Source organism: Bradysia coprophila (genome assembly GCF_014529535.1).
Source record: "Bradysia coprophila strain Holo2 chromosome IV unlocalized genomic scaffold, BU_Bcop_v1 contig_81, whole genome shotgun sequence".
Lineage (NCBI taxonomy): Eukaryota > Metazoa > Arthropoda > Insecta > Diptera > Sciaridae > Bradysia > Bradysia coprophila.
In genome coordinates this window covers 973,814-1,117,992 of record NW_023503375.1, presented here as the reverse complement: position 1 = coordinate 1,117,992, position 144,179 = coordinate 973,814, and the positions used below count along the sequence as shown (strand labels likewise).

At 36.8% G+C, this 144,179-nt stretch overlaps 11 protein-coding genes across 13 annotated transcripts in view; 3 read left to right on the top strand and 8 right to left on the bottom strand.

Moving 5' to 3' along the window:
- Positions 1–3,447, top strand: part of LOC119072124 (BTB/POZ domain-containing protein 3-like) — a 3,775-nt gene extending 328 nt beyond the window's left edge. The window contains exons 1-2 of the mRNA XM_037177264.1: positions 1–444; positions 3,362–3,447. The exon at positions 1–444 is cut by the window's left edge and continues 328 nt beyond it. Of these exons, the coding sequence (XP_037033159.1) occupies positions 1–444; positions 3,362–3,447 (530 nt within the window). The remainder of the gene's footprint in view (positions 445–3,361) is intronic.
- A 47,830-nt stretch (positions 3,448–51,277) lies between these two features.
- LOC119072208 lies at positions 51,278–56,737 on the bottom strand. The gene is made up of 7 exons (XM_037177381.1): positions 56,466–56,737; positions 56,301–56,379; positions 56,042–56,221; positions 54,742–54,845; positions 53,604–53,856; positions 53,307–53,543; positions 51,278–53,246 (listed from the first exon to the last, which is right to left on the bottom strand). The coding sequence occupies exons 1-7, from the start codon at positions 56,533–56,535 to the stop codon at positions 51,404–51,406; spliced, it is 2,766 nt and encodes a 921-aa protein (XP_037033276.1). The 5' UTR covers positions 56,536–56,737; the 3' UTR covers positions 51,278–51,403.
- Positions 56,738–58,568: 1,831 nt separating this feature from the next.
- On the bottom strand, positions 58,569–108,266 carry LOC119072206 (von Willebrand factor A domain-containing protein 8). The gene is made up of 16 exons (XM_037177379.1): positions 107,707–108,266; positions 107,479–107,646; positions 107,249–107,413; positions 62,716–63,055; positions 62,432–62,596; positions 62,099–62,345; positions 61,859–62,028; positions 61,549–61,655; positions 61,328–61,483; positions 60,966–61,265; positions 60,699–60,899; positions 59,901–60,633; positions 59,372–59,840; positions 59,121–59,310; positions 58,818–59,065; positions 58,569–58,758 (listed from the first exon to the last, which is right to left on the bottom strand). The coding sequence occupies exons 1-16, from the start codon at positions 108,148–108,150 to the stop codon at positions 58,644–58,646; spliced, it is 4,218 nt and encodes a 1,405-aa protein (XP_037033274.1). The 5' UTR covers positions 108,151–108,266; the 3' UTR covers positions 58,569–58,643.
- Positions 67,508–69,319, bottom strand: LOC119072214. Of its 3 annotated transcripts, XM_037177388.1 has the most exons (3): positions 67,997–69,305; positions 67,931–67,945; positions 67,508–67,826 (listed from the first exon to the last, which is right to left on the bottom strand). In XM_037177388.1, exons 1-3 carry the CDS (start codon positions 69,150–69,152, stop codon positions 67,768–67,770), a joined length of 1,230 nt encoding a protein of 409 aa, XP_037033283.1. In that variant the 5' UTR covers positions 69,153–69,305; the 3' UTR covers positions 67,508–67,767. The 3 variants fall into 3 exon arrangements, with proteins under 3 accessions (XP_037033283.1, XP_037033281.1, XP_037033282.1); XM_037177386.1 differs by having other exon boundaries at positions 67,508–67,945; positions 67,997–69,319; XM_037177387.1 differs by having other exon boundaries at positions 67,508–67,825; positions 67,930–69,313.
- A 1,491-nt stretch (positions 108,267–109,757) lies between the features above and the next one.
- LOC119072123 lies at positions 109,758–110,901 on the bottom strand. Its single transcript, XM_037177263.1, has 2 exons — positions 109,873–110,901; positions 109,758–109,829 (listed from the first exon to the last, which is right to left on the bottom strand). The coding sequence occupies exons 1-2, from the start codon at positions 110,899–110,901 to the stop codon at positions 109,758–109,760; spliced, it is 1,101 nt and encodes a 366-aa protein (XP_037033158.1).
- Positions 110,902–111,949: 1,048 nt separating this feature from the next.
- On the bottom strand, positions 111,950–114,552 carry LOC119072213 (serine/threonine-protein kinase ULK3-like). The gene is made up of 3 exons (XM_037177385.1): positions 113,823–114,552; positions 113,488–113,605; positions 111,950–113,414 (listed from the first exon to the last, which is right to left on the bottom strand). Exons 1-3 carry the CDS (start codon positions 114,422–114,424, stop codon positions 112,230–112,232), a joined length of 1,905 nt encoding a protein of 634 aa, XP_037033280.1. The 5' UTR covers positions 114,425–114,552; the 3' UTR covers positions 111,950–112,229.
- Positions 114,553–118,715: 4,163 nt separating this feature from the next.
- On the bottom strand, positions 118,716–121,830 carry LOC119072209 (tetratricopeptide repeat protein 27). Its single transcript, XM_037177382.1, has 7 exons — positions 121,489–121,830; positions 120,803–121,429; positions 120,500–120,737; positions 120,207–120,437; positions 119,208–120,144; positions 118,982–119,143; positions 118,716–118,917 (listed from the first exon to the last, which is right to left on the bottom strand). The coding sequence occupies exons 1-7, from the start codon at positions 121,547–121,549 to the stop codon at positions 118,807–118,809; spliced, it is 2,367 nt and encodes a 788-aa protein (XP_037033277.1). The 5' UTR covers positions 121,550–121,830; the 3' UTR covers positions 118,716–118,806.
- Positions 121,831–123,402: 1,572 nt separating this feature from the next.
- On the bottom strand, positions 123,403–123,955 carry LOC119072203. Its single transcript, XM_037177371.1, has one exon. The coding sequence runs from the start codon at positions 123,845–123,847 to the stop codon at positions 123,431–123,433; it is 417 nt and encodes a 138-aa protein (XP_037033266.1). The 5' UTR covers positions 123,848–123,955; the 3' UTR covers positions 123,403–123,430.
- A 445-nt stretch (positions 123,956–124,400) lies between these two features.
- Positions 124,401–125,245, top strand: LOC119072204 (EKC/KEOPS complex subunit LAGE3). The gene is made up of 3 exons (XM_037177372.1): positions 124,401–124,521; positions 124,586–124,714; positions 124,776–125,245. The coding sequence occupies exons 1-3, from the start codon at positions 124,496–124,498 to the stop codon at positions 124,900–124,902; spliced, it is 282 nt and encodes a 93-aa protein (XP_037033267.1). The 5' UTR covers positions 124,401–124,495; the 3' UTR covers positions 124,903–125,245.
- On the top strand, positions 124,418–125,518 carry LOC119072202 (phosphatidylinositol N-acetylglucosaminyltransferase subunit P). The gene is made up of 3 exons (XM_037177370.1): positions 124,418–124,521; positions 124,586–124,714; positions 124,776–125,518. Exon 3 carries the CDS (start codon positions 124,911–124,913, stop codon positions 125,496–125,498), a length of 588 nt encoding a protein of 195 aa, XP_037033265.1. The 5' UTR covers positions 124,418–124,521; positions 124,586–124,714; positions 124,776–124,910; the 3' UTR covers positions 125,499–125,518.
- A 369-nt stretch (positions 125,519–125,887) lies between these two features.
- On the bottom strand, positions 125,888–127,619 carry LOC119072201 (zinc finger protein 845-like). The gene is made up of 4 exons (XM_037177369.1): positions 127,423–127,619; positions 126,934–127,364; positions 126,536–126,873; positions 125,888–126,106 (listed from the first exon to the last, which is right to left on the bottom strand). Exons 1-4 carry the CDS (start codon positions 127,543–127,545, stop codon positions 125,961–125,963), a joined length of 1,038 nt encoding a protein of 345 aa, XP_037033264.1. The 5' UTR covers positions 127,546–127,619; the 3' UTR covers positions 125,888–125,960.
- Between the last annotated feature and the right edge of the window lie 16,560 nt (positions 127,620–144,179).

The following is a 144,179-nucleotide window of genomic DNA, read 5'->3' as shown; positions in this document are numbered from 1 at the left end:
TGTATCTGGCCAAAAAGTATTTGGTCAACGATCTACTCAAAGTGTGCGACGATTTTATTATCAGACATTTGCCACTGGAAAAACTCATTTTGGGATGTGATTTGGCGGATCTCTACAATCGATTTGAATTAAAAGCGAAGTTAGAGATTAAAATCAGTGAAAATGCGAAAAAGTTTTTCGCTACCGACGGATTTCGTGAATGTTCTCACGAAACACTGGAAAGTATTTTGGATATTGACCAATTGATGTGTGATCCGAAAGATGTTTTCGATGCTTGCATCGATTGGGCCAAAAACGCACGCGAAAACTTCGAAGCCTACTTGTCGGATATGGAAAACATCAAAAAGCAGCTGGGGGAATGTTTGTACCGCATTCCATTCTATTTGATGAGTTCAGAACAAATCACTCAGATCGTTAATGATTATGAAGAACTATTCGATCGTGGTGAGATTGTTGAACTGATGAATATGATGTCATTAAGTGGCCACATTAAAGTGAAGAAATTTAAATACAAAGATGATTTTGAATCTTATTACAAATTCAATTGGAGATGGTGGTGGAGACTTGACGGAGATGATGAACTCAAAAGATGGATCAAGAAACAAGAAGTGATCAGCTTAAGTTACCGCAACCATAATGTTTTGAAGGCAATTCAATCGTTTTTCATTTGGCACAAAGAAAAGCATGGCATCAAAATATTATCTGGAGTGATGAAAATTGTGAGATTGGCAACAGGCGAATCGAAAGAAACTATTCTTCTGAAACAACCGTTTAGCTTTAATTGCCGCGACAATCAACTATGCAGGAGTCTACCAACAATCAGATTTGTTAAGCCAATAGTGTTGGAACCACAGAGTACTTATAAGATTTATCTCGATTTCGATGGCAGCTGGCGTCAAAATATGTTTTATACCTTGACTGATAAGAGTTCGGAGTTCATGCCACTCATTTGTTATGATGCAGTCACCAAGTGACCTGATTTGCAAGGCAGGAATTTTGTGCGTACAAGGAATATATTGATTAGATTAGATTACGTTTTTGTTTGTGTTTTATTGTGCCAAGTGTAAGGTTTTACTAAGAGTGACTCATTTTCCTGAGCTGTAGGTTTAGCTGCCATTTAGCTGCTGTAAAGTCCTTGATAGGCTGAATATCAGGAAATTGTTATTTTGTTGTAAACGAAAAAGATTTTTGTTGATGAATAAAGAATTGAATTGAATTGAAATTGTGCAGACTTTTGTTCTCGAAAAGTAACGAAATGGATTTATTTCATCATAGAGGTTCGGATCGGAATCGTTCCTAACAATCGTTTCTCTACATTTATCAAAAAGAAAAAATTGTCCCACCTAATAACATAACCAAATAACAAATCCACGCGTTTAGAGGTATGGCTTGTAGCGCTGCATAAAAAAGCGGTCGAATCCGATATTTTGAATTTTTATGGGAATTCACATTCAAACGTTGATATCTCCCCTGTTTTTAATGAATAAGAGCCAGATTTTGCTAGGTTTGCATCTTTTATGGAGTTTTATGGCGGCATTTTTTGGGTGTAAACAAAATTTATTTATACAAGCTCGTTACTTCCTCAAGATGCTTGTTGCAGCTTAAAAAAACTATCTGCAGCAGGTAACATAAAAAGTATCCAGCTGAGTTATTCAGTACTTCATAGTGACAGTAATTATTGACATCGCCAGTGTAAATAGCACATAGCCTCAATATTATGCGACGACAACCAATTTGCATTTCATTTTATACAACCCCAGAATAGCCATGAAGTAAATAACAGAGTTTGAAACTGACCCGATTTTTCTTTTCTATTTTTTCAAAATATTTCTGCAAAATCGCATTGGAATTACCAACCATTCACATCACTATAATAAATTAGTTGTCGCTGGAGATTTCCGAACAGCTGCAGGTACACAGCACCGAAACATTACCTGTTCCAATTTGTATACCTGCTCTGCTCCGGCATCAAAATCGTCAACTTGATGATTAAGACTTATTTACATATTATGGCTGTTAGAACCAATCTACTAAATATTTTTCTAAAGAAGTGACAGATATCAACCAACATGAATTGAAGTTGTTTTAGTTAGCAACTTGTGCCATGGCGGCTGATCATGGAACTATCCTCTATTCATGTAAAGGTGGTTTAGGCGTTTGAACCGTGAAGTTCGGAAAGCATAATATAAATGAAAACTGATGAAGTTAACATTGATAGAAACGGTAATGTCGGATTAAGTGGTTTCAAGACAGCTATTTTCCTGTCTTTGGACACGTACGGTTGTTACTTGTGACATCTACGTTGTACCCGTCAGACGTATAATCAACGTTGCCAATTGGCAACGGACAATTAGAATATCTACGAGTAAGTGTTAAATAGAAAGCGAATGAAGGAAATTCGTCATATGCAACTTACACCGAAAAGCCAGGGGTACAAGGAAAGAGATTGTAAACAAAAACAGCAGGGCTTAATACACCACCACGGACACAATAAAGGAAATCCACAATTGACACAAAAAATCATTGACAAAACATCAAAAGAGTACTCATCGCTGAGCCTATCTCACTTTTCTCGTGAAGAGACAATGTTTGAACATACGTTCGAATAAAGACACCGTTTCGTCGTAAGATTTGTCCTATTAGCTGCAACTCACCAGTCTAAGGCAAACAGCTTTCTAGGAACACCTTTTACGTGCCAAAGATACAGTTAAGAGCACACAGATCCAATAAATGGTTAACATACTCATAATTTTTGGATTTCACCCGAAATATCTCTAAGAAAGCAGCGTGCCGATCTGAATACCGATGGTCGGACAAACCTTTGGCTGTATTCCCAACAGTTAGTTCTGATCAACAGCACAGATAAAAATTAAAACAAAAAAGTTACCGTCGCGCTAGCGTCCGCGTTCGCCTTTCCAACATCTCCAGTATCACCAATTCTTCCACTCTTCACAAAATCACTTCCTTTTTCACAAAATTATTTTTTTTCGAGAACAAAACTCTTTTTCGTCGACACAAACGAATCAAACAATGAATGAACGAAAAACAGCGACTTTACCTATTATAAGACGGGGTTCGGAAACAAAAAATTAAAAAGAAAAAAGAAAAGAAAAGAAAAATCGATTCAACAAAGACCACAGTACTCAAACGACTCAACCAGGATGGCTCAACTCGGGAAACAAAAACTCTGGGCATCAAAGATTCCAGTACTCTAACGGCTCAACTAGAAATTGAGGTACAAAAGACTTGGGGTATCAAAGATTCCAGTACTCTAACGGCTCAACGAGAACCTGGGGCATTAGAGACTCGAGGCATCAGAGACATTGGGATAGTGAAAAAACGTTCGAACATCAAATAACAGGGTCATTCAAAAAACCAGAGATTCACGACCGAACATCAAATGGCCTAATTAGAGACTTACGATCGAACATCAAATGGCCTAACTAGGACTATCAAATGACTTGACTAAGATACTGGGCACTACCGACTTAGGAGACTGAAAAAATGATCGAACATCAATGAACCGGGTCATTCAAAATTAGAGACTTCGTCTAAGGACTAAGGACACTAAGGACTCAACCAAAAACAAGGCATCAGAACAGTCGGAGCGTTTGCTGCGACTTAGCCCCGTACGATCCGTAATCCTATTTCGTCCGTAACCATAATACGTCCGTAGCCGTAATACGCCCGGAACCCTAATACGTCTACAACCCTCTAATGCGTCTGTTACCAAAATGCAAGTCAAGTTGGGCATGGTCAAATTTACTGAAAGTGTTCATTTTTAAAATTGCGCATAGCGCAATTACGAAAGCCCGTACGAAGTACCTCTCAAATAAAACCAACAATTTACGACATTATTTTATAAACCCAAATTTTTTTGCCAACTTTCCATTGGGTATTCAATTACCTCTCAAATAAAACAAAAACTAGCAAAATCGGTTGAGATTTACTCGATTTATGTGCAAAAAGCACTTAGGGCCGAGTAGCGGCCTTAGTCCAAGGGCGCAAATTTGAAACTTTTTTTGCCATCATTCTATTCGGCATTCAATTATCTCTCAAATGAAACAAAAACTAGCAAAATCGGATGAGATTTACTCGATTTATGTGCAAAAAACACTTAGGGCCGAGTAGCGGCCTTAGTCCAAGGGCCCAAATTTGAAAAATTTTTCGCCACGTTCTTTTCGGTATTCAATTACCTTCCATAAAAAACTAAATCTAGCAAAATCGGATGAGATTTACTCGATTTATGTGCAAAAAACACTTAGGGCCGAGTAGCGGCCTTAGTCCAAGGGCCCAAATTTTAAACTTTTTTCGCCACGTTCTTTTCGGTATTCAATTACCTTCCATAAAAAACTAAATCTAGCAAAATCGGATGAGATTTACTCGATTTATGTGCAAAAAACACTTAGGGCCGAGTAGCGGCCTTAGTCCAAGGGCCCAAATTTGAAACTTTTTTTGCCATCATTCTATTCGGCATTCAACTATCTCTCAAATGAAACAAAATCTAGCAAAATCGGATGAGATTTACTCGATTTATGTGCAAAAAACACTTAGGGCCGAGTAGCGGCCTTAGTCCAAGGGCCCAAATTTGAAACATTTTTTGCCATCATTCTATTCGGTATTCAATTATCTCTCAAATAAAACAAAATCTAGCAAAATCGGATGAGATTTACTCGATTTATGTGCAAAAAACACTTAGGGCCGAGTAGCGGCCTTAGTCCAAGGGCCCAAATTTGAAACTTTTTTCGCCACGTTCTTTTCGGTATTCAATTACCTTCCATAAAAAACTAAATCTGGCAAAATCGGATGAGATTTACTCGATTTATGTGGAAAAAACACTTAGGGCCGAGTAACGACCTTCGAGCCCTCCCAACAAGCTCGCGTTGCATCCTACACAAAAACAATGTTCAGCAACTTTGTTCTACTCGTCAATACCTTTCATTTGATATATCACAAGCAGCTATTACGTGCGTATTTCGGTAGATATCGTCGAAAGACTGAAAAACACCTATAGGGCCCTAGCTCTGGAAGGGCCGACCCTACCATGCCCATTTTCGAACTTGACCTTACTTTTGTCGATACCAATCGGGGAAAAAAAGAATTTTGAAAAAAGGTTGTGATTTGCTCAAGCTAGAGGGGTCACGGACGGACGGACGGACGGACATTTTTTTTATTGCGGATTCGTCATCTATGAACATAACCAAAAGCTTTGCCCTTACTGTCTGCTTCCAATTCGACGTGTTACAAACGGCATATTAATCTTATAAGCCCCCAGTACTTCGTACGGGGCTAAAAAAATGGGATAACAACGGGACAGATCAAGGACTATGGTTCAGATGCTATGGTATATGACTGAGTTGAATCAATGCAATTTTTTAAAATAACTTACATCAAAAGAGGTAATAGAAGGATAGAATATGACATGCTTTTCGTCTGTGAAGAGTTAAAAATGAGGATCTCACAAACGCAGTCCTACGAATAGAAAATTTAATTCGTGTGGTGTGTATCCAGGCAATGCCTTCGTATTCGGTTAATTACAGTAAAGATTTCAATCACAGAAATTCATTTCTGAAAATTCAGTTTCGCTATTCTGCTAGATTACCTCTAACAACCGAACATTTTCATCGAAACAATTTCTTCGTTATATACGTAGCCATCCCAAAATCTAAATGAAATCAATCAAAACACATTCTATTCAAATCCACCCTCATTCATCTCTTATATAGATGACAGATTAAACATTTCTTCTCCATTGGTTTTGCTCCACTTCTTATTCAAACTGTTTGCATTAAATGTATGCCAAAACAGTTATTAGAATGATAAATCACTTAAAAACGAGACGTTTAACCTTCAGTCAAGCAAAAATATTGAACCCAATTAAAAGCTATGCGGCTCTCGCTCATTCCACATAATATTCACTTCCGTCTGAAATTACGAAATTCCATTCCGACGTCTTCTTTATTCGTTGTCCTTCTGGTGCTTTCGCATACTCACACAGCACCATGGAAAACTCGTAACTTATTTATCAATCTTCGGTGCTATTCACTTGCCTTGTGTCTTAATCTACGGAGTTTTTTTTCCTTCCACATTTTACGTTGGTGGCCGTATTCTATAACTTAACTAATTGTTTTGAATTAAATAACCGGGGAAAACAAGTAACGATGGCTATTTATATCAGTCAAAATCATTCAAAATTTACCGAGATTATTTAACGACAAATTATAAATGTGTCTTTGGATTTTCCATTCGTTATCGGGTACTTTGTCACATTTGTTATATGCCATTAAGACGCATTGAAGCTAAAAAGGAAAATGAAGCGAGAACGAAAGAAAAAAAGAAAAATATTTATTATGGAAAACATTGGAAAAAGAGACTTTGATTAAATGGAAAACACATTTTGAATATTGGATGTGTATGTTTCGGTGTGGAGTGTGGCATGCTTTGGAAATGCTGTAGAGACTCGAGTGGTGTATAATAACAATATGGCAACGAAACGGCAACACGGAAAGTCTTTTCTCATAAAATATTTATATAAATTCGGTGTCTTAAATCAGCTTGTATTTCAAACATAAAATAATCGATAAAATGCAAATTTTATTCATGTAAGCTATTGGGGCGCGATATATAATACTCTATATAGTGGCGGATCATTGATTTGGTGTGGTATGAACGTTTTCTTTTCGGAAAATAAAAGAATAAAATCTTTAGACTTTACATTGCTAATTCAATTTGATTGATTTCAGTTCGTCTTATTGGAAAATGCTTTTCACTAGTCTTTTTGGGACAGCGTAAGCAGTAGCTAGACGAATAAAAGAAACTGGTCGATGTGGAAAGATACAGTGTGTTCACCTTTAGAAAACACAGATTTAGATTTATCCAATACCCTCTCTAGCAACCAAACTACATTCGTTAAGGTGGTGAAAATGCAACGCAGCTTTTGAATTTTACATGTAAAATCAGAAATTAGTCAACAGGGTATGACAAACAAAGTAATAAGTTGTCATTTTGACAGCGTCAAAACGATGTTTGTCTGCTAGAGAGGGTATTGCTTTATCAGATTTAACATTTCTCTTAAGGAGGTTAAAATTTTGCGCCAAAATATTTTAACCTGGAACCACTAAATTGACTGGGAATATCGATGACTTTTAAAACTCTCAAATATGTTCACAACTAAAAGAAACACTGTAGGGTAGCGACTCCGGTTAAGGGCCGTCCGCCAGTTACGAGCCCCCTCTTACCATAAGAAACAATGTTTCAGCTACGAGCCCGCCTCAGTTCTTACCATAAGAAACAATGTATCAGTTACGAGCCCCAGAACAATAGATTTGGTAGGCTCGTAACAGGTCTTAAGGGGGCTCGTAACCGGAGTCGTTACCCTAGCAATTCTACTAAACGAAAAAAGGTCAAACGTATTGTTTCAGTTAAAATTATAATCATCCGATGAGGAGGAGTAGTTAACTTAGCCGTTTCAAGCAATGAAACATTTTTAAAGTTTTTGTAAATCAATTAAATTTTGGAATTTTAGTTAGTTCCACACTTCAGCTTGGAATAACAATTAACTATTAACACATAGTTACACCACCTGCTTCAACTACCATGACAAAAATGAGAGATGATGTCTAACTAATTGATATTCACTTCACAAAGCTGTATGTTAGAACTAATGAAGTAAATGATTTTACATGCTACATGCGTCGAAAACCGTACTTTTCATGTTTCAAGCACTACTTTCGACGCCCTCAGCATGTAAAATCCATTACATAACTCGCGATAAAAATTAAAAGTCTCGATTTCGTGTGTTGGTTGATCCGAGGCGTAGCCGAGACCACACGAAAACTCAACTATTCATCTTTTTATCGCTAGTCATGCAATATCATTTTACATGACTAGGGATAAAAAGATGAAAAGCAGAGTTTTCGTGTGAATTTTATTGATCCGAGGCAAAGCCGAGGTCAATAAACACACGAAAACGAGACTTTTCATTTTTATCGCGAGTTATGTAGTGGATTTTACATGCTGAGAGCGTCGAAAATAGTGCTTGAAACATGAAAAGTACGGTTTTCGACGCATGTAGCATGTAAAATACTATTGCATCACTATAGTCAATGAAGCTATACATGTGGTATGGTCTAATGTCAGAATTTGTATGGAGCGGAGGAAACAGCAATTTCGCTTATTTCACACTCATTTTTCATTTAATTTTCACTAAATGTATCAAGTTCAAAAAATTCATTTAACGTAACCTCAAATCATTTGATCTCAAATGTTTTAACTTATGCTTACAGAATAATGTTGATAAATACGATGTGATTGTCATATGTTATTGGGGTGCGCACTACTTCTCAATAAATTTTAGGTTGAACCAGAGGCGCCGACTTTGAATTCGTTCATGGGGGGCTCATGGGGGGCAAAGAGCACAAAATGATAAAAAAATTGTGAAAAACCCTAGGAATTTAAAGAAGTTTTGCATTGTCATGGGGGGCAATCGTCCCCCTCGCCTCCCTATACTCGGCGCCACTTGAACCTAACCCGAATTAAAAAAAAATTAAAACCATATAACCCGAAAGCCAGATAAACGTGAATCGGGTCGGGCCGATTGTCCTGAAATTTCGACGACATGAGTATCGGTGACTTCCTGAAGAAACGGTGACTTACTGAAAAAACAACGAGAAGAAATGGTGACTTCCTGAAGAAACGACGAGAAGAACCGGCCACTATAGTCGCCGTTTCTTCTCCTCGTTTCTTCAGGAAGTTATCGTTTCTTCAGGAAGTCACCATTTCTATAGGATGTCACCGTTTCTTTAGGAAGTCACCGTTTCTTCTCACCGTTTCATCGGAAAATCTGATGAGTCGTTCGTCATTACATGTCACCATTTTTTCAGAAAGTCACCGTTTCTTCGAAACCATCGACTTCCTGAAGAAACGACGAGAAGAAACAACGACTTTCAGAAGCAACGCATCTCACCGTCCAATCTCTGATTGCAAGCAACTAAAACAAATAAAATAAAAAGCTCTGTATTTTATTTTAAATGAATAAAATCTACGTACAGTGGCTTATTCTTGATTTGAGATGAAATTTCGATTTCAAGATATTCTACAGTTGACAATCTCAACTCAAGATTACTAATTCAGCTGACATTGAGATCCCAAATCAACTCTAATTTTCGTCTCGCCGTAAAGGCGTTTTGTTGGTTCCTATGGAATTCATCCTTTTACGAAATGTAACGTAAAGGAGTTTAGTTCATCACTACAGAATTCATCTTTTTACAACATGAAAACCAATTTTCATTGCACCCGTACAAACCCGTATATCTATTGCGTACGTGACCCTAGTGCGTCTGTCACCCTACTTTGACCGTAAGCCTATGCGCCGGTTAAAGTAGTTAAAGTAAAATAATTATGTAATGTGTACATCTTAGAAATTGCGCATAGCGCAATTACAAAGCCCCGTACGACGTTCCTTTCAAATAAAACAAAAATTTCAAATAGCCCTAAAATTTTAATTTATTGAGTATAAATACCTCATCGGCCTCAGTCCGAGTATCCAAATTTAATTTTTTTTCAACCACATTCTATTCGGCCTTTGATTACCTTCCAAATGAAACAAAAAATACGAAAAACGGATGAAATTTGCTCGAGTTATATGTAAAATACACATAGGGCCCTAGTAGCGACCTTAGTCCAAGGACCCAAACTTAATTTTTTTTTCAACAACATTCTATTCGGTGTTCGATTATCTTTCAAATGAAACAAAAATTACGAAAAGCGGATGAAATTTACTCGAGTTGTATGTAAAATACGCATAGGGCCCTAGTAGCGGCCTTAGTCCGAGCACCCAAATTTAATTTTTTTTTCAACAACATTCTATTCGGCCTTTGATTACCTTCCAAATGACACAAAAATTACGAAAAACGAATGAAATTTACTCGAGTTCAATGTAAAATACACATAGGGCCCTAGCAGCTTTTCACTTCTAAGGCCCTAACTCACGGTCCACTCACCCGATTTAAAAAAACTTTTTTTTCCTGGATTGGTATTGACAATACCTATCATTTGCCGTGTCATTTACATTTCCTTCGTTTATTTTGCCATAAATATCACCAAAAGACCTTAAATCACTTAGGTGGCCCTAACTCACGAAGGGCCGACCCGAATATGCCCATCTTCGAACTTAGCCTCACTATTTTGACTATCTTTCAGGAAAAAAAAATTGATTTGATTTACTCAAGATATCGACGTGACAGACAGACGGACAGACGGACAGACGGCCCAAATTTTTATTGCGGATTCGTCATCTATGAACATAGGCAAACACTTTGCCCTTACCGTCTGCTTCGAATTCCATCAATTACACACGGCATCGTAATCCTATAAGCCCCTTCGTACTTCGTACGGGGCTAAAAATTAACTCCTAAGTTACCGACACCGTTCCGGCGCCCGGCTCGCATTTCGGCCCTCCGCTTCGCTCCGGGGCAATGGGCCGGATCGCTCGGCGTGTTAAAACGCTGTTTATGTACAATGAAAATTCGTAAAGGGATTACTTCCTTATGGTTGGTATTCAATACAGAAAGATTATTACAGCAAGACTATTCAACAACCAAAAAGTTACTGCCAAAAAGTCTGACAAAAAGATACCGCCAAATCGCTTATTATCGACTTTCTGTATAGAGACGATAGAATTTGCACTTCCTGTATAGAGACGATAGAATTTGGTTTTTGGTTTTTGGCCTTATTAGAAACGATGAGAAGAAATGGTGAGTTCCTGATAAAAAGATTAGAAACTTCCGTCGCCGTTTCTTCAGGAACTTGTTATTTCTTATGAATTCACCGTTTCTTCTCGTCGTTTCTTCAGGAAGTCATCGTTTTTAAAGAAAGTCACCGCCTTTTGCATAAAACGGCGACATTCTGAAGAAACTGTGACTTTCTGAAGAAACGACGAGAAGAAACGGCGAGTTCCTGAAGAAACGGTGACTTCCTGAAGAAACAGCGACTTCCTGAAGAAACGGCAACTACTCGCCGTTTCTTCAGGAAGTCGCCGATACTCATGTCGTCGAAATTTCAGGACAATGTCGGGCCGGATATCCTAAAAAAAATTCGGGTAACCCGCTCATCTCTAAATCACACAGAATTCTGTCGCTACTTTATTACAATAAATTCAATTCAGTTCTGTGAAGAGAATTGACTAATTCATCGTTAATCCAATTTTCACTTGCCAATAATTTTGTCTAATTTCCAACAAAACACGTTCCATAAATATAATGACTCATCGTTTCGTTTCGATATCGATTCCCATAAATTAAAACGGTAGCAGATTTTCGGTAAAATTAGAATAAACCCAAAAATATCCCGATATGGTTTAAAAGGTTGAATTACTGCACAATCAAATTATATGTGTATCACACCCATAAAATTATGATTCATTTACTCGACTCGGAAAAATTATTATAAACTTTGCATGGCTCTATTGTATTCATTAGGTAAATAATACATAAATTCACCAACGAAATATCCAAGCACAAACTATAACCGAAATATCAAATCGGATAACAGCGTTCAAACACACTATATTATAATACCTACAAGCTCATGACATGATATGGCAAAAGGGCACAATAAAAGTGGAAAATTAATGGTTTTCCATACACATACTCGAAATTTTAAATGGAAAATTGCATATCATCATTGTAATTAAAGTAAAACTCAATTAAGTTTAATGGAAATTCGGTTTTCGAAATGATATCTTCATTTCAAAGAATATCGGTTCTCATCCATTGTGTGTTGGTGTGTGTGTGCCAGTTTGTTCAACCTGATGTACACGATTATATGTTGTGTTATATTGAACAGATAAAATTAAACGGCCCGTGATTAACTATGGATGCCAGGGTACAAGTTTTGCGAGGACTTTATTATTATCCGTCCGGCTATATCGTTAGTGATTCAATTGAGCGTGAATTTGTCTCGATGTTTTAGTGTCTTATTCAATTTTATGGTGTTTTTGACCGTAGATGTACTTCAATTTGTTAAGAATATATCGATTTTTGCATTCTGTAATGGGATATGTACATTCACTGCGGTGAATGGGTTCTTGAAAAAATTGAGGAAAAAAATCTTTCTCGCAATCTTTCATTTCTATACAATTAATAGGAGAATTTCTGTTATTAATTAGGCATATCAGTAAAGAGAAAAAAATATTATTTTTCTTTTGGTTCGGTTGGGGACCATTCGAAAAGTACACACACCTAGACTTGAGTGGCTAGACTTCTTGTATGTTTTCCTGAAATATGTCACCTCTTTGATCATTTTAGAAACACCAGATGTAAATATTTTCATATAATCCATTCACTGAATCTGATACTTCTTCTGTTCAATTTTTCGCCTAGTGTTTGATACAAAATCTATTACTTCATTTGTTTTAACCTTTATTTTTCACTATATAAAACCAATAATAACCATAATAACCATAATTTGGTTATTATTGTCGTTTAGTGTCAATAACAAATGATTATCCGATTCTGTAACTACTATTTGAACGGACCCTTGCTCTAGAACAACATTGTATACAGATCCGCCTAACTTTTGTAACATTAGCTAAAGTAAATGGTAAATAATCTAATTAATATGGCTCTTTGTGAATGTTGTGTTTCTGGGGTTATATTTTTGTTATTATATTAGTCTAAGCAGAAATAGTTTGTTGTGATGAAAAATTGCGTAATAAAAGCGAATAATTTATCGGCGACATCCATTCCGACATAAACAGTGAAACTGATAGAAGGTACATGGTATACTCACCCACCCACATAACTATTCAAAAGGCTATGAACTTTGACCACAAACGCTTTTTCCCAATGGAGAGAAAAATAATAAATTTCCGATGAATTTTTTTTTTTTGATTTATTTTTCGCTTCATCGACCAATATATTTCTTTGTTTCAAAAATAATCTCATCATTTTTAACGAGGATAATAAATTACATCGGAAACTCAATGGAACAAACAAAAGAAAACTTAACTTTTCATTCCAATTAAATGGAACTACTTCAACCGAAGCGCCTGAGCTACAAAATATGAGTGCAATGGATCATAATGAAAGTCGTAATTATTTTGTGTAGATGTTAATTAAGATTTGAATATGCAAACATAAATAACTTTTGCGAGAGGCAAGTTATTCCATCATTTCAAGGATAAGAAGAAGCCTGAACAATACAATAATACGTGGGGTATAGATGGTTTATAGATGGGCGTTACACTACAAAGTGCGGGCAGGCGAAAAACTTTTATAGATCAACTTCGAGATACGGTACAGTTTGTTCATCTTTAGAAATTTTTAGATTTATCAGAGTTATTAAAGTCGATGTTCCCAGTTGATACAGTTATTCCTAGCTTATGATATTTTGGCGCAAAACTTGAATTCGTCAAGATATTTTCAAATTTTGTCCCAAAATAACATAGCCTGGAAACTCTTTACGCCTTTTCGAACTCTAAAAATCTCGAATAATGTTCAGAACTAAGAAAAACCTACTGCACTTTCAGACGTAACCTCATTTTAGTTTCGTTCATTCATTTGTATGAGATTTTTTAACGTGAATGGCATTTCCTAACGTGAATGGCATTTCAAACGTTCTTGAAGATCATCTATGAGAAAAAAATCGGGCTGGCACAAAAATTACGTATACCCTATTGGTGGTGTTGCATCATTTATTCAACATAATAATAAGGTATTGATTGGGGGCAACCATCGTCCGTTTAACCACTGAAGTAATTGTGGTTTTACAACCCGAAGAAATGTAATTTCATAAAAAATAACAATCAACTAGGGTTGTTTCTACATGTAGAGAAATTTAAAATTACGAAAGCTATCATCATCTAGCCTTTCACAGTATGAATAGCAAAAAGGATTTTTTCTATAAATTATGCAACTGGGTGAGGATAACGGTCATTTTCATTGAGATTATTTTTGATTTATCGTTCAATTTTATACAAGGAAGCAAGCTATAGATGCTATGATTGTTATTGAATCAGAAGAAAGGGCGTCAGATATTCTGTGAAACTCACACACCAGTACCAGTCCTTCGTAAGATAACAGTTTGAAACAAACCTAGTCACAAACCCAAAATGTAAAATTATTGTTTACGAAATCTTGTGGCTTGACTCGTAAACCAGCCTTGATTACAGTCTTGATCTTAATATGAGACAACATCAGTGACCAAGGTAGATGTTATAGGGGGAAGGTAATGACATTATAACCGCACTTTGTCTATCTCCCTTGAATGTGAAAATTTGCAAAAGAGAAACGAGTTTTTCCTTAGCTTAGGTTTCGTACACCGACACAACACAAAAAGTATGTCAAATTGTCAAATAGATGTCTGAAATTCATCTTTTTTCATGCAAAAAAAATCTAACGAACTTTCATACAAAATTACCTCTATTGGACATAATTATTATATTGTGTCGGTGCTAGAGAGTTGCTATGAATGTTCATATTTTTAAAGGTGAATTTTATTTAAAATTATTATTTTCAACAAGTCACAAGGCGACAACGAAAAATTACAATTTCTTATGATCCTAGTGAACTAATCATCAGTCGAACAATTCAGATCAATTTCACCCGAAAGCTCCACCAAAGCTCGAGTTCCGTTTTCGGTCTTAACAAATTGCATGTCGATGCAGAAATTTCCGCTCAGATTAAGTTGGCTCTTCTCAGGAAACGGACAGTTTTCGTCTCGATAAATTCCAATTCATTGTTCTCGACACGGAATACTTCGATTACATTTCGTGGCAAGAAATCGGCTGAAAATCTGACGATTCGGTTGACAGACAATATGAGTGTGTGCAGACGAGTTAATTTGGCGAAGATATTTGTAGGTAAAGCTGTATGATAGCATTCGATGATAGATCCAAAAGTTCGAGCTGAGGTATGGTATCGAAAGTGCCGTCGTCGATCGACGATAAATTGTTGCGGTTGATGACGATGTCAGTCAATTTGGAGAATCCATCAAAATCCATGCGATGCAGAGAAGTTAGATTCGACTGCGACTGTTGAATGTGTAAACAAAGTGTTAACCTTTCATCTGTTATCGATGACGAAGACAAAAATAATGACAAAAGATCTGTGTAATATGGTCATTTATATGGTAAAATTCATGTTAAAATAATTGAAGTACAAGATTTGAAATCAACCGATTAAAAATACTTTGATCGATTTAAGTAATAGACCCGATAATAATACTGGTCATATGCTTGCCGTCTGTAACAGGTTAATGATGTCAGAAAGTTCAGAAAAATGTGATCAGTAGTGTTTGTAACAAAACTAAGTCTGAACTGTCATTTTTGTCTGAGTTTTAAGTTGCATCAGAAAATCATTTATAGGTCAAATAATGAAGGTTGTAGCGTCACTTTGAAGGGAAGATAGTTATATTTATACAACCGAGTGGTCGATTCAGTGTAGCGCAAAAGGGACCTGTCCACAAAAAAATGTCGTGGTCCATAGACTCCGAAAAAACACTTTTCAGACAATGGTAACTTGAGGTGAAATGAAAAATTGAAAATTTTAGCGAATCGCTCTCGGTACCGTTTTTTACCATCCTCTCCTTCTCCAAAATAAGGTTAAAGGTATTTTCGTTCCGCTTTTCCAATTTACTCTGAAAATCAACCATCGGGAAATTTAGTCGAGTTCAAACTCATTGGTCCAAACTTTTTTTCATTTTCGTCGTGGACTGTGTAGAAATAACAAAAAGCAGGACCAAAATATTTAAAATATTTTTATTATGAAGATGAGAATGGTACTCAATTTTTTCAGATTTTGATTTTTTGCCACCTGAAGTTGTTTCAAACCATAGTCTGAAAAGTGGGTATGGACCACTACAATATTTTGTGGACCTCAGAATCGACTAACCCTATTATATATAAGGTTTTTCTCAAAAAAGCCATTACCAGTGAAGTAATGAGATTATCTCGTATCCACATGAGTGAAAGTATTCGCGGTACTTTTAAATCTAGTGATATAAGTATCAAGTTACTTTACTGATATAGCATGCTATTTTGTCATGACTTCAGTAGTTAAGTCATTAAGGCGTAGCTGAAGTCGATAAACACAGTAAGAAAACGAGACTTTTCATTTTTATACCGAGTTATATAATGGATTTTTCATGCTGAGAGCGTCGAAAGTAAAGCTTGAAACATGAAAAGTGAGGTTTTTGCAATTGAGCTTGGCGTGTCGTCGTTATAACAAACGACAAAAAAACGCCATATTGTCCCCAGAAGTGGGTTTTTACGTTTAGTTTCTCAAGAACGTATAGTACATTACGTTGATGTTTGGATTTTGTTCGCTAGTGGAGTAGGAACGTAAAGTAACTACTAGCAGCCATTTTTAAATTTAAAAAACGCTCAGTTCTCCCGCTATATTTTGAATTTGACGTTTAATATGTCATAAATTTCAAAATGGCTTCGAGGAGTGAGTGTATACTACTGTAGTCCTAGTGATAGCGTAATGTACTGCAAAAGCTGAGTCTGAATTCTATCATATATCATGGATAAATGCGGCACGTGCACATGAGCAATTAATTTGAGTTAACATTTTTGAATCATCATTCTTCGACTAAAAGATGCAGAAAAAAGACAAAAAATATGGGTTCCGTAAATCACAGTAAATATTACAGCACAACACACTATGCTAAATACCTTCATTCCGTTGAATTAATTACCGCAAATAAATAACACTGACCAAAAACCAAAAGCAGAAATTTGTCTCTTGTACTGTTTTCAGTGCAATTATACATTTCATTATTACGTTACGAGCTATTGTCACGAACCATATGTACACATTCAAATGATGAGAAATGAGTTTCTCTCTTCTGGGTTTTTTTTACTTCTAATTTTTGATTGCACCCAGGTCATGACTGATGGTCGAAAACGCTTTTGTATGTTCAATGATTGAATGCGCGTGATTAGAAACTTTTTTTTCTTCTTCTTTCAACTATATAAAATTCCATATCACAATCCAAAATGGTTCAATTCACATCAACGAATTAATTCGACAATGAATTTGAGTTATTTTTAACCATCAAGTACATAAACGGTTCAAGTCTACTTTATTATTAGGTCTATTCATTTAATATTGAACCAAAAAAAAAACGGTTTTTTATCACGATTGGACGTCAGATGAAATACAACAATGTCGTGAGTGCATATAATAGAATATTCTTACCTATATTGGGTTAATTTATAAGGAATCCTTTGTACGACCACTTCCACAATACAAGACGAAGAAGAAGAAAAAAAAATAATCAGAAAAAGGTTTGTAGAACACAAACAAAAGAAACCCATTTGTAATACAGATACCATTATTTATATGGAAAAAGAATGAGATAAATAAAAATTTAACCGAAAATATTTGGTGTTAGCCCGTTCCCATTCGTATTTATACTCTGCAAAAGATAAAGTTTTGATTCAAATGTCCGTTGAAATACATTTATAAAATTCGTGGAAATCATTTGAATAAAAATGTTTCCTCAATCTATTTGAGAAGAAATTCATTTACCATTGCAGAAAGATTGCTTACATCTGAAGTGCTTCAAACAGGCAACGTGAACATATGCAACTCATTTCAGCAAAATATTTCATTTTGATACCCACAGAGATAACGTAACCATTGCACCATTAATGGTTTTTATCATATTGTTGCTAGTATAGCATCAAATCCCCATCCGCGCTTACACACCTACTTATCCAGCATCAATAGATAAAGGGACAGTTATTTGTAGTAATTTCGTATTAGAATTTTGTAAGTGACTCGTTATCGATAACGATAAAACGAAAAAGCGATGAGTGAAACTAAATAAGTAAAAGAATTGATATTAATCACTCAGCGATGCTTGAAACAAATGGAGTAGCAGATGTGACTGTTATAATACAATGGCGATACGCTTGTAGTTTATGGTTCGGGGCGACGATTCTCGAAACATTCTTAACTTCACATAAGTCACCATAAATTACAACAAAATCGACATTTTCCTATTCTCAAAATTGTTTCGTAATTTTGTGATCAAAATTCTGATCTTAAACTAAGATTCGTGTTTGGCATTCGTAACTCGACTTACGAAGATCTTATTAGAACTTTGATTTGAATATTTGATACAACCAAAGCTTGTATCGCAAATTGTATTAAACATTTTAGTGAATATTAACGTGGAAAGTATCGGACAACGTCATCTGTAAAATGTATTTTTTGTATTTTATCAATTTCGACAAGAAAAATTGCGTTTTTCAAAGTAAATGACTGTTACACTAGTAAATAAAAAGTGAAAGTAAAAGTCCATTCTGAAGCCTTCTCGTTGTTTCAATGAGAACAGCCAAATTTAGATCACATTGTGCTATATTTAATCATATTTTAGACTTAAAATTCATATTAGTGGCGGATCAACCTATGTGCGGTCGAGGCGGTCGCCGGGGGTCAGAAGATGATTTTTACACAGATTTTTTTTTTAAACGACAACCACCCTGGTCAGAAACTTTTTTGTCTTCTATCCGCCTGGGTCAGAGCAAAAGCTGGATCCGCCCCTGATCCCACTGCTTAACTTAACTTAATGAACTGCTTAAAAAGCTACAGAAATGATCAAGAAATGTATTTTTAAAATTTTGGTTACGTCGTAAGAATTTGTAACTTGACAATTATCACCTAAATGCGAGCCTAAATGCTAAAAGTGGTTCATACGATTCGTAACTTTTAAGGTGGCAACTGTCAAGTTACGATTCATGGGGACTTTCCATGATATGCAGCCAGAAAGGAGCTGAGCCTAAGTTAACGAACTTTTTTATTCGAGTTCGACCTTTCGTTTGATTTAATCTATTCTCAGTCTATAACTTTTTACCTCCGCCCAAACGGTGTGCTTCACTAGTATTATTGAATCTACTACTTATTTAAATCGATTCAGTTCTTTTACATCATTTGTTTCATGATTCGCTTTGATATATAATGCAAGAACAGCCAGCGTTTATCGGAAGATTTAGTCATCGTGGTCGATAACAGATGAAAAAAGCTACGTGAACTTTCAATATGCACGCTTCGACAAAAGCGTGAGCTCTGTACATTTTTGCGTGAGAGGTCTGAAATTCCTAATTTTTGGCGTGAACCTTTAATGAGCTTTAGATAAACTTTAACGTAAGCTGATCCTTAAAAACTTTTCTATATAAAAACTAACCGCAACTAAGATATGCTTTCTTGCCTTAGAAGTTTGTTTTTGCAACTTACTTTGTCAAAAGGTGCCTTCTTTGTTCCATCAAAACTCATCTGTCTCAATTTTTTTTTTCGTTACAATCTCTTTGATTTTAGTGGGGTTTCAGAAAAGTAAGCACGGGAGGATGGGACCTCACATACAGACTATTTGATAGTGCGTAATTTTGGAATGATTCGGAATTGAATTAATCGACTAAATTAAATGTTAAAAAACGATGAATTCTCTTTTGTCGAAGCTTCAATTATAATGATGCTAGTTTTCATGTCAGGGATCGAGTTGTTCATTTCGAAAAGGTTTTTTTTTTTCATTTTATTTCAATTCAGTGAATTCCGTGAATACATTTGGGCTAAGATTTTATATTATCCAATCGCTATGTGTATACTACCACACTATACTGCCACCCTCCAATTATAGAAATAAATATTGACTTCAAACGATGTATAACACCAAAAATGAATTGAATCGTGAACATTTACTTTTTCACACCATCCTGAATTGCGTAATGTTATATGTTATGTTAATCAAATAACGACAACGACGACGTCGTTTCAGCAACCAAAAATTATTTATTTTGTGTGTGCGTTTAAGTGACGCGTGCAGTTAATCACCCATGTTGGTTTTGATAGTTTCGATGACAATCATTTCTTTCTTCGACTTTACTTTATTTTCGCATCTCAAAACCAGAATCGAAGAATAAACGAGCATAAAAATGGTATCTCTTTTAGCATCATTCCCCCCATATATCATGACTGTAAATGGATGGTCTCTATACGTCTGCATGCGTTCCATGTCATTTGCAGCGATTTTATATTTTACCAGCAAAAATTGTGCACTTAATTTTATTCCATTTGTAAATGGCACGTGTCTGCTAATATGACGAGTTCAAACAAACAATCCGGCGTTTCTGCATTGAAATTATAGGAAATTTTATGAAAATTCATCGTTCACATCGTTTGCTACCGCTCGGTGGTGGATCAATTTAACGATGCAAATTATTTTCAATGTAAGAAACGTTGTTGTGTTCCAGCAGACGCAACACACAACGTTCACCGTTTGCGTTCACAACAAATACAAATATCCCGATGAAAATATAAACTAAATGAAAAACGGAAATGAAAAACACAAAAACTGTCAAGATTTATACATTTTTAAAATGGTTAAAGGAAAATGTAGCGGAAAAAAAGTGGAGAAGAACTGTGGAAACCGGTTAAATGCTACCGGCTACATATTCCCCGGAGGCTAAAGGTACCATTTAAATATTGAATTAGGTATCTACTTATTTTCTCATTCGGATGTTGCGAGAATGAAGCAATTATTTATGAAGGTGTATATTCACCGAGATGATTGTGTGGCAATTTTTCTACAATGTTAAACAGAAGGGCCTCGGCCATAAAAAAAGGTTTCCCTTTTTATTATGACATGACGACAGCCCTCAATATATTTTTATGATTATGTCGCCATTGTCCGATACGATACATTTGACAGAGAATAAAAAAAAACGGACTGCAATTTTGTTGGACGAACCGATTGGGTGGGTGTATTTGCGGAAAATAATATTACTGTACCGACTATACTATTTCGATTCGAACTTTTATTGCTTCCTATTGAAAATGGAAAATTGAAGTGGACGAAGAGTTGAAGGTAATAATTAAATAAAAAGAGTCTGTTGTGATACACTGTTCCATGGTCTTGATAAATTGAACTTTGTAAAATGCAGTTAACGGATGACAATGTCATCTGCTGCCGACAGAGATAGCAAAAATAATCGATGAGCTCTAGCTAATACGATTCTTTGAAGCAAAATTTAGGTTTATAAAAATGAAGTAACAGATTCTGCTTCAAAAGGTTAAAAATCCTGTTTATAAAAACCTTCGATTGTCGGCTGTGAAAGGTTAATTCAAAGTGTTTCAAATCGAATATACTAATTTTTTGGTGTGTACTCAGCGAAGACAATAACAATAAACCATCATAGAGTCGCTGTCGAAAGATATTATATCAGCCAGTTTTTGGCGGTGAAATAAAGTTGATTAATTGAAAATAATGACATGCTCTGGATACTATGGTACTTTACACAGTAAATTGCATGTTAACAAAATTGAAGTACAAGATTTGAAATCAACCAAATAAAAATACTTTGATCGATCGAAGTAATAGATCCGATAATAATACTGGTCATATGCTTGCCCTCTGTAACAGGTTAAACCTCTCAAAAAGTTAAAATTTAGATTTTTTTACTCTGGACAACGTTTAAGACTTAATCGAGGTTTTGTCGCTTCGCAGTATATTCGATGGTTTTCAATTGAAAATAACTCGTAACCGTCATAACCTTCGAGAAAATTTGACATTTTTGAAGAGGTATATTTTAGTAGACGAGTACCCACTTTTGATACACTTTTTCTATTTTTTTCCCACGCTAGAAATACACACGTGTTATATGTAATAAAATGGTCACGTGTCAGACACGTGATAAATTGTTTTATGAATAGTGTTCACGTGACCAACAAAAACCACCGCAAATGGCGAATTATGTGTGTGTGTGTGACACGTGTTAATGCAACGGTTTTATTGAATTAACGGCTTTATTGAATGATCTCTAGCATATTGATTGAGTCAGTAAAAGTGACCTCGTTATCGTCATTTATTGAACCTCAATCAGATTTTTCTCATCGAAAATCAAAACATTTATTTGACCCCATTCATTCTCGCATGTAAAAAAAATTAATGTCCTAGCGTCCATACATAAATACTCCTTCTTCCATTCACCGAATTGCAGACTCATTATTGAAATGTCAAAAAATATGGTTGTTTATGACCTTGGAACAATTCCTAATCAAAATAGCTATTTCCGTTTCCCTATTATGAATGTTTTGTGAGAAAACCTCATCAGCACAATCATTTTTATTGATACGTTTCAATCAAAATCACAATATGAGTCAAACCAACAATTACTGAAAACGATGTCTAGTGTCAATTCAAAACGTTCACGTGTATCATACACGTGCGTGACACGTGTCAATGCAAAATTTTCGCACTTAGACGTTAGGATTGGATGAGGAGCAGGAGGATTGAATGAGGAGCAGGAGGAGTGAATGAGGAGCAGGAGGAGTGGATGAGGAGCAGGAGGAGTGGTTGAGGAGGAGGAGGAGTGGATGAGGAGCAGGAGGAGTGGATGAGGAGCAGGAGGAGTTAATGAGGAGTGGATGAGGAGCAGTAGGAGTGTATGAGGAGCAGGAGGAGTGGATGAGGAGCAGGAGGAGTTAATGAGGAGCAGGAGGAGTGGATGAGGAGCAAGAGAAGTAAATGAGGAGCAAAAGGAGTGGATGAGGAGCAGGAGGAGTTAATGAGGAGTGGATGAGGAGCAGTAGGAGTGAATGAGGAGCAGGAGAAGGAGCAGTAGGAGTTAATGAGGAGCAGGAGGAGTTAATGAGGAGTGAATGAGAAGCAGTAGGAGTGGATGAGGAACAGGAGGAGTAGATGAGGAGCAGGAGAAGTGGATGAGGAGTAGGAGGAGTTGGAGTGAATGACGAGCACAAGCGGGTAGAGTATGACGAGAAACAGAAGAAATTTTATTAAATAAAATTATAGATTCCCAGGAAACTAAAAAAAAACACAAGATTTATTTTTGATACATTTATTTCCAGGCAGATTTGTACGGATTACAGTGAATAATTGAAAATAGTTTATTTCTTATGATATAAAACTAGGCCTGACTTGTACAGCTTCAAGTATAAGTTTTCTGCAATATCCATTTTTCCAGTCCACGGTTTGCCGCCGTCCAAGTCCCTTTTGACTTTTAAAATAACATTTACTGCTCTTGCTATCTCGCTCGTATCCATACGCACTGTACTTGTGGTTGATAGATCGTTGAATAAACTCATGAGAAATGGTACAGTGCATCCAATTTTTGGCAAGCGAATAACACGCGACTTTTTAGTCACTTTGAGAGTAGACTCTAATCTTGTTTTCTTATCTACTTCAGCTGCAACTCGATCGGTGACGCTCGTTGTAGAAACACCTGTACTTTGTTTCTTATTTTTCATTATTGTTAAAATGAAGCGGATGCATGGACATTGAAGCTTTGTCTTTTTCATTTTATTTTTCACAAATGTTGATTTTACTTTCAAAATTGGTTTTGGTTCTGAGTTCATACTGAATGATTTTTACTTCTTTCCTAGTTAGCTGTTCGACTCAGTCTGGTGGAAAACGAATAAAACTGAACTTTTTAACTCCCACTTGATTTTAATGCATAGCGCAAAATTGCTCGCACCTCGTCATACGTATAGTTTTCGCTATCTTCACTTTCATCGGAACTTTCGTTTGATTCCTCGTTTTCGCTTGTCTCGCTCTGTTCTTCAGTGTCACTTACTCCATCACTTTCACTGATGTTTTCCATTTCGTTTTTTTCACTATCTTCCTGATTTTTGTGCATGGTCTCCATATGTCGTCTCAAATTGTAACCAGTGGTGAAATTGCGCTGACAAATCGTGCAATGTGAATACATGCTTATTATATCTTAGCACTAGGACCTCTCTCTTCAGTAGCAGAATTCTAACTGAATTCATACTATTTGTAACTATATTTTTATTTTTTTCATTGTCGCTCCTAACATATCTCATGATCGTTGTTCCTTTATTTGACACAAAGTCCACACACCATGTGGAATACGTGTGCATGGAGTAACAGCGATGGCTAAGACATTTTTACGTTCAGGAGAAACTGTTCTTCTCCTGCTTTGATAATCGGTCGAAGTAAGGTTGGCAGAAATGCACCACCAGTTTGAATAATAATTTTCCTCGTTTGATTTAATCCATCGCATCGGTTAAATCTTCTTAATATTTTTTTGAACTTCTTCAATTTTATTATTTCGCTCCTCTTTAACGGGATGTTTCCCTTCAGAGTATTGTAAATACATTCGTCTATAGTTTTAATGAAATCTAGATCGCATTGTGAAATTATTTGCTGACGGAGTTTTGGCTTTGACGTTTGCACAAGTTTCAAGATAGGGAGATGCTTCTTTACGGATGCCATTTTAAATTGTAACTGTGGGAATGTTATCAAAGGCGGTGTTTTTATAGGTATTTTTGATGACCTTGGAGAAAGGAGAAGGGGAGTATGGTTGATGACTTATATACGGATTTTCCGTTAGAAATCATTTTTAACGTGTTACATCGTGTTTCTAGCGGTTTATAACGTTTTTGGGTATGAACTATTTTTATCGGTTGTCACAACTCCTTTTTTATGGATTTTTTGTAGGTCTCGATTCGTTTGAAATACGTATTTAAATTATCAATACAGAGTTGCTGTATATTGTGCGGATACTTGTCGATTAATAAAAAAAGCTTTTTTTATTTCATTTAATCATTTTATTTATCCAATTCTCCTTATTCCATACACTTGCATTATACCAATGTTTTGATTAAAGTTGGACTTCTTTTTTCATAAATTTCAGCCAAAATGTTGTTGATATAAGTTACTGGACCGCGGCGATACGCTGTCAATGTACAATTACAATCGTACACCCCAAACTCATCAAAAACAAACATACAATCATATGGACAATGTTCTATGTTTTCTATATCCTTATATTTGGACATATCATAGAAATTTTCGAGTTTTTCGCACAGTTTAGGATTAGCTGAATGTAAAATGTCCAAAAGCTGTTCCATCACTACTTTCAAGTCCATTCGTCTCCAGTTATGTTTGAAATTGGTTGTTACTTCCTCGTACGAACAAAATGATTGTACTTGCTCTACAATACACGGAACTGGATAATATGCGTTGACGATTTCACAAGCAATCTCTCTTGGGTATACGAAAATAATACGTGTACAGTAACATCTGGAATTACCACGGCAGTCGTCAAAATGACCGGCAATCGGCACACCATATTGCTTCGAATCAGAAAGAAAATCTCTCCATCTATCATTGATATCATCGTATTTCCTTCTGTACATTGACTTTTCACTCCGCTCCTCTAACGAATCTTCGAATTTTTTTAGTAGATTTTCAATAGTTGTTTCATAGTTTATTGTTCTCCAGTTTTTTTCAACATACTTTATTATTTCCACACGTTCAACATCACCGAGCACTTCACTTATACACGTGATATTATCCATTTTGGGAACTATTTTTCCATACCTACTTCTAATACTCAATAATCAGTAGCCTTAGAGTGCATCGTTTATATACCGTGAAAATCCAGAAAGGAGAGTTGTTTCAACCAATCAAAATCGACCATCCACCCCTATTGTTACAAACAAAAGATCTAGTATGATTTAGACGAAATAAAATTTTATGATAAAGTTCTCAATCACTCGAAAAAGCAATGGTCATATCACTTTATTCATTTTTACGACAGAAAAACTTCACCTCTCTGCAATATTAAAATTAAGATGTGTGAAGAAAGAGACCGGCACCCTCGATATTGATTTGAGATATATCGATCCGATATTGATTTTTTAATCAAGGGTGTATGTGTGTCAGCTATATGGAATACAATAATCGATGTATGACAGTGTTACTAGATGATTAAAGTAATTTCGTTACTAATGTTGCTCAGTATAATTTATTATTCGTTGAGTCCAATAGTATGAGATGAGTATTTGGAGGAGTATTTGGAGGAGCATGAAGAGTATTTGCAGGAGCAGGAGGAGTACGAGTAGGTACATACAATATACAAAAAAGATACTCCTCCTGCTCCTGCAAATACTCTTCATGCTCCTCCAAATACTCCTCCAAATACTCATCTCATACTATTGGACTCAACGAATAATAAATTATACTGAGCAACATTAGTAACGAAATTACTTTAATCATCTAGTAACACTGTCATACATCGATTATTGTATTCCATATAGCTGACACACATACACCCTTGATTAAAAAATCAATATCGGATCGATATATCTCAAATCAATATCGAGGGTGCCGGTCTCTTTCTTCACACATCTTAATTTTAATATTGCAGAGAGGTGAAGTTTTTCTGTCGTAAAAATGAATAAAGTGATATGACCATTGCTTTTTCGAGTGATTGAGAACTTTATCATAAAATTTTATTTCGTCTAAATCATACTAGATCTTTTGTTTGTAACAATAGGGGTGGATGGTCGATTTTGATTGGTTGAAACAACTCTCCTTTCTGGATTTTCACGGTATATAAACGATGCACTCTAAGGCTACTGATTATTGAGTATTAGAAGTAGGTATGGAAAAATAGTTCCCAAAATGGATAATATCACGTGTATAAGTGAAGTGCTCGGTGATGTTGAACGTGTGGAAATAATAAAGTATGTTGAAAAAAACTGGAGAACAATAAACTATGAAACAACTATTGAAAATCTACTAAAAATATTCGAAGATTCGTTAGAGGAGCGGAGTGAAAAGTCAATGTACAGAAGGAAATACGATGATATCAATGATAGATGGAGAGATTTTCTTTCTGATTCGAAGCAATATGGTGTGCCGATTGCCGGTCATTTTGACGACTGCCGTGGTAATTCCAGATGTTACTGTACACGTATTATTTTCGTATACCCAAGAGAGATTGCTTGTGAAATCGTCAACGCATATTATCCAGTTCCGTGTATTGTAGAGCAAGTACAATCATTTTGTTCGTACGAGGAAGTAACAACCAATTTCAAACATAACTGGAGACGAATGGACTTGAAAGTAGTGATGGAACAGCTTTTGGACATTTTACATTCAGCTAATCCTAAACTGTGCGAAAAACTCGAAAATTTCTATGATATGTCCAAATATAAGGATATAGAAAACATAGAACATTGTCCATATGATTGTATGTTTGTTTTTGATGAGTTTGGGGTGTACGATTGTAATTGTACATTGACAGCGTATCGCCGCGGTCCAGTAACTTATATCAACAACATTTTGGCTGAAATTTATGAAAAAAGAAGTCCAACTTTAATCAAAACATTGGTATAATGCAAGTGTATGGAATAAGGAGAATTGGATAAATAAAATGATTAAATGAAATAAAAAAAGCTTTTTTTATTAATCGACAAGTATCCGCACAATATACAGCAACTCTGTATTGATAATTTAAATACGTATTTCAAACGAATCGAGACCTACAAAAAATCCATAAAAAAGGAGTTGTGACAACCGATAAAAATAGTTCATACCCAAAAACGTTATAAACCGCTAGAAACACGATGTAACACGTTAAAAATGATTTCTAACGGAAAATCCGTATATAAGTCATCAACCATACTCCCCTTCTCCTTTCTCCAAGGTCATCAAAAATACCTATAAAAACACCGCCTTTGATAACATTCCCACAGTTACAATTTAAAATGGCATCCGTAAAGAAGCATCTCCCTATCTTGAAACTTGTGCAAACGTCAAAGCCAAAACTCCGTCAGCAAATAATTTCACAATGCGATCTAGATTTCATTAAAACTATAGACGAATGTATTTACAATACTCTGAAGGGAAACATCCCGTTAAAGAGGAGCGAAATAATAAAATTGAAGAAGTTCAAAAAAATATTAAGAAGATTTAACCGATGCGATGGATTAAATCAAACGAGGAAAATTATTATTCAAACTGGTGGTGCATTTCTGCCAACCTTACTTCGACCGATTATCAAAGCAGGAGAAGAACAGTTTCTCCTGAACGTAAAAATGTCTTAGCCATCGCTGTTACTCCATGCACACGTATTCCACATGGTGTGTGGACTTTGTGTCAAATAAAGGAACAACGATCATGAGATATGTTAGGAGCGACAATGAAAAAAATAAAAATATAGTTACAAATAGTATGAATTCAGTTAGAATTCTGCTACTGAAGAGAGAGGTCCTAGTGCTAAGATATAATAAGCATGTATTCACATTGCACGATTTGTCAGCGCAATTTCACCACTGGTTACAATTTGAGACGACATATGGAGACCATGCACAAAAATCAGGAAGATAGTGAAAAAAACGAAATGGAAAACATCAGTGAAAGTGATGGAGTAAGTGACACTGAAGAACAGAGCGAGACAAGCGAAAACGAGGAATCAAACGAAAGTTCCGATGAAAGTGAAGATAGCGAAAACTATACGTATGACGAGGTGCGAGCAATTTTGCGCTATGCATTAAAATCAAGTGGGAGTTAAAAAGTTCAGTTTTATTCGTTTTCCACCAGACTGAGTCGAACAGCTAACTAGGAAAGAAGTAAAAATCATTCAGTATGAACTCAGAACCAAAACCAATTTTGAAAGTAAAATCAACATTTGTGAAAAATAAAATGAAAAAGACAAAGCTTCAATGTCCATGCATCCGCTTCATTTTAACAATAATGAAAAATAAGAAACAAAGTACAGGTGTTTCTACAACGAGCGTCACCGATCGAGTTGCAGCTGAAGTAGATAAGAAAACAAGATTAGAGTCTACTCTCAAAGTGACTAAAAAGTCGCGTGTTATTCGCTTGCCAAAAATTGGATGCACTGTACCATTTCTCATGAGTTTATTCAACGATCTATCAACCACAAGTACAGTGCGTATGGATACGAGCGAGATAGCAAGAGCAGTAAATGTTATTTTAAAAGTCAAAAGGGACTTGGACGGCGGCAAACCGTGGACTGGAAAAATGGATATTGCAGAAAACTTATACTTGAAGCTGTACAAGTCAGGCCTAGTTTTATATCATAAGAAATAAACTATTTTCAATTATTCACTGTAATCCGTACAAATCTGCCTGGAAATAAATGTATCAAAAATAAATCTTGTGTTTTTTTTTAGTTTCCTGGGAATCTATAATTTTATTTAATAAAATTTCTTCTGTTTCTCGTCATACTCTACCCGCTTGTGCTCGTCATTCACTCCAACTCCTCCTACTCCTCATCCACTTCTCCTGCTCCTCATCTACTCCTCCTGTTCCTCATCCACTCCTACTGCTTCTCATTCACTCCTCATTAACTCCTCCTGCTCCTCATTAACTCCTACTGCTCCTTCTCCTGCTCCTCATTCACTCCTACTGCTCCTCATCCACTCCTCATTAACTCCTCCTGCTCCTCATCCACTCCTTTTGCTCCTCATTTACTTCTCTTGCTCCTCATCCACTCCTCCTGCTCATCATTAACTCCTCCTGCTCCTCATCCACTCCTCCTGCTCCTCATACACTCCTACTGCTCCTCATCCACTCCTCATTAACTCCTCCTGCTCCTCATCCACTCCTCCTGCTCCTCATCCACTCCTCCTCCTCCTCAACCACTCCTCCTGCTCCTCATCCACTCCTCCTGCTCCTCATTCACTCCTCCTGCTCCTCATTCAATCCTCCTGCTCCTCATCCAATCCTAACGTCTAAGTGCGAAAATTTTGCATTGACACGTGTCACGCACGTGTATGATACACGTGAACGTTTTGAATTGACACTAGACATCGTTTTCAGTAATTGTTGGTTTGACTCATATTGTGATTTTGATTGAAACGTATCAATAAAAATGATTGTGCTGATGAGGTTTTCTCACAAAACATTCATAATAGGGAAACGGAAATAGCTATTTTGATTAGGAATTGTTCCAAGGTCATAAACAACCATATTTTTTGACATTTCAATAATGAGTCTGCAATTCGGTGAATGGAAGAAGGAGTATTTATGTATGGACGCTAGGACATTAATTTTTTTTACATGCGAGAATGAATGGGGTCAAATAAATGTTTTGATTTTCGATGAGAAAAATCTGATTGAGGTTCAATAAATGACGATAACGAGGTCACTTTTACTGACTCAATCAATATGCTAGAGATCATTCAATAAAGCCGTTAATTCAATAAAACCGTTGCATTAACACGTGTCACACACACACACATAATTCGCCATTTGCGGTGGTTTTTGTTGGTCACGTGAACACTATTCATAAAACAATTTATCACGTGTCTGACACGTGACCATTTTATTACATATAACACGTGTGTATTTCTAGCGTGGGAAAAAAATAGAAAAAGTGTATCAAAAGTGGGTACTCGTCTACTTATTTTCGAGAATTTAAACCTTTCCAAGATTTGTATCTTTATTGGATTCTTCACTCTCGTGCAACCAACCTACTACTGTGCGAAATTCTTGAATCGAATACTCAACCTACCGAGCTACAAATGTTCATTAAATGTTTATGGCACGGGTCAGGTATAACCGAATGTTGGCCACACCAATGATTATAACACAACAGCTAACCTTTTTGCGAGCAGAAATTCGGATAACTATTAGTAATTGGTATTTTAGATATTGATCGGCTGAAAACGATACCAAGAGATGATAACCTATAAATTACAGCTACACTCGATCTCGATGCTACTCGGCACACAAGATGAAGATATATATACAAAATACAGGAGTTGTAACAAATAAATAAACGAAAACTCGAAATCTCTTTATGGCTCTTTTGTTATCGACTGAAAAATTTCATTTCACCTTTTTTCTTCCTTCAAAATATATCGATACTACCTTTTTCGTTCGTTTCCGTTACAACTTGAACATCCAGAATCAAAAGAAAAACTTTTTTTTCTCGATATTGTTGAACATCGATGTATCGTCTCGTATATATTTTGCTTTACATATATTTATCCGCACATGGAATTCTTTTTTTTATGTCTAAAGGAACGTGATGGATTACTATTGCTGTGGACATATATTGTGTATTATTGATATGAATGGTTGGTGTCATTCTTTATTGAAAAAAAAATAAAATAATTTTTAAGGTTATCTTTTCGGGCACATAAATAAAAGTTCAAATATTTTAATAAATCAACGAAATGCTAAGAAAGCGGAGAAACATTTGATTGATGATATGCACACCTCCTATCGTAAAAGTTCTTCTTACATGGCCTCGTCGATACCTTTACGTAAAAAGCAAGGTTTACTGCTGAAAACAGGCTTTCGATACTTTAACAAACTAAAAGTTGTTGGTCCCTGATCCTTGCTTCCTTAAAATAACCTGGGTTCTGAAAAGCCAGAGGATGAGTTGAACAATTATCACGCAGTCAGTGGCATCCAATTCTAGTGGCTCTTTCACGAACTTAGAAACTTTAAAGGAAAATATCCACTGAACCGTTGGGTGCGAGTGACTTAACTAGCCTGTTCTTTTAGAGCCTAGAAAATTCTAAATCATTGAATTCCGGCTCTAAGGTACCTTAGGTACGTCTATGATGTCCACTGAACGTTTGTTAAACACAAAATATTTCAGTTTAGATTTCCAATGAAAGTATACTCTATATGTATGGTCTATTGGTCTAATCCTAATGTCAAAATTTGTATGTAGCGGAGGAAATAGCGATTACATATAAAAAACTCACCTTTCATTGAAATGTGAGTTTGTTTATATGAAAACGTTATTTCATCCGGTTTGTATGGACAGACTCGACAGACGATACCTGGTTGGTTTTGTACTTCCATTGCAGATTTCGGCAAAAAAAAACAGCCAGAACTGTAGTTACATCAAAAAAATATCCAACAAATTAGATGGACATTGCAACTAAATAAACTTAAAAACCAAAATCTATCATTGAAACCATAATTACCACCAATGTTACATCTGTTGCTGACAAGGACGACAGAAATTAGCAATGATATCGTGGCTGATGAGGTACTATATAGCCAAAAGTGTGTTAAATGAACGAATTAAAAGAATTTCAATCACATCAAAAGAAGTAACAGATTCCAACGGATAGTTATAACGTTTATAACGATTAAAGCTGTGAGTCTGACTTTATGTCTTGGATATTCTTGTATACAATCCGAGCCCAATACGGTAACCAATCAACGTGATAAGCATTGGAGAATACCGATGAATTCATCTACCTTGGAACGCTGATTCGTACGGATGACGATAATACACTTGAAATCCAAAGACGAATCATTTACGCTCAAAGTTGATATCGAAGAAAACGAAGTGCCAAGTTTACAAAACGCTCATTCGTCCAGTTCTGATCTATGTATGCGAATCTTGGACGGTGAAGAGAAGTGATGAACATTTGCTCCCGACGTTCGAGCGTAAGGTCCTTCGTACTATTTTCAGAGCGGTGCGTGAAGACGAAAGGTGGCGGCGACGATGAAACTTTGAATTGAAACGTGATTTTGGCCAAGTCCAACGGTTGAGGTGGGCATGGATAGAAACAGAGCCCCCTCAATGCGATTGTTAGCGTCGAATCAGATCTTCGGGCGCTGGGAATAAGAGGTTGGCAAATGACCGGAAGTAAGTAAGTACAATCAACAAGAAGTTGGATATTCTATCTAGGAATAAATTAAGATTGGCTCACCTAGTCTGTGTATATTATGTAGGTGGAAGCACGGGGTTTCAGGGGGTTTCGAACATTTAGTTTTTTCATGTTGCAGATATTGCAGTGTCAAATTCTGTCCAAGATGTGACATATTTGCAAGGTATTGGCCTTTTTCACAAAGTATAATCAGCGTAACCTTCGTAAAAAGAATCTTGAATCTGACAAGAGCACGTGTGCCAACGTGTAAAAAACAAATGTTCAAAACCCCCTGCTGAACCGTGGCGATCCTCTTGTCAAACGGACAGTACATAAACAAATTCCATCATTTATTGAACTGAATTCAAATCAATGCAGTGACAGGTAAACTTCAAGGACGAATAGTTTTTTGTTCAATACCTAGAATCACACACCGATTATAGGTAGTTATATTATAGTTAGTTCGAGTGGGTGAAGCAAAGCTTCAGCACCTAAGCCTCTAATGTGCCTGTTGTGCGTACCCACAGGGTTACCTAAATACTATTTATACGATTTAGATAATCCAGAACTTTACTGGGCGGAAGGCTCCAGATTATGTTGTATGGGAGAATGTAGGCTCCAAAGCTTTTTGCTCTGGCTGAGATGTAGACAGGACATTTGCGTAAAAAATGTTCGGCAGATTCTACGTCTATGTTCTTGGCTCTATTATCGTGGCGTATTATTATTACGTATTCCTCTATAAATTCTGTTGGGAAAACACAACGTGAGTCGTTGGTATTCGATTTCAATCGAATAGACCGTGTGCGATTTTGAGAAAAAAGTTTCATATTTCAATAAAAAGAAGATTTACTATGAAAACCATTGAAAAAAATATTTAATTATTTTTATAGAAATTATTGAAAAATATTGTTGCCATCCCGATGCCATCCCACTTATTAGAATCTTATTAAGAATCCAATTAGAATGAATTAGAATGGTTCGGATATCCTTTTAGTTTCATTCAAATTATAGCTTTTAAAGTAAGATATAAAATCAAGCAGACATTTTTCAAATATTCTGTTTACACTTTTGTTCTACAGAATAATAATCTACATTAATTAAAAATAAATTTTTTACACTGCACACGGTCTATTGTCGAAGAACGCATGATTGTATTCTGTACCTAACGTCGATATCATATCAGGAATTAACAGAATGTGTTGGATTGAAATCAAGTGAACTAAATTTTCTTGGTGTCCCTACGACCTACATGCTCAACAATCTTAAGTTTTTCAAATTTACTACTGATCCTGTAACAAACATTACTGTTTATTAAGTTCATCTTACTTCCTCAAGTCATTTCAGACTTGTGATTTATCACATTATACCAATCTGCTAGGTCTATCAATTATGGCTCACAATGCGTTCGAACGATCATGTCAACTCGACTTGTGTTACGGTGATTACAAAACTGCCTTCGACAAAGTGATAATACGTTTGTTAATTGTGAAATTTGCGAGATTTGGTATTGGGAAGAAAACAGCAAGGTGGATGTGTCAATATCTGGTTGGGAGGACAAATTACGTTCAAATCAGCATTTTTAAGTCAAGATTGTACAAGTCTACATCTGAAGTACCGGCCGGAAGTTCACTTGGCCCACAAATGTTCACAGTGTTTATCGATGATGTAGTCGACGTTCTTGAATTTGTGTGCCCTCTACTATTTGCGGATGACATCAAGTTGGCGTCCATTTTATCTTCGATCACAGTGAGATACATCGAATGCAGCGAGATATCGATAATGTTAATAGATGGAACACAGAGAATCGTCTTCAATTCAACAAGGACAAATGTTACATATTCAGCATTTACCGAAGTGAATCATCGTTCATCAAATCCGATTACACAATGGGTGATCACGTCATAGAGAGAGTCGAAGAAATGAACGATTTGGGATTTTTGGTCAACAGGTGGTTTCACTCGGGCAGTCACATTGAGCATATGGGAATGAAGTGTCGCCAGATGATTGGATGCATTAAACATTTTTCCAACGGCAATTTTACCAAAGAGACACAACGTATACTCTATTTGGCTTATGTACGTCCAAGGCTGGAATTTGCATCAACAATTTGGAATCCTGCAGCGCAAATCTACAAAGACGATATTGAATCTATACAGAAACAGTTCGTTATCTATTTGCTAGAAAGCCGTAGCAACACAACGACATACAGGTTGGCTCCGTACGAGGATCGATGCAAGCAACTGAAGTTACAAAGTTTGGATACTCGTCGAACAATAGCTGATACAATGCTTGCTTTTGATTTGTATAAATGAAACGTGACTGATGATATTATCTCGCCTAGATTTGTTCGAAGTGAAAGTGTTTACGGTTTTCGAGAGACTACTATGAAATTGCTGGTTAAGCCGCGGTTTTCGAATGTGTATTTATCAGAACAACCGATCGTTCGGCTGATTGGACTTATTAATAAGCATAAAGCGGTTGTGACTAGGTGTGAGAATAGAACGACGTTTAAAAGTTTAATTTTAGAGGAGCTTGGTTTTTAGTGTTTGACGGAAGTAGTCTTAGGTATTTATGTTATCTACGTTTGTATATTTTGTACATTTTTATATTCAGCCAGTTTTTTTGGCGGGGTCAATAAATTCAATTCAATACTTCGGAATTTTACCTCCAACGAAATTACACAGCGATGAGTATAATAACAAAAATTGGTGTCCCTACGACCTACATGCTCAACAATCTTAAGTTTTCAAATTTACTACTGATGCTATAACAAACATTACTGTTTATTAAGTTCATCTTACTTCCTCAAGTCATTTCAGACTTGTGATTTATCACATTATACCAAAGTAAATAAAGTAAATTTGTCATTCTTTTATTATGTACACAGCGTATCTCTTAAGCATCGTCTAATGTGCAATGCGCATACAAATCGAGTAAAAAAGAAATGAAAACGAACGAACGATAGAAAAAAATCATCATCCATTTCTCTGTGTGTACACAGTAAATTATAGTTCATGAAATCAAAAGACCCATAGAGAGAAAAAGAATAGAGTCGGAAGAAAAGAAGAAAAAAAACCTACCAGCAATTGTTAGCACTGACAAATCGGCAAATACAGGAAAAAGGAAGTGAAAATTTATTATTATAATGTACGAAAGATAAATGTGTGTGTCGGAGAGATTCACAATCAGATAGTAACCCTGAAAAATATGCTATTGTTAACATAATTGTATGCAAATTATAAAATAAACTGCAGCTGCATCTACATCAGAGAATGAGAATGAGAGCTAGTGTGAAAGAACAACAGATTTAGATCGTTAGTTGCCGTGTGTAATAATGTGCAACGTAAATGTAATGTTAATTCTATGTAAATGTTCGTATACACAACTCGTATTATAATGTTACACAGTTCAGAAACTGAATAAATATTCCAGCAATCGTTTTACATTTTATGTAAACAAACCAAAAAAAAATTGAAAGAGAACAATGTTGCAGCTATAGTCCTACATGTATGCACCGCGGTTGATGCAGCAGTATGTTGACATAAGGTAAATAGATTTTGTATAGGCGAAATGCACACAGTGCACATTTTATTACTTGTAAAATCAGTACCACCAACTTCTATAATACAGTCCACCTTTGTGTGTACGTACATTATGTTCAACATACGAACAATGTCCTCTTTAAAATCCAATATCATAAATTAGACCGGCTGCGCTATGTCATTTGATATTTATCGATTACGCTTTAATTTGAAAATTATAAAGCATCTGAACTGAACTTTCGTTTAAAATGATTACTATTTACTCAATGGAGGCATAAAAGCATGCGATATGATTGTGTGTATATTATTTACCGTCTGTGTGCCGTGCCATTTTAATGAACAGAAAATATAACCCTCCCAATTGTAATATATAGTCCATAATATTACAACAACAACCAAAAAGAGAATATGAAAATAACCATCTTCTCATACCAATTAAATTACAATTTGACATGTGACATACAGAGAGACACACATTTTGTAAGTGATATGTAAATTGGCTCCCCGATATAACATAAAAGTTGTAAAGGGAACAAAATCGTTTGATATTTGATATTTTAATGCTAGTTGAATAATGAGAGTGCTTCGTTGAAATTTTTTTTTTGCTGTCACGTTGTGTGTATCCGGTAAACAAGTAAGAGCTTGGTTGGGATTATGGCAATTTCCGTACACTTAAAAAATCTTGACTTTTTATAATATTTAATGTTCTTAAGTCAGCGTCTCAGTTTTCTGCTAGAGAAATCAATTTACGGTCAAAGACGTTTTTCTTTTTGCTTCTCCTTTATTCATCTTCAAATTTTCATCGATTTCACTATTGAGTAGCTGTAGTTAGTTTATGGAAACGGTGTAGATATCTGTGTGTGTCTGTGCCCGGTTTCCATAATAACCCTTCTTTCGACAAGCTGGGAGTCATTGGTATTCTAGAAGTACTTATCCTCGGGCAACGGTGTCTCAAGAGTTTTCAATCTTCGACAGTTACGAACTGACGAAATACTCCATACCACTCAGAGATTGCCTGACATAGGCTACGAATTACATTGTTGCGAGCGAGACGAATTGCCTCGCTCACACCAATGTAATTCCCACTTAACTTAAAATGGGAATAGCTAATGATCCTGATGACCTAGAATTTTGTTTGTTCGTGATTTAAATTTAGGACGTAAATCTATTTGTAGGCTCTCGGATTTGTCGCAGATACATTTAATTAATCGACATTTTTGAAGTAGTAGAATGTAAAAACGGGCTCTCGATGAAATGTTTCTTCCTGGATTAGTGCAATAGAGGTGAGCGGGCCCGAATTGATTTTCAAAACCTGAGAACCCGAAACTCGACAGATACTTAAACCCGGCCCGAACCCGATGACCCGAAACCCGACAGATACTGAAACCCGTTAACCCGAAAGATATTGAAACGCGCTAACTTCGAAAATATTTAGAAAACGCAAAAAAAATAATTTAATTTTGAAACAGTTTCTTGAATTTCTTCCAAGTAAAACCAAATTACCTAAACTAGTTCCACTTATAAGTGTTCGACGCGATGACTTTACATAGAAAATTTAAGTTCGGGTCGGCTTTGGATTTTAAATTTAAAACCCGAACCCGACCCGATCTAAATTTTTGAAACCCGACAACCCGAAGCCCGTTAAAATTGAATCGGGTTCGGGTTCGGGCCGGGTCAGGCTCGGGTCGGGCCGGGCTTTTGGCCAACGTCGGGTAGCCCGCTGACCTCTACAGTGGTTTGATACCATTACAAACGGCAACCGTATCGGTGTACAAACATTATAATCTACTACTTCTTCTGTTAAAGATATGGGCTACAAAAATCTTTTACTTCATTAATTTGACATCCGGTTTTATCTAATATTTTGGAAGACTAGTCGCATATTTTCGTCATCGTTGTCGATAACAAATACAAAGTGATAGTGAACACTCTACATTAATGGACGATTCTACTACCACAAGAAAATTTTGTTTAACAAAAAAGGATGAGCTGAGTAAAAATGTCATAACGTAAAAACGTCTTTCTGAAAGATAAAGTCAAAATTTTGGTGAGACAAACCTGCAAGATGAAAAATTTGATGACCATTACACATTAACATTTTCATGGGCGAGCATGGTTGTCTTCACAGAAGCATCCAATTTTAATTTTATATGCATTTCGTGACCTCTTCGAAGTCAATGCAAAATCGCACCATCTGCATTACTTAACATCACGCATCATATTAGACTCACATGTGGAACTTCCATAGTGGATGTGCATGATAAGATTGTCCAGGCACTTTTGCCATAATTTATTCATGTCTAGAATGTGACAAACAAAAATGACTGTGCAATTCGCAGCGATGTGGAAGTGTTTCAGACTCGGACAAAATTCAATTTGTGTTTGCTGGGTCGGATATGTAATTTGTTGTGCATGGTCATAGTTCATATGTTATATATTCATATGCAAAATGCATAATGGGTAGAACATCAATGAGCATTTAAAATAAATATTTCAAAATCTGCTTGTTGTTTGTATATACAAGTACATATATACGACATGCATATGAATCTGAGCTGTTTGTATCGTCATCCTTCCTCTCATTTTTATTTTTTATTTTAAAAGCATCTTCTTGTGCTGTTCACTGTTGTCTGTATAACATTAAAACTGTTGATGAATGAATTTATAATATCCAACAGCTGAGATAAGTTATTTCAAGATATGACTTACCGCCGGCAATATCTCGTCTCTGTGTGTTGCACAAACAGGAATGGAATTTTGTCTTTATACGTGCCATAAGTACTTGTATGTATTTATACACATTGTGATGGTTATTCAACTTCACACCTTATGTTGTCAACATAGTTCTCAATCATCAAAGAGTTTACTTATCTGCAGCTCTACACGCTGTACGGTTAGAATGTTTGGAAAAGAGTAAGAAGTTGAGACATCAAATGGAAAACGATAGAAGATTTATGTGGTGCATATTAAAGCTGCCACACTATTAGAGGTTTATATTGTGTGTACAACACACATGAATGACATACACGGAACTCTGTTCTGTCGACTTATGTCTTGATCTTGATTGATTGAACATATACAACTGAGTGACTCACCGTTTCTGTAACATTTTTTTTCTCTGCTTTCTTCATCTTCAATTTTTCCTCCATTTCTTTTTCTTTTGTAATGATGTGCCATGTATATGTGTATGCCCTGTGTATTTACAATAAATTAAATTCGCATCAAAGCATGACGAAAACACATTGTTTAGTCGAGGATAGAGAGCTGGAGCAATCAAACAACTATTAGTTGGGTAATTAAAATTTTCCACGTAGTTTCACATCCATTTATTATCTGTGTAAGTAACATGTAAATGTGCAGTCGTGTTTATTGGGTACATGTAAATATCCAACGCACACACAGAAACACTCACTTTCGACTGTGTATCTATAATATCTCGAATGTCGAAAATATCCTTTTAAGTGTACATTTTATAGTCAAGCAAAGTTGAAAATCGTTTTCCTTTTCCATTATCGAGAGCAAAATTCAAGGGTGTGGAAATTTATTGCTCACGTGTGTACAAAGGTTTAATGGGCTATTAAGAAACATATAAATAACCATAAAACACAGTGAAAGCTGTTGTGTGCAGGTCATGATCAAAAAACCTTCCATATATTATGTGTTAGAGAAAAATAAATGTTTTGTGTTAGATGTTCGCCGATATGAATTGAAGGATCAAAAATTGAATAAGAAACAAGTGGAAGATGTATGGTCGGATTTCGGTTTAAAACGAAAAACAACACAGCCATACCATCGAATGATTCTTTTATTCGGTTTCACATTTTGTTACACCGATAAAATCGCATTCGAACGGCGATTGGAATGTTCGCTGGAAAACATTATTATGTGTTTTTTGCTGAGATTTTTTTTCTTCCTGGTAAATTTTTATGTCGACAAGTATGGTGGCTGTGTGAAGTTTTTAATCCGAATAACGGAACCGCATTTGTTCTACACATTTTACCGTTTGTTTTAAAGATTTTCCTTTTTTTTGTCAGTGTAATCCCATCTTATTTGTGAATGCACAGCCAGAGAAGAGGTTTTTTTTTACACTTTCGAATTGTGACTTGGTATTTTCAAAATCGATAGTTTCAGATAGATTGGCTTACAGTTCCCCCATACGGCCATTGTATGAGACCTATGACATATTGTTACACTATAGAAGTCGAATAGATTGTGGGATCTGTTCAAAACTTGAGCTCATTTTAAAAGCATTCCGTGTGTCGGTGCATACAGCTATACAATCCACGGTCTATAATGTTTGCTTTCGTAATTTGGTTATGAGTGCCGAACCTTGATCTTTCAGCTTGTCATCAACGATAGACCTTTCAATATAAAATTTATTTTTAAGCTTAAATCGGCTTAAAAAAAAATCTTTGAAGTGATAGCAGCAAACACGGATTACCCGTCGGATAACCATCTGTTATCGACAGCAACGAAAGAAATATGCAGTTACCTACGGTGTAAAAGCGGTCTTATATTAGTCAAATCAATGTTAAAGCAAATGAAGTACAAGATTTTGTGCCAAATACTTGTTCTTTGAACAAAAGAAGTTAAAGATTCAGCGCGATTCGCATACGTATGATGTTTCTTAACGGTTAAACCATGGTGTTGTAAGTAGCAGCGCAGTATGCACGCAGCTCTTCGTTCTATTGTTCATTGCTCTTGTTTATGAATATATTTAGACACGTAGTTGTAGGTCAATATACTTACCAACAGAACTTTGTCATCTAAAATGAAAAATGCTACGCAAGCACACCAAGATCTCATTGTCGATGACGCTTTAGACTTTCAGGACTAACACGAAACAGGGTTTATTATTGGGAATTGGAAATTTTATCATTGTGAAATCCCTTGAACTACATTTCGTGTAAATGAAAAATATTAGAGGGATGGGGTAACTAGGCTTCAGGATTGAACTGTAAAGGTTGAAACTTTAAACTGTTTCGAGAAGCTTTAAATGAAAATGTTTTCAGCATTTTTCCAACCAGAGTACCCCTCGTAAGGCAGATCGTCCAAAGGTTAGAGATTTGAGGATTTTTTTATGTAAATTGGTTAAAACAGAATACATTTGACGTTATACGTTTGCTGTACGACTGTAAAAAGAAAAGAGAATTTCTTCCGACACAATTTCGCAAATCCATGGCATGCATAAATGAATCGATCATTTTGTGTCAGAGCTTAGGATGTTATATGTTAAAAAGGCACTTTGTATTGGCATTGCGTAGATTGGTTGAACATTTCCGAATTGGTAATATTTATTACCTTTCAAAAATGGCATTTTCACATTTTACATTTGCATTAGAAAAACGTTTTCGTTGTTTTTACTTCGACTAGACGACTATTGCTACGTTTCCCATATATATTGTGTGCTTGCTGTTGGTGTGCTTTGAATTTCAAACGAATATTTACTTTGAAATATTTGTACTGTTTTATTTGCAGTCGCAGTATATAATCTCTGTGGCAAGTGTACCTTTTCCATAAATCCAAATTCTATTCACTGGAAAAGAAGGAAAAAATGAATTTGTATGCAGGCAAGTACAGTTGCTTGTGTGTACCGTAGCTTCATCTCCTGATATGCACCGTACAAAATGGTTAGGAAAGGCGAATGATATATTTTCGTTATGACGATGGAGTCTGGAGAGTTGGAGAGCATGATTTACGAATGTAATTTTACCAGCAACGAACATCGCAGCAAACTATTTGTCCAAACCAATGCTTAAGGGAAATAATGAATTTTTAAGGAACTTTAAAGCTTTCGAACGATTGTCTGGCCAAATACTGGAGCAGAAGCATGTTTGATTAATGGATATGATATTCTCGAAATGCTCCAGTGCAAACAAAATGAATCAAATCAAATCGGGAATGGAATAAGCGAATTATCATCACAAACGTTTTACGTTTGAGTATGAAATGAATGAAATTCTCAACTTTGTGAATGATGGAATGACGTAAATCGATTATGCAAACTATACAGCCGGAGGGTTTTCAACATAATTATGTTTGAAGAGTACATTTTCCCCCCGAAGCAAATCCAATTCTACACAACTAACGCATGAAAATGGAAATTGCATGCTCGCGTGGTTTATGACCTTTGCCCGTGTCAGTATGTCATTTTCCATTATTTCGTTCTGCGAAAACCCATCAATTATTTACATCGAAACAACAACTTTAAATCAAACTCGTCTCAACCTCATCATTTTGAGTGCTTTTATCAGTTGTATCGTTGCCCAGAAGAGGACGATCAACCCAGCTCAGTTCAATTATAAATGCTTTGACATAAAACTTACATGTCGTTCGTTTTTTTTCGGGTCGTATAAAGACGCGACATGTCAACATACCCATAAAAATGTTAATTTGATTCAAGTAATTTTTAAGGATGTCAAATTATCCGAAAACTTTTATTATCTCTGTAGTGGGGATAAATTAGACATGTGATAAGAGTTCTAGCGGTGTATACAAATATGTAGTAGGGTGGCTCGTAGCCTTTTGAAAAAGTTGTGAAAGTTGTTGCAAACCAATCCTTGGTAAAATGTTCCCTTTATGACTTTAGCAACTACTTTAGGCGGGTGTGGCTCGTATATGTAAGTAAAACATTTCACTCTCAACGTTCCTTCGTAAAACAATACAGCATGCAGAAACTAAAGATTTTTTTTTATAATCTCTTAACAATACGTAGATCAACAGAAGTAATAGATTTACACCAAGGGCCCTCTCAATAGAACAAACTGACAAATTAAAATGAAAAATAATATATTTCAATGTGTGTGTGACGCTTCGTGTACAGACAGTAATGTCAAAAGAAGCAAAGTTGACGTTTTCGTGTTAGTGGTGTGTGTGATATAAGTTTCGATGAATTTCGGGTCATAATTCATCTAGGTAGTGTACCTCTATGATTTACACCAACAATAAGTGACAACCCCTGACTTTCACCGAAGGTATAATAGACTGCTTTGAATTGTATGTTTGCCATCTGTTACCAATAATGATGACCGAATAAGGGATGAGTTCTGGCAACAATCCTCTTACATATCAAAATACATGCTAAAACGAATAAAGTAAAAGATTTCGTGTCCAATACTTGAACATATACTTAAAACAATAGAAGTAACAGATTTAATGGTAACGGGACAACAAGCTTGCGATTTCTGTAAGAGTCATTTAGCATCTATGTATTCGTTTCATTTTACAGGCCTTGTCTCTGTAATTGAGTGAAATTTGCGGTTCGATATAGGTGCCGATTCAATGATGTGTTAACAAATTTTAAGACGCATAACTGATCATAAGTTTATTAGAAAGTTTGTGACGAATGAAACTCGGAGCAGGTCGTCTTCGATAGAAAAATGGATTGTCTGTAAGTTCAGGTACGTTAACTTTAGAAAAAAAACCATGATCGCATCAGGTAAACGGTCAGATTTCATGTCAATCCCTAATAGCTAAATCAAAGTCCAGATTCAGATAACCCTGACCCGTTTCATGCTTTCATCATGAAGGTCGACAAATCAGTCGGGTTTTTTTTTTAAATGAAATGATTCCTAGGTCTTGACACACTTTCGACGCGGACAGGATACGGGAACAAAAAGCATTTGCCATTGGCGAAAATAGAAAGACTAGATTTGAATGATAGTCGTTTCTCACAATCTTAGCTTAGGTCTACAGACATGTCGTTTTTATTGGATTTTTATTTTTATTTCAAGCGATTTCAATTGGTTCTTTCATACCTCATTTTGGAATTGTTTTTCGAACCATCCTATACACTTAAGACTTACATGTCTGTGCGGCACACAGTATAATCAGCATGTGAATATTATAATAACTTGAATTTTAGCATTAAAACAGAATGTATATACGTACGTACATTTGGAAAGTCTAAAACTTCGTTGCCGTTTTCCACAACAATATTTAATGTGACAATAATTTGCCTACCAAAACGGGAGAAGCTAACGCATTATGAATGTTGTAGTAATTCTTAAATGATTTCCATGTACATAGCCAGCCATGCTAAGAATGTCTTCGTTTTAAGAACGAATTAAAAGAAGGGGTTGGTTTGGTATACATATAAAGTTTGGTATAAAATATTGCACAAAGTTTTCGGAATATTTTATAGTAATTGCATGGAAAAGTTTTCCAACATTGCGACTGTGAGAGGTGTTTTTAACATTCTTACATTCTTTAGAAATTATAACGTTTCCTCGTCTTTTGACATAATCTACAATAAATTGTACAAAAGTCAAGTTATAACTGTGATTAGGCCGAAAGGACATGTTTTGCCGTTTAAAGCCACACGAGTCTAGATTTCATGCTAAGATTTTCGGTAAAACTTTTGTTGGCAAGATAATAGAAAAAGGGTTGCTGTTTCGGGCGCTTGAAGGCAATATTGATCCAATTATCGTACATCGACTATTATTTTGTCATGAATAGAGGGAGCCCCAAAGTGGAGAATCAACAAGAACGCAATTTACTTTCAATGGACGTTACCATATGCCTATGATGATATACGATAATCTTCATCGGTTTCCATTTGCGCTCGTAAACAATGAAAATCGGAAGTCATTTCCAAAATGAAATCTACTGTAAGCACCTTTTATTGTTATGTATGGGTATATCATCTCATGGGGTAGTGAATAATATCCCTTAAAATGGTACATATCCTAACTTATGTGCTCATAAAATGTACCTCCACGAAAAGGATGACTAAAATTGCGTACACAACAGAACCTGTTTATGTTAAGATGATGATATAAGCACACAGGGATGGAGAGGATACGACACCAGAACGATGAAATCGAAAAGGCAATTTTCATCACACACATACCCTCAATCTCAATTCCATTTATCGTCTCGAAAAGCCATTTCAACGCCATATAAATGACATTCCGAACGAACCATATCATCACTCACATGCTTTTTCCATACACCGAAACTTCTGCCGTTAGATAAGAGACAAATTTTTGAATTATACGCCGACTGTAGTTTGGAATGTATATATGCGGATGGGTTGGGTATGGGTATATACTATACTATATATGCGTGTACACAACACTTTTGCCTGGAAATCAGTTTTTAATAGGTATTTTGATAAAAGAGTAATGAGAATGGCAATTCAACCTCCTGGTTAACCTATTGGAAAAAGGACCGTTTTTCGGTGTAGATGCTTTTCCCAAGCACCAGCACATCCAATTCGAAATAGGTTGACAATTTAAACGCGGATAAACGTTTCGCTTTAACAATAATAAATTGTGTCCTTAAGCAAGATCGATTTGGGGAGATAAGGAAGACGGAAAAAAACATGCTGAACATAAGAGGATTTTTTCTCTCTGTTGCTGCTGAAAAGTCATCGATCCCTTTTTGTGAAGGGTGATACACATATAGCTAGCTGGAATACAACACAGTGAGTCGTCTGAAAAGCATGTATTTAGATTTCTTTCAACGATAATGAAATAAGAATAAGAAAAATGTCTTTTCTTACATTTTAGTGATGAGTTTGTTCGTTTTTTTTTGTCTGTCGTGACATGTTTTTGGGTGAAGGGAATCCGTTTTACGTATACATCAGCCATTTCATCCCCATATAAATAGAAAACTGCATAAAATTGCTTGCTTTTATTTATCTAAGTCTTTCGGTTTTTTTTGCTGTTCAAGAAGTTTGTTGATGCGGTCAGCGACCTTTTTTTTGTGTATCGCTTCTTCCACATAGAGATATAAATCTGAAGGGGAAAATTGCTTGCACGCACACAATTTGTAAACTAGAAAATTAGAATTTGGGGAGTAGTAAAGTACGTGCTTTGAACGTTAAATTTTCAAAGTTCTTAAACTCTTATGTATATTAAATATTTTCCGTTATTTCGGTCTGTTTGTTCATCTGTGATGTCCTGTCTGGGTTTTTTTTTTGTTGGTTCGAAAGACATTTATTTATAACCAGCAGAAAGAATGCCGAAAAATGTGAACGGATGACGATGCATTTTCAGAGTGGAAATGTATTCAGACTACAAATTACAGATAAACGTAAATAAGCGGACAGGCAAAGGCGTCGTTGGGGTCATAGGTCGGTCATTCGATCTGTTCAGTATCTCTTCAGGACACAGTAAATAGGGCTTATCTTGGGAATTTCATTTCCGAAAAAATTCTGAAAAATGAATTCCGAATAGTTTTGAAAAAATTGAGAAATTTCTTTCAGAATTTTCCGGATCTTAAATTACCAAAAATAAGTCATGAAGAGAATTTTGAGAATTTTTTTGAGAAAGAATTTTAAAACTTACTGACATATTTCTGGCCAAGACATTCTTTTAATCGATTTTTCACCATGATCTGGTTGTGGTCTACATTTTCCTCCATTTGACCGAAAATGAGCCATCATGGCTTCATGGTGAAAAATCGATTAAAACGAGCCGTCAGAACAGTCGGAGCGTTTGCTGCCACTGAACCCCGTACGAACCCGTACATCTATTGCGCACGTGACCCTAGTTCGTCCATCGCCCTACTCTTACCGTAAGTCTACTGCGCCCGTAAACGTCGGTTAAGTAAAATTCTTATGGAATTTGTACGTCTTAAAAATTACGAAGCCCTGTACGATGTTCCTTCCAAACGTAACACAAATTTAAAATTGACGTATTTCCTCAGTCCTATATTAACCTATATTTACCTATAAACTAGGTCCCACCTGTTGGGCGGGTCGGGTCCCTTGACTGATAATTTTTCCAAAATAATTAACCAATTATATTACACTATTATAAATATCTTAATTTATTTTAACTGATTTTTTCATCTCATATCAGATTAATCGTCTACAACGTGACAAAGAAGCGCATCCGATAAAGACACAATGAAATTCTATTGTGTTTGAAAGCCTTTTTCAGTGATCACATTTTCATTGAAAGAACGTTCGTGCCTATTTTTCAAATATACGTTGGCTCTCATCGCAATTTTACGAGTGTAAAAATCTTACCAAATCAAAATGACATTTGACACCGCCAAAATTAACTGCTTTATTTTTTTCTATTACTCTGCTTGATACTTTGGCGCAAACTGCTCGCTCGTCCGAGCTGTCTAATATTGCAATACGATACCGCAACTCGTGTGAATTACGACCCTCGCTTCGCTCGGGCCGCAAACTTCACACTCGTCAGAGTTGTCTAATATTAGGTTTGGTCTAATCGCAAACTTCTCGCTTGTCCGAGCTGTCTAATATTGCAATACGATACCGAAACTCGTGTGAATTACGACCCTCGCTTCGCTCGGGCCGCAAACTTCACACTCGTCAGTTGTCTAATATTAGGTTTGGTCTAATCGCAAACTTCTCGCAAGGCCGAGCTGTCTAATATTGCAATATGATACCGCAACTCGTGTGAATTACGACCCTCGCTTCGCTCGGGCCGTAAGCTTCACACTCGTCGAAGTTGCCTAATGTTAGAATTGCTTGACTTTTGTAATACTATATACTCACTGTATAGATATATGCTGCTTGTTAATTATCAAATATTAAAATCAACTATCAATTATCAAATACCAATAATCGAATATCAATGATATTGTTCATTTATTACATTGCATTTTTATTTTTTGGGGTAACTTCCGAAGCGTTGATCACACATAGCTTATCGTCGAACTTAACCTTCCAAATGTCAGATGTATAATTTTAGGAACCAAAATTTCTCACTATTTTCTGCCAGTCAAGGGAATAAGACATTAAATTATCAATTGTCAACAGAGTAAAATCCTGTTTTTCTGGAATAGTTTCCAGATACTTAGGCCCACATGACCTATCTTCCAACTATCTTTGTGTGGTTACAAACATTTCAGTGAAGGGAATTATCAATTACCAATAATTATCAATTATCAATTATAAGCAGCGTAAAATGAATTTTTCTGGAATAGCTTTCAGATCCTTAGGCCCGACATGGCCCATCTTTGAATTCCATTCCTCGTCGATTAAAACAAATTTTATTAAAATCGGTTAAGAATGACTCAAGTCATCTCAAGTCGTGACAAATAGATTACAAACAATTACGTTTCTCATAACATTTCATAAAATGTCACAACACATTAAATTATCAATATTAATTTTCAATTAACATGTATTATCAATTATCAACAGAGTAAAATCATGTTTTTCTGGAATAGTTTCCAGAACCTTATCCCGACATGGCCCATCTTTGAAATTAACCTCAGGAATCCCATTCCTCGTCGATTAAAAAAAAATCATAAAAATCGGTTATGAATTAATCAAGTTACAAAAAAAATAGGTTACAAACAATTACGTTTTCCTTCACATTTCATACATTGTTAGGTTACAAACATTTTATGGTATTTTCTGGCGTAAGACCCTTGAATTTCAGCCAAGGGAACAATATTATTATTACCAATCAGTTATTACAGTTACATTTTATATAATAATATCACCACAACACATTAAATTATCAAAATATCAATTATCAGCACTGTATTATCAATTACAATTATCAACAATTAAAATTATCAATAAAATCATGTTTTTCTGGAATAGTTTCCAGAACCTTATCCCGACATGGCTCATCTTCGAACTTAACCTCAGGAATTTCATTCCTCGTCGATTAAAAAAAAAATCATCAAAATCGGTTAAGAATTACTCAAGTTATCGTCGTGACAAAAAAAAAATATTTCAAACATTTAAAGTTTTGATAATTTTTCATACACTGTATGGTTACTAACATTTTAGGGTATTTTCTGGCATAAGACCCTTGACTTTCAGTCAAGGGAATAAACAATTTACTGATAGATATGCTAGTATATAGCTCAAAATAACTATCTATACCGTTATATAGCTCAATATAGCTATATATATTTATATATAGATATCCATATTTGGGATCCTTGAAACACCACACACACATCCAATCACTTCCCACTGATCAATAACTTTATAAGAATTATTTTCATCGATTTATATTGTTTTTACAAAAATCCAAAATGGCGGCCGACGGCCATTTTGTTAGGAGGTGGAAAGTAGTACGGCTGCTTTACATTCGTTAGTACCTTTCAAACAAAAAAAAAATCATGAAATTCGGTCAAAGTTTACTCGAGATATTAATAAAAAAAACACCACCTTCACTGTACGAGTAGCCGGATATGAGCTCACTCCAAGGGACCTAGCTCACGCTCCGGTCAACCTATATTCATAAACTTTTTTTTCCTGATTGGTACGGTCAATGCCTATCTAATAAAGCAAAATCCATCAAAATCCGTTCAAATTTGGCCAACCTACAATCAAAAACGGCTTGCCGCCCTGTACCTAGTTCACACCAAGGGGTCTAACTCACGAGTCGGTCATCCAATTTCCATAAACTTTTCGTCGATAGGTATTGTAAATACCTTTCATTTGATGTATCACTTACCAGTGTAGCCTTTAAATGGCCAGAGAAATCTTTGGAAAACGTTAAAGCACTTATGGGGCCCAACTCGAGAGAGGTCGACCCAAAATCGCCCATCTTCGAACTTAGCCTCACAATTTCAACTACCTTTCAGGGAAAAAAAAATTGAAAAAGGATTTGATTTACTCAAGATATGGACGTGACAGACGGACAGAAGGACAGACGGACAGACAAAATGTTTATTGCGGATTCGTCATCTATGAACATAGGCAAACACTTTGCCCTTACCGCCTGCTTCGAATTCCATCAATTACACACGGCACCGTAATCCTATAAGCCCCTTCGTACTTCGTACGGGGCTAAAAATGTCTTGGCCAGAAATATGTCAGTAAGTTTTATGATTCTTTTTGAGATTTCTTGGAAATGTTCGAAATTTCTTGATTTCGAGAAATTCAAGAACTTTCGAGAAATTTTACGCATTTTCTAGAATTTCAATTCTAGATACTACTGTATGAGAAAAGCAAAATTCGACATGTTTTCTACTTTGGGAGTTATTGTGGTTTGTAATTGATTTCACGAGAATTTCGTTGAACAAATAAAAATCAAGATTTTCGTTTTCTGAATTTCGGCTAGGTAACTAAAATAAAAAATCTGGCTTTTCATTTGTTAAACATATTACGTGTGGAATCAATTACAAACCACAACAAAGCCCAAAACAAAACAAAAAAAAACTTTTCACTTTTCTCTCCCTGTAGTTTCTGGTATTAGTTGTTCCGAAATTGCTTCTGTCTATAGAACGGGAAATTACCAACATGTGTCCGTTAAATACGAAATGGTTGATTAACGTGAATAATTTGAATTTGTTTATCACACAAAACTTTTGAATTTATAAAAATGAAAATATGGGAACGCTTACCTTGACGATGAAGGAGGAAACTTTCAAGGACCGGAAGTATCACTACAATAGATTAATAAATACGCAACCGATAACTTATCGTGAAAATAATATTTTGGAAGACACACACTTTTGATATATGTAATTACACTCGCGGAATTTTGAAAACCGACACATTTTCTGTATCTTGGTTTACTGATTTTTATATGAAGAAATCAGAAACTCAAGTAAAACGCAGAAACAGAAAATGTGTCGATTTTCAAAATTCCGCGAGTGTAACAAACAAAAAAACACTTGAAAATTCAGACGTCTGCTCTTCTAACCGTGTTTTAACAAAAAATTATGATAATTTGTCCCGAATATTAAAAGCAAATCTTTACATTCGCAGTAATTGAAAATCCATTGCTAAAAGCTAAGTTATCAACTAGTTAATATGTCAACGCCTCCTACATGTATTTTGTTTGATTTGATTTAAATATGCATTTTATCAGCGCACTTCAAGCTTGAGTGGTACTCTAAATGGAGTACTGAAACTCGACAGTGTATCGAACAATTTTTTACACTGTAAAAAAATTTGGAACAAATTTTCATACACAATAATAATAATGGCAGCCGTCATTTGAAGTACGTTTGCCTGAAGTGCGTTGATTTTATACAATTCGTCTAAGGCAAATTGATCGAATAGTCGACATCGACGACAAAAATAAGCAATGTGGACTTCTACTGTTTCTTTACATAGTGAAATTTATGTTAAAACGAATGAAGTAAAAGATTTCGTAAATCAACAATAAAATTTACAGAACAGAAGTAGCAGATTCATATTTTATCTGGTAGTGTTGTGGTTATAGCTAATACGCTTAGTGATATTTTCGGCGAATTCACTAAAGGATTGACAAACTTTTTCAGTTGTCTGATATAGAGTTCAGCTTAGATCAGAATCTGATCATTTGATTTCAGGTCTTGAATTATAGATTCAATCTGCTGATTATCATATTTTATGAACGACAAATAAACAGACGAAAATCAGTTAACTTTTATGTTAAATTTGCATCTTTATTTAAACGATTCAGTTGCATAATGTCGTTGTGCTCATTAAAAATTTCTTATTCGAAATGTGCAGTTTAAAAAAATGGTTCGATCGAAAATCCTACGAGTAATTCTTCCTTAATAACTCTCTATGTCCATATCGGCACTGCCTCGTTTAGAAAGAACTTTAAACGATTCACTCTTCTTCAGAACTGGCATTTCAACTCTCCCGTTGGGAACACTTTTACGATTGAATGTATCGTGTTCTTTCTGCGCCAATTTACCGTTCAAGTCGTCCATTATTTCGTTGGAAGTTTTCCGTCTGTTCATGATACGTTCCATCCGACAATATCTCTGTCTCAAATTTTGTTTTATTTCATCTTCAGTCATCACGACACTGGCTTCTCGAAAGTTCAAAAATATTTTCCCGTTAACATCCGTCTTGATCGGAAGAATTTCAGTGCAGACATTGCGTGACAGTTTCTGGTTTAAGGTTGATTTGTTTTTCGACGATGCTGGAGGTGAGGCTATGCTGGGACTAGTCGATCGACTGGAATTGTCGGTGATGTTCATCAGTTCTGACTCGGTTTGAGAGCGTTTCTTGAATCTGTTTCGCTTGTTCCTGAGATAGAATGGATCGCGTTCGCTGGCTTTGACATATTGATTTGCCGGTCTATTCACACCCCATTTTGGACGTGTTGCCAATTTTTGGTCTTTGCTCTTCGATCGAATCATTGTGGTTGTTGTGGTGGTGGTGGTCGTGGTCGTTGTTGTTTCCTCTTTCTCAATTTCACTGCAATCGTCGTCCTTCTCAGCGACGATTTGAAATTTGGACTCTTCTGAGGTCAATACAGGAGTGCGAACAGAGCAAAGATCACATACTGCATGTTCCGTTTGCGTTGATACGTCAATTGTGTCTTTCGTTGTGTGTGACAAATTATCAATCTCGCTGGATTCTTTAGTGAAGGTACCATCATGAGGCAGAACAAATATATCTTTCGGTTCTTTTGTTGGTTCCTCGTCGTGATGGTCATCATCGTCTGCTTCCGGTCTTTGGTTTTTTCCACAAATGTCACATTTCACATACTCATTCTGGACTTCTGGAGAATCTCTCTGCTGTTCGAAATTGTTGGTGATCTTTGCTGGGGCTGTGGAAGGAGCTGCCTGATAATTCTCCATGTTTAACAGATTCAAATTTATTGGAGCGAACTGAGGAAACTGATGTGCAAGCATCACTGCAAATTGTAGATTCGGATATTCAATGGTATCTTTGATAGCAATAGGCACAAATGGTTGATATGGCTGTATGAGTAGAGCCACTCCATCCAAATTATCTTTCTCATTTTCCGTACTGGTTGGTTCTTCCTTCACAGGATTGGTGGGTCGCTTAGGTTTTAGTGGAACATTTTTTTTCCTCAGTCGAATTGGTGAACCAATCAGAATCTTCTCTTCGTCATTCTTTGCTGAATATTCTGCCGAGCAACCACCGACAATTTTGACAGTCTCCTGTTTGGAGCATTGATCCGTCGTATCCGCCTTCTGCTGGGCTTTATTCTCGTCGACGATATTTTCTGAATGCAATTTCTGTTCATCACTTTGGTCGCTATCTGGACACGGAGTAATTATTCCTCGCTCTCTTCGTCGTCTTTCCTTTTCTCTTTTCGCTTCTTCTGCAGCACGTTCCAGTGCTTGCACTAAAATCTCACGTTTTCTATTTTCTTTTTCCATTTTTTCGCGTTGCTTTCGTTGTTCCTGTTCGGCTTGTCTACTTTCCAGTTCTAATTGATGTTTCAACAATTCCTCTTGTCGTCGTTCATCGTTGCGACGATTCTCCAATTCACGTCTTCGTTGAATTTCTCGTTCAGCTAACTGTTCCTTGATAGCATTTTGAAATTCAAGAGCTTTAAGTCGCTTCGTGGCTCGTTCTGCTAAGGTATTTGGATCTATCGGAGCATTTTGTCCTCTAATGAAAGAGTACGATCTAGACAAGCAAAATTTACAATCACAAGCGGATCACTCATTGAACGAAAAAAGTAATTACGTCACAGATTCATCACCGCTGTCCCGAGTGTCATGCAATCCCCTTTCAAGCCACACTGGTTCCGGCTTTTCACTGTCTTTGCTAACCGGATCGTAAAAATGTCCAATCGTTACACCTCTGTCACCCCATTTGGCTCTTTCGTCTCGACTTTTGTTATACATTGAGTTACCGTATGCCGGGGAAACTGAAAAATCCCGACTGATATCTGACGAATTCGATGATGAGATGCCATAACAACTGAAACATTAGTGACAAAATGAAGATACACGACAAATTCAGACGAGTTAAACGACATACTTTGGAACGCTAACGTCCGTTTCCGGTTCAATATCGGTTTCGTCGTCCAGACTTCTTCGACCCCTGTACGTTTTTACAATTTCGTGGTTTTTATTGTTGAATTGTATGGATTGAGGTTCACTTTTGTATTGTTTCTGTATGGACCGGTGACGTGGATTTTTGTCCAAACTTTTTCCATTCTCGTTGGATTTGCGATGTTCGGTGGGTAAACGCATTCTTGGTCTTCCTTGGCGTTCAGTGTTTCGCCAAATATCTAGAATTTATCAAGAATTTTGAAATTGAACAATCCAGATTTGTTTCACAAGAAACTTTTGAAACATCAGCGCCATTAGACAATCTACACGATGTAATTCACCAATATGCGAACATGTTTTCCATCATTAACCTATCACATACAGCTATTCATCTGTTATCGAATCGATAACGAAGACAAAAATAATGACAAGCTCTGGGTAATATGGGCTTTTATACAGTAAAAAATATGTTAAAAAAATTGAAGTAAAAGATTTGAAATCAATCGATTAAAAATACTTTAATCGATTGAAGTAATAGATATTAGTACCGGTCATATGCTTGCCATCTGTAACAGGTTAACGACAATAGTGATGACCCAATAGAAGAAGAAGGTATGAAGAGAATCCTGTAGGACAAGACGTGGACGATAATGTGAACGTACTTGGTTTTGATCATGTTGACCTTAATCGGAACGAAATCGATTGGAAACCTGAACCGGGACCATTAGTACAGGCTGCGAGAAAAGTCGATTCGGAAGATTCAATTTTCATGTGTTCAACAAGACACAGAATATGCTCAATGTGAACATTATATACCATGATATCAAGTCAGGCCTACACGAAAAGGAAATGAACGTATAAATGTAACATTTGCGGATGCAAAGTACGTGAGTTCCATGAGAAGTACGTCGAAACGAGGACATTCATTTACCATCCCACGTTGCCTCTGAAGTCTCTGAAATTAGGCAGACCGATTGCTTGAATGAAAAACATCGGAAGTAAAGTTAAAAATGTCCGAGAAAATAAGCTATACTGCCCAAGTTTGGGACTTAATGGATCCATGTTCGAAGTAACATGGCACTGAGCCTAATAAGCCTAAAATGCTAAATGCTTTGATTACTTACTTGTGTGGGACAACGTCACATCTGGACTCTCACATTGATTCGCTGAATCACTCAAATAACCGGATGTATCCTCGTCAGCGCTAGGAATGGGTTGTTTTGAACGCCTAGGAAAAAAAACAAACAACAACCGCATAAACAGTCACGTCGTCACACAATTACTTTTCCCAAGTTTATTTCTTTCAACGATAAACGAAATGACAATCCAATCAAAAATCCATTTCCATTCAAAAAGCAGATTGCCCTGAAAGTTCCTTTTCCCAATAAAACTAACTAACAGTACCAAAGCTGAACGACAGCAAAAAGTTTACGAAAAGTCATTTCTTATTTATTAATTTATTATCCCCTCTTTCTCTATCTCGGAAAGAGAACCCACCCCATTGTCTTTCCTTCCACTCAATTCGATTAAGAAAAATTATCAGGAAACATTAGTCAAAGAATGGAAGAAATCCCATCAAGAAACAGAAAACCGTCTTGGCTTGTAAATGTGTTTGAATTAACTGCAAGGGTGTGCAAAAGAAAATGTGGCTAACGAATTCTCAGCGGAGATACTCACTCGATATGTATGTATATACGTAATTCGATGTGTACCAAACCATAAGATTTTGTTTCTTTATTTTTTTTCTTTTGCTTCTTCTGTGTTCTTTCTTTTTCTTCATCATCGCCCACCCTTACATAACCGATATATTCCATACCGCTAACACCATCATTTATATAATATACGTATAACCATCAAAACAGTGTTTTTACGAACCCTTGAATTTCTTCAATCTTTGCTTGAATGCATCAGTGTGTATTACACAGAAAAAATAGAAACGATCCAAACAGAATGAAACAGTGCCACTGTACGCTATAGTGTTTTGGATACACAAAAGCTTCGCTAAATAAAGCTTCCATTTAGGTATACGTGTACATAGAGCTTCACTTTATTTAGAAATATGCGGGGCTCTGGCACTTTATACTAGAATAAACATATTTATGTTGTACTCGATACATATGTATATAGTTATGTGTGTTGTAGACACAATAAACCACCCCAAAAAACGAAATCAACGAGGAAGAAAAAAACACCGCACAAACAAAAAGAAAAGAAACGAAATTAATGAAATAAAATCGATACCATTCTTGTACTTGAATCTGAAGGTTTACCGTCATGCATCCTGTGTGTACACTAAATACTTGATGACATAGACGTGAGATAAATAAATTACTGGCAATTTACTTGATATACGAACTGCTATTCGGATATATCTATGAATTGATGAATTGAACATAAACCATTCCATCGTTTCCCATAGTTTACCTATTCTTTCCTCCCCGGTCTATGGGCGGTAGGCTGGGACTACGAACTCGTTCGTTCAAATCTTCATAGTGACTGTAGTAATCGTCTCTGGAATCACCATAGTGATGTGGCGTCGATAGTAGCGAACTGTCTCCCTCCGAACGATATTTATGTGATAGATCGACGTTCGAGTAGAATGTTCTACGAAAAAAATAAATAAATTGATTGGCGGTATCACAAATTTCGTTCTTTCCGTCTCTCCATCGCATTTTTTCTTCACCTTATCGATGTGCGTTCAATTTTTCGAGATGTTGTTGAGGAGAATGGTGAAAGCGATTCGTTTAATTTGGACAGTTCTTCTGTTTGATCAATAAATGGAAAGCAACATTAGCTGTGGCACAGTGAAAAAACCAAAAACTTTTTTTTCTGAACACAAATTGCGAACCTTTTTCCTTTGCCCACTGGAGCTTCTTCTGTTCCACCAAAGAAATTTCACGATTGGAAGGATAAATCATTGTTTAACATTCACATCCAAATGGTTCGGTGCAAGACACTTCAACAAAGAACAACAATCAGCGAACAAACATGTCTAAAACACATCCGGAACCACTGAAATACCGTCACATTCTGCAGAATAATACACAGAAAAGACCTAAGGGTTATTGGCCAAATTATATTTTTAAAACATTTGATCGAATGGTTGCGACTTCGGTGGTGTCGTTGTTTGTCGATATCATTTTGTTGGCATAGTAACGACCATTTCCATTACCATGCTATTTGTTTAGGTTCCACAATAATTGTTGAGATGGTATTCGTAAAGTGGAACACATCATGAATATATTCCGTTTGGGACGGGGTTTGTTGACCTCTCATTACGATTCAACGTCATTGCTTTCGTGTTAGGTCAGTTCGTAAAGGCGAAACAAGTTCAAACATTTTTTGGTGGTGGTTGGTGATGTATGTAAGGGTAATTTCAAGTTTGGACATTCATTCAGCTTTAAAAGTTTTCGTATGTGCCATGAATGAAGTCAGGAATGTTTACATGGTGTTATAGTAGGGGATCACTTTGGGTTTTTGTTTGTTTAAATTTCTCATGAAATTTTGATGCGAAGTATTTGTGGACCCATGCGAAGTATTAGTTTCGGAAACTACTGAAAATCGCAGAAGTATAAAACACCTAAAAGAGCTACGCGGGAAAATACTGGGCCAATAGCCGTCAATAGACGCCAATAACTATCAATAGACTGTTAGAGGACAGTTCGATTACATGGCTTAAAGAGTGGGATTTTGGAGTTTTCTTGAAATTTTCGGAGTTTTCTTATCAGAGTCAATACGAACCTGTCATAGACGGCAAGCATACTAACAGTTTTACTGCTCAAACTATTACTTCGTTTGATCGAAGATTTTCTGAAATTGATTTCAAAAATCTTTTACTTCATTTGTTTTGAACATGCTTTTTGTTATATACGACCAGAGTCAGAGTCTCAGCTTTCCAACAACATCTCACTTGCTATATCTCTGGTCAACAGTGCCGTTCTATTGAGTGCCTAAGTGAGGTAATCCATCTACAACGAAATTTTAAGCATGATTTCAGAAAACGGTAATAGAGGCCAAATATCAGTAATATTTTGCTGTTTTTCTGTAGTTTAATAATATAGCAAGTGGGGTGTTGTTGGAAAGCTGAGACTAACAGCAAAACAAATGTAAGCAGTTTGGCTGCGAAAAACTATCATGAGTGTGACTTAGGTGTTGCTGAGTTTCACCACGATGGCCAAAAAAGTGAGAAAAATTTTGAACCACTATAAAGTTGCTATGTAGAAAAATTGGAAAAGTAATTTTTTGGATATTGGTAGAGCTAATGTCCCGATACTTGTACAAATAATTACCACCTCTGTGACTCAAGTATCCACGCCTGTAGAACCTTTCAAAGATCGTCATTTTTCAACTTCAATGAGTCGCCACCTGTCCACCTTGCATCCATGCGACAAATTTTTTGTATTATGACCATTAGAATTCCATACCCTATCGATTGCAACCCCAATCAGCTCTATCGCACCCACAGAGCACTCTAGGGTCTAGGGATCCTTGGTAAGGGTGCTCCGGACTGCACGGATGAAAATCAAAAAAATTTTGTGGAACGTTGTTCAGGGCCACAAGCAGACTAAGAATATCCAAAAATATCAAATTTGCGACGACATGTTTAATTAAACTCCATTCAACCACACCGTGACATGTTGACGTCATTTATGGACAATCCCCTACCGTGCAGAAATAGGCAGTGTCGTTGTAAGTATTTGGTCCATCAGTTCAATCCAATATGTTATTATCTTAGATCTTGGATCCGAGTTGTATTTCAGAAAATACGATATGAGGAGAAAGACTCCAATGAGACGTAAGGTTTCTGACCTTTATGTTCATCTACGACGGAAACGTTGTCACAGCGACATTAGTTCAGATTCCAATTTTTTACAATTCCATTTTCCTAGTGACGAGATTCTTAAGTTCTTCGATAGTGGTTTGGTACACGTACATGGTAAAAATGCACTCATTGTACCATAACAAAGTTTTATTCACAAAAATCTATTCATTTTTCCCCTGTTTCATTGATTTAACTAACAAATTTTTACAATTTACTTTGATGCAAAACCGATGAAGCGAAAATTTGTTTGAGGATCTGAGGAAGCTCCTTCAAATCCATGCAGATGAAACTTCTTCCCGCCGGCATGCTCTTTGTTATTCTGAAAAGTTTGGATTTGATGAGAAAAGAGAACACAGTTTGATGCACTTCAATACTCACATTTCAGCTTCGTTGTCCAAGCTTCCAATGAATATGGTGTACGCCTGCACCTTTGGCTCCTGTGACGTCAATGTCTGCGCTAGCCTCTGAGGCGAAATGCCGTAACGTGACAAATTAGCGTCACTAAGGATGATAACGATCGCCTCATCACAATCGTCTTCCTCCTTCGCCAATGAATCAACAGCTATTTTCGTCGCATTTACAGTGTTATCACCAGACCAACAAAATTGCGAATGGGCGTGCATGGTCTAGAATGAAAATGTTTATGGACGGAAGATAAGTAGCATTTCGGGATCAACGTACCTTGATGGTTTCCAGACGCAATTTGTCATCTTTCGGTGGATTTTTGTGATCAACAAATTGAATCTGCTCCGCTTCGCCACTGTGTCCAACAATATCGTACTGCACACGCTGCTCGAACCCTTCGAACGCTTCCATTACCATCACAACGGCTTCCAATTGACGGTCCAATCGGTGATCGTAGCCGTTAAAACTGTTTCAATAATATTCGTTCAGACGCGACTCACAAATGTACGCTTAGCATAGCTACATACCGATACATTGATCCAGAAACATCAACCACCAATTTCAATCTCTTCGGTTTCTCTTGCGGTTGGCCTGGTTCAGGATCTTGATTCGCCCTTTTCCGATATATTGTCCGTTCACCGGTTATACCTTCGATAAGTTTATTGTCGTCTAGCTCGCCCGATGTTTGATGCTTTTGCCAATGGCGTTCTTTGCTTTTCGCTTGCAGTGCAGTCAACACAATCCTCAACTGTTGTATTTGATTTTTAACAGGTACCCGGAATTGCTCGTAGACACTATGGTCGTACACCGACATTTTAATCTCTTTCAGTTTCTCCTCGAATGCTTTGCGATTCATTGCTTTAGCTGCCTCTTTAACATGTTCAGGAATGTCGTCCTTGTCCGCGTCCGATAGTTGATGTACATTGTGTCCCTTATCTAATCGATATGGACCGCCTCTGCCACCAAGTCCTGCTGTATCACGTCCGCCACTGCCACCTTTAAATTAATAAGGAAATTAGTGACACTTCCTCAGTCAACAGCAAAAGATTAACTAACCGGCCCACGTATTTCCACCAACATGAGGCTTATTCTCCGGATCTTCTTTGCCATGCTTGGGCATCGACACACTTTTTTGATTGGAATGTTGAATAGTCAATTGAATCTCACGCTTCCGACGTAACAACGCCAATTCATCTTTGGCATAAGATCCAATTTCCAGGCCATGCTTCTGCAAAACATCAGTCACTTGTTCCAACGATTCCGGAGTGTACCGATCGAAATCTAGCACATTACCAATAAGCTCGGATAGATCTTCGTTCGGGAATTTTTCCAAGTGCCGCACGATATTGACCACTTCACGCGTACTGTACGGATAACTTAACTGTCCAACGTCGGCCATTGAACGCAATTCAGCGAAAGCGCTGACAAGCTTCATTAGCGTTGCTTTGGGCACGTTCGGCCCGTATTGCTGTAGAAGGAATATTTCAGAATCGGTCGATGGATTGTCTACCGCATGACAACTGAATAGGTCACCGAGGGCAGCAAAGAAATCATTTCCCAAGAATGGAAAACCGGGACGATTTGCTAGGACGATCATACGGAAATCTGGATGCGTTTGAATGAAGTATTCTGGCGGCAGTGACTGATTGGAAGGTGAGTATGGCAAAATCTTTCGACCGTCTGAGAGAATCATTTCCCCATTTTCTACTAGAGTTTTTAGGATACATGTGACATGGGTTGGAGCCTTGTCTGCCTCATCAACGACTAAAATGTAGCCATGCTTGACCGCCTATTGATCAAACAGAAAAGAAATTTTTTTGCTAGTGAGCTCAAAATGAGAACATTGAATTGTACCTTGACGAGCGGTGAGTCCTCGTAGATAACTATACCATCTCTGACCGTTGGTTGCAATGTTAACGTCTGAACTGTTGTGTCCCGGTGCAACTGAATGTACTCTCTGGGTCTATTCATCAGTTGCAGCAATTTGTCGGCAATTTTATTTTTACCGACCCCTTGGTTACCAACCAGAAGCAAATGGTTGCCAATTAGGAAATCCTGTTAAGAGGACACAACATTTTACCACTTGTTCACACCAGAGCAGCTTCAGTACAAACACTTTACCTGCAACAGATGCTCCAAAAGTCGAACATGTTGCGGCACATCGTAGAACAGAATGTCCGGAACTTTTGTTACAGCTTCTGTGTTATACAAAGCAGTGGTTGTGGTGCCAATCCGTAGGTTATTATTCTGCACCGATATCGATGATTCGATTTGACCAGTCGCTGGACGCAAGCGCTCAATACCAACATTCCGGATGGCATTCTCTAAAGCGGCTCTCGGTAGTGCTGGAAGGAATTTGGCCAAAAATGCTCGTTGAATTGTGTTGTACGCCGAATTCAATTCTTGATTTAACGATTGTTCCTAAAAGAGATGACAATTCATTTCGATACGAGTGCTGGACGAGATCTTTTAAAGAAATTTACATTTTCTGGAGAGTAGACGGCCATTCTATGTGCGATGCGAAGTAATTGCCTGGTAGACAATGTTGCTGACAGATTCTTCAGTAGCGGATCTTTGGCCGACCTCATCAGATGGGCCAAATTAATTATTTTATCGAATGATGGGCCAACCGTTCCGTACTGTTAAATAATGAAAGCAGTGTGAATCGAACGGTTCGTTTGACGAATTAAATGCAAATATTTACCAACTCCTGAATAATGTGAAGCTCTTCCCTTTTGCTCAAATTTCGGACTTCATGGAACATGAACAAGCTCAACATTTCTGGGGTCAACCAGTTCGCACCAGTCTCAACTGAACAGAAATGTTAGGTCATCACAGAAGGTCTTAGTTGACACAACAATGAAATCATCATAAGGTTACCATTCATGAAGTATGTCACGCATCCCGACTATCTGCATCTATTCCATTCATATTTTCAACCATATCTTTCATCTCTTTCGCATGATTGACGTGACACACTTTATGAACGAAGCCTGAAACAGAAATCGCCTTACCATTTGGGGGCTCAGCAAGAGCAATAATTCTGAACGACGGATGAATCCTGACAACTCCTTTACTATTCAACGCCTCCACTGTACTACCATTGGCTAACAGCTGATCATATCTATCGTGCCGAAGTAATCGAGTTCCATCATACAATTGCACTTCACGGTCGTGGATCAATCTGTCGAATGTTTTTGGTCAAAATGGTCAAAGGATCAACTCAAGTGCCACAGCACAATCGACACACTAACCTATGCAGTATAGAAATGGTACTGTTATGGATGCGATGTATTCCGTCCAGTACAGCGATAGTTCCATTTTTAGCCGCTCGAACCAGAGGAGAATCACGCCAAATCGTATCGCCATTAATTTTGGTCGTACGTTGTTGAATCAAATCTCTAGCCGTCATGTCTTGATACAGTACCATCGGTTCGATGGTTTGATTCAACAGTCGCGCCAATTCGAATACCAAAACAGATTTTCCACATCCCTTCGGTCCTGTGATTGACATTACAGAAAATCTCATTTCGGAAAACAAGTTCGGAGAAGAAAATTCTAATAAAAAAAACCAAACCAAACCTTACCGACTAGACACACTTCACCCACCGCAAAGGTTTGTATAATTTCCGTCAACAATTTACTTTGATATTCCGTTTCAACGAAACGATTTCCATTTTCGCTACCTGCCAAACGAGACGTACCGTGCGGAACCTCCACTTCAACATTCTTGGCATCAATGTTCATTTTCACTGTTACATCACAACGGAAAGAGAAGAGGAAAAAAATTCTTTGCATAATTTTCCATTTAAATGTAAAAAAATTTCGTTTTTTTCTCCATCAAATAAGATAAAAGTGAAATTTAACCCACCAACACATTTATTTAATTCCGATGGTTGAATATCAATGACTCGATGGCTACTTCCCTCCTCTGTCGGCACCGGTATATTCAATGTATTCAGCAGCGTATAAATTCCTTGTATGCCGTCATTTGCGAGGAATGTTCGATATGGATAAAGTCGATAAATGGCATTGTGTACCGGAATATTGGGATTGTTGTTGATTATTCGTGCAATGTTGTCGAGGCTGTCCACTGGAAAATCGGGATAGGCAGAGTCGGGCGAGAGAACAGCACAACCGAATGATACGATTTGCTTTAGGTTGTTTAACGAAGCGTTCGGAGCGATATCAATTGCACTTTGTAGTAATTCCTGGAATGGAAGAGAAAATGAGTTTAATAATTTGGTATGCCAACGGATTAATACAGATGATTAGACTAAGGAATTTGAATAAAAACTTTGAAATGAGAGGTTGTTCATACTCAATGAACACTAGTATTGGGCTACACCAATTGTTGAGCTAATCGTTATTGGAAAGATATTTGATATGTTCAGTTAAACGTGGATATAAGGTCGTTTTAAGTAGACCGACGCTATTTGCATTTCCTGCAAATAGTGCTTCATGAAGACTATTCGCAGTTCCTGCAAATAGTGTTTCATGGAGACTATTCGCAGTAACTGCGGATAGTGTCCATGCAACACTATTCGCAGTTAAGACGAATGGCATAACAAATACGTTGTATCATTTTGCGCGGCGCAAAATGAAACAACGTATTTGTTATGTCATTCGTCTAATACTGCTATTGATAACTTTGGTGAAACATAATTACCAACAGCGTAGAGTTTGAATACCATTAAAGACTTTAATTTAAAGTATAAATTGGTAACTGTGGACTGGAATTCTACAGACTTTTTCAGGTAGTGGATTCTCGATTGTATTCTAATTTTCAGTCATTTTCAACCATTTTTAAGGAACTCGAATTTCTCCATTTTTAAGAAAGATGTTCTGCGAATAGTCTCAATGAGAAACTACTTGCAGTTACTGCAAATGGTCTCCATGAAGCACTATTTACAGTTCCTGCGAATAGTCTACATGAACAACTATTTGCAGGAACTGCAAATAGCATTTTCGTTTTAAGTATGTCTCGTCTCATACATCTTCAGTAACATCTGAAGTAGATCTTACAAAATCTAAGAATTATTCTAATCATGCGAATATGTCAACTAAATAAAACTTAATTAGTAAAGCGTTTGACGATTTCTACTCCGATTGGGTTTACATGATCGAAGAATTCTTCAATGTTCGCTTCCTTAAGTTCTCATGAAAATGTTGGTGTTGTTGTAAAGAAAACTTTGAGCGTAGTCTTAAAAATGTAAAAATTTAAAGCAGCTAATACCACAACTGATGAAGCAATAGATTTTTCCAGTGTTTGGTGTTTAGGCTGGGGAAAAAAGTTGGAATTTTAATTCGACCAGAACTTAACTAGAGCTACCGAGAAAATGAGAAATTTCTTTTCTTTTTCCGATGTTAAAACATAATTTATCACAACAAAGTCAGGGCACATTTTTGAGAAAGTAATTTCCTAAACAATTTTCTTACGTTTTTCAAAATTTCCTTTACGACCAAATTTAAGAAAATTTTAGGAATTTTTGGAAACTTTTGGCTAATCAGGGACATTTAGAAAAATTATTTTCCAGAAATGGGCCCTGAAGGCATCCGAAGTTGCAGCTGAAGTGAGAAAGTGTATTTTCACAACTGCGTTATTTTTAAGACCAGTGCGAGAAAATGATCAGTTTCTGCCCTCAACTGAAACTTTGAAAGGCATTGTAATAAAAAAATGTTCGAAATCTAAACCCTCAGTGACTGAATAAAACTATTTTTTACTGAAGAGAGAAAATTGGGAATACCAACAGTAGCGAAGTTTTGCGGTCAGAGCGAAGCGGGGATTGCGAAACTCTCGAGTTGGAACTTCCTAATTTTCCTACGAGCAAAACGCAACATTTTTCATGTGTGAATGGTGCAATTAATCAAACAGTAATCAAACAAATAAACAAATAAACAAATCTTGCGCCTGAAAATTCTACATTATTCGTCCCGGAGACTATGGTCCCAGCTTAATATTTGCGACCGAACAGTTATTTTTAACATTAAGAAAAAAGAGGAAAATTTCTTTTTTTTTGTCCGGGTTTAATTTTCCACAACAAAGGCATTCAAAGTTTCAACTAGCCCTAAACAAGTCAACTTCTCATCATTTAGTACCAAATACACTATTGTTTCGATTTGGTGAAAATTGTTAAATCAACTGAAGTAATAGACTCGATAATTACACTGGCTGCCTACAAAAATTACCAAATCATTTCATCATCAACCAACATCGATCATTTGTTGCGAAAAAAGTTAACGAATCAATTAAACAAAAATGTTGCCTGTTACTCGCGGTTTAAATTCTCCAATAAAGGAAAGCTCGCAATTTCAACAGCAATTAAATTAATCAAAACTGACATAAACATTATAAATACCTATGCGGTTTAAATGGTCTGATTTGTTCCATTAAAACGTACTCTATGTATACTACAACATGATGTTCAACCGTTAAACTAGACCCTAATGCTCCCTTTACCGAACGGAACACACAAAAAAATGCCGAGTTTATTTACTGGTAGTTGTAGGATAGCATGAAATTAACAATATTTCAAATATTGAAGATTGGTTGCGTGTAAATTGCAAGCATTTTTAGGTAATGAAGTTTTTGTGGAAAAGTACGTTAAATGAAGTAGGAAGCTAAATTGAAATGTTTTTCAATTAAATTCGACCTCACTTCAGTTTCTGTTCGAACATACATACATGAACCGTATAACGTGCATTATCTGTTCGATGAAAAAAAGGGGAGTAAAAAGCAATGCTGTAATGAATACACGTAATAATATGGCACATAGAGAATAGAACTTCCATTATAGAAGGTTTCATTTTCGAAATATTGACTGGCTGGTATGTTTTATTTATAGATGAATGTTTTCGGTTTCAGGCACGAAGCTTTAGACGCTTCAAGCAATATCGGAAGATTGTCGTTTAAGAAAGGAAAATAAATTTGAATTTAATTTAAATGCTAAAATTCTTACAGAAATATCAAAATGTTTGGAGTTTGTTTGTTTCTTGATTTATATTTCCCAGCGACGACACAGCATTTGTGTCTCGATTTGTATGCAAATTTAAATTCATTTAGTTTGATGATCGTGGATTTACAATGATGAACGTTTTTAATGGCATTGAACATTGAACATATGTAATGGTAGACGTATAGACCGAGAGAGCATATCCATTCCTCATAAGGCCACATTCTAAAACCCATGCAATGTTATTACATTACAGTGCGTGATACGAAAAACATTTCGTTTTTAAGCTATGAGAGATTCCTAATGAGGATATAACTTAACCGGCATAGAATTTTCAACTAGTCCTAAGACTTTTGTTCAGAATTGAATGAATAATTGTCGAAGAAACTATATTTTTATTTTTACTACTTTTGGCTCTGTGATAGCAAGTATGTGAAAAAAAAACTCGATTTTAAAGGTTAGGCCTATAACGGGATGCCAATAGCCCGAGAACGCCGTAAAATTAAGTTTATCACGCAACCGATCTTTCATCAATGACCTATTTACCGTTGATTCCAGCAATAACATACTCTCAACCTATTCGCTCCCACGCCTTGTTCTACAGCGAGTGTACAGGGAAGAAAAGTGTAAAAAGTGATCACTTCAAATTAGGATAGTTCTTCTTACTGAGAACACCCCAGTTGCATGCTGAATGTTTAACCTGTTACAGACGGCAAGCATATGACTAGTATTACTATCGCGTCTATTACTTCTATCGCCCAAAGTATTTTTAATCGATTGATTTCAAATCTTGTACTTCAATTTTTTTAACATTTATTTTACTCTAAAAAAGACCATAGTACCCAGAGTCTGTCATTATTTTAGTCGTCGTTATCGATAACAGATGAATAGCCGTATGTGTGACAGGCTTAAACGGTCCGGTACATACCTAATAATAGAAGCTCTAAACAACCGCGTCAAAAGTTTGGAAAAGGTATACTCACTCAGGGTCTTAAGTCTATTGTCTATATTCGAACTTTTGAGTCTTCTGTTTTGGCCTGGGAAGTCGAAACTCATTGATATACAAGATTTCGTAAATTCGTGTGACATTTCGTAGAATTATTTTTACAAACTTCATATAAAATGGAAAAGCTTACGAAATCGTGTTAGCTTTGGATGTGCCCCTAATGAGTCAGAACAAAATTAAGGAATTTACCAACTTTTTCTGAAAAGGCCGACTGAAGTATTTTTTCGTAATTTTCCGTAACAAAATTTAAAACTGACATGTAAGTTTTAAGCTAGAGAATATGGTTCTACGTTTTACATTACAGTCTACAAAACGTTTTAATTGATGCGTGAACTTACTAGCTCAGAGAGGAGATTATGAATCAGTTAAATATTTGCTCGGGTCTAATTGCTAAAGTCGTACATTGGTTCTCTTTGATATTATACCTATAGATAATTTTAAGAGATGATTTGTCTGTCAACCCATTCCAGTCTTCAACCAGGTCTCTCACTCTAAATTTGGCCTCCTTATTAAGGAATTAAGGAGGTTTTAGCACAAAAATAAGGAGAAATAAGGAAATTGTTAGATAAAATTAAGGAAAAATGAGGAGAAATTTTTCGATAAAAATCGAAATTATTCTAAGATACAGCAAGTAACATCGGAAGTGTTTAGGGGATATCGGTTTCTCAGGTTCAATTATTTTATGTCGAATCAAAAGACTGTTGTTTATAGATCAACGTTATAATATGAACTAAACTGCACAGTACAATGCTTGACATTACATAATTTAGAAACTTAATTGACTGTGCCAACTATTAAGATAAACAAAAGTTCAGATTGGTCTGAACATACTCCCGGCCAAGACATTATAAATCGTCTTCAAATAAAACTAACACAAAAAATTCAAAATGAAATGAAATTGGCTCGGAAGATAAAATGAATGAAACGGAAAAATTTACTCAAAAATAAACTCAAATTCAAATCCTCATCGGTCAGGCTGCACATTGGTCTCGAAATAAATGCGCACTCGATTTGACAAAAAAGAATTGTCAGCTCCTTAAACGTGAGATGTGACGACCCAACAATTTGTTTGAGGTGAAACTTCATTGATTGCACTGCTGCTTCCCAAATTCCTCCGAAATTACTTGCTGTTGTAGGATTGAATTCCCAATCGACGCCGTCGTTGGTAAATAAAGCGACTATTTCGTCCATTTGTTCTCTCAGTGCGCTCTGCTGTGCCTTAGAAAGCTCTGTTATCCAGTCCACAAAATTCGCAGCATTTTTGTTGTACATAATGGCAGGTTTTGCCCGACGACTGATGAATCTCTTGGATAATCGTTTTCGGATACCATGGAGCGCTTCATTCTCCAGCGAACGATGTTGAAGACTACTCATGTTCCATAAACAAGTCGAGAAACATTCCGCTAATTGTTCACACATTGATACTCCATTGACTGTCTGCAATTGACCACAATAATACGAAGAAACGGCAGTTGGAACAATTACTGCAAGATGAATAAATCCAGCTGATCTGTCAGCCTTGCAACTTCCGACTCGTTCGGCCTTTGACACGCTTAAAGACGAACTGGAATGATTGCTTGATCCGTTATGAGACGCCGAAACCAATGCTCGAAATGAAACTTTAATCGAACAAACGATTGAAATGTGGAATACTCGATGATGTTTGACTATTGAAACACATAAAGTCAAAATTGTAAATTCCGGTTTTCGCTGTACGGATTGCAGTTGACCAAAATTGAAACCATAAAATGACCACTGCTCTACTCCATTGATTGTCTTTGGTAGACGATTATTGCACACGATAACTTTGAAACAAAGAAATGGTGACGTCAACCAAGCTGTACTGGCATACACTAATTGCATAGTGATACTCGAATGCACCAATTTGTAGTCGAAAATCAGCTTCTCTGTCATTATTGAACACTGAAAGACAGTAGAGCACGAAGCCAATCCATGAGCCACTACATGAAACTGCAATTCGATGATTATTTTCGAAGCGTGTATTTGAGACAACGTGGATCTTTTGTTAACCAGCGACCTTTTGTTTCCATCCACGTTTTTCTCACAAATGAACATTGAGAGAATGGGCACAAATCGTAAAACTTCCAACTCGCTGAACACTTGACTCTTTAAATCGTATCTTTTCGATGAAACAACTAGAACCATTTGATTCTTTTCACAAACATACAAATTTGAATGATTCACAAAAATGTCTATTGTCTTAGAACGCGATTGTTCGCACTTGTCGGAACATAAACTTTCATCGACCGATAATTTGATAAAAAAACAGCCGATTTCTCTCACAACTACAACGCGAATTAAATAAACAAACGGTTGAGCAACCGACATCCCGGTTGAGCCCCCAAATGTTTAAGGAATATCGGTTTCTCAGGTTCAATTATTTTATGTCGAATCAAAAGACTGTTGTTTATAGATCAACGTTATAATATGAACTAAACTGCACAGTACAATGCTTGACATTACATAATTTAGAAACTTAATTGACTGTGCCAACTATTAAGATAAACAAAAGTTCAGATTGGTCTGAACAGGAAGTCCACCTCAACTATAAAATAAAACGCTTTATTGTTTATTTTGACGTATCGTTTTTGTAAAGTTGCATCGTAAAATTCACTTTTATCACGATGCAAATTTGAATATTTTGAGCGCGTTTAAGGCTTGAATTAGATTCTTAGCAAAGCGTAGCTTTACCAATTATCACTGTAACTGCCCATTTAGAGAGCGACGTATAGTGTCAAAATTGACAGAATTCTTTTGTTCTAATGTCAATTTTGACACTATACGTTGTCCATACGTATGTGGGCTTCAAAATTCAAAATAAAACGCATCACTGTTTATTTTGACGTACCTATCGTGAGTGGCAATTTTCAATCAGTTTTCGGTGCGACCAAATTTTTTAAATTTAAGACGTATTTACGGCGTGAATTCTTACTTGACCCCACCCTCAAGTTTAAAAACTTGCTGGATTACATTTTGATCTCGTTAACTGCAAAAGCTGTTGTTTGTTATCCCGTTCGAATTTCGAAAAAATGATAAATTGGTGAAAGTATAAAAGTATAAATTTGAATTAAGTAAGTGTAAATAAGGCTAAAACCTTGAATTGTTTGTAATAAGGACGCATGTCTGAGACAATGTTAAGGGTGATTTACATGTTAAATCTAATAGTTCTACTCGAGACTCTCGAGCCGAGAAGCGGCGTAAAACCACAAAAATATATGTTAAGCCAGTCATGTTGGAACGATCATGAGCTACGACACCACCTTTTTTATTAGAGGTCTTGGTGTTAAATAATAAAAATAGTTATTTTTGCCGCGCAGCGAATTTTTTTTTCTTAATTTTGATTTCCGTCGATGAAATTTGCGAAAAATAAGGAAAATAAGGATTTTTTAATAAAATAAGGAGGAATAAGGAGGTTTTTATAAAAATAAGGAAAAATAAGGAAATAAGGAGGTGTGGGAGGCCTGGTCTTCAACTAAATTAAATTAATATAAATCAAAAATGCGAGAACCTTAAAAAGTAGGTTTATAGGTTAGTTAAGAGAATTTTCCAAAAGCATGTCCACCTCTTCGGGTATCAGTGTTGGCATCCGATTAAAAGACAAAATGATTTTACCAACACTTTTTACGAGATCACCCGCTACTTTCTTCATCATTTAATCCCTGAATGCGAGCAAATCACAAATTCAGCGCGATATTAATGAAAATGAAAACGAGAAGATTTTTTTTTCTGGCGTATATAATAGGCAGGAAACGTATTCATTGCTATTATGATAGCTATTTAATAACGGGGCATTAGTTAATGTCATAAATAATAAAATGCTAAATGCATTTAAGAATACCAATCACGTGCTCAAGGTAGACATTTTCCTATGAATAGAAAATTTATTTGTTCGAGCTGTGTTTAGACATGATAAATCGTATTATAATTCGTATTATACGGTTGTCAAGTCCATTGATGTGTTTTCCAGTTCGGCTTTTTTCTTTTCTTCCTTTTTTTTGTATTTTCCCATTCTCGTTTTCAATTTTTTGTTTTCAAGTTTGCTACTTTTTTTCTCCCCTGTAAATCCTAAAATGAGATATCCGTTTTTTTTTGCTCCTTTCCACTTTCTTCGAATTTATTTCAGAGCATTATTTTCGAAAATAAATTGACTCATCCAATAAAATATGGAATTTATATATTTATGTTATGACAAATACGCACTAAACGTGTGGACATCTTTAGACATCTATAAGTAGTTTATCGGGCGACCGGAATATTGATATGTAATGTAATATCGTTCATGTGTCGCGTGTGTTGGAGCTGTGAATTTTATTTTTTTTTCGCTTGTTTCGCTTCTCATCCTTCGACATTATTCAATGTACAAAAAAAAAAGAAAAACTTTCAGTGAAACTGGCATTGAATTTTTCTTTTTGTTGTCTATTTTCGTGCTTCATGCGGTAATAAGCATTCAATTTGGCGAAAAAGAATTTAATATTTAACAATGAAAATGTATTCTATACAATGGTGATGATGATATCAATGAATATAATTGAAACAACATGGAATAGAACATTATAAATGCACAAACTGATTGTCTTATTTGGCTGATCCATTACCGTGTCTCACACACGTTCGCTTATTGATTGTGCGGTGGAATTTTATGTTCCTGTTTTTAATAGAATTTATTACATTTCGTCGTTTAGTTTATTGTTACTGCCGTACAGCACCCCTATAAACTACAGCCTATTTATAGCGACCAACAAAATATTCTGCGGTTTGACATTGAACCTGAGGCATGTTAATTCAATAAACGGAAAAAAATTGATGAAAAAAAAAATTTAATGCGGTAGAAAGTTGTCGAACGAATAATTTACACTGGAGACAATTTTCTATCAATGTAATGATATGATTGATTTTATGTATTAAAAAGAACGGTAAATGTGTCATTTACAACTTATGATTGTGCGCGAAAGTTAAAAAAAAAGTTGAACGGACGTTAGGGCGTATACGGTGGGGATGAACAACTTTATTTTTCATTTTTTATAGATGATATCGAATCTTCTCAGATTGAATTTCGTTTGACCAAATGGTTGTGTATTGGGTCTCAAATGAATGTTAAGAGCTTCTTTCATTCATATTTATGATATTTATGCAAATTTATGAAAATGAAAACTGTACTTTCTTTGATTACTCAATTTTCGAGTTGGCGCGCGATGAGGTTGTATCTCTATAGATGAAATTCGACAATCATATGGCCTCGGAATAAACCTATAGGATTGTCGTGTGACGTCTAATGAAACCAAATAAATTACCGCATCGACTTAGATTTTTAGCCCCGTACGAAGTACGAAGGGGCTTATAGGATTACGATGCCGTGTGTAATTGATGGAATTCGAAGCAGACGGTAAGGGCAAAGTGTTTGCCTATGTTCATAGATGACGAATCCGCAATAAAAATTTTGTCCGTCTGTCCGTCCGTCTGTCACGTCGATATCTTGAGTAAATCAAATCCGATTTCAAAAAAAAATCCCTGAAAGATAGTCAAAATAGTGAGGCTAAGTTCGAAGATGGGCGATTTTGGGTCGACCCCACCCGAGCTGGGGCCCCATAAGTGATTTAACGTTTTCCGAAGATATCTCTGGCCATTTAAATGCTACACTTGTAAGTGATACGTCAAATGAAAGGTATTTACAATACCGATCGACAAAAGAAAGTTTATGGAAATTGGATGACCGACTCGTGAGTTAGACCCCTTGGTGTGAACTAGGTACAGGGCGGCAAGCCGTTTTTGCTTGTAGGCTGGCCAAATTTGAACGGATTTAGATAGATTTTGCTTTATTAGATACGTATTGACCGTACCAATCCAGGAAAAAGACGTTTATGAAATTCGGTTTACCGGAGCGTGAGCTAGGTCTCTTGGAGTGAGCTTATATGTGGCTACTCGGCCGTACAGTGAAGGTGGTGGTTTTTTGTTAATATCTCGAGTAAAATTTGACCGAATTTCATGAATTTTTTTTTGTTTGAAAGGTACTAACGAATGTAAAGCAGCCGAACTATTCCACCTCCTAACAAATGGCCTTCGGCCGCCATTTTGGATTTTTGTAAAAACAATATAAATCGATGAAAATGATAATTACAAAGTCACTGATCAGTGAGAAGTGTAGTTTGTGTTACATTTGAAAGGAACGTCGTACGGGGCTTCGTAATTGCGCTATGCGCAATTTTTAAGACATGCACATTTCATAAGAATTTTACTTTACCGACGTTTACGGCCGCAGTAGACTTACGGTAAGAGTAGGGCGACGGACGAACTAGGGTCACGTGCGCAATGGATGTACGGGTTTGTACGTGGCTCAGTCGCAGCAAACGCTCCGACTGTTCTGACGGCTCGTTAATTAGATGGTTGCGCGATTCACTGTCGCAGTAAACGAGAAAAAGAAATGACCGCAACTGTGGTATTATTTGTATTTAGGTGAATTCCTCGCAGCTGTCACTTCTTTTTTGCGTTAATGTCACAACGAAGAATTCAACTTACTTGAAACACAATACTCCAGCGACCATTTATTTTTGATTTAATATCACCACGAAAAAAGGCTGTCGGCGCAATCTCTTAATAATATACAACCTTGGCAACCACAGCGGATCATACTGATACAGAGTGTGAGCTGTGTGTGGAATTCATTGAAAACGTGAAATCATAAGATATGAAACATTTGAGATATTGTTGACTGTAGAAAATTTAGAAAAAAAAATACGTTACAAGATGTTGAGGAAACTGCAGCACCTTCAAGAAAATTTAACCACCTACACTCAGACACCTATATCCTTGAGGGTTTTCTGACTAATTGATGTTTGTACCTACTCAGAGAGATGATTGTCGCCAGGTTTTTGATGTTGGGCCAGTCGAATATTAAATCGACCAATTTTTGATTGAAACTTCACCGTAATTTCACCTTGCAAAATGAACACATAGACTCATCAAAAATGGTGCGATAACAGTTGTGAAGATCAAAAAATTTATTTTAACATTTTGTTTACAATTTTTCTCTTGATATTTTTGATGAAAAAAGTTCGTTTTCGTGTAACGTTGCATTTCATTGTGTGATTTAGTAAGAATATGGATCCACAAGCTTGGCCATTTCATACTCATAGTCTTTGACACTGATGTATTTCTGAAGGTCTTTCACATATTTATAACTGTTAAATACTCTCAATACACGCGAACATTCGCTGAATGTTGCATTTTCACTGCTAGGCAGTAACATCAAACTTGGATACAGTTTTGTGTAGCTGATAATATTCCAAGATTTTGCGTCTTTGAGCGACTCAACCCAGCTGGGGAAATCATCTTTACCAATGACCGAACCACCAATTTGGTAGAAAACGATTTGCTCCTTTTTATGCTCTTCATCATCCTCACTACCATGTCCATGCTCCTCACTGTGACCAGCGCCTGCTCCGATTCCATTAAATGCCGCCTTGAAACTGACATCGAATTTGGTGCTCTCTTCCGTAGCGTGTTTGTAGCTGTCCACTTCTTCGCTCTTGGTAGCATAAAGAGCACTGCCCAATGTGAATTCAACCGGGATGTACCAGCCCCATGTATTCAGAACTTCAACCAATGCCTGATACTTATCAACGCCTTGCTCTTTATCGGTAACGGCAGCCTTGACGTTCTTAATAAAATCGTAGTCAGGAACTAGCCTCGACGGATCGATAGATAAATCAATTTTATTGCAAACATGACGTTCCGTAAAGAATGATTGCACTTTTTTAGTCGAAGTTGTTTCCTTCCTGGCTTGTTCGTAACTTGCCTCAGCGCTGACCCATGGTGTTGTCAGTGAAATCGATGTTTTGCTTACTCCACTGGTTTGCATCGAATGTCCTTCTTGGGAGAATGTCAACAAAGACTCAAAGTCAAAGAGCACTTCGGGCTTCACTTCGGTTGGATAGTATCCATTTTCAAATCTGTATAGAGTGTGGAATTTTCGCACAAACCGCACTCTGTCTGATATATCACTTTCGACGGTCAAGCCGTTAAACACATTTATATTCGAAATTCCGCTGCCCAGAAACGCAATTTTCTCATTATAATCCATCGTTGCATAATCGACTGCGTCTTTAGAAAGAGTGCCAGGAACACCAATTTGCAACACGTCTCCATCTTTCAATAAGGCACTGAGCGTGATCATCGCTTCGTGGCTGACTTCCAATGCAGACCCGTTGAATACAAAAGCATCGGTTGCTTTCATAACGCCTAATTTGGTGATCTCCTCACGAATTGATGCAAGATTAGCGTCCAGGTCGAAAAAACCCGATAAAGATTTTCCATCTGAGTTTTTCACGGTGACTAGTCTACCGTTGAGGATTGGTGTTGACATTTTTTATTCTGTTTTTTTTTTCGGAACACAAACTTTTAAATGTTAACGAGACAACACAAATAACTTTCAGTTACTCGTAGCGCAAACTAGACACTGTGGGTTATAGGGCCCATGGTCGGATTTTATATAGAAATTTGTCGCACATTATCTCAGAAATTATGTATGGACAATGTACGTATACAATATAACAACATATTGGTAGTATAACCAGTTGAATGCAACTATATGCTTAATGACATTGGCATGCGACAGACCTTCCATCAAGAAAATCTGTTTTCTTCCACATACAAAATATTTTTTTTGATTCAATTTCGTTAACAAAAATAATTATTAGATAAATAAGAGATGGTTTTGCAACCAAGGAGAACAAACTGCTGCCAATTTTCTTAATTTTGCTTAATTGAATTTTCAATATCTACAGGAAAAAGAATTCGTTTTTTGAAATCTCAGAATTGATTTCAGTAAACCTCGCAAAGAACACTGAATCTATAAAGAATTGATTAACTTCGGAAACAGATATACGAATAGGAGTGCGGAGTTTCTAAAAGACATTGTAATTGACATTGGAATGTAATTATCAAATATCGATAATGAGATAGATTTGTGGTTTTCCTGGAACGTCACCAAGAAATCTCTACTCTCAAAAGTAGAATTCCGCAGATCTTACGCGAATACTGAAGGTGTAATTTTAATTCTATATTTTCGTGCGATTCACTGATATTATTCACATTTTTTTGATCTTTCGTCTTTCGGCGGCGCTGCTCCAGCACACCAGCACACGAAAGTAGTGAATTCTTGAGCTAATTAATAAGACTTTGATTTTGGGAAATAAGTTGAAATGTTAAAAAATACTATTTATTTCAGCAGTAAGATCGGCAAGAATCGTTCAATTTAAATATTTGGTACGAACATCAAAACTGTGAAGTGGTGTGCCTAAGAAACTTACAGTCAGAGTCAGTGAAATTTCGGAGTGAATTTGCTTCAGCTGCTACACCCTACACGCGCGTGGTAGTGGTCGAAACAGTTTTGATTGTATGTGTGGATCAGCTGAAAAACAGCTGAAGCAAATTCAATTGGTGAAATTTCATTTACATTGACTGTAGTTTCTCGAATTATAAGCTTCTTATTCGAGAAGATACAGTCAGTGACAGTGAAATTTCAGCAATTGAATTTGCTTCAGAAACACAATATAATTACTTTACCGGCGAGTAGCCTGACTCACGCTTATCACGGGAGCCCAATCGTAACATTTCACATACAGCTATTCATCTGTTATCGATAGCGACGACAAAAATAATGACAAGCTCTGGGTAATATGGTACGTAGTAAAATACATGTTAAAACAATTGAAGTACAAGATTTGAAATCAACCAAATTAAAATACTTTGATCGATGGAAGTAATCGACCCGATAATAATACTGGTCCCATGCTTGCCGTCTGTAACCGGTGAAAACTGTTTTCTATTACATACTTCAGCAGATATATGCGGACAACCTTGACCAGCCCACGAAAATAGTACAATTGACATTGGAATGTAATTATCAAATATCGATAATGAGATCGATTTGTGGTTTTCCTGGAACGTCACCTAGAACTCTCTACAGTCAAAAGTAGAATTCTGCAGATTTTACGCGAATTCTGAAGGTGTAATTTTAATTCTATATTTTCGTGCGATTCACTGATATGAAAAAAAAGCCTAATTTTCAGTCTTTTTGTTATAGAAATTGACTTACTTTAGCCGAAGATATTTTTTTTGTCAGGTTAGTAATATCCCATGTTTAATATTAAATTCAAGTCCAAAGTTCATGCTCCTACTACCAAATCTTACAGCATATTTTCGGACAATCGAAAAGAGATGCACAAACTATCATTTCATATTTTGTTTGTTATCTATGTATTTCCTGGGTGCTGCGGGAATTTGTCTTAAGATTACCTTTGACGAACACATATGCTTTGCACTAAACACAATATTTTTAGCAGTACAGTGGAGGAAAATAACCAGAAAATAATTAACAGACAGTCTGTCTGAGACAGGTAACAATGCTTGTTGTGCAGATGCGAATATTTTTTTTTCTCAAATCTCACAGATCCTTGATTTATTTCTGATCTGATTTAAAACGGATGTAATTATAATTGGTACTACAAGGTGCAATATAAATCAGCTGTTATTGAGCGAATTTCCACATGTATTTTCTTTGAAAACAACAAATTTTATCAATTATGGCTGAAAACGTCAACCAATTATTAGGAAACGTCTTCAACTATATCACTCGGCAAGTAGACATTCCTGAATGATCCTACATACTAAATGATATAAGCTTCATTAATGTTGAGGAAGAATGAAATGTTAATTGATAATAATAAATTGATTAATAATGATGAAGTTCATGTTAATTTTGCTGCTTAATTTTGATTATTTCCCGCAACTCCGTTGAGAGATAACCAACTAAAGATTATCTTTCGTCTGTTGCAGCAATAAATTACATGTCCAAGAAATGCATTCTTCTATTTTAAATTTAACATATTCAAATAATTATGGAAATTTCAACGAAAAACCTACGAACATGCCACGTCAGTAACGTTAGAAATTTTTTCGATTCAATATAATTGGTGAAACATCGATTCAATATTATGGTCAAACATAGGCTACGCTGACCCGCACGGGATCGTTTTAAGAGTTCGTTTCGGAACATCGAAATGCGGTTTCTTCAGTAAAGTTTTGGCAAATACAAAACAATAATTCAAAGAGACAATATTTTTTAAGAGATTTTTAACTTTAACTTTAAATTTAAAACCAACCCCTAAAAAAAGTCTCCAATTTAGTTGGAAAAAAGGAAAATTCGGACAAAAACTTATGTTTAAAAAAATAATTGAAGGTTCCCAATCCAAAGAAACCCAATAATGCATTAGAACGACATGAGACTATCAGAATTCTATGTATAGATAAACTAGTTTTATGCAGTTTCTATTAACATTGACCCCGGCTATAGCATAACGTACTATGCTATGACATAATCTATTTTCCGGAAATATTATTGATGATTGTATGCTCATTAGTTTATTGTACTAAGTTTAGGTTCATATAGTGATAAGTTCAGAGTTCTGGGAATTTTCTTCATTCTTCGAAGGCCAGTAGACAATCTTTTCTTTGTTGGTAATTTAGTGTGGTGTAGACACGTGCGCCGGTTAATATTTTACCGGCTGCAGCTGTAAACTTTGTGAGATTGTTTGGACGTTCTGATTGTGGTAGTATTACAGAGTTTTTTATGGCGTGTGTTGCAACCTTCACCTTCATCAAAATAAAAATGATCAAGACAGTACTACTCTACCTTACGACATCTATGACATAATACCTAACTATTCGTATACATCAACGTTTAAAGTGTTGATCTTTCAGTTTTTGTCGTCACCAACTACATTTGTTAATTCGTATACGAAATACGTGGGTCTTATACTACATGAGTAAGGAGAAATCTTTTGAGGTTGACTAATTGGCCAGAAAGAAAATTAAGTATGAAGATAAGCAAACACGGTCGAGAAATAGAATCTGTACTATTTTCGTGGGCTGGTCAATGTTGTCCGCATATATCTGCTGAAGTATGCAATAGAAAACAGTTTTAACCTGTTACAGACGGCAAGTAGAAGACCAATATTATTATCGGGTCTATTACTTCCATCGATCAAAGTATTTTAATTTGGTTGATTTCAAATCTTGTACTTCAATTATTTTAACATGTATTTTACTGTATAACGGACCATATTACCCAGAGCTTGTCATTATTTTTGTCGTCGTTATCGATAACAGATAACAGATAACAGAATAGCTGTTTGTTAAAGGTTACGATGGAGCTGCCTGATGAGCGTAAGTCAGGCTACTCGCCGGTAAAGTGAATGTAGTGCTTCTGAAGCAAATTCAATTGCTGAAATTTCACTGTCACTGACTGTATCTTCTCGAACAAGAAGCTTCTAGTTCGAGAAACTACAGTCAGCGTAAATAAAATTTCACCAATTGAATTTGCTTCAGCTGTTTTTCAACTGACTAATTCGAGAAGATACAGTCAGAGTAAATGAAATTTCAGCAAGTATTTGCTTCAGCTGTTTTTCAGCCACCACACATACAATCAAAACTGTTTATACCACTACCACGCGCGTGCAGCATCTTCAATCGTATAAACAGCTTTGATTGTATGTGTGGATTAGGTGAAAAACAGCTGAAGCAAATTCACTCCAAAATTTCATTGACTCTGACTGTAAGTTTCTTAGGCACACCACTTCACAGTTTTGATGTTCGTTTGATGTTTTTTCAATGAATTAGCTGAAGTATTCACTACTTTCGTATTTTTAGTTTTACTTCGGCGGCGCTGCTCCAGCACACGAATCTATTCTGACGAAAGATCGAAAAAATGTGAATAATGCAAGCATGTTACTGGTTCCTGCTTTAATGGAGATAATCGAAAATGTTTAAGTTTGGTGGGTAGTTAAAACGAAAAATTTCTGTATAAAAGATCTGATTTTTAGCTGTTTTCATTCAGACCGTAGACCACACCACACCTGTGTCACAACGTTTACAGTTCAATTTTTAAGTTTAACCTGACAAAATCGATTGAATATAATTTTTAAAGTTCAAATAACTCATTAAAAATGGAACCAGATGTGAAATCAATTCAAGTGTTCGCCGGCTCAGTCGCGGCATATGTCGACTTCGATATTAATAAAAAACTTCGTGATTTACGGAACGTTTTGCTCGCATCAGGTCAAATTAAAGTTGACGACGACACACAAGCTTGGCGATTCGTATCACCAACTGTAGATAATCCGAGTGGTGACTTGTCTGAAGCAATAGTTGGATTGGATGGAAGTGAAAGGTACATCGCGGTCAAAGATTTTCTTCATGGCGTCAACAAAGTTCGTTTGACCAATATCAGACGCAAACGGCCCGATTTAATTGGTGTTAGTGTGGATTATTTATCAGATAGGGATCTTGAGGTTCAAGTCTCACTGAATACTGATGTTACGCCGGACAAATTTCAACCCGTGATGATGGCAAATGTAAGGCCATCCAACAAAGATGACAACAGGTCGAATTTTGACAACGTAGTTCTGTGTGAAAAGAAGACAGCAGTAGGATTTGTCGTCACCTCAAAAAAGCATAAAGGATTCGTATTCAGTATTAAGCCAAGAGAAGGAGATTCCATTGTTGAATGGGCATGTGCAACGTCTCCCACGGTTGGTCTTTCTATGTATGAGAACACGGGAAATGCTATCCTGGTCGATTCGTTTAGTAACTTGAACATACCAACACAACAATCAATCGGACATCGTCGCATAACCGTAAAGGCGTGGAAGCTTGCCTCGTACACTAACAACGGACAATCCTATAACCTCAGCGATGAAACGAGGTCCATGTTCGTGGTTAACAAAGGCGGCGTTGATGTGGTTTCGGGAGATAGTATAGAAGGAGGTGGTTTCAGTGAAGGAAAACAAACAAATGGCAAAATGGGTATTATAGGTGATGTTGTGGAAGATCAAAATGACGTTTTTGGTGAGGTCAATATTGATTTCTTCGTATTTAAAACGAAAGAAGATGCACAACTTATGATTGACTCGAGAGTTGAACCGATCTATGCCCGGTAATGGGAACCGATTTACAGGTCGGTCATGTTGTTTAGTTAAAAACACGGAACGATCTGATGTAAATTCATTTTTGAAACAATAGATATTTGATAAAGAAAAATCTGCTTTCTTGTAGGGAATATGAAAGCGAAAAAAAGACTGCAATGCGCAACCAGTAAAAAACGATCTTTTCTTTCATAGACATGAAAGACTCTACATGTCTATATGAGAAGTTTCACGCATCAACGGCACTACAATTTAAGACCTAAGACATCTTATTTCGACAAATTGGGTATATCATTTTCACCTCGGGTTATTAGACCCGTACGAAGTACTGGGGTCTTATAGGTTTACGCATACGCTTGTAACACGTCGAATTGGACTCCCTGAGTAAGGGGAAACCTATTGTGGTTGTCTAGAGATGCCAAATCAGTGAAAAAAAGTCCGTCTGTCCGTCTGTCTGCACGATACCTTGAGTAAAACGCATACGATTTTGATTTTTTTTTCCCCGTTTGGTAATGTCAAAGGACAGGCTAAGTTCGAAAATGAGTGATTTTGGATCGACCCCTCCCGAGCTGTGGCCCAATAAGTGCTTTACGGTTTTTCGAAGATATCTCCGGACATTTAAACGTTACACTTGTAAGCGATACGTCAAATAAAAGGTATTTACAATACCGATCGACAAAAAAAAAGTTTTTGGAAATCGGATGACCGACTCGTGATTAGAGTTCTTGGTGTGAAACAGGCACAGGGCGGCAAGCAGTTTTTGCTTGTAGGTCGGCCACATTTGAACATATATTTCTGTTTTAGCTTTATTAGATAGGTATTGACCGTACCAATCAGGGAAAATTTTTTGGAGTGAGCTCTTATCTGGCTACTCGGCCGTACAGTGAACATGGAGTATTTTGTCAATATCTTGAGTAAATTTTGACCGAATCTCATGAATTTTTATTTGTTTGAAAGGTATTAACGAATGTAAAGCGTCGGTAAAATTTCCGGTCTCCTAACAAAATGGCTGCCGGCGGCCATATTGGATTTTAATAAAAGTAATATATATTGGGAAAAATGGTTTCTGTTAACATGGAAATAATTTGTTATGTGTGTGGGGTGTTTCAGGCATATATGGACATCTATATATATCTATATTCACCAATATTGAGCTATATACAGGCATATACAGCTATATAATAACATATTCATCTGTGAAATGTTTATTTATAGGAAAATATAGGTAAATATAGCGGTACATAGCTGTTTAAATAGGAATTTATGAAAGTTGACTTTGTACGGGGCTGTCTATATTGCCTCCGGCAATTTATTTGTATATGATAACAAGGCAAAGAAAGATAATGTAAGTGATTTTAAAGGGCGAATAGCTTTTCAGTAGAGAATGAAGTAAAAGAAATGAAGGGTTTCACAGTAAAGGCTTATGATACTAATAGGTGTTTCGTACGGGTCGTCGTTAGTTATGTTCTTATATCCAGTTCGGTTTCTTTTCTGAACAGTGCTTCTATTTCTAACACACCTTTAGTAACGGTGTACTGTCTCTTTTGGTCTTCTCTTCTATTTAAATAAAATCTGTATCTGTACTGTACAATGTTCACAAAATTGGAGTCTTTGAAATTGGAAAAAACTAATAATTTGACCGGTTTCACACACTGTTGCACTGACTGGCGACATATTCTCATAGTTTCATGATAACATTGAGTATAAATTTTAGAAAACAAAACTTCAGTTTTGAAACGTTTTTAGAAATTTGAATGCCGTTCCAGTGTGAGAGTGTAAGACTATTCATAGAACAAAATCATTAGAAATGAAAGTATCAAATGCTCGACAATCCTATGAGCACTTGTCAAGGGACAACAGATTTGAGATCATGACTATACGTTTTTTCACACATTTTTCACTTATTTTTTCATTCGTTGTAATCGAAATAATGAAATCTGTAGAAAGTAAAATCAACTGAAAAATAGGCCACATTTTGGCAAAGTACTGTCTTCATAGCTTAAAGCGCTCCTCATCTTTAAAGGCGGTTTTTTCCTTAAATATTTACAAAAACCACTTTTATGACTAAATACACCTTCACACCTGACCCTTTCGGTCAGGTCCAAAGATCTTGTAATCAGTTACCATTTATTCTTGCTCCGTTTAAAAAAAAAATAATCGTTCCATTACTTCTTACCCAACATACCTCACATCAATTCACTCTGCTACCCTAAAATTGTCTGCATCGAAGACTTAACTTTTAATTTCTGGACTTTTACTGAATTACTGATTGCATTGATTTGAACGTTTAACATTGGATAAGAGGTATATGACAATAGTACCAGTGTTGATAAAATTAGCCTAGCGAATCATCAGAATAACTGTCATCGTTCTTGCAAGTAAACGATGATTATGAAGAGAATATACTTTCTGTAGCTTTTTGTTGAGTATGAGCAATTCACTCAACGGTACTTTAACAAAGAAAACTGAATTACTACTTTCGATCAGCTTAGCCTAAATTTTGTTCACTTCTAATTCATATCCCACTGAATAAAGTAATTTTGTGTTTGGTCTATCCTGAAACTTTAAGAGTGATATCGCCAAGACTTCAGGTGATTGGGGAACAAGCGGTCTCCGATTTTAATGAGTGATAGCTCATTCGATTCGTCGTTTAATTCTAGCGAACACGTATCTGCCATTTTTTTGAAAAAAAATTACTTTCTGTGAAAAAGGTTCAAAAGTGAGGACATGTCAGAGGGTAATGAAAACAGTTTTTTGGCAATAACTCTAGAAACAATTATTTTAAATTATTGTAATGATGTACGAATGTCGGCCTTGGAAAGACCTACAGGTAGAGTATACGCACAGCTTGGTGCGAGTATATCGGCGAGAGTTATTACTAAAAATATAGTGAATGTTCGGAGAGTCCGCCTTCTCTGCAGCTTCTATTTTCCTCGGAACTGAGTATGGTTTGTTGTAGCTGGCCTCACCCACTATCGCCGCACATAAAAATGAAACCAGTACTTTTGTGCTGCAAGCCTACCGAAGTCTTGTAAAAAAAGTTGGTGCCAAAATGCAGATTTTTCCTTCTTTCTGTGGGCCCAACTGCTGGAACAGCGTCTGGAACGCTTCTACGGGAGTAATTTCATATGATCTACTATTCTGTTACCTTGTACGCTTCGCTATGTCGCGAACATATATCGTTACAAAATATCCAGTGTTAGTAATATCAAGAGAAAAATTATTAAATTTTTCTCGGCGGATTTTACTCAAATAAAGTGTTAGCGTATAGGGCATGATCTCAGGACTCCGGAACAATAATTAGATTTTTATGTGGAACAATATTTGCTACGGGATGGGAGTTCGGAAAACCATTTGCTCTCAGTTGATCATATCGTTTTTCAAAACTTCCATCCCGTAGCAAATATTGGTCCGGTTGAAAAACTAATTACTGTTCCGGAGTCCTAAGATCATGCGCTATACGCTAACACTTTATTTGACTAAAATCCGCTTAGAAAAATTTAATAATTTTTCACTCGAATTACTAACACTGGATATGTTGTAACGATCTATGTTCGCGACATAGCGAAGCGTTTAAGGAAACAGAATGGTAGACTATATGAAATTATTCCCGTAGAAGCGTTCCAGACGCTGTTTCAGCAGTTGGGCGTACAGAAAGAAGGAAAAAATCTGCATTTTGGCACCAACTTTTTTTACAAGACTTCGGTAGGTTTGCAGCACAAAAGTACTGGTTTCATTTATATGTGGGACGATAGTGGGTGAGGCCAGCTACAACACCCCATACTCAGTTCCGCGGAACATCGAAGCTGCAGAGAAGGCGGACTCTCTGATCATTCACTATATTTTTAATAATAAATCTCGCGCATCTACTCGCACCAAGCCGTGCGTATATTCTACCTGTAGGTCTTTCCAAGGCCGACATTCGTACAACATTACAATAATTTAAAATAATTTTTTCTTGAGTTATTGTCGAAAAACTGTTTTCGGTACCCTCTGACATGTGTTCACTTTTGAACACTTTTCACAGAAAGTAAATTTTTTTTCGAAAAAGTGAAAGATACGTGTTTCCTAGAATTAAAAGGCGAATCCAACGAGCTATCACTCATTAAAATCGGAGACCGCTTGTTCCCAAAGTTACAAAAATCACCTGAAGTTTTGGCGATATCACTCTTTATCTTGTAGAATCCAATAAGGTTCCAATCGCTAACACTTTTTTGAAGTTCAACTGTTCTGATCAAATGATCAGAAAATGGGAAATGGACCATATGGTTCCCTCAATTTAAAGGAAAATATGAATGTTGTTGCTGGTTGCTGCTATGTTACCAAATTTTTGTACAACTACATTTGCAACGAAATTAGCTTGTTTTAGTTAGAGGAGAAATTATCCTTCGAAAATATACTTGACCAAGATCGATTCACAGTGATCCAGTGTTGCTCATAACACAAATTGACTTCTATTTGTGGTGCACGGAGATTCTTTTTCATGCCTTGGGCAAAAATTACGGAATTTTTCTCGTAATTTGGGCCCTCGGCATGAAAAGTTGTATACGCATCTGTTGTGGACGGTTTATTTTAGGCACTTTCGCTTGTCGCCCTCACTTCGTTCGGGCTACAACTCGCGAAATTGCCTAAAATATACCGTCCACAACAGATACGTAAATAACTATTTTTTGATACCAACATTGAAAAATGATACTTTCGCCCCGCATATGAGGGGCGAAAGTAAAAAAATGCATCCCACGGGGAGAAAGTACTTAACGAAGAGCGAACGCAACTGAACGAACAGCGAAAGTGACTGACGTCACAGAAAATGAGAGAAATGAGTCGAGTTGTCAACAAAATCCGCTCATATTATGCAGAATACTTTGATCAAAATTGTAAAACACTGTGCGCCAGTGTTCTTATTGAAATTAGCATACAAAGTTGATACTTTTTGTTACTGAATGATTTGTTAGTTATATCTTAATTTTTGTGTGTGTTATTGTTGTGATGGCTAAATTATTAAATTTTTCATATACCAGGGGGCTGCCGCCCCCTGGACCCCCGCATTTTCTGGCTAAATGCCTTTTTATTTCAACATTTTGTTGCGATGTTTGCGATACGTATCAATTTTCAATGTTGGTATCAAAAAAAATAGTATGAACGACTCGGGCCAAAAGTAAAAAAATTCAACCTGTGCGATTAGAGCCCTTGCCTTCGGCGCGGGCTCCAACTCTCGCACACGGTTGATTTTTTTTACTTTCGCCCCTTGTCATTCAATGTAATATTAATGGTGCGTTTGTTAAGTATATCCCATGATGCAAATTGAAACCAAAAGTTCATTAGTCGTATACCACAACATTCTTTTCATATGACGAATTGTATTCTTAATTGTTAGCGCTTTTTTTCTAGCCGATAATGCATTGTAGCAAGTATGTGTGTGAGCATTTAACATTTTTTCATGCTTCAGGGCCGAAAATGAGGGCAATTTTTCGAATTTTCTCGGGTTTCCGGCCCTCTGCATGAAAACTCACATGTGCACCTGTTTGGGACGGTTGATTTAAGACACTTTCGCTTGTAAGCCTCACTTCGTTCGGCCTACAATCCGCGAAATTGCCTAAAATCAATCGTCCAAAACAGGTACACAAATGACTATTACCTGTGGCTCTGTCTCATCGATATAAATGACAACTTTAGAAAATGGATAATAAATGATGTTCACGATTGTTGCTTAATGATTATTATTAGACAATTGACTACGTCATGAATTCAACCAAATTTATGTATTGTAGGGCTCGGATAGGTTTCTGTTCTTTGTCATGTCGCTTATGATTTCTATATTTTTTTGTGAGTCATTTGGCAACAGAAAATAAGTCGTAATGGAATATAATATAGGTGATGAAACAAGTACTCGCTACCTGTCCAATTTTATTTAAACATAGGAAAGAGAAAAAATACGAAATTTCCTATGTTGTGCTGAGTCACAATAAATTTGCAGGTGACTGATTCGGTGTTTTCTTATTGTTTTTTAGTTGAAGATGTGATTGCGAATGGTACAATTTTACTACCAATCTTAATCCTGTTTGTCAAGCCCCATCTCATGTTTCCCTTATTATAATAATAGTAGATTATGTCTGAAATATGTATTTTGACGATTTAGAAGTTGTATACCGAGCCGAAAGCGTGGTTAATAAGCCAAATCGTCAAAATAAACATTACAAACATGTTAAGTGTCTAACGCAGTTGGGTTGAATCATTCACAACATTTTTGGAAGAATATTGTTAGAACAAAAATGATTTTTGTATAATCAGCTTCCTGGAAGTGTGAGCTTTCAAATATATTTATAGTGATAAGTTCAGAGAGAGTTTATGTGAACTGATTTTTTTTTTTATCTCCTGCAAGCTGATATTTCATACATTACGCGTTTCTGCATATAAACACAAACACATACATAACCACAGCCTATACGATTGGATAATTCACACATAACCCACCTAGGGTAAATTTACTTTCCATCGACATATTTAAAAAAAAAAAAAAAACGCCGAACAGCGGAAGCGAACACGGGACCAGCAGCATATCAACCAAACATGCTGACCACTACGCCAACAAATCACATAACGAGATGCAATTGGTGTCGGTAGTGGTTCGTTAGTCACTTCTACATCGATCAAATAATCAGAGTAGTCGGAATGATGTGATTTGAACGAAATGTTGAGGTGGATAGTATATGTGTGTGAGTAAGTAAATAAAGGATTCTCTGTATGATGTTTTTTTTTGTTGTGAATGCGTTTTAAAACAACATGCTTAATTAATTAATTTTAAATCCAAATTTTTGTGGTTATTTCGCTAATGTATGAAATATCAGCTTGCAGGAGATAAAACATTGTTCTACCTTGGTGTATATTTCTCGAATCACGTCTTATGTACAATTGTATATACACTCGCTGGCGCTCGTTATATACAATTGTACATACGAAGTTATTCTCGAAATATACACCAAGGTAGAAAATGTACTATAATCTCTTCATTACTCCTCATTTTCTGTGGTCTAGACAAGTGTGCCGATTAACATTTTTTGGCGTCACCTTATATTTGACAATGCATCGGTCCACTGTCAGGTTTCAGTAGCAAAGGAGATCCACTGTAATCTACTATTGACCTGCATACAGTAATCAGCTAACTAACAAGTCGGCAGCTGGAGGCATATTATTTTTTCATGTCAACGAATACGGCGTATTCAATACGCTCACATCCCAAAATCAAAGCGAAACTATGAATTAGCTCAGATTACTACATTTAGTCTGGTTTATTAGTGTCGTGTTCGTAGCCACTGACAGAAAAGAGTTGAAAATGTTAACTGCTAATACAGCAGTAGCAGATAACATAGATTACCTGAAGACAAAGTTACCTGCAACAGGTAAGATTTTCAACTATTTTTTGTCAGTGCTTTTCTTCAGCGGTGCCGGCATACAGGTCTATTGTCTACTCTGACGAATGATCGAAAGAATGTGAATTATGCATGCATGTAAATGCTTGGATGAAAACATAAAATTTCTATAATAACTGATACATTTGGCTATTTTCATTAGAACGTAAATGACTGTCAACGTTTGCAGTTCGCAGTTTGTGCAATTATACGAGCGAAAAGTTTAAGCTGACAAAATTGATTGAATAGAATTTTCAAGGTTTCAATAAATCGTTAAAAATGGGAGGAAATTTATCAGTAATTGAAGTGTTTGCTGGGCCAGTTCGGGAATATGTTACTTTCGATGTATCTGCTAAACTTAGTGATTTACGAAACGTTTTGGTCAAAGAACGTTACATTTCCGTTGATGATAACAAACAAGCTTGGCGATTCATATCACCAACTGTGGATAATTTGGATGGTGACTTGTCGGAAGCAATAGCTGGAATAGATGCAAGTGAAAACTTCATTACGGTCAAAGAGTTCCTTTATGGCGGCAACAAAGTGCGTATGGTCAATATTAAACGTGCAAAGCCTGATCTAATTGGTGTCGGTGTGGATTATCTATCAGCGGGGGATATTGAGGTCAAAGTCACACTGAATTGTAATATTACGCCGGCCAAATTTCAACCCGTGATGATGGCAAATGTGAGACTGGCCAACAAAGATAATAACAAATCGAATTTTAGCAACGTTGTTCTGTGTGAAAAGGAGACAGCAATAGGTTTCGAGATATCTTCAAAAAAGCATAAAGGATTCGCATTCAGCATAACACCGAGAGAAGGAGATCCCATTATCGAATCGGCATATGCAACATCTAGCTCAGTTCGTCTGTCTATGTATGGAAAGACGGGAGATGCCATTCAGATCGTTTCGTTTAAAGACCTGGACATTCGAAGACAACAATCTGTGGGACATCGTCGCTTGACCGTGACAGCGTGGAGACTTATTTCGTACAAACAGAACGGAAAATCCTATCAACTCGACAGTGAAGCGAGTTCCATGAACGTGTCGGTTGGAAGTGGTGATGTTGTTTCGGGAGTTAGCATAGAGGGAGGTGCTTTTATGGAAGGACCACATACAAATGGTTTTTTTAAGAATGTATATGATGTTGTGGTTGATGAACATGACGTTCTGGGTACGGTCGAGATTGATTTCTTCGTGTTTAAAACGAGAGAGGATGCACAACGTATGGTTGAGTCTAGGTATTAACATCGCTCAATCAATTTAATTGGTCAATGCAAAGGCATTCCAAGAACAGGATTTAAATAAGGGCTTAAACGGCGCAACAGTCCAAAATTTTCAAATCAATTCAGTTTTCTATGTTGGTATAAGCCACTGCATGTTCTTGGAATACGTTGGTAAAGGCAAACGGTTGAAAAATAACGATGTGGAAATGTCGCGTAGTTTAGTAAAAAGCAATGAATAAATGTTTAATAAAGAAAAAAAGCTGGGAGATCTCAGTATGTATAAATTAGAAGTTTACCGCCTGAAAGTCAGTAGAATTTAAGGCGAGAGTTCTTGTTATCAACAATACCACTGAGGCGTTTTAAAATACTTTGGCTATTCGAACAATGTGCAAGACGTTCGATTAAAATATTATCTTCCTACTTGCACACAGGTCATCTCCCATCAGAGATACAGAGTCAAAGTAAGAAACGAAGTCAGCAATTGTCCCCATCGTAAGGTGTGAACTGACAAAGCTCACATTTATGATGAATAACACAAATCACGACACATACGAAATAGAAAGTGCTTGGCACCGCAGAAGCAATAACTCCCACACTCTGTCAGTGACAGACCATAAAAAACATGTTAGAAATCCATGAAATATAAGCCACATAAAAATCCATTCAAAAAAATGAATAAATTTACGCACATTCTCACATCCATAAGCTGAAATTGGGAATTGTAAAGGTCCCCCCAATAAAAATCGATTGAAAGTTGTCGCACCGCACAGCATAATATTAAACCTATCTTTGTGGGACGGCAGACAAACTCCGCACTCCGAATGCACTGCTGCTCTTAATAAAAATATAATAAAATCCCCGCAAAAGCCCGAATAAAGAAAATGTTTCTTTAAATTTGAAACATGAAATAAAGTCTCCCATTTGATATTCTCAATATTTACGCACCGTGTTTGTGTTACCATACCCCACACCAATCGGAAAATGTGCCCTGAGGGTGCTTTTCGATACCGTCTACATTCCATTCAAAGTTACATCTAATCAACCGTACACCGAAATTTTCAACCCAAACCAAACGAGAATAAAAAAAAACAGAAACCTCTCTCCCACACACACACCATTTCCACCCATGGGAATTACTGCCTTTTTCACCGATTTTTCTGTTTATATGAATGTTTTTTGCGGTATCCCTATCTACAAATGTTCGTTCCCTTTGCCATTCCTGATACTCAGATACATACCATTCCTTTTCCTTCCATTTTTTCACATTTTATTTACCTACCCTCATTTTATTTATATTTCCATAAAAATCGTCATATATAATACACGTTGTGCCAATAAAACATGGAAAATATTTGGAATGCCTTTGCATAAGCCGAGAAGCTTATAGTCGCGTCGCGAAAATATTACAACTTTTTTTTCCCTTCGTTGTTGTTGTAGTTATGAAAAGTAAGCTCCCGATCTCTTTGTGTGTTTGGGAAAAACTTGTGGAAAGACATTTACTGCAAATGAAAGAGAAAATTTCTATTTTCTGCGGGGTAATAGTTTAGCTTTTTATAGTTTCGTACGTATAAAGTGTATGGAAAATGGAAATACATTTATATATAGTCGGTTTGGAAACCTAACCACCAACAGTCGCACAACCGAGTTGAAAGTAGTCGTTACACATAAGTAAAAAATTTCTTCTTTTTTTTGAAGAACGAACGAACGAAAGACATGCAAACTTTTTGTGTCTTGAAATAATTTTCTCCGTTTTTTTTACCTTGTTCGTTGGTGGTGCTTTTTAAATTAAATTCATTTCTGAAGTTGAACGAAAAGAAAGGACGGAAAAAAATACGCGCCGCATAGTATACTAAAAAAATGAAATAGTTTAAATTGAATTTGTGATTTTGAAACGGCAAACGAGGCGACACCAACAAAATAAATAATTAAAAAACTTTGTTTTTCGTTGAATGGGATATTATATTACAACACAAAAATGGGACTAGACATGTTGCGAAAAAAAAATATCTCGCCGTGCATCCACCAGTGCTATACCATGTAACATTTTCAACAGCTGAAAATGAACATTGTGCTTTTTCTCATTTAGTTCATACACCACTTTTAGTGTTGTACGTTTTATACGAGTTAGTTTGGCAATTTTAAACACACAAATAAAAAAAAAACAGAAAAAAATGTTTCCCTCGTTGAACATGTCCCAATATTGTTAAAAATGACTCGCAAAATGGAAAGGCAACCGATATGGGAAGCATCCAGCCGGCCACTGTATCCGAAATGTGTATGGGTGGAAGGGGCAGGTTATCGACATTTTATACTCGATCACGATATCAATAAAAAACGGAAAAACTATCAAAGTGGTGCGACGAGAAAAGCAATATCGTGTGATGTTATCGAAGACGACATGGAAAGTTTGAAGCTTGATTGCATGTCGGATATTAAAAATGAAAGACGATTATCAATTGGGTCGGATGAAATTGATGTCAGAAATTGTAGACGATTCATGAGACAAAATCGAAACAATTTGAATTTGATAAAGAAGCAATTGAGCAATCAAATGTCGATCAGAGAATGTCAGAAACAGCAATCGGATTTCGGTGGTGATGTACAAATTAAGGAGAAATCGGAAGATATGGACGAAATTAATTTTCGTAAGAATCAGTTAACAGAACGAGTGTTAAATTGGTTGGACTTAGCTGGTAGAAATACGTTAGTGAAGCCTGAAAATGAAACCGTTAACAAAAAACTATCAAAGCGGCGTGTTTGCACAACGGAATCAATAAAAAAGCCACTCATAGCTACAACTCAACCACCAGTAGTCAGACGATCCGACTCAATTCACCATCTCTCACTAACCTTCAACGAAGACGATTCGTACTTGTCCCATACGAGAAACAACCCGTACATGATGGACAAGGAAAAAGCGCTAAACTTTGGCGACCTATTCACCACGACTTATCGCTGTTCCCGAAAATTTCTAGCCAGTCGACAGCAAGGTGTGCAGCCAAAAATTACATCAGCCGCTTCAAGTAAGGCCGACCGGCATGTGGAGCCGGAGAAAACGAAACGCAACAAATCGAAGAAGGAAGAGTACAACGGCATCGAGATTCAGTACAGAGCCATGATACAGAGACAAATTTTAGAAAATTCATGTAACACACAATTCGCTAAGCGCCAACTTCATATTTTTATGCCAAATCTGCCAAAAAAGAAATTATTGCTTACGAATAATGTCGACGATTGTGAGAGCACGCTTAGTACGGCAATGAGTAGTCAGTTTTCGAATTTTAAATGAATAAGTGATGTGATTTTCACAAACAGTGAATAACGTTAATGATGAAAGCTTGTCGAAATTTTGAAATGCAAGTTTCTTCATTATTAAATTTAAATTCATATAATCAGAGTCCATATACATTCGCTCATAAATTAAGAAAGGGAACACGTCCAATTAGCGAATTATAAGCAAAATGAAACTTCATAAATTTATCATCATTCAATAGACTGACGACGTTTTTTCTTCTGAAGTATCAAAAACTTCCATTGATCTCGTCAGAATATTCGAAACGAAGTTAGATCTATGAAATTTCATTTTGCTTATAATTCGCTAGTTCAACATGTCCCCTTCCGTATTAAGACTGTAACTCTAATTAAAAAAAAGTGTTACAGCAATTTTCGAGCGCTTGGAGAGACGTAATGAGATTGCCACAGTTTGACACTGCTACTCGTATATTTCAACCAGTTTACACCTTAAATGAACCAAATAGGGTCTTGTATCATGATTTGGAACGATTCACAAAAATTCGACAGAAATCATCGTGAGCATGAGTCACTCCAAATTGTTTTTTTTTGCTGTTGCTCTAACAGATAGCTTTATCATTCTTTAATTAAATTTAGCTATGAGATTAGAATGAATTCTTTTTATATTTAAATGAGAATAAAAAGAAAGTGGCAATGTAATGTTCGAACGGATAATTGTAATTTGGAACGATTTTGGAACGACAATTAGTAGTCGAATCATTCGACCAATCTGACCAAATTGACAGCACAAATATTTGCATAATCGTATAATTTGATTGTACAGATTCAAAAAATCTTGCATTTGTCTCACGTTAATGTGTTTCTTGTTTCTTCTCATGTGTGGACGCATACTTACCCCATACTTTCAACTGGTTTATTTGGTTCGAAATTCACACTCAAATTATTTTTTCTTACAAAACAGATCTTTATTCACTCATTCTTTTGCTACATTTCGCTAATAACAAATTAGTTAGCACTTGCTGGTTGGGGTATTACAACGTTACCTCTTTCTTTCTTTTGTTGAAGATCATTTCTGCGTTTGGTAGCCGCTGCCTTATTCGCCGTTATATGATCTGCTTTCAACGACTTTAGTTGTTCTCGAAGAACTTTAAGTTCCGAATTTTTGGTCTCGATTTTTGTTTTGTTCTGCAGAATAGTTTCGTCGAGATTACTATTGCTTCCACGTTTCTTGGACTTTTTCTGCTGAGCTGCTTCTTTTACATTGGATGCATTTTCCGCTCTCAATGTCGTTAGAGCTTGCCGAGTTTCTTGCAGTTGATTCTCCACATCTTCAATTTTCTGCTCGCGTGCTCTCTTTTCTATTTCATTTTCTTCCTGCTCTATTTCCAACTGGCCATCCAATATCTCTCGTTCAGCTATATGATCCAAGACCTCTTCAGCAGTTGCAACCCCGTAACCAACCTTTACATTTCTGTGTGTCTTAGCTTTAACTCGTTGTGGCATTGTCGGCGGTACCAAAATTGTTTTGATCGTTCGCGTTTCGCTTAAAGGTTCTAATGGCATTTCTGAGCAAGTCTCAGGAGGGTCAATCGCATTTAACTGCTGGTTGATGACAAGTATGTTGATCAATTTCTTCTTGTCAGTGGCAGCACATAACAATCCTAGTTCTCTTATATCACGTCGTATTTTTTGGGTCAGCTTGGTTAGTTTACTTTGATTTTGCAAACTTTGTGATGTCGGAATTTGGTCGGATATACCAAAATCAAACATATCAAAATCAGTATCCACATTTGAACGAAAAATTCGATCTCGACCACTCAATTCAGAAAACGTCACAGCAACATTTGACAATCGAGATTCATTCTGATGTTCAATGTGAAGAGTTTGGTGCGGTGATGCACAATCTACGTCGTCATTTTCTCCTATGTACTCAATGTCGTTAAAAGCAACGTTTGTGCTCAGCAGGTCATTAGAATTTATAATAGGAACTTCATGAATCGTAGAACACTCTCCAGTGTACGCGCTGAATATAGTACTGGAATTCTCGGGATCTACATGATCTGTCACTGACTGGTTGACAGTCGATAAATTGGTACACAACTGAGCGGCCGATTGTTCTAATTGTGCAGGAAAGGCGAAGGAAATTCTTTGAAATCTCTCATAGTCCTCGGTTCGCTCCAAATCCATTATCAACGTACGATCTATAAGTTGAATGCTACAATTGATGCGACAAGTTTTAAGTTTAAAGAGCGTACCTTCATCTCTACCAGCTGCAGTCGTGGATGATTCAGTGTGGTGTCCTTTAAAGTCGTAAATGAAATCTGGAGATTTGCTCAGTAGATCGTCACATTTGAGATTATTGAAATTAAATGGTTGAAGACCCGTTGCTCTCCATCCATTAATAATACTCTCCTTTCGAATGACAGCATCGTTGACCATTTTAACCAATTTGACAAGCACCACATCGTTACTGTTTCCGAATGGATTTTTCAACCGCCACTGTTGGTATAATTCTGTGTGTTTTTCTTTCATCGGCTTAAACATTGTAGTGTCGCACATTTGAAGATATGGTGTCCCATTCGGATATAAAACAATTATTATGCAATCGTAAAGTTTTCCCCAACGGAGGAGGCGAACAGACAGATGGGCGCGATATCCATCGATGATCAAAATTCTCGGTTTTGGGCTTCCTTTAAGTTCCCATTGCTTGTATAGATGCTTCGTTACGTAGTGGTAAAAAGAATCCTCCTTAGCCCATCCTGAATCCGTTTGGTTTATCGCAAAATTCGCACCGACGGCTGCAAAATGTGATCGTTAAATCAAAATAATTACGAAACAATTGCTTGGACTTACATCCGCAAGCGAAAGCAATATCTGCTATGTTTGTTGCTGAGTCTTTTAATGTTATCAACGGTTCAATGTAGTCGCCAGAAGCAGAAAACGCATACGTGAACGTCGTATTTGCTTTCGGTGGCCCTTGTTCACGCCGATGAACATTTTTACTTCCCTTTCTTGCCAATACTTTCCTGGGAACAGGATCGAGAGGAAAGCTTGTCTCGTCGGCATTCCACCAGTGCTCTGGCTTGTGAAGGAGATCAAGCTGATCGGTTTTTTCCAGGAAGTCGTATATGTTTCGCCACAATTTCGAAAAATCTTCCTTTGTGTTGACTGCAGCGGCCTTACTGATCGTTTCTGGTTTGCGGAACACAATGTGAGGGTATCGTTTTAGAAACCCTTCAACCCAGCCTGTTGTTGGTAATCCGTTTTTGAAATGGTTGGACGAATTATCGTCAAGCTCTGCAATTTCGCGAGCTGTATTCATGATGTCATGTTTAGTTCTCGGATCACCGTATTCTTGATGCTTTAACACCCATTCAGCAAGTTCGTCCTCTTGATCTTTTGTTAGTGTTGTTGTTGCTCCCCGAGGACTGTTGTGGCTGTTTTTCATTTTGTTATAAAGCGTTGTTTTCGGCACCCCATAGAATCGACTTGCCTCGCCATAACTCATTTCATTTTTCTGGATTTTGTCAACTGCTTCTTGAACTCTATCTTTTGCGTACTGGTAATACTGCCCTCTTCCTACGTAAACAACGTCCAGCTCATCCGAATTGATTGCAGAATCCATAATTATGTGGGTTCACTCACAGTATTTCCAAAATTATGAGATTATAAACCGGTGAGACGACGGAAAAAATTAACCTGAAGGCGAATAATTCGTAAAAAATGTTCATTTCATTTGTAAAAAGCTCGAACTTTAAGTTTTACCTGCTTCTCCAATAATAAATACAGAAATTTACTGAGATTTTGTTGGTTTCTTAACTTTCAAAATTTTAAAAATTTGAAATAAGCTACATTGGTTGGTATAAAATTTTATAAATTTTTACGTTGGTAGCCGTGAAATTTTTTCCAGCTATCTGCGATCGAAATCATGATTTTTTCGTTCGAAATTAAAAACGGAAATCGAGTGTAGGAAAAATTGATTATAACGGGATTATTTGCATTTAAAACAATAATACAAATCATTTTTATCGAAAACGAGATGTTCGTTTATCGTTTTGTTGCTAGGAAATAGCATGACATAATTCCGAGGCTTCGAAAATCGGACTCAAAACCGGCTGAAATTTATACCAATTAAGTGCAGTTGCAGCGATTCAGCTTAATTCTATTTATTTTAAATTATCACTGACTTGTCTATCAAGAATTTGTATTATAAATTATAAATCCAATTTTTATGTGATGTTTATAATATTCTTTATTGATATTCAATTAGAAAATTCAGATATTTAGGCAAAACTTAGAACGTTTACCAAACGTTCCAAATTAAAAAGCGTTCCAAATCATGATATAAGACCCTATTAGGGTCAAAACGAAGTTTATAGCGAAATATGAAGAACAAAATTCAAAAATAAAGGATTTTCATGCAGGGAGAGTTTATAATTTGAGTTCAGCTGAATGATAGACCTTTTAATAAAATGTGCTGTTAAATTGAAATCTCCATGAAACACTAATTATTGAAGGTATTATCTAACATTGATTTGGTTTATGTACCACTAGCACTGTTTCCCGGCCTTCGGCCGGGTCGTACTGTTCCCAGGGTTATTTATCAAAATAAAGTTTCCTTACTTGGTTATCAACCCTACATGTCGTATTTTAAAATTATCATTACAATTCTGGCTTCGCGTTCCGAAATTTAATTCTACGCTTATCGTGTTTCGATATTTAACTCTACACTTCCAGCTTTCCGGGATTCAACTCAAAGTTCTTGCATTCAGAAATTCAACTCTACGCTTCCAGTTTTCCAAACTTCGAATTTGAATTATACATTTTTAATGTAATCATAATCTCAATCCTTAATTTCGTTTCTCTTTCAAAATCATAATTTTCATTAATTATCACTCTCTTACTTTCTTTTTTGCTCTTTTTAATCACACAAACGAAAATTATCAACAATCGTTTCTTTAAGTAAATTCTAGACTAAACAAAGTTTCATCGATTGCATTTGCCATAAAATGAAATAAAACTTTTTCCCTCACATCGGCTTTCCTTTTCACCTCTTATATCTGACAATTATCCGCATTACATCCTCTAGTTTCCCGGCCTTCGGCCGCGTCGTACTCCACTGTTTTCTCGCTTGGGATATGCACTGTTTCAACCGTATTTATTTTGATATAACTGAACTGGTATTTAAAATAGTACTAATACTTTAGGTAGCGTTAACATTCCGATTCCTATAATTACCAGTAATCGTTCTGTTATTCGTAATTTTACTGATACCAAAATCATCAATCAATGTCTACATGAAATTGTTCAAAAAATTGTACACTTTTTCTGAAAACTGATTTAGTTTACTTTTTCGTCTTTAAGTTATTTTTTCTTATGTAATAATTTGCAGAGATTGTTGGTTTTCTGCATAGAATGTTGCCTCAATAAAAGTTTTAAACAAAGATTTTTTAAGACGGGACGTGTATCTTTGAAGGTATCTTTGACATGATTTAAATCCTTCAATCGGGCGCTACAAATAAGCGCCATAATTTCATTTAAATATTCATACCTAAATGTGTCAAAGCTTAACCGAAAACAACGTTCAATTCAAGACAATCATTACATAAGGGGCCTTTACAGTTTGCGCACTATTTGAATGACCCCTTAAAATGCTTAAATATTTTTATTACTTATAGTAATATCTGACGTTGGACAAACATTTAGCAATAATTTCAGATTTTGTTTTGACGCGTGCGAGAATTACGTATGCTGTTTTTCGAACTTTACGTACCGAGGCGAAGCATATAAATCTGTTATAAAACTCATCGTAAGTTATTTTTTGATTTTTGACTTCGACTAATCCTCGGGTCAAGAAATTTTTCACGAAAAGACGACGTCCTTCATCTTACTTCTCCTCACTCTTTCAGACAAAATTTCCGAAAATTCTGTAATAAATTAATACTCAAGGGTAACACGGTGGGGCTGAACAACTTTATTTTGCGAAGGTCGTGAACATGGTATATTTTTATTGAAGATGATAGAGGGATATGCTACGAGTAATTAGCAAGCGAAATTGAAATCCTTTTGCAGGGATAGCATATAAAATTTCCAAGTATTAACTCTCTCATGGGACACATGGGATACAGAAACTAATCTAATGGATTTTTAAGAATCCAATTGGTGGTATTTGAATGAAAGAAGCTCCATTCATTCATTTGAGACCCAATACACAACCATTTGGTCAAACGAAATTCAATTTGAGAAGATTCGATATCACCTCGAGGCACTTTACATTTGTTCTTCAAAAATTCTAATTTTTCGTTCAAAAACATAAGAAAAACTTTTACGTCAAGGTTTAATTAATTCGTCAAACAAATTTGCAGAAAATATAATAAATCTTACGGTTTTTACAATGATCAGGCTATGGAGTCTATCCATCACGAGTTCAAATCGTACTGGAAAAACTGTCAGGTGGACCCTCCACACAAAGAATATTGAGACTGTTTATTAAAAGCTGTTTTTGATATAAATTCTTTTGATTCTTAAGAAAACTCAAATGATGAGCTGATCTCGGTTTATTATTTTTTTATTTAAAGAGAAAAATTATGGAAAAAACGTTAAATAAATGTAAATATTGCGGTTTTTTGGTTAATACTGAAATTGCTGCAAAAAAAGGAGGAAATTAAGTTCCAAACAAATTTTTTTTTTATTTTTCTTCGATGCAGAACATTATTATAAGATACTTTGCTTCGTATTATATGCCAAAAAAATGTTTAATTTTTTTTTATAGAACACTTTGAACACGCAAAAAATCATGAAAATTCGAATCGGAATACACTCCGGAGTGTATTTCGTTTCGTCAATTCGTTTTTTTCGTTATTTTTTGGGTTTTCAAAATGGTTTATAAAAAAAAGTAAACATTTTTTTGGCATATAATACGAAGCAAAGTATCTTATAATAATGTTCTGCATCAAAGAAAAATAAAAAAAAAATTTGTTTGGAACTTAATTGGATTCTTAAAAATCCATTAGATTAGTTTCTGTATCCCATGTGTCCTATGAAAGAGTTAATAGTTGGACAATTTATATGCTATCCCTGCAAAAGGATTTCAATTTTGCTTGCTAATTACTCGTAGCATATCCCTCTATCATTTTTAATAAAAATATCCCATGTTCACGACCTTCGCAAAATAAAGTTGTTCAGCCCCACCGTGGTAAGAGATGCACACAATGATTCACAGCTTAAGAATTTGATTTTTAAGGTTCGTTTTATTCAGTTACTTTGAATTGAATTTTAATGTTTGATAGAGTTTTAGTAATTTATCACTGTATGAAGAACACTTTGGAGAAAAGAAATTTATGTCCTGAAAACTTTTTGAAAAACGCATTCTGAGGTCTTGCCAGCTAATTTATTTGAGGTCAATTTTGACAAACCGAATGAGGTCCAGATGAGGTTCGAAAAATGGCATTGGAGAGCGTTTTTCAAAATCGTCCTCGACGGCGTCACAAGGTGTGCCCTCGGAGACCGTTTTTAAAAAACGGCTTCGGAGGGCTGACCGGTTGAATTCTCTGATTTTGGAAAACGGTCTCGGAGGGTTGATCGGTGATACATCGGAAGTCGATTTAAAAAAAACGGCCTTGGAAGGCTGACCGGCTGATCCGTCGGACGTCTATTTTGAAAAACGACCTCGTAGGGCTGTCCGGCTGGTCCGTCAGATGTCGATTTTAAAAAACGGCCTCGGAAGGCTGACCGGCTGATCCGTTGGACGTCTATTTTGAAAAAAGACCTCGTAGGGCTGACCGGCTGATCTGTCGGAGGTCGATTTTGAAAAACGACCTCGGAGGGCTGACCGGCCGACCCCTCAGAGGTCGATTTCAAAAAATGGCCTCGCAGGACTGACCGGCTGACTTCTCGGAGGCTGGGTGCCCCCAGGTGCTCCGAGGTGCTCCGAGGTGCGCCAAGGGGCGTCGTGGTGCGCCGATGTTCAGATTTATATGTATAGAAAAATGTTTAATTTTTTTTTATAGAACACTTTGAACACGCAAAAAATCATGAAAATTCGAATCGGAATACACTCCGGAGTGTATTTCGTTTCGTCAATTCGTTTTTTTCGTTATTTTTTGGGTTTTCAAAATGGTTTATAAAAAAAAGTAAACATTTTTTTGGCATATAATACGAAGCAAAGTATCTTATAATAATGTTCTGCATCAAAGAAAAATAAAAAAAAATTTGTTTGGAACTTAATTGGATTCTTAAAAATCCATTAGATTAGTTTCTGTATCCCATGTGTCCTATGAAAGAGTTAATAGTTGGACAATTTATATGCTATCCCTGCAAAAGGATTTCAATTTTGCTTGCTAATTACTCGTAGCATATCCCTCTATCATTTTTAATAAAAATATCCCATGTTCACGACCTTCGCAAAATAAAGTTGTTCAGCCCCACCGTGGTAAGAGATGCACACAATGATTCACAGCTTAAGAATTTGATTTTTAAGGTTCGTTTTATTCAGTTACTTTGAATTGAATTTTAATGTTTGATAGAGTTTTAGTAATTTATCACTGTATGAAGAACACTTTGGAGAAAAGAAATTTATGTCCTGAAAACTTTTTGAAAAACGCATTCTGAGGTCTTGCCAGCTAATTTATTTGAGGTCAATTTTGACAAACCGAATGAGGTCCAGATGAGGTTCGAAAAATGGCATTGGAGAGCGTTTTTCAAAATCGTCCTCGACGGCGTCACAAGGTGTGCCCTCGGAGACCGTTTTTAAAAAACGGCTTCGGAGGGCTGACCGGTTGAATTCTCTGATTTTGGAAAACGGTCTCGGAGGGTTGATCGGTGATACATCGGAAGTCGATTTAAAAAAAACGGCCTTGGAAGGCTGACCGGCTGATCCGTCGGACGTCTATTTTGAAAAACGACCTCGTAGGGCTGTCCGGCTGGTCCGTCAGATGTCGATTTTAAAAAACGGCCTCGGAAGGCTGACCGGCTGATCCGTTGGACGTCTATTTTGAAAAAAGACCTCGTAGGGCTGACCGGCTGATCTGTCGGAGGTCGATTTTGAAAAACGACCTCGGAGGGCTGACCGGCCGACCCCTCAGAGGTCGATTTCAAAAAATGGCCTCGCAGGACTGACCGGCTGACTTCTCGGAGGCTGGGTGCCCCCAGGTGCTCCGAGGTGCTCCGAGGTGCGCCAAGGGGCGTCGTGGTGCGCCGATGTTCAGATTTATATGTATAGATGTATTCTGATTGAGATATACACTAATGTGACCCATGTTAGGTCCATTCTAACACTCGAAACCAAAAGTGCCTAAACAAATATTGTTCAATGGTCAATAAAAATGAATGTTCAACAGCCTGTGAGACAAAAAATTTGAGCGACTTAAACATAATTGTATTTAAGACAATTGGCGATCTGTAAAAAATCAGAGAAAATATTGTTTGATTCATAAACTGCCTTTCTTCAGACTCATTGTTATGGTTTAAATAAAAGAAAATTGTGAACCAAAATTATCTGCCAGCTGGATTTTCACTGTTTCGTTAACTTTTTGCAAAAGAAAAAGAAAAATAAGAAAGGATCAGAAGAATTGAAGGTCGGACTATAGATCATCTTCAAGGCCGTTTGAAATGTCATCCACGATAAGAAATGCCATCCATGTTAAAAAATCTCATACAAATGAATCAATGAACGAAAGATTTAACGAAACTTAAGTCAGGTTACGTGTGAAAGTATCGTATCTTGAAGATGATCTATGCTAAATCAAATAAACCTTACGAAAAATATACACTTATGACTGAAAAACGACATGAACCTCTCGACGCAACATTTAACACGCAAAGAAAACTATGATTCCGGGAATTATATACAACTTTTCGTATGCTTGAGGGATGAATTCAATTTTGAAACAAGACTATATGAATCCATTTATTTTATGTTATACTTGCTGAGCAAGTGTAATGAATAATTATATTTATGCACTGTAGTACGCATAAATTCATTTTGCGTGCTGCCGTACATAAAATCTTGTTGCTAACTTGTGCCTAAACTGGAATTTTGAGCATACGATGTGTTGTCAACCTCGGCTTCGCCTCGGGATGAAACAGTGATTTTGCGACGAAATTCCGTGATCAACGACTGGAAGGTGATCGCTTCGCTCGTTTGATAACTTTTACATCTTATGATAGAAACAACCACTTTTTGCAGCTTGTTGCACAATAGTAATTTATGCAACTGATGTGCAAAGTCACAATACACATCGTGAGCCTAATAAAGTACTTTACATCGAGTTGCATACAACGTTTTATGCCACAGAGGCATTTAAAGTTTGCAAATTTTGCATATTATGATGCTGTCTGGCATAAATCACTATTCTCAACTTAGTTACGAACAGTAAAACTATCGTTGGTATTTCTGAGAAAAACGATGGATGCAATTCGGTAATAAATGCTTTTTTTAAGCAAACGATATTGTCCTGTGTAAATTCTCACTCGAGATGTGCCTCACATAACTATGAAATCTAGGGATTCCGGAATCATACCTTCTGTTTGCGTGAATTCTATATAAAATATTCTTTTACGTTTTTTATTGAAGATAATCCATCAGAGATAAGATAAAGGATAGTTGTTATTATTCAACGTGGTAAGAAGAGAACATGTAATATGTCTAAAATCGTCTGTTCTACTCAACTACGAACAAGGTTGGCAAAGTGTACCCTTTAGCAACTTTTAGGTATTTAATGAAGAATAGTACTTTATCGCTGTCGCTCGAAGATCCCACTCCATATGAAATACAACCAGCGTTACAATAGTTTCACTCTTTTAGTTCCACTTTTTTTGTGGAACTAGAAAAAGTGAAACTATTGTAACGCTGGTTGAAATACAATGCTTTATTGCATGAGAGAAAACGAGACAACAACATGAGCGTGAATGACAGCTAACGATTAATTTATGATTTAGAACTCTAGGTAAGTAATTTTTCTGTCACAACATCACTCGAATGCAATAATATATATTATGCACCTGTTGCCAAGATTGGTATTTTGACGTGTAGGACATTATTGCCCTAGCCGAAGGCGTGGGCCATAATGCCTACACGTCAAAGTAACAGTCTGGCAATAGGTGCATATCATATTTTATCGCATACGCGGTGTGATTCCCCGAAAAAATTATTCACTTAGGATATATAAACAAACATTATACTTCTGTAAATTGTCAAGGTGTCATTCGCATATCTTGTTGTCTCGTTTCCGCTTATGCGATAATAAATGCGGTGTTCGGATGTCAGAATTACTTAACTAGAAGTTTAATTCAAAGATTACACTTCAGTTCTATGTTGTTGTCTCGTTTTCGCTTATGTGATAAAATAGAGTACACACTTGTCACTATCAGTCTTGGCAAGCCTCGACTTCTTCGTAGGGAAGGGATTTCGGTATAAACGGTTTCGGTAATCCCGGTAATACCGGGATACCGAATACCGGTTTTAGAATTTTGAATACCGGTTTTTACTAAAGTTTAAAATTATTTGAAAATTGTAGTATTTTACATCAAAAACTTTGGGAATAAATAAAGGAAATAGTAAAATTTCAAGAAATTTTAGAATGTTTGGAATAAATCGGCATCAAATTGGAACTTAAACCTTATTTAGTCTTTGCAGTTACATAAAAGGCTCGGGTTAAAACTTAAAACTGACTGACCTTCTAAATCCCAACGACTGAGGAGTGAGATAAATCTCCTAATGACTTATGAATTTTTTCTTTAAACCCTTGATTTCCACGTTAGAGTTAGAGTAGCACAAATTAAATTATTTTAAACAATACAAACACTTGTAGAAACACAATGCAGAAAATTCAGCGTCATTTTCGAAATATCTCTTCTGAATTACTACTCCAATTCCAAAGAATTCCAGTCCATATGATATGAGTGAAAATCGAGAAAAATCCTTGGTTTAAAATCGACTGAATTTTGGCGATCCACTAAAAGTACATTGTGAAAATTTTCAGGTGACAACAATTTCGAAATTTCCAATTTTTTAGATGAGCCCGATAGATGCAGGAGATACCAGTATGAAGTAACTTCAGTGAATTTGTACAAGATAAACATAAATAAATGAAAAAGAATAGTCGTCACCTCGGGAAGTTATGAATTTTTGTGGACTCATTCTGTTCTGATCTATGAACCATTGCACGACCCTAAACTTGGCATATTTTCGGTAGCGGTACTTCAAAACAGCAATGCAAATTCAGCCAAGAAAAAGTTTTTGACAAATTAATGTGGTGAATGAAAAAGCTAAGATCCTGCTTCGAGAGGTCCTCTGGGTCTTCAAAATGCGCCTCCTCGTGTGCCTAGTATGGTTGTGATCACAACATTTATGTGATCTTATGTCTTTTTGAATCACATAATTAAGTCTTAGTGGGTATATAGTGAAATTTTATGAAGAAAGTAAGATTATATGAAATACCGAAATTACCGGTATTACATGGTCCGGTATTACCGAAAACCGGTTTCGTCAAAACGTTCCGGTTTTCCTTTCCCTACTTCTTCGTGACAAGTGTGTAATATATATTATCTGTCGAGAACAGATATATCGAGATAAACAAAAACTCCCTAGAGGGATAAGTTCGAGATTATCGTTCTAGACAGATAATAAATATTATGCACGTATGAAAAAGCGGTCGAGGCTTGCCGAGACGGCTTGTCATACGTGCATATTCTTTTTTATCGCATAAGCGAAAACGAGACAACAAGATATGCGAATGACACTTTGACAATTTACAGAAGTATAATGTTTGTTTATATGTCCTAGGTGAATAATTTTTTCGGGGAATCACACCGCGTATGCGATAAAGAAAATTATTGACTAGTTGACTGGACCATAATTCGATGACGAATAAAATCTTTCAACAGGCACTTATCATAATGTTGGTAGGTGACAGTTAAGTTTTCAATTTGGTTAAAATAGTGAACATTTTTAGTCAATTTTGAAGAATAATAGCACAGAATTTTGTGGCAGAGTTGTACTTTTTCTTAGGCTTTCCGAACAGCTTTATTTATCAGAATTCTATGCATACTTGGTTCCTCCATTTGGGTGGGCCAGGGCCCTTGACTGATAATTTTCCCAAAATATTGTTGTTATTTCGTCATTGGTAAACTTCCTAATCAAATTGATTACACTGGTTTAATTATCTTAAATTGTTTTAACTGATTTTTTCATCTTGTTGGAAATGGACAAATTCTGAAGTCTAAGCAAATGACAATATTTTGACCTCAAAAAACGTCTTTGGACTCAAACATCACATCATACAATGCGGCTCTGGCCGCAAACTTCTCACTCGTTCGAGCTTTCTTATTTTGCAATAAGATACCGCGGCTTGTGTCAATCTTTTCACTCGTACGACCTTTCTAATATTGCAATAAGATACCACGACTGGTCGAAGTTGTCTAATGTTAGATTTGCTCTGGCCGCAGACTTCACACTCATCGCATACTTGTCTAATTTGAAGGATTTCCTTCAACGTATTAAAAAAAACCGAATTTTTCCAAATATCAAATAGATAATTTTGGGTACCTACATTTTTCACTATTTTCTGCTGTATGACCCTTATTATCAATATCATTTATCAAGAGTGTAAACTACTGTTTATCTTGAATAGTTTCCAGATCCTTAGGCCCACATGGCCCATCTTCGCAATTAACCTCGTCGATTAAAACAAATTTTATCAAAATCGGTTATGAATTACTCAAGTTATCGTCGTGACAAAGAAAAAATGGTTACAAACAATGAAGTTTTTCATAAGATTTCATACATTTTCAAACATAGTGTATTTTAGGGTATTTTCTGGTATACGACCCTTGACTTTCAGTCAATGGAATAAGAATATCAAAACGACAAGAAAAATTGTTGCAAAACTCATCTGTTAAAAACACAGCAACAAAATAAGCGATTAGCCTAGGCTAACGTTCTCTTATATAACAAAACGTATGCTTCAACTAATGAAGTAGAAGATTTTGTATCCAACAACACCGACAAATGTAAAGCGATTTTTTTACAAGAAATCAATCAAACAGAATCGTCGAAAACAAACAACTTCGTGTAAAGAGAACCATAAATTTCGCGAAGACTACAAACAATAAAAAATTGTCTCAAGCTACACTGATTTGAAGAAACTATAAACAGAAAACGATTTGTGTAACCTCATCTAAGCTAATAAAAATTTGTTATGCATATAAGTACAGAAACTGTGATATTGTGCCATTTATTTGTCTGTCTTCGAGTTATCTAATCAACAATCAACATATTGCAGCGCTAACGATTATGCCAATTAATTTGTCATTTAAGATAACAATGAAAGTAACGTTCGTACGCTCTTTCCTAGTACACTAATTTATAGATTGTGTAACCATACACAGCCATCGTCTCTATGTTGATAGAAAGGCAAAACCGACAGCCACTTAAACATTACAAATTATGTAATGTGGGTGATTGATTGCCGGAGAACATTGACCTCGATTTAACACTTTAGTCACATCAACATCAGAACAACTTATGAAACTTAGTAATCAAAAAGCGTACTCACATTGTACGACAGCGTTGTAACGTCTCTCGCTTGAAACCGTGATCTTAATGGCGGATCCAATGGAGCACCGCGATATTTCGGTACAGGCAATCCGAGAGCAATCACACGGAAGTCTTCTGATACACGAACCAGACCCCAGCGATCCAGTTCGGATTTGTTATGTTGCTAAAACGAATTAGATGTCTTGATTAACTCAGGAATGCTTTGTCTCGTATTTATCAATGTAATACCTGCAACAGTTTGTCGTATCGATCCGATGGAATAAGAAACCGACCATCTTCCAAATGCATTTCACGATTTTCTAGCAAATTATTTAGAACAGGCAGGACGTTCCGCTCAGCTTTCTCAACTCCTTCGATAACAAGAATTCGTCCTTCAACAGCTGCCCGCACTGCACTCTACAATGACAATTGAAGTCAGATTTGCTGTTACAGTTCAAGAATTTCGAATCGCATTACCTGATCAAAATAAACTGCAGTCCCACCTTGAATCTCTCTACGTTGCTTCAAATCACTTTCTGTTGTGTCTCGGCTCAGCGAAATGTATTCCAACTCACGTTGTGTTAACTCCAGAAATTGCATTGCAACTGACCGTCTTAAGGGACCGGGTCGTCCTAAGAGGAACATGTCTTGACCCAACTGATCCTTCTGTAACATCCATCGGAGATGATGCAGAGTGGTTTGTGAAATATCGATACTGTCACCGTCCGGTCCAATGGTCACGTATTTTTGCGGTACGAATTCCGGATTCTTTGGTGGTCTTATCGGTTTTGTTACATCATCCACGGTCACTGTTCCGTCAACATTAAAAGCGCGGGTTAAGTTACGCTGTGGCGATATGTACAGCAAAAGTTTCTGAAGGGCATTGAATCGATGTATCGCGGTAAGGTTTTTGGTGTACATGATGGAAAGAAAATGCACCACTGTCAACAAATAAACGAAAGAAAACACGCGAGAATGACACTACAAAATCAAAATACTGACGAAATAAACAACACACACATTTATCAGCTGATTGTAAATGTCACAACTGTCACTGGCGAAAAAGAGGTCAAAGTCCTCGGTCGTAGCCGTCGGTATTGTTCGATAAACCATTATGCCGATTATGACATTCATTGTTTGGCGGTTGAATTTAAAAACTCTTGCTGTGAAGGCGAGTGTAAATCTGTTTCCTACTTCATTTATCTTTGGTCTATTTCACTTCGGACAAACCATAACGGAGTTGGCTCTACAATACATTTTGCACAATATTTTGTATTAGCTATCTATAGTTCTATTAATAGGGAACCAATCGCTGCTTTTCATATTTGTAGTAATACAGTAATTTCTTGATACAACAATATTCAATAGAAATTCAGAGAGGAAACTGTGCATCAATTTTGAAAACGTTTGAAAATGAGGATGCTAATTCCGTTTCAAACATATTTGATTTGCTATAAATCAAAACTAATTAGAATAATTTCTTTATAAAATAAATTGGAAAATATTGCACACAAAAAAATCAGCTTAGCCCTTAGTGATTTGTGGGCTAAAATGTTTGAGAATTTTTTCAGATTTTTACGTCAACACACTCAAGAGAAATCAACGAAAATCTCATTTTCGTCAATAATTCTACTACATACTACTTTGGAGTTTCATACTCTACTCAGTTCTAGGCAGAGGCCTTTCAAATGATGTATCATTCGCCTTAGTTCCGTTGGGGGACATGCTTTTGGCATGCTAACCCTGCTAGGCCCCTTCCGTCTATTCTCATCAAATCCATATAGTACGCAGGCGTGTCACCTATGAAGTAGTTAAATTCTTAATTTTCTATAAAAAAAAGGTTTTTTTATTAGCGTAGATTATGAAACCACGGCAGAGTAAAGTAGTTGACTTTACTCTGCTGTGATGAAACGCATTTGTCCAAAACGTCCGAAATTTTGATTTGATGAGATGTTTCATCACATTTAGGAAACAAAATCGAAAAGCCAAAAAAATTCTCAAATTTTTTATTTCGAACTTCACTACTGCAAATCATAAATAAATATTAACTTAAAGTAACCCTTCCCTTTGCATAAACTCACTGATAAAGCTGGTTTCTTGTACGATGCTATTATGGAATGCTATTTCGGCTTCTGTTTGAAGAGTATCTGGATGGTCATTACCTAAAAATCGTTTTTGTATGTCCAAGATTTCCTCATACAAACGCAGAGATGCATTGGCATTTCCTAGCCGATGATATAAATTGGCAATTTGACACTGAGTTTGGAGAGTGTCCGGATCGTGTTCACCAAACTGAGTCTTTTGTTTCTCGACAACGTCAAAATGTGTTTCCAGAGCCCGTTGATAATATCCTTCTTCCATGTACGACCGTGCAACATAATAACGTAATTTGAGTACGACTCTGTCATATGCTCCTAAAATTTTCGTCAACGGTTCGAGAATTGCTTCTCCAAATTGTTTTGTTGTGTCAGTGTTGAAGAATAGCATATCCCGTAAAATTAAAAGGGATAGTGACGAAAATTCTTTGATTAAGTCAGGATGGGACAAGGAAGCCATGAAAACTGAAATGGCATGGCTACGAATCGCAAACAATACATAATCTGTATCAATATTTGAAATCAATTGAAGAGCATCCCTCAATACCGACTCCTCTTCGTGTAATTCTTTCAAATTGAATTTGGTTACTTCCTGAACCAAGCGATGTATGTTGAAACTCTCTTGCTTGTCTTGACTGTCGATCATGCAGTATTTAATAAGAAGGTCAACAGCCGACTTAATCCGTTCCTCCACTTTCTGATCAGCTTGTTGGTTTTCGTCGTCAAAATTTAGATGGAAAAACCACTTTCTCTCAAGGAGATCAGGTTGAAAATAGGCGATGATGTTGAAAATTCTAATAGCCAACTGTCCAAGTCCATTCAAATTAACATTTCGAATTGTATCAATTGTGATGCTCCACGTTGAGTAGGTGGTATTTTGATAGGGACTGTTTGAATCCGTTTGAAAAATTTTCGATTGCAGCATTTGGCGTCTGTTACGCATGTACTCGGAAACGTATTGGGAAATTTTAAAATGATCGAATACTCGTTGTTGATTTATGTAGGCAGTTGCTTGTCGCAGTGCTAATGGAAAATATTGCATCGTATTTGCCAATAGATTCCTATCATCGTCGGTGTCGTAGTGAGGATCGTTTACCGCTTTCGAAATGAACTGGAAAGCCTCAGCTGGGCTCCAAAAATCCAATAGCATGACTGTGATTCCTGTAGGCCATCTCTGGAGTCGTGACGTAATAAATACGTGCGGTTTTTGTTCTGTCGGCGGTGGTGCCATTGCCAGTACCACGTTCATACTTTGCATTGAGTCTACATTGTCGTAGACAAACAAAGTCTTTCTTTGGCATAGTTTATGCAGCACTTGCTCGATGACGGTGCTGAAATCCTTTTCCTTTCCATTTGCATTGATCGTCGACAGTTGCAATGTGTCTTCGGACAATTTCTTGAACGCATCGATTATGGCTTGTTCAGTTTCGGAATTGATCCAAATAACATTTGCGTATTTCGATCGATTTTCTTCAATAAATTTTCTAGCTATTTGCGTCTTTCCAACGCCACCCATGCCGGACATGACAACTTTTACCGCATTTGTAGACGCTGAAAGCTCGGCCAGTTTTTCCATTTCTTTTAATCTTCCAGTGAAATTACATTCTGGCAGCTCAACACGAAAATTTATGTACTGTGGAGTCGGATCGGGAACGGTTAGCAGAATGGAGCTAATAAAATGAAAAAAAAAAAAATCAATTAAGCTGAAAACGAATGGGAAGAAAGGAATGAGAGACAAAACTTTCTGGTAAAAAAAGGGTGGTAGGAGGAAGATTACTGTTATGTAGTATAAGAAGAAAAATGCAATTATTTACTTGGAAATACTTGGGACATGATTTGTCAACGTTGTTTACCCCCTTGTCTTTAGTTGGTAATGATAACGATAAGACTGTTAACTTTTTGATTTACTTGGAATTAATTGTTAATGATAACGAAACCATTGAATACAAACTTATCAGCCGGTGTTTAATTTTGAATTTTGTCAAACAAAGTGATAAGATGTTTTCCAGCTGTGTATCTGCTGCATGCCCATCGTTGCGTTTCTATTGATGTTTAAACAGAGTACTCACTTTTTATTGTAAACGCAGCTGATATCCACATTTCCCAAAATAGTTTCAGCTGTTATTGCAGGTCCTTCATTATTGTACGTTGCCATAATCAATTTCTCACATTCATCACCTTTTAACAGCACAAAACACCACCAATAATGTAATGTTGTCAACGAATGTCTGACCAGTTACCTAGAATAATATTTTCTGATAATTTTTAAAATGCCATAAAAGAGATAGATAAGATACCTTATTTCATTTTCATCGAATAATTTAGAAGCATAGACTTCTTTCAAAAGCGTTCTTATTCAACAAATAGAACTGAAATCGTTCTTCCCTTGCCCTAATGTCATAGCTCTAAGAGTTTCAATGATATTTCCAACCTTCCAATTCTCGTTGACGTTGACCTATTTCAATTTCCATCTATTATTTAAATATTTCTTTACATATTTTCCATAGGGAGTTGCGGGAAATGACAAATTTTTATAAGAAAAAACCACACACAAAATTAGCTCAGATTTTATTTGAAAATCATTTGTCGAATACAAACACAGAATCTTTCAAATAAATTTCTGTTTATTCTCATCAAGTCGAGGTAGTAAAATTTTTAATTTTCTATAAAAAATGTGTTTTTCATTACCGTAGATTGTGAAACGCATTTGGAAGTCCGAAACGTTAGTCAATATTGTTCTTAGAATAGGGGGGTTTGGTCATTCGCATGGATGTTAGAGTCTCTAACACACACAACGTACAAAAGCCTCAGCGCAACATGAAGATGAAAATGGATGCACAACGAAGTCTCGATAAACTGAGGAATTGGGATAAAGTGTGTTCGCGGTGTTGTGTGTTACTGCGGTTATTGCACCGACTGAAACCGAACACCCCAGTCCTTAAGTACGCGTTCGTTTGAAGTGACTTGGCCAGTTCGATTGTTACGAGTTTTATGTAAAATTGAAAATTTTTGACTATCTTCGTCCAATTCAATAGGCGCCAACAGTTGTCCATCTATTGTTAACAATTGTTCGAAATTTTCCAGCACTTCCTGAGAAATGGTTCCACAAATCAATATTGCATTGAAATAATCGTCGATCGATTCGATGTGCGACTCTAATGCGCTTCGAATTTGCACGATATCGTGGCTATCACTGACCAGAACGGATTTGATGATTTGTCGTAAAATGATCGGAATATGCGTTTTACGAACGTTCTCAACATGCTTGATGCCGTCACGGTCTTGTGAACATATCCAAATCTCACCTTGCAGTCCAACAATCTGAGCGGCTATGGTTTGAATGTAACCGCCCTTGGCGCCGATAAATAACACCCGATCGCCCGCATTCAGAGGAATCAAACTCAATTGAGCGCATGTGATCTCGGTGGAACTCATATTCTGATTTCGATTGACCCGTTGTGCTTGAGCATAACTGTAAATTCGTTCCAAACAAACACTGTCGTCATCAACGCCTGCTAGTCTTTTGAATTCGTCCAGATCGAAAAATAAATGTTTCGGCACCTGTAACGTTGCATTGAGTATGTTATCGTTGAACACATTACGGAATGACGATGATTTGCGCATACTGTCCATCATACACTCGATGCGCCTCGTTGTATCATCACTTTGAGCCGGCCAATTCATTTCAATGGTTCGCGAGTAATCCAATAAAATCAGCTGCGTACTTCTTGCCTGTTCTTCCATCGACACACTGACCGTCTGTCGTGTTGCGATGGTATTCGTCGGTGATACCTCCGAGAATTTCATTTCCAACAAGGTTTCTCGAAAATCGTCAAGATCACATCGATCCGTGGCATCTTGTGACCATCCCGACTCGATGTTTGCCCTGAGCATGTGTGACGGAAATGTTGAGCTGAATGTGGGTCGCTCCCTGTTCAGGTAAATAGTTGTCAAAAGTTGGAACGGATCTTGATCTTCAAATGCAATCTGACCGGAGAACATTTCATAAAAAATCATCGCCAAACTGTATATATCAACGTCCTTGCTGTAGGTTGCTCTGGAATTCACGAGCTCAGGAGCAGTGTATTTCTGTGGAAAGAAAAATGACAAAAACCCATGAATCAAAAACGAAAAGGAAGATTAAATCTTCTTTTTCACTAACCGGAGTGCCTACGCCGGCTGTATTATGTTGAATTGTTGCCAACAGTCTTGCCATTCCAAAATCACAAATTTTTGCACGATTGTCCTGTGCGATTAAAATATTTTCTGGCTTCAAGTCTCTGTGTAAAATGAATTGAAATTTATTTAGTCGGGATATGATGCTAGGTTCTGAAAGAACAGATTGATCACGAAGGCAGTGATACTCAAATTTTCTAGAGGCGCCTCCACCAACTTAGAAGCGAATTTTCACTGAAATTCGGGTACCAGCTGCCTTCGTAGATGTCTTCTTCTTTCAGAACCTACATATGCAACAGGTGTAATCAAATCAATTTTTACCGATGAACGATTTTCCGGCTATGCAAAAATTCCAAACCATGAACGACATCCAACCCCCAGTCAATATGTTGAGCTTCTTCCACTGATCTCCAATTACACTTCAATGAACCCCTTTCTGCGTATTCCATTACAATTTCCCTTCCACCGCCGATGGCCGTGAATCCAAACAACGAAATGATGCATGGATGTCTCAAACCGACATGAACCGCAATTTCGGCTTTTAATTGAGCCATTTGTCGTGTATCACTTACTCCCGTGCGGATCCGTTTTACGGCTACAGTTTCACCTTTCCATTTAGCTCGGAAAACATCAGCATTACCACCATATCCGAATGGTGTAGGTTCAATAGTCAGTTCGTTAGCTTCGATAACTTGTATTTCAACCATAATATCGTGAATCTGTTCGATCATATTTAGCACACTGATATTAGGGATCGGTGACGGCAGTAGTCGACCGCGACATGTACAGCATGTTGCTGTAGCTCGCGATCTTATTGTAGTAGAACATTGTTCGCACAGAGAATGTCCATTTGCACAAATGGTCATTGGCCGTTTTTCGAGCGAAAAATTTTCAAAGCATACGGGACAACGAACGAAATCCATTCTTATAGATGTAAAAGGACGACCACACCCGTTTACTTACGCATGATAATTGCACTTGAGAGAACCAATCTTATCAAAATCTAACTATACACAGCACTGTTACTAAATTTTATTACTTTTGAAGTATATTGAGTCGATACGGTTGATACGGTTCAGTTAGTGAGTCATTTTTTTCAATTTTTTTTCTTGGTAGTCGGTTGAGTAGGAGCCGGTCTGCGCAATAATTTTAAATTGAAAATCGAAACTTTTATTTTGAATTTTACAAATAAGCCCATCAGCTGCCTCCGTAGATATCTTAAACCTGTTCTTTCAGAACCTAAGAGTATATTTGAAAATAAATTGGGATGAAATTCAGTCAAATGAATTCAGTTGATTTTCAGTGGAAATTGGTTTTCCGAGACAATTGATTAATAATTTGTTCAAGACCCTTCCAACGCTTTTCAAAAGAATCAGTAAAGTGTGAAGTCAACAGAAATCGAAAAGTACCGTTCATCCCAGGATTCATTTCTTGACGCGAATTTGATCCTATTCGATCGTTAACAAACGAACCTCCCAAAGTAAATTGTTTTACAAAATGACGGTCTTAAATCCGGATACAACTGACTTTTCTGGTCGTTGTAGATTACATTGGATGCTGCGAGAGTAATTCATTACATGAGGCAAACATTTTTATTTACGTGATAAAAGCCAACTGACAAGTGTGTGTTTTGAGCCAAGGCGTAAACTTTGGGGTGAATTATTTTTTGTGTGTCCCCGCGTATCTAATAAAATGACAGTCTGCGTGACCTTCCCAACAGTCTATAGCCTTGTTTTGAGCAACCTGCTTCACTAACTGTCTTCTACTTTGGCTCGGATATACAAACTTTAAAGTTGTCGAAAAGCAGTTTCCGACATAAGTTGCTCAAAATCACACGACTGAATTTGCGAGTATCATAAAGTTGTTGCCAAAATAATGAATTACATAGCAGTCTACAGCTATGTGGATGTCGCTTTGACATCTCAAATAACCTTCGAACAAACCCATTGGCTGCCCCATGCTATAGTCGATTAAACACAGAAGTTCACCTAAAATTAAGCGAAAACATTCTTTTAATGTTTTGTCGCCGAAAACGAAGGATTTTTAATTGGCTTTTCGGGTTCTCGTCCCCTTACAAGAATTTTTTTTAGTGTCTGTTTTGGACGATTGATTTTAACCATTTTCAACGGGGTATAACATGCAAAATCAGCTAAAATCCGTTGTCTCAAACAGATACGCAAATAGCTATTGTGTAATGGATCATTTTCACAGCGGGCAAACTGCTCTATAATGGTCAACTTTCGCGTGGGGCAGGTAACAATAGTTATTTTCATGTGTCGGGGATGAAAATGGGGGTTCTGGTCAGCAGTTTTTAGGCATTTTCGCTTGTGTCATTTCTTTTGGACACGCGAAAAAGCCTAAAACACGCTGCCCAAGACATACACACATTATTACGTTCGGGCTACAACTTGTTGAACAAGCTGCTTTCAGATCTGGTTTCAGCACAAACGACCATTTGCAGGTGATGAGAACGCTTATTGAGAAGTGTCGTGAATACAACATCGACATAGTCATGCTATTCATAGACTTCGAAAAAGCTTTCGATTCAGTGGAAACATGGTCGATATTGGACGCATTAGACTAATGTAGAGTAGACTCAATGTACTCCAACACAATTCGATATGTGTACAAAAATGGTACTTCATGTATAAAACTTCATAAGAGCACGGAGAAATTCAGAATCGGCCGAGGTGTAAGGCAGGGTGACACCATTTCACCGAAATTATTCACAGCGATTCTGCAGAGTGTTTTTAGGAAGTTAAACTGGAGTAAAATGGGAATTAAGATAAATGGAGAGTACCTGATGAGCAGTCTCTGCTTCGCTGATGACATTGTACCGATAGCAGCGAATCTAGGTCAGGCTCAGCTTATGCTACAACAGTTAAGTGAAGAGGCAAGCAAAGTTGGCCTCAAGATGAACTTATCGAAAACAAAAGTCATGACCAACATCGGGGGCGATAGAGAAATCAAAATTGGTGACACTGTCATTGAACAAGTCGGCAGCTACGTATATCTAGGACATAAGTTAGGTCTGGACAACCAAACTGCAGAAATAAGACATAGGATTGGTCTTGCATGGGTTCGGAAAACTCAGACTAATTTTCGAAAGCAAATTGAATAATAGTCTGAAACGCAAAGTTTTCGACACTTGTGTCCTTCCAGTGTTCACTTATGGAGCGGAAACGTTAACTTTAACGAAAGCATCCGAAGATAAATTGAGAGTGACACAAAGAGCCATGGAACGGAGTATGCTTGGAATAACACTCAGAGACAGAATGACGAATCAATGGATAGTTGATGTCATGGAAAGAATAGCATCTCTGAAATGGAGCGGGACATATTGCAAGAAGGACAGACGAACGTTGGACCAAAACGATCATGAACTGGCGACTATATAAAAGACGAGCTATAGGTAGAACATCAGAGAGATGGACAAACGGAATTAAGAATATTGCAGATACAAACTGGCTGCAAATGGCCATGGATCGTACGAAATGGAAAGAAGTTGGAGAGGCCTACATCCAGTAGACAACATCGCAGATCTCTCGGATGACCTCAAAGTCGTTTCCGAGTATTTTCGCGTCAACAAGTTGACTTTGAACTTGAGTAAGACTAAGCTGGTTTACTTCCGTGAAGGTCGATTACGTTTAATGGCGTGACGATCGAAACGTGTTCCTCGGTCAAGTGTCTGGGTTTGGTGCTGGACGAGCATGTCGGTTGGAATGAGCACTATGTCAATGTTAGTAGCACCGTCTCGCGCGGCACTGGTGTTATTAAGAGGTTGCGTTTTCTCCCGAGAAAGATCCTCAGAATTATCTACTACTCGACTGCGTTGACGTACTGTATCGGTGTGTGGGGTTCCGCTAACAAGAGCATGATGGATGAGCTCGAGGTCTTGCACAAAAGAGCCCTTAAAGCTACTCACAAGCTTCCGTTGCGCTTTCCGACTAGGCTTCTGTTTAGTGCCGAGTTTCCGCGTATGCTCACAGTTTCTAAGATGTACGAGTTTGCAGTCTGCAAGTATGTGTATTGCAGCTTGAACGATGTGAAGCACCATTCGACTATTTTTTCCGACAATAACAACCGGTACAGTACGAAGTTTTCGTATCTTCTGAAGAAGCCCTCCGTTCAGTCTAATTACGGTAAGCGTAGCTTACAATACGCGGGTCCCACATTGTTCAACGCTCTGCCTTTGACCCTTAGAAACTTGCCTCGATATGAAGAATTCTCACGTGAACTCAAGACCTATTTGTTAGGTCGTAGCGATTTTAATTTTTAATTTTGATTTTCCGACCTTGTTAGAGCTTAATTCCATTATTATTGTGTATTACTTCCATTAAAAACTTTAACTACGACTGATTGCGAGCATTGTGAATTTTTACTTCCTAATTGTTTTTTTTTTCAATTTTAATTATGAATCTCGCAATATCCATCCTTCACCCTCACCTTTGCTTTAGTTAAATTTTATTGTTTCAATTCGTTTGTTGTTTTGAATTTTTATACTTTGTTCAGTTGATTTAACAAAAAAAAAATCGTAGCTCTTTCGAATTGACTTCGTCACACTAGAGCTACGCAGATGTTTTTTTTTTAATTTAAACTGAAATAAATGAAATGAAATCCAGCAGTGGATAGAAACAGGCTGAAAAAGAAGAAGAAGAAGAAGGGCTACAACTCGCGAAATTGCCTCAAATCAACCATCTAGAACAGATACAACTTTTCATACCAAGGACCTAAATTACGAGAAAAATTCTTAAAAAAATGTGGAAGAAACAAGTCAACTAATGGTCAGTCACTACGTCCTGCTGACACATGATATTCGACATTGATGAGTCAAATTTAGTATTCGTTCTAAAATGGTTAGCAACGGTTAGCAATGGCTAGTAACAAAGCCCTTGCTAACGTCGACGGTAAATTATTGAATTATAGCCGTCATCGAAAGACTGACCATAAAAGATCGTCAAATTCCTCAAATTATTTTCAAAATGTCCAGCAATAAGAAGCGGTTTATTCGAGAAATTTTCTGCCAGATCTTTGTGGCCAGACCTGAGTAAGCGGCGACACTATCAAAAATATGAATGACGATTCCAGTAATAGATTCAGCCAAATTTTAACAAATTCATTGTCTGACTCTGCTGAATAAATTTGGATCTTCTCAAAGTAACGAATAGATATTTCTGGTAATAATATGCTAAGTAAGACGCCAACGAATAAATTATTTCCGCACACAATGAATTATATTCACGACATCCACTTAGGCTAGGCTCTACATGACAAATGTGATATACAAAAAAGACGATCCGTTCAACTAAAGATTTTTCAGCAGCACGTCCTTGATTTGATCCAACAAACCACTAAGCTCATCGGTCAATTGGGAGCATTCAGAGTAATTATGTTCGCTGAGAGCGCGTATACTTCCCTGTAGAAGATTGGACTTTTGAGTTCATTTGCGTTGAACACAAATTTGGATAAAACAAATTTACCTGAGCGCTAAGCCTTGCTGACGACAATTGCGACAAAGCCAATGATCGTTCGCTGCTTTTATGGTCGGCGAATCCGGCAAGACTGGCTATACAAAGTTGTTGACAGACTTCCAACACTTTCCGGGCGGTCTTGGGATTATTAGACCAGGACAAACTTTGAGCCTGATTCAACGGTACAATTTTATCAAACAACTTGATCGATTCAACTATTTCCGCAACCAATTACCTGCGTGTAACATCGAAAGGCTCTTTGCAATTTTTGTGCTTGAGCCAATGGTTCGCCAATGCACAATACAGACGAAAATTCCCATAACTTTCCTTCACTCGGCAGCAATGTACACAGATGACCCAACAGATCCTGTGCCCTTTTCTTCAGTCGCAGTGTCGGTAGGTTATTCGCATCTGGAACATTCTCAGCAATGGCATGGACCACAAGATGCAGTGACTCTCTGTCGAAGTATTTTCCCTTCAAATCAATTAATCTTTCGTTCGAACGCAAAATATCTTCAAAATTGTCCGTCATCATGCTGATGGTGAGAAAGTTTTCCCAGACTTTACAGTTGTCGTAATTGCATTTGATTGCCTCCTGCAACACTTTGTGCGCCCGTTTTGTGTCGTGCAATTGGGTGTAAGCTCTTGCCAGATTATTCCACCCCTCGAAACCGTTCGGTTCGATGAACGTATACATTCGATAAGCCTTGGCCGCGAGTTCCCACTTTCCCAGTTGGATTGCTGCAAAGCCCAGTCTTGACCAAACAGTTTCCTGCAAATTATTCAATTCCAACGACTTTTGCAGATGCGAAATGCATTTTTCGTAGTCCCTGCGAGCAAAATAGAATCCGCCCCAATGCCTTTGGACGCGGCCGCTTTTTTCCTTCGACAGTCTCCAAGCCTCTTCGTAAAATTGTGGATCATCCGTTGCATCGCCCAACAAGCAGTACAATTCCACTGTCGGTTTCTTTTCCAATTCTTGTCGAATTACATCAGCCGCTTTGTGGCGCAGCTCGAGAAGTGTGTAGCAGACAATGACTTCTTCCCACTTCTGGATTTTCAGGTAGCACTCCAGGGCACTCTTCAACAAACCAAGACTGAGCATCAAATCAGCCAGTTGAACTTGTACGAACCATCTCGGACGTGTGAATGATGCGTACACAAAGGACAACCTGTTGATGAAATGCAGCCGGTTAATAAAATGTGCATCTAACTGTTTGCTTTCGTATGTTACCTTTGCTTCGACGGTACACTGGTCGCACTGATTATTTTGGAAATTTCTTCGCACTGTCGAAGACTTCGGTCAACCGTTCGTTTGTGACTAGCTTCCATGTTAATGTTCATTAACAATGTTGCAATTCGGGACGACCACGGTCCTTTCGTTTGATACAATAGTGTCATTAGGTACGGTTCGAGTTCCTCATTAGCAAGCCGATCTTTGGGCTGAGATTTTTGGATGTGATGGCTGTGTTAAGATCAAATGGTGGGTTACGTGATGTAATTTCGCAATGAAACCAACCAACTTACACCGTCGCTAAGACCAACAGCTGGATCAAGCTTGGAATCTCCTTGATTGTGTTATCTTCCTCTGACTGAAATTGAACCTTTTCCAGCCGGGTATCATCGTCATGCCTCAGCAGCTTCGGTAGCAACGTCTCACTGTGTGTAACGTCGTTCGATGCAAGTTTTTCAAAATCCCCTTCGATTTTCAGCGACAATAGGGGCAACGGTTTTTGTTGGAACTTCGTTCGCATACCAAGCGCACCTGCAAGACAGAATTAGGTCATTCAATTCTCCTGCATCAAGTGCCCATGAACTTTCGTGTCTTACCTGTAACGTCAAGCTTAGCATTTAGCAGATTTCGTGCCATCGTCAAGTGGTCTTCCGATTTCAATACACGTTTGTACGCCAAATATTGCTGGCTTATCTCTAAGAGCACTAGCACCCTCGTCTCAATGCTAGGCAAATTGTCCAACTGTTTCAATAATTCCTCCGAATAGACACAAAAGTCATCGTATACGACTTCGCATGGTTCGTCGAGAACTTCATTATAAATGTATAGAATCCGTAGATACCACCACTGCAGTACATAGTATGTCGGCGACAATTTCAGCAATTTTTTGACTATTTTCATGCTGAGCAGTAACAGCTCCGGTTTCTCCACATTGCCATTCAGTTCGACTCCGTTGACTTGAAGCAAAACGCGGAGTTCATTCGACGAGGGTAAGCCCTTCGAAACGAACTCAATGTTTGGCCCGATAAAATTTTGTTGCACAAACAGCTGCAGACTTGATATTGCTATCGCAAGAAGTTCGGTCTGATTGGCACCGATAATTTCGAAGTCGTCATCGTTCGATGCATTCTTGGTCACATCCAGCAACAGTTTGCTCGTCACAGGCAGTCGCATGAAATGTTCCCAGTTGCACTTCCAAATAAGTTGCAAATTGGGGTGCAATGCTAATGGAACAGAAATGAAATGACTATTCGGCTACGTGGCCAGTTAAGGATTTGTTTACCATGGTTTTGCTTCTGATTATCAACATAGTTGCACATCCACAGGTCTGAAAACTCATCCATCCTGTCGGTGTTTCGATTGCACGTTTTAGTTGTTTTGTATTGTTATTGAGGTTAGAACTTCGTTTAACGTTTTGTGTGTATCAATCGGCAATGTTGTCACTAGCTGTTCACAACACTCGGTAAATATTGACTGTATGTTCGTAGACTACGTAAATGTTATGGGTGACTTAAATTGTGCAATTTATCAAATTGCATCATTTTTTCGTAAACCGAAGAGAAAATTAGAGTTGCAGTCTGTCCTTCAAATTCTCTATTGATACTAAACACATATATCGATTTTTGCGATCACTGTAGAGGGCGCAGGTGACTCATGCGAAATACGAAAAAAACTATTTTTCGCTTCGAAATTCAGGGGATGATGTTCACTTTAACTTTGGTCAACAAAATGAGGGAAATTCGTTTTCCTGTACTAATTGAGACATATTTTGATTAGCAATTGAAAGTGTTGCATGAGGCCGAAGCCGAAGCATTTCGGTGATATATCATTCAGGTCAAATCACAAATGAAGTATAATTCGCCGTAAATACAACTTTTGATTGACTTAAGAGTACTTGGCGTGTGCAATCTTTTCGCAAATATTTTATTTCGATTCGATTATTTCTTCAAGATCTGGTAATCTGGTAATCTGAATTTTGGATACACACATTTTGTGATCACTTTTCGAAAAACGTGTAAAACGTAGTAGGATGCCCTCATTTTAAGGTGTGCCCTTTATTTGAATAGCCCCTTAGTAGGGTTCCCATTCATCCAGTTTTTTCGTCTCGTTCTTTTGTCCTCTTTTTCGAACAAACTTTTTTTTCAGTACATTTGACGAATCTCAAACCCAAAAAGTGAAACATTTTTAGCGCACAAAACATCCGCTCGCTCCGCTCACGTTGTACTCATCCTCAAACTCATATCCTTGAACATAAAAGTTAGGAATTTTACAATACAGAAAATTGTATGACGTTTTGAAAGACACTCAAATTCTCGCAGGGAAGAAAATCAAATAAAATTTAGGAAAATTTGATAGAGCAGAAAGTTGTTGTTAATAACTAGTCATTTAGTTATTCACTAGTCATTTACATCACAAGGACAAAGTCCGAAAGAACTTTTCCGTGTGATGTATTGAGTTTTGTATGCATAGAGTTACACCCCAATGACCCCAAGGTCACCTGCGGATTCCTTCCTGAACCGTAGAACGCATGTAGTCATAAAGCTTTCGGCACTGACGAGTCCCCCAGTTAGCTGTTGGGCCTAGACATCTCGAGGATGCTTTAGGAAAAGAACTAGTGTGCTTATGTGCTGATATTCCTTGTGGAGATGATTTCTTGTTTCTTATTCCTAAGAAATATTTTCTTATTTCGTACTTCATCACTCGAGCGTCAAGCGAAAGACGATTTATTTGAGTATAATTTGGTTTAACATATGAATATCTAGATTTAATTCGAAAATAGTATTTTCTACCTTTTTGGTAGCCACGTGCACGCAACTTGTTACACGAAATTTATGTCTTAAGAAACCACGACAAGTCCCAAGTCCCACATTATTCTTAATCTGTTACAGACGGCAAACATATGACCTGTATTATTGTCGGGTCTATTCGGTCTATTACTTCGATCGATCAAGTTATTTTTAATAGGTTGATTTCAAATCTTGCACTTCAATTTTTTTTTACATTCATTTTACTGTATAAAGGACCATATTACCAAGAGCTTGTCATTATTTTTGTCGTCGTTATCGATAACAGATGAATAGACGTATGTGACAGGTTAATTGGAAATATCCGTTGTAATGCGTCAGTCTTAATGGTCGGGTGAATTTTAACCCTTAACCATTAAAATGGCTGTCCCTTTATTGAAGACAGAAAAAACCAATTTATGAAAAATAAAAATGCTTAGTTTATTGGCTCTGAATAAGATCATCTAGTGTCGTACTCTTCTTCTTATTGATATCACATAACAATTGAACGATTTCAGGATTTCTCAAAAACTCTGATTTTTTATGGTTTAATATCAATGTCAGAATGTCTAAACTGGTGTCCACCTTGTCACTACGATTGTCACATTTCTCATCTTCATCCGGATTCGACTCAACACTGTGCGACGAGGATTTTTTGGTCATTTTGCGTTTTTTCACCGATTTCACCGTACTTTCAGACTCGTCTTCCTGCTTGATAATGACTTGATTCCGTATCACTGTTGTTGCAGCGCTCGGTTGTATTTGATTCGGATGTATTTTATTTTCGATTGATTCCTGACTCTGTAATCGTCTTTTGACGTGTTGACTCAGCCGTCCTTTTATCGTCTCCGAATTCATAATTCGATTAATTAATTCTATTTCTTTACAATGCACGAGAAACGACAACAATTTTTGTTTTATTTATTTATTTTCAGTGCGAGAAATGTCAATGTCAACTGGGAAATCGTTCAATTTTCGTATATTTTTCGAAGATATAGTGTACTAAAAACGGGATCTTAATGAAATAACACGGACCATTATAAAGGTACCCGTTGCTTGATCTTGGTGTGAGTTGGAACACTCAACCTTCATTTATCAAAATTGAAGTCTTTCTGACTCCAGGAATAAGAGTATTAATGCTTGGAGCTACAGTGCTATGGCACAATCTATGAGAACAACAAAAACCAGGAGTTTAATTCGCCCCAAGAATTTTTCAGTGATTTCCAACGCAAATTTCGATCTGAAAATGTAAACGACAATGAACCAGGTCCTGTCCAAATGACTAAACTTGACATGAATTGACTTTAAAGTTCTACTCTCAACAAACGCTGAGACGAACTTATATTTTTCGAATAATTGCTGGACAACATGCTTCTCTAGGTGTTCGAAAATCGAACAAACAACAACAGCTGTTCAAATGTTCGAAAATGTCAGACTATTTCATTTGGTAAAACAGACTCGAAACTTTGAACTGCCGAAATAATTTGTTGTAATCAATTCAAAGCAATGACCAGCATACCACCATATGAAGTGTAATCCTTAAGATCAAGTTCATAAACACACAACGTGTGATCCATTTTTACTTCTCGTTTTCAGATCAATAAAGATTCCATTTCCAACGAGACGACAAGCCGAAGTAGCCTACGACGTTTTACGCGTGGACGAGGAACCGCGACGGAGTGCCGTGTTCAAAACACTTTCACTCGAAGATAGTAAACTCATTGTGTAAGTTGGGGGAATGTATTTTCGTTTTGCTGCTGTACTACCTCAGCCTTCCCGTTTTCAGATACTTTTCCGGCGAGCAAGCAAAAAATGTACGCGTTGGAATGACATCGTTCTTCGAATCACTGATTCTTTGCTGCGAAACGTTGGATCAATTCGGTTCGCCCACAGAAAAGTACGATTTCTATTAAGCAATAAGATGCCAGAACATACACCCGCACCAACACCACACCGAGCTGTCTATGGATTCGCCGTATTTCTACTATTCAAAACGCTACTCATCTTATACCTGTTCTGGGCCTTCGTTCCGGACGACTTCTTGGAAAACAGTCTCGGATTGACCTATCTTCCCGACAAATACTTTGCAATGTTCCTGCCCATGGTGGTTATGATGGGATTGATGTTTTTCGCATTTTTAATCTATCCCGCATTGAATCTATCCATTACGGCCGACGTCGATCATGTGTCGACAATCCGGGACAATTATTCGATCCGTCGATGTAAATTCCAATTCAAAACCGGAAAGTTATGCGATCGAAGAGTTGACATTGATCCGACTGCCGGCTGGGAGGTTAGTGAATTTTGCACATTGCACAAAAGTGATGGACAATTGGATAGTGATGTCGAGGAGGAGTGTAAAATTGAAAATTATTGTGACTGTTCGGATAAGAGACGGTGTGTCATAGCAAAAGACCCGAATCATGTGCGTATGTTGCATTATCGGAAAACGGTGCCCAGTGTGCGTGATTTGGATATATCAGAGGTGTGTCGCAGTATGTTCGAATAAAAGAAAATTTAATTTTAGAATTTTGATTTTGTTTGAATCATTGACGGGGGAAAAGATTTTTCATCGTCCGGGTTTCCGGGTGCCCTTGAAAGAGCTCTAAAATGATTGTTATTGGATGGACGTACAAAAATTTTGACGAGAGACAAGAAGTGAGTCTAATCAACATGTTTCAATCATTGAGATTTGATAGCTGCTGGACATGGGCATTTTACTCAATAATAAAACCAGAGATGTCAATACACTCAGTACTGAACACATACCATTACGTTGACTTACCTAATATTTTCCCGATACCTAAGTTGTTCAAAAAGGTGAGTAGTTATCCAGGTCGCGCAAAACAACCCCTTCATGCATCAGGTCAACAGTCATACAGGATAAGACACAAAATATTTTTTTTTGTCTTCTCTATTTAAAAAACTATTGAATCACAGTCGCGCATTTCACTTACAGTTTAAAAATGACTTACTGTTTACTGTTACAGGTCATGGTGCCGTGAACATTCTTCATATGAAAAACCATGTTGTGCTTGAAGCTGAATTCTTTGTCGCAAATTTTACAAGCGAAACTCTTGTCTTTTAAATGTATGCGCATGTGAGACCGGACATGATCTGAAACGGGAAATTTTATCTTTCAATTCTTTCGCAGACCAAAGCCATTCCTAAGTCTCAAAAGACCTCGCAAAAGACATGCTTCGCGCAATTTCTGGCTTAAGATTGGTTCCACTCAACAAAAATTCCTCCGTAACAGAACGAGCTGTCAGGTAAGCAACACAAAAATTTTAAAAATTCAATTTTGTCTCCCTCACGGAATACTTTTTCTGTAAGTGGAATTCAAGCATTACTGAAACTAAGGCTTGATTTTCACTTATCAAAATGGTACTACGTGTGAGAGACAAAATTTTTTTCTTCAAATTTTTTATTTGTTTACTTGACAGCTCGCTCTCTCACTGAGAGCCATGATAGAGTACACGAAGTACTTTTGTTGAGTCGAAACCATACTACACAAATCTACTACATCGAATAGAATGACACCCTTACCTGGACGCTTAAAACCTTTTCCGCACACTTTACACTTAAACGACCGGTCGCTAGCATGAATCAGCTTATGCGAACTGATTTCGGTGTGTGTAAAGAACCTCTTCTCACATATCTCACATTTGAAGCGGCGATTGTTGGCGTGCCGGAGTTTATGTTCAAATAAATGTTTCGAATATCGGAACAGTTTACCGCACAGTTCACAACTGTATGGACGGACTTTCGAATGGGATCGAATATGTCTGGTGAGGCCGCCCAGACTTTTGTCCTTTTTACCGCAGATATCACATTGGTACATTTTTCCGTCATGAGTGCTGTCGATATGTAATTTCAGCAGGGATCTAAAAGTAGACAAATGTCTCGTGTATGAAAACGTAACATTCAAATCTTGGCTGTCGTACCGTTCTGAAAATTTTTCAAAGCATAGGCCACAAGAGAATCGTTTTTGGTTTGACATCGTTCCCGTATGCATGGATCTGATGTGCTGACTCAGAAATAGGAACAATTTACCGCAGTACGAGCAGATCTCTCGTTCTGATTTGGTCTTTTTCATCGAAAATTTGTCAATATTTGTTTTATTGTTAATCAGCACATCCACTTTCGCCGTTGATTGATCCGTTTCGTCAACAACAGGCTTTATGTCCCGGCTGTCCGAGTCTGGACGCCACACTTCATCTGGCGTTTCAATTGGCGGAGTTTCTAATTTAATCAGATCTTTGGTAATGAATCGGTAATTGGAACTGACGCAGATCTTCTTGAATTCGACGAACATTTCCACTTTAGACCTACATGGACCACAGATCACTGTTAGGATCGCAGGAATTTCCACTATCTAGAAAGAAATGTTTAGACAAAGAACGTAGTAAGTCGTTCCGATTCTCTAGGTCAACCTCAATTTGCATCAATTCGAATATATCGGTAAATAGCTGATCATTCGGCTGAGTCGGACTAAGTGTCGTATCATCTGTGGTCAGACACAATCGACAAATTGGTGACGAAAAGTCAATTTCCATGTTTCAACACTGTTGAATCAACAGAATACCAAAACAAAAACAAATCAACTGATGGACGGAACGTTGACATAAGTCTTACGTATTAGTTTATACACGACTTACGTATATTACGTACGAGATGTTCGTTTTTACAGAGCCGTCGCGTTACAACGTTGTCTTATCCAAAATATCAAAATTATTTGAATTCTCGTTGCACGCCTTTCTACAATCACGAAACACGATTTTCATTTTTTTTATTTCTGCTGCAACTGCTTGATTTACCAACGTTACAATAGTTCCACTTTTTATAGTTTCACTTTTTTTGTGGAACTATAAAAATTGAAATTATCTTCACCCTGCATATATGCAGCGTAACAATAGTTTCACTTTCCAGATTTCAGATTCCTAGATATCTAGACTTTCCAGCCTAAAAAAGTGGAACTATTGTAACACTGCATATATGCAGGGTGAAGATAGTTTCACTTTTTATAGTTCCACTTTTTTTAGGCAACTGTCAAAAGTGAAACTATCTTCACGTTGCATATATGCAGTGTTACAATAGTTCCACTTTTTTAGTTCCACTTTTTTCTTGAACGTGAAACTGTCTTCACTCTGCATATATGCAAGGTTACAATAGTTCCACTTTTCTAATTTCCTTTAAAGTTTTACTTAGAATGAATATGATTCGGAACCGTTAACACAGTTTTCGTCACGAATTTTGTCATACTCGACGTTGAAACACGACGAAACAAAAAGATTCCCATGAAGCGTTTTTGCGTGTTGTGCGAAAATTATACATGCAGCTTGTACTTTACTCCTTCAAAAGAAAAGTTTTAAGGAGCGAATGAAGAAACTATTCTTACCGAGGCACGAACTTGGGACCTCCTGACTCCAAGTCGAAAATCGATCCAATTATTGGACAACATTTATTGATAAAATGATGTAAAATTCAAACTTATATTACATTGAGACCTTCAATTTGAGAGTAGAACGATCAGCGATTAGTATGACGTCCACCACTTTGCTGTCATCTTAACACTATAAAGAAAGGCTTTTTTTTAAATGTCTTTACTATAAGTGTAGTTGTTTCACGCTAGCGATGCGAAAATCCTTATTTTGTCCACTATGAACCGTTTTAGAAAATGGCGTTTTGTTGTCATTCTGTGAGGCGTCATTTTAGATGAGCAAATAACAATTGTCTCCTCCCCATAGGAACCCCATAAATCTCATCCAATTTTGCTAGTTTTTGTCTTATATGAAAGGTAATTGAATACCGAATAGAATGTGGTGAGAAAAATGTTTGAAATTTGGGTCCTTGGACTGAGGCCGCTCCTCGGCCCTAAGTGTATTTTGCATATAAATCGATTAAATTTGATCCGATTTTCCTATTTTTTTTTCATTTGAAAAAAAATTAAAATTTGGGTCGTTGGACTAAGCCCGCTACTCGGCCGTAAGTGTTTTTTGCATATAACTCGAGTAAATTTCATCCGATTTTCCTAATTTTTGTTTCATTTGGAAGGTAATAGAAGGCCGAATAGAATGCTGTTGAAAAAAATAAATTAATTTGGGTCGTTGGACTTAGGCCGTAACTGGGCCTTAGGCCTCTCAAGAAATTAAAATTTTAGGTCAACTTGAAATTTGTGTTACATTTTAAAGGAACGTCGTACGGGGCTTCGTAATTGCGCTATGCTCAATTTCTAAGATGTACACATTTCATAATAATTTGACTTCAACTACGTTTACGGGTGCAATAGGTTTACGGTCAAAGTAGGGTGACAGACGCACTAGGGTCACGTATGCAATAGATATACGGGTTCGTACGGGGCTCAGTCGCAGCAAACGCTCCGACTGTTCTGATGGCTCGTTTGGTCGTGTTTCACTTTCGGATCGAAATACTACCTTACAGCGAGACCGTAACGTGCTCCTTCGTTTCACAAACCCAAACGTGAAACGTCGAGTATGACAACATTCGTGACGAAAACTGTGTTAACGGTTCCGAACCATATTCATTCTAAGTAAAACTTTAAAGGAAATTAGAAAAGTGGAACTATTGTAACCTTGCATATATGCAGAGTGAAGACAGTTTCACGTTAAAAAAAAAGTGGAACTAAAAAAGTGGAACTATTGTAACACTGTATATATGCAACGTGAAGATAGTTTCACTTTTGACAGTTGCCTAAAAAAAGTGGAACTATAAAAAGTGAAACTGTCTTCACCCTGCATATATGCAGTGTTACAATAGTTCCACTTTTTTAGGCAGGAAAGTCTAGATATCTAGGAATCTGAAATCTAGAAAGTGAAACTATTGTTACGCTGCATATATGGAGGGTGAAGATAGTTTCAATTTTTATAAATCCACAAAAAAAGTTAAACTAAAAAAAGTGGAACTATTGTAACGTTGGTGCTTGATTTTACTTTTTCATTAATAATGGTTAGATTAGAATGTACTTACTTGTGTCGTTCTAATAATGTGGTAGTTTAAAATATGTTCCCTAGCCTCTGAATGAACAGGTTAATACACCTGGCTCGTTCCCTGTAACTACGATAGAACTTAGAACCAATTTTGAATGCTGGGTTCAGGAATTACTTACCTACCTTAAGACTATCATTATTCGCTTCCATATTTTTCCTTAATGCAGCCAATCGCTGAAATTTACAAGGTTCTGAAAGAACAGGTTAAGACAACTCTGAGTTGATCACGAAGGCACACACATATTTTGACAAATAGATGCTTTTTATTGAACAGACTCATTACAGATTGTTTGAAATGTTAACTTGAAGAAAAAATATTCACCAAATCATCACGGCGATGACAATCATCACAGTAGGTAAATTTTTGTATGAAATCCGCCATGTTATCATCAAGTGTGGTGGGTCACCCGCGTATCTGTATCTGCGTGACCCCCGCAAAGTTTACAGCCTTGGTCTTAACCTGTTCTTTCAGACCCTTGGAAATTTAGTCTTGCCTATAGGTTATCAAAGTCTTTTGGATTATTCGTCTGGTGCTGATTATATCTGCGCCTAAAGTTAGACTTCAGATATTTATACACAGAATTATTTGTGAATGGGTTACGTCATTCTATGTACGTTTCGTTAAGGGCACCAAACACCTCAACTACCCAGATTGTGAAGTTTGAGTATGCTTAAGAAGGTTACTTTCATGCTGCACATTGAGGAAAAATCGTCGAGTGCGACCGCATTGAAAAGAGTTGCATAGAGTTGCAATCTGAAAAAAAGAATTGCACGCAAAAATAAAGAGTTGCACGCAGAAAAAAAGAGTTGCAAAAAAGTTGCACGCGGAAAAAAAGAGTTGCAGAAGAGTTGCACGCAGACAAAAAGAGTTGCAGGAGATTTGCACGCGGAAAAAAAGAGTTACATGCCGAAAAAGAGTTGCAAATTCAGTGCGGTCCCCCTCGAAAGGGGGATACAGAATTTGCCCTCACCGGGTTGTACGTTACATTTTTAACGTTGCGGTTCTTGCAACTAGGGATTGCAAACCGGTTTAAACCGAACCGGTTAACCGGGCTATTTTAGCCAAATCGAAACCGCGGTTTTAGGCAACATTACTCATTCATGGTAGACAAATGGTAGTCGCGACATCGAAAACGTCGAAAACACAAGATGGCTGTGTTTGAGGACCGAATCTAGAGACTGTTTATCAGCATTTACTTAAGTGTTGACACTGAGAGAACATTTTCGAATGCTGGACTTTTATGTACAAAATTACGTTCTAGATTAAGTGATATGAAAATAGACGCATTAGCGTTTTGAAGATCTTATTTTCAAAAGATAAAATATACAAAAAAGAATGTCAAGTAACATATATTAAGTATCTGCGGGAAAATGCGGGAAAATTGGTTTATCTTTGAGGAGGAGGGTTGTATCCTACGCCGCAGTCAAATTCCCTCTCCAAACAGATTGTAAACAAACTCATTTCATTTCGTTGAATTAAATACCGCGTCATAAACGCGAAAAAGGTATTAAAACTGTGAAATTTAGAGAAAAAAAGTTTTTTGATCTTAGGGTTGGAAAAACCGCGGGTAACCGGTTAACCGCGGTTTTCGGTGAAAAAAACCTAAACCGCGGTTTTTGAATTCGAGTTGGGTTTGCAATCCCTACTTGCAACGGATCATCAAAGTACCAAATGAGTCAGTGTAATGTGTTGTAGTGTGCTCGTGGGTGGAAAATGGCGCAAATCACATATTTCAGGAATTTATAAAGTTTCCGGTTTCAAGTTTTTTCGTCAAAAGACGAGATACGGGTATCTTTATTTTCAATTTCTAGCTACTTCCTTCTTCCAATTTCCTTCTGTATTCATAGACTATGTTTTGTTCAGATCGATTCTTTCAGTTCTATTGTTCAGAGGTTCCCCATTAGAAGGCTTAACTGATCGATCACACATTGCCTGCAGACTTCGCTTTTCTATAAGTACCTACGATAAATAAAATCGATGAATCTTGATTTGTTCTCTTATAAAGCGAAGCGTATAATCATGTTAAAGCAAATGGGAAGAAAGATTGTTCAACACACACTCGACTGTACCTTGTTGAAGGTGCAACTTGGTACAAATATCGACTTTTTAGATTTGCAATTTCGTTCAATTTATCAACGGTCAAGGTGAAATTGTTAAAAGCCGCAGTTTTCTTAGCATTGACCAATAAAAATGCAGTAAATGATTTGATACCAATTTATTTGATTTGATCTTCGTTTGACTTGGTTTAGATACTTCGAAGGATCATTATCTCTACATTACAGTGGTAAGGAAGACTTGGAACAGTTCACGTTGAGTTTTAGTTTCATTGATTTGTATATGGATTCATCTAACAGATTACATATTGAAAGGAAATCCAAAGGAAATCATCGCCAATGCACATAATATGCATCTAAAAATTGTGGTACAACGAAATGAATCAAAGTAAATTCAAACGAACAAAATGGTTATATGTGTGAGTGTACGTCTAGCTAAGCCTATATTTTCTGCCTTCACCAAGAGCTAATTAAATTAAACTTTATTGTGTTCTGATGTTGATGATGATGAAAAAGCATAACAGTCACACTCGTCATAAAATAGTGAAGCAATTGAGTTTTATGCCTTTCTCTTGATATTTCGAATCCCTTTCACCTTGCCGTGCATTATTTATTAAATTATTTGAGATTTGTGTAAATTGTGATATTAATTTTTCGTTATAACTTTAAAATATATTTTTCTCTACCATTAATATCGTTTTGTTCGCTTTGTAACTTTTCACAAATGTTATACAACGCGATAAATAAACATTCGCGTTGTGTAATCGATTTTGTACGTGAGATTCTAATAACCGAACAACTGGAACTGCATATAATATTGAGGTTTTATCTTGACTTCGATTTTTGCTTTAACTCTCTGCCTGCACAGTTATATTCTTATGAATACAAATTATGAGTTTGCTTATATTTTCACAAAAAAGTTTGCATATTGTTTCGTAATTTTAATTGCCAATCGGCGCAACGTTTTGAGAAAGGTAATTTCGGGGCTGAGAGGATTCAAAAGGACAGAATGAATCGTTAGGATTGAACAGCCGATTAATTAATTTTTGAACAAGCAATAAGCACTCCGCGAAACATTCATTAAATCTGCTACTTCGTTTTGTTCAAAGTATCGCCTAGTCTTCGATAGAAAATCTTTTAATTCATTAATTATAACATGAATTTTGTTATGTGAGACAACATTATCCAGACCTCATCAGACCTCTTCTGTTATTGCTATCGGTAACAGATGACTCGCCTAAAAGTTTAAGTCACTTGACGCCTTCGACCAATTTACTCACTATTATAAGGGAAGAAATAAAAGCGATAAATCTAAAATAAGAATTGATCACTTGAAAATTAAAATGATTGCAGGAAAATAAGAATGTGATCACAACCAGTTTTTCAAATATAACACTACGAAATAAGATTCTATCAACCTAAAATAAGAAGTGATCACAAGTAGTACCTACCACCCGCTAAATCAAATGTGATCACTAAAAATAAAGAATTTGATCACTAAAAATAAAGAATTTGATCACTAAAAGTAAAGAATTTGATCACTAAAAGTCCGAACGAATACACATAAAAAGCGTTTTAACACGCCGAGCGATCCGGCCCATTGCCCCGGAGCGAAGCGGAGGGCCGCAATGCGAGCCGGGCGCCGGAACGGTGTTGGTAACTTAGGAGTTAATTTTTTCTCTCTCGCATCGTCTAATAATTAGTCTGTGTAATTCATTGCACATAAAAAGCGTTTTAACACGCCGAGCGATCCGGCCCATTGCCCCGTAGCGAAGCGGAGGGCCGCAATGCGAGCCGGGCGCCGGAACGGTGTTGGTAACTTAGGTGTTAATTTTTTTTTCTCTTGCATCGTCTAATAATCAAACAGAATAATAGATAGCATATCCTTATTTCTTGCAATCAAATTTTTTATTTTGCACGATCATTTCTTTATTTTTTGTAATCAAATTCGTATAATTGTAGATCATTTCTTATTTCGAGACGATCATATGGACGGTGTTATGCACTAAGGGTACAAAAAACAATAACCAAAAGTCGTTCATATAAAAAAACATCAGTGAGAGAGAAAGAGAGCACACTTCGTTTAAAATTTCAACGAAATGTATCTCACGGACACAGTAGATGTAAATAAACGTTTTGATCACTCTTCTCTTGTTTTAGATTATAATCAGCAGATTGTAAGTACCACGTAGATTATGATCGACGGTAGATTTTAATCCAAGGGCGGTACATTATAAACGATCGGCTGTAGATTAAAATCGATCGCCGGTAGATTATAATCGATGGGCGGTAGATTACAATCGATGGGCGGTAGATTACAATCGATGGGCGGTAGATTATAATGGATCGGCGGTAGATTATATTCAATCGCCGGTAGATTATAATCAATCGCCGGTAGATTATAATCGACGGGTGGTAGATTATAATCAATCGCCGGTAGATTATAATCAATATTGAAATTGTCCTTAGCAAGTCTACTGATATAAGCTCGACACCTTACGGTTGTAATTGAAATAAAAATAGCAGAATTTGCCAGAAAAAGTTGTTAAATTTATTAGTGTTAGAAGCGAGTCTATGTTAATGAACAAAGCGAATAAAATCACAAAAAAAAGCTATTCATCTTCTGGAACGAAGTCAATATTTTCACAGAATCCATCAACATCATCTTCAAATTCAGCGGCTGTCGTGTTATTTTTAAGAAAGTCATAGAATGGTTTGTCTTCGTCGTCAACAAGCTCCAGCATTTCGTTAAGATCATTGATTTTTTCTTTCGACAACGGTCTATTATTTGGCCACAGCTGCTCAAGTTTTACATTTTTAAAATCCAATTTTGTTTTTGCCTTTGCTATATCGATCGTCTGAAACTCATCACCAATTCGTTTTCTCATTTTTATTATGTTGGGATGCGACTTATCAATTAGAATTTCGTGAGTTTCAAGCCAACTTATCTTAGCTTTCATGACATCCACCTTTCGGTTCGTTATCAAATTTTCCAATTTTCCAACCGAAAAAAAATCTTCAGATTTTATGCGAACTACCTCAAACTTATTTTTATCTCGGCAGTCTTCCATTACTTTAATGTAAGCTTCGTCGGTGCACACTTTATCTTTGCCTTTTAGGGCACACTCAACGTCACCAAAATCAGAATCATTAGGAAGAAAACTGTGCCCAGACAACCGATAGCGTAACGAAATCTTTTCCAACGAAGAATGGTGCTGCAACACATAAATCATCATCAAAACAAGCTTGATGCTGCGGTTTTGTCCACCGCATGAATCGGACCATAAAATTAAGGTTTTGACTGGAGCGGTTATGCTTTCAATAAATTTCTTTAGACAGGATCCTACTTCCTGCGTTCCTCTGGAACCTTCATTTTCTAGCCATGTGTTGAACCGGCCTTTGCCACTGCTGCCGATATGTATTCCGAAGTTATAAAAGTTCAGTTGCCGTTTGTAATAAACGATGTTGGTGGTTAATCTTGGCAACAGGAGTATTTTCATCATGTCGTATGTAATCGCCTCTAGTGTTGGATCGATTTTAGCTAAAGCTAAGTCTTCTTTCATTTGATTTTCCAGATTTTCAGCATCCTCAAGATGGCGATCATGCCATTCATCAAATACCAGTCGTTCAGTTTCACTCGCGTTCTTAATTTTTGTAATGTATAAATCGCATCTTTTACACGTGTCTTTCTTAGGAGTTTTGAATCGGAGATTGAAGTCGGTATAGAACATATTTCTATACAATGACAGGCTCACCGGAGCTTGTACCTTTTCTTTATACAACTTATACATTTTGGCCAGGTTGAGATTTGAACATAAATATTTGGAGTTGGTTTGACTACGTGTGTAGTGAGACACGTATTTTGGAAAAGACATAACATGACGACGGATTTCATCCCTTATTTCTTCCGGAACGGCATTTCGTCCACCGCATGTTTGTCCACGACCATCAATTATCTCATCACATTCTTGGTATTTTTTCAATGCTCTGGATATGCGCTTTGCATTTACTTGCAATGTTCGAATCAACGCATTTTTGCAAACACGATAGCCAAAAATGTTGTACGAATGCCTACCGGACACCATTCGATTGGCCTCCGACACACAATTTACCAGAACCATGCACCGACCGGAGTACGAGCCCATACTCCAAAATTGCTTGAAAAGTCTTCTGCGAGATTGTAAAGGCACATTTCCCGTGCATTGCTTTTGGCAGGGACATACAAAATTTTCATTGAACACCTTCTGAAGAACCATGTTTCCTACTGTGTTGATGTGGGTTTTATTGTTGTTATACAACCGCTTCCTGTCAGCTCGGGACTGTCCAGCTACTTTTCTTTTCCTTCCACGGCTGGGACGACCATTTGATACAAACACATCTACAATGCACTCAACATTAATATAGATCTAAGTTGATAAGAATCAGTTTGTAGCAGTTGAGTTTGAGTTGAAATAGCTGTGTAACCGAGTGACACTAGAGAAATCGGGGATCTCGCTCCATACAAATAGAACGCCTTAAAAGGATTTATCATCTAGGTGTATACGACTGTTTTCTGAATAACGACGAAATAATTTTTATCTGATTAGAACGATAATCTCGATGTTATCTCCTTAGGACAAATTTGTTCATCTCGATCTGTTCTGGGCAGATAAAATAGTGTGTACACCTCTCTCCTAAATGTTTATTTTGACGATTTGGATTATGTACCAAACCTTCGGCTCGGTACATAACTTCGAAATCGTCAAAATAAATATTTTAAACCGAAGCGTATAATCTACAATTTGTGCAAAGTAGAGTGCAATACATTTCGAAATTTAGTAGAATTTTCACAGGCTATGAAACACTATCGGGAGTTTACAACTAAAAATCAATCAACTGCTAAAAACTATTCACATGATCGTACCTTCGTCAGAATTTGCAGTACGAGTTGAATCGGCGACTTTTTCTTCAGCAGTGTCTGTATCGGATGCATCGGTGATTTCTGACTGAGCAGTATTAGTATTCGAATTCTCATGGAGAACAGTATTTGATGTCAAGTTTTGACGGTCTTCCACCGCATCACTATCTGACTCAGTTGAGTCATTATCAGAAAAGTATTCCATAATCTCTACTAATGACCAAAGACAATGTGGAATTACTTTTCACTACGACTGATACTTTTTCAGCCTATCATGATCAAAAACTAATTTGCATCAGATGTTATTCAGCTTGTATTTTTTAAAGAGTAATTTTAAAGGAAGGAAACAGTTACGATCTTTAGAACAAATCATGCATATTCAATTACATACAAAGCATTTTGCCTGAACTGAATGCAAAGACTGCAATAACGCACACATATTTTTGATGGAAAAAGAGTCCTGAAACCATACCTTTCTACACTTCGTTCTGCAAGTAGAGAACGCAAGTTGTCAATTTGAAATCTATTGGAAAAATTGTCTGACATCGGTACAACAATTTTCGTCCAGAAACAATATTCTAAATTCCAGAACTTTTTCATATTAACAAGCTCTTTCCTTCATTGCACATGCACACATTCCAAAATAATTGTCCATTTTGGTGATACTTGAGAAATCATTCTGGTGATGAATAGATTTTAAAGTTCAGTTTTCAGTTACACTTTACATATATTTCACTAGATATTTACACGTACAATATTATGACCTGTCATAGCACAATCGCATAATGTGCATATCGGAAGATTACTCGTTCACTGTTATTATTTACATGGGTTTTATTGTTGTTGTACAACTGCTAGTATTGAAGTAGTAAAACCCAAGTAAATTTTAACGTGAATTATTTTGTAAGTCCCCTATAGGGACAAACAATGTGAATTTATCAATAAAACAATGCATGGAAAGGGTTCTATCCTGATTCGTCAATGAATTGATAGCAACAGGGACTTCGTCTCAGTCGTATATGAAAAATATTATTAGTACCACGGATTAATAGTATATTACTATACAAGGGCTAAAGCCCTCGGACACGTTTACTCATCTGGATACGAAATATCAAATTATTTCCCGAGTGTAGTATAACATTTTCCTTTACGAAAGTCCATTTTCCCTCCCTAGTAAAGAAAAAGTCTTTTTTAACGTGTTAGATTCCAGAACTCGCCTTTGGAAACCTCTCACACGCTAAAAAAGACGTTTAGTCTTAGGTACGAAATGTACTATTTTGAATGTACGGACAATATGGCATGGCTTGTTGAAGCAATTAAAAAAAAACTACAGTCGGGGAAGTAGTTATTTGTTTACCGATGTTGGCGGCCAGAGCGAAGTGAGTGCCGTATTTTCGCTCGAGTTAAAATTTTCTATTTCTCCTTCTTTCGGAGGTGAACGCAACGTTTTTCATGCATGAAGGTTGTGAGTGAATGTTGCATGAGTGCGACAAACGAAAGTGCTTACGATCTACCGTCCAAAACAGATGCGTATACAACTTTTCATGCCGAGTGACTAAATTTAATAAGAAAAATTCTGCAATTTCGTCCCAATGTATAAACAAGGCATCAGAACAGTCGGAGCGTTTGCTGCGACTTAGCCCCGTACAACCCGTAATCCAATTTCGTCCGCAACCATTATACGTCCGTAGCCCTAATAAGCCCGGAACCCTAATACGTCTACAACCCTCTAATGCGTATGTTACCAATATGCAAGTCAAGTTGGGCATGGTCAAATTTACTGAAAGTGTTCATTTTTAAAATTGCGCATAGCGCAATTACGAAAGCCCGTACGAAGTACCTTTCAAATAAAACCAACAATTTACGATATTATTTTAGAAACCCAAAATTTTTTGCCTTTATTCCATTCGGTATTCAATTATCTCTCAAATGAAACAGAAACTAGCAAAATCGGTTGAGATTTAGTCGATTTATGTACAAAAAGCACTTAGGGCCGAGTAGCGGCCTTAGTGCAAGGGCCCAAATTTGAAACTTTTTTTGCCATCATTCTATTCGTCATTCAATTATCTCTCAAATGAAACAAAAACTAGCAAAATCGGATTAGATTTACTCGATTTATGTGCAAAAAACACTTAGGGCCGAGTAGCGGCCTTAGTCCGAGGGCCCAAATTTGAAACTTTTTTCGCCACGTTCTTTTCGGTATTCAATTACCTTCTATAAAAAACTAAAACTAGCAAAATCGGATGAGATTTACTCGATTTATGTGCAAAAAACACTTAGGGCCGAGTAGCGGCCTTAGTCCAAGGGCCCAAATTTAAAACTTTTTTTGCCACCATTCTATTCGGCATTCAATTACCTCTCAAATAAAACAAAAATTAGCAAAATCGGATGAGATTTACTCGATTTATGTGCAAAAAACACTTAGGGCCGAGTAGCGGCCTTAGTCCAAGGGCCCAAATTTAAAACTTTTTTTGCCACCATTCTATTCGGCATTCAATTACCTCTCAAATAAAACAAAAATTAGCAAAATCGGATGATATTTACTCGATTTATGTGCAAAAAACACTTAGGGCCGAGTATCGGCCTTAGTCCAAGGGCCCAAATTTAAAACTTTTTTTGCCACCATTCTATTCGGCATTCAATTTTCTCTCAAATGAAACAAAAACTAGCCAAATCGGATGAGATTTACTCGATTTATGTGCAAAAAAACACTTAGGGCCGAGTAGCGGCCTTAGTCCAAGGGCCCAAATTTAAAACTTTTTTTGCCACGTTCTTTTCGGTATTCAATTATCTCTCAAACGAAACAAAATCTAGCAAAATCGGATGAGATTTACTCGATTTATGTGCAAAAAACACTTAGGGCCGAGGAACCACCTTTGAGCCCTCCCAACAAGCCCACGTTGCATCTTACCCAAAAACAATGTTCAGCAACTTTGTTCTACTCGTCAATACCTTTCATTTGATATATCACAAGCAGCTATTGCTTGCGTATTTCGGTAGATATAGTCGAAAGACTGAAAAACACCTATAGGGCCCTAGCTCTGGAGGGGCCGACCCTACCATGCCCATTTTCGAACTTGACCTTACTTTTGTCGATACCAATCGGGGAAAAAAAGAATTTTTAAAAAAGGTTGTGATTTACTCTAGCTAGAGGGGTCACGGACGGACGGACGGACGGACGGACGGACGGACGGACGGACGGACGGACGGACGGACGGACGGACATTTTTTTTATTGCGGATTCGTCATCTATGAACATAACCAAATGCTTTGCCCTTACTGTCTGCTTCCAATTCGACGTGTTACAAACGGCATATTAATCTTATAAGCCCCCAGTACTTCGTACGGGGCTAAAAATAATAAGTTACAATACAATCGAATTCTCCTTATGCCATACCAATTGAATAACTTCAATTGGATGTATTTGTTGACTTGTTTATTTTATCGGACTGTACGGAAAAAAACTTGAAACTACTGAAGGTTGCCGTTATGTTTATAAAAAATTGTTTGTTTCCCTCAACAGTTTATGCTTTTTCCTAAACGTATAAAAATGTAAAGGTAATATTGAAGTAGTAAAACCCAACGAATTTCAACGTGATTGCTAGTGTGTAAAAAAATGTCGTCGTTGTCGATAACTAAATAATATTATTTGGGCCCGAAGTTGTGTTTTATACTTTCATAAAATATTTCAACAATTACAGATGTAGATTTTAGATGGTTTCGCTCCTCCAAAATTTCCCCCTGAACATTTAAACACTTAGAAATAACCAAATATTTATTAAAGTATTAGGACAGTGATGTTAGATAAAGTGTACTCTTTATGCTAACTGTTGAGGGAATAAAAAAAATTTCCCGTAGTAAATTCAAAACATTTAGACATTTGTTTAACTAGTCATTCACTGGTGACAAAAGATGTTAGGCACTACTATTGATTATAATCTACCGGCGATCGATTATAATCTACCGGCGATCGATTATAATCTACCGGCGGTCGATTATAATCTACCGGCGATCGATTATAATCTACCGGCGATCGATTATAATCTACCGGCGGTCGATTATAATCTACCGGCGGTCGATTATAATCTACCGGCGGTCGATTATAATCTACCGGCGGTCGATTATAATCTACCGGCGGTCGATTATAATCTACCGGCGGTCGATTATAATCTACCGGCGGTCGATTATAATCTACCGGCGGTCGATTATAATCTACCGGCGGTCGATTATAATCTACCGGCGGTCGATTATAATCTACCGGCGGTCGATTATAATCTACCGGCGGTCGATTATAATCTACCGGCGGTCGATTATAATCTACCGGCGGTCGATTATAATCTACCGGCGGTCGATTATAATCTACCGGCGGTCGATTATAATCTACCGGCGGTCGATTATAATCTACCGGCGGTCGATTATAATCTACCGGCGGTCGATTATAATCTACCGGCGGTCGATTATAATCTACCGGCGGTCGATTATAATCTACCGGCGGTCGATTATAATCTACCGGCGGTCGATTATAATCTATCGGCGGTCGATTATAATCTATCGGCGGTCGATTATAATTTACCGGCGGTCGATTATAATCTACCGGTGATTGATTATAATCCATCGGCGGTCGATTATAATCTACCGGCGATTGATTATAATCCACCGGCGATTGATTATAATCCACCGGCGATCGATTATAATCTACCGGCGATTGATTATAATCTACCGGCGATTGATTATAATCCATCGGCGGTCGATTATAATCTACCGGCGATTGATTATAATCCACCGGCGATCGATTATAATCTACCGGCGATTGATTATAATCCACCGGCGATCGATTATAATCCACCGGCGATCGATTATAATCTACCGGCGATTGATTATAATCTACCACCGATCATATTCTACGTGGTACCTATAATGTGCTGATTATAATCTGACACAAGAGAAGATTGATCAAAACGTTTATTTACATCTACTGCGACCGTGAAGTACATTTCGTTGAAATTTTAAACGAAGTGTGCTCTATTTCTCTCTCACTGATGTTTTTTTATATGAACGACTTTTGGTTATTGTTTTTTGTACCCTTAGTGCATAACACCGTCCATATGTTAGTGGTAAAATTGCATATATTTAGTGATCAAATTCTTATTTTTTGGTGATCAAATTCTATTTTTATTGCTATCATAAAAAAAATTGTGATCATTTCTCTTTTTCTAGTGATCATTTCCTATTTTCTTGTGATCATTTCTTATTAAATAGCTATCACTTTAATTACATGCCCTATTATAATGTTACAGTGAAAAGCTCTTCAGCTTGAATGAGATCTACTAAGTAAGTCACGTACAAGCATTTAATTTAGATAAATGTATGTCTGCAGTAAGATTTCCACACTTCTCATGGACGTGTTAAAATTAGAAAACTGCAGCCCTGTAGGTGTAGGTAGCATGAAACACACAGCAAACATTAAGCTCTTTCTCAACATTTTTTGTGCAAAATGCAATGCAACACAACGTTTCTCAATTCGTTTTCATTTTTCCAAAGTACACGTACAATGTGAGATTGTATAGTGGAAATTTACCTTGTGAATTTGGCTTGAACGTGCTGTACGAAAACTGTGTGAGCGCAGTAGCAACACAAAACAAATTATTAAGTCCATGGCAATGTTGTTGAGGTTTGAGGCATCTGAATGACAGTCGTCTTTAACGGTTTACCTTTTTTTGGACATAAAATACCCTAATGCATTCACTTGAAATGTGCCGAATCCTGACATTTTGCTAAACCCTAAATGTCAGCCCTTCCAAGTGAGACGAAAATTTTGTGTAATTGTTGTTCTCATACCTTCATTGGATAAATAATCGCCCAAAACCACTTTCAGTGGAGGTGTGACGCAAGTCTTTTTATCCACTTACAAAGAAACTGATATCGGTGGGGGTGACAAAAAGAAAAGCACAAATTTTACCAAAAAAAATTCTAGATGAAAATATTGAAAAAAACAATTGCGTCACAAAGTGGCCTCAGTCCTACGGATTTTTTTTTTACATTTTACACATTTTTCACTAACGTAGGGCCATGATTGTGAAAAATGAAAAGCGAATCAAACTGTTGACCATCTGTTTTCGATAGCGACGGCAAAACCATCAGTGAAATGATGAGCCAATGGAGATTTATGTAGCCCAAAATTTATGTTAAAACTGATGAAGTACAAGATCTCGTATCGATATGTTAAAAACAGTTTGATCGTAACAGACTTGATAGCAGGTGATTAAATGCACTATGTTCATGAATAGAAATTTTCAATTTTCACGAATGCCTAGATTCGAATTTTGAGAATAGAAATTTGCAGTCACAGCGATAAATTTGCAGTTCTGTGCAGTTTTTTCCTCTGTCTGAATTTGCCAGATGGTTGGACAGACCCACACGTAATATACATAGTAAACAATCCAACGACTTTGATTGTTTATTATACATAGTGTGTATGTTTGTGCCGTTTGTGGACGGACATACTGATTCACGAACAAAAAAAAAAAATTTTGAATTCCACAACGCCGTATTTTGATTGTGTATAGTAGAACTAAGTCATGCCTTAAATGACCCCATTCATCTGAATGAAATGTAGAAACTTTCAATTTATTCTCGGCTTAACTTTCGTTGACTGCGGGATGAATGACTGTAGACGCTTAAAAAACTAATGTGACATTGTGGCACAATGTCTCAGGTTGGCTATGCGTTGCATATTCACATTTTACGATATTAAAGAGACCGATAGACCAATCAAAGCCATTTACTTTTTATCGTTAAATTCTAAAGCCATACCGGCCAGCAAACATGTTACACCGAAGTAATTTCTACTTTTATAATTTAAAGAAAAAAAAATTCAGTTACAAGGTAACATTACAAATTACAAATTGCAAATGTATTTCATCTATGAAGAAAATGTTGGTCTTATTTTCATAAACTCGAGAGGTTTTGCTTTCATTAAATACTTGAATTCAGTTGTGCAATATGAGATGTTCGAACGTGTATTTTCGTATACAAATTTTGTTTTATTTTCGTATGCATCGTTTTCATATTACCTGGTTGCATTTGAGCAGTGATTTATAGAAATGTTCATTTAGAAATAGAAGTGAAAATTGACAAAACAAAGAAAACTTAAACTTTTCTTAAGATGCATAATTGTTCCTCCTAAGACACACTCCAACATGATTCTTCTTAACAATTGATACTTGCTCCA

What these genes read in the sequence shown, in the direction of transcription:
- LOC119072208 (XM_037177381.1), bottom strand. Translation starts at nt 56,535, where the DNA reads ATGATTTATCCTTCCAATCGTGAAATTTCTTTGGTGGAACAGAAGAAG. An exon ending in CCAGTGGGCAAAGGAAAAAG is followed by an intron (nt 56,380 to 56,465) that starts GTTCGCAATTTG and finishes TTGATCAAACAG; the next exon opens with AAGAACTGTCCAAATTAAAC. An exon ending in ATTGAACGCACATCGATAAG is followed by an intron (nt 56,222 to 56,300) that starts GTGAAGAAAAAA and finishes TTTTTTTCGTAG; the next exon opens with AACATTCTACTCGAACGTCG.
- LOC119072214 (XM_037177386.1), bottom strand. Translation starts at nt 69,152, where the DNA reads ATGTCGGTTGCTCAACCGTTTGTTTATTTAATTCGCGTTGTAGTTGTG. An exon ending in GCAGAGCGCACTGAGAGAAC is followed by an intron (nt 67,946 to 67,996) that starts AAATGGACGAAA and finishes TCGATTGGGAAT; the next exon opens with TCAATCCTACAACAGCAAGT.
- LOC119072206 (XM_037177379.1), bottom strand. Translation starts at nt 108,150, where the DNA reads ATGTACACCAAAAACCTTACCGCGATACATCGATTCAATGCCCTTCAG. An exon ending in CTGCAGTTTATTTTGATCAG is followed by an intron (nt 107,647 to 107,706) that starts GTAATGCGATTC and finishes TTGTCATTGTAG; the next exon opens with AGTGCAGTGCGGGCAGCTGT. An exon ending in TCTTGCTGAGCCCCCAAATG is followed by an intron (nt 61,656 to 61,858) that starts GTAAGGCGATTT and finishes ATTTCTGTTCAG; the next exon opens with TTGAGACTGGTGCGAACTGG.
- LOC119072123 (XM_037177263.1), bottom strand. Translation starts at nt 110,901, where the DNA reads ATGGAAAAACTGGCCGAGCTTTCAGCGTCTACAAATGCGGTAAAAGTT. An exon ending in AATTACACGAAGAGGAGTCG is followed by an intron (nt 109,830 to 109,872) that starts GTATTGAGGGAT and finishes ATATTGATACAG; the next exon opens with ATTATGTATTGTTTGCGATT.
- LOC119072213 (XM_037177385.1), bottom strand. Translation starts at nt 114,424, where the DNA reads ATGGATTTCGTTCGTTGTCCCGTATGCTTTGAAAATTTTTCGCTCGAA. An exon ending in AGCCGGAAAATCGTTCATCG is followed by an intron (nt 113,606 to 113,822) that starts GTAAAAATTGAT and finishes CATTTTACACAG; the next exon opens with AGACTTGAAGCCAGAAAATA. An exon ending in CAGCCGGCGTAGGCACTCCG is followed by an intron (nt 113,415 to 113,487) that starts GTTAGTGAAAAA and finishes TTCTTTCCACAG; the next exon opens with AAATACACTGCTCCTGAGCT.
- LOC119072209 (XM_037177382.1), bottom strand. Translation starts at nt 121,549, where the DNA reads ATGGATGAGTTTTCAGACCTGTGGATGTGCAACTATGTTGATAATCAG. An exon ending in CTGTTGGTCTTAGCGACGGT is followed by an intron (nt 120,438 to 120,499) that starts GTAAGTTGGTTG and finishes ATCTTAACACAG; the next exon opens with CCATCACATCCAAAAATCTC. An exon ending in CAGCAAGGCTTAGCGCTCAG is followed by an intron (nt 118,918 to 118,981) that starts GTAAATTTGTTT and finishes AATCTTCTACAG; the next exon opens with GGAAGTATACGCGCTCTCAG.
- LOC119072203 (XM_037177371.1), bottom strand. Translation starts at nt 123,847, where the DNA reads ATGAATTCGGAGACGATAAAAGGACGGCTGAGTCAACACGTCAAAAGA.
- LOC119072204 (XM_037177372.1), top strand. Translation starts at nt 124,496, where the DNA reads ATGACCAGCATACCACCATATGAAGT. An exon ending in AGCATACCACCATATGAAGT is followed by an intron (nt 124,522 to 124,585) that starts GTAATCCTTAAG and finishes TCTCGTTTTCAG; the next exon opens with ATCAATAAAGATTCCATTTC. An exon ending in GAAGATAGTAAACTCATTGT is followed by an intron (nt 124,715 to 124,775) that starts GTAAGTTGGGGG and finishes TCCCGTTTTCAG; the next exon opens with ATACTTTTCCGGCGAGCAAG.
- LOC119072202 (XM_037177370.1), top strand. Translation starts at nt 124,911, where the DNA reads ATGCCAGAACATACACCCGCACCAACACCACACCGAGCTGTCTATGGA.
- LOC119072201 (XM_037177369.1), bottom strand. Translation starts at nt 127,545, where the DNA reads ATGGAAATTGACTTTTCGTCACCAATTTGTCGATTGTGTCTGACCACA. An exon ending in TTTGAAAAATTTTCAGAACG is followed by an intron (nt 126,874 to 126,933) that starts GTACGACAGCCA and finishes GTCTACTTTTAG; the next exon opens with ATCCCTGCTGAAATTACATA. An exon ending in AAAAGGTTTTAAGCGTCCAG is followed by an intron (nt 126,107 to 126,535) that starts GTAAGGGTGTCA and finishes TTCCCGTTTCAG; the next exon opens with ATCATGTCCGGTCTCACATG.